The sequence below is a fragment of the Acromyrmex echinatior genome, chromosome 12 (genome assembly GCF_024713525.1).
Source record: "Acromyrmex echinatior isolate Ae372 chromosome 12, ASM2471352v2, whole genome shotgun sequence".
NCBI classification, from domain to species: Eukaryota; Metazoa; Arthropoda; class Insecta; order Hymenoptera; family Formicidae; genus Acromyrmex; species Acromyrmex echinatior.
Genome location: NC_141863.1, coordinates 12154211 through 12298389, shown reverse-complemented (window position 1 = coordinate 12298389; position 144179 = coordinate 12154211). Strand labels below are relative to the sequence as shown.

At 33.4% G+C, this 144179-nt stretch overlaps 2 protein-coding genes and 1 long non-coding RNA gene across 3 annotated transcripts; 1 reads left to right on the top strand and 2 right to left on the bottom strand.

Moving 5' to 3' along the window:
* Window positions 1-1469: 1469 nt before the first annotated feature.
* On the bottom strand, window positions 1470-1906 carry LOC147907923 (uncharacterized). Its single transcript, XR_015546995.1, has 2 exons — window positions 1713-1906; window positions 1470-1631 (listed from the first exon to the last, which is right to left on the bottom strand). It is a non-coding gene; the product is annotated as an uncharacterized LOC147907923 (long non-coding RNA).
* Window positions 1907-64471: 62565 nt separating this feature from the next.
* On the top strand, window positions 64472-133029 carry mas (trypsin-like serine protease domain-containing protein masquerade). Its single transcript, XM_011068023.2, has 11 exons — window positions 64472-66390; window positions 83699-84006; window positions 111487-111520; window positions 128115-128605; window positions 128893-129075; window positions 129242-129362; window positions 129429-129605; window positions 129964-130219; window positions 130302-130579; window positions 130691-130845; window positions 132227-133029. Exons 1-11 carry the CDS (start codon window positions 66288-66290, stop codon window positions 132392-132394), a joined length of 2274 nt encoding a protein of 757 aa, XP_011066325.1. The 5' UTR covers window positions 64472-66287; the 3' UTR covers window positions 132395-133029.
* On the bottom strand, window positions 87787-95175 carry LOC147907922 (uncharacterized). Its single transcript, XM_087411921.1, has one exon. It carries the CDS (start codon window positions 91118-91120, stop codon window positions 90476-90478), a length of 645 nt encoding a protein of 214 aa, XP_087268047.1. The 5' UTR covers window positions 91121-95175; the 3' UTR covers window positions 87787-90475.
* Window positions 133030-144179: the final 11150 nt, after the last annotated feature.

The following is a 144179-nucleotide window of genomic DNA, read 5'->3' as shown; positions in this document are numbered from 1 at the left end:
TATATGGACACGTGTTTCATATATATATATATATATATATATATATATATGCGAGAGCGCACCGCGCGGAAAGATTCGAGTGAGAAAACGGCACAAGGTTGATATGATGCACGACAGTGAAGAGAACTCCGTTTCATTTAATTTAACAAAAGAATTTCTTTAATGTATTCAGTTACAAAGTCAAAAGATATAATTAATTAAAGATCAGATTAACAGAATATTAAATGCGGTCACCTTTTCCAAATTGAGCTTGGAATCGCGGTGATGGAAAATCTCGGCGATTTTCCTCGAAGCTTCTCGAAAGTTTCGGTTTATAGCGATTTCACTAAACGGTTAGCACGGCGATTTTACGAAGCGAGATTATGACTCTAAGAACTCTAAGAACTTTTTGGAAGTAAGAAGGAGGACGGCGAAATCGAAGCATTTATTGCTTTCGGCCTGAGCTTTCCCTTTTGGGAAAAATCCAATAAAAATTTGCCACAATCGTAATTATTACGTGGCATTAGGTGTACAAAATTGATTGGCGCTTTGGATTCTTTTCTAGCGACGTTCAACGTAACAGTCATGCGCGACAGAAAATCCGTGCGTGGGATTGGTGACAGCGCGTGACGTATTCGTCGGAGCGCGGCGCTCGCGTGCGCCAATTGAATTGTTCTAGAACCTTCGATTGTCCGTTGCCGGTAACGACAACTTGTTTGCGTGTAACGAATTGTTTTTAAAAGGAACAAAGAACGACGAATTTGATGATTTTAACGAGGATTAAAATCATGTTTGAGATGAAATCACGAGCTCAATTTGTGCATGCGTTCAATGACAATTAATGTCGATCGACTGAAAGAATTCTTGCTTTCCTTTCGAATTACCGATCTCAAACAATATATATATATATATAAATGAATACGACATTGCACATAATGTAACTCTTTTTACTCTGTCTAATAAAAAGAGATAGATACTTATAGTACTTATACATTACTAATATGTCGACTATATATCTAATATAGAAAATTGTATGTACATTATACTATGATAATTCTAACATTGTTGTAAAATATAACAAAACATTATTAGTGAATATAAATTATAATTATATTTTATATGTATTATAATGTACATATACACAATAATGTACAAAATATAATTTTAATATTGCATATATCATTAATTCACTAACATGTTTATGTCTTCACTAATATGTCAATAATATTTTTTGTGTTATTGTGTATATACACATATATTATAATACACATAAAATGTAATTGTAATTCGTATTCATGAATGTCTTTTTATATACAACGTTAGAATTACATTTTATATATCATTATACACATTATAATATAAAATTTTAATATTGCAAAAATGGACATAGAGAATATCTGCATGAATATCTATATATATATTATGTTATTCATTTATGATAATATATTATCGTAACCTAAAATGGCATTGGATGTAAGAAAAAAGTGCTATTACGGTTTCGTATCGATATATCTATTAATTAAAAATCTGTATTTTATATATATTACAGACTTTTAGTACTGGTGATATATATTAGAACACGGCCTACATTGCATGTGTATATAATACAACTAAATATGTATATAATGCAACTAAATTTCTAAGGTCCGATTCTACAAATATAAGATTAACTTCAATTATGTTTATTTTTTTTTCAATTCTAAAATTGGAAAATTTTCTAAAATAAATCTTACATTGTGGGACCGATCCTAATACACGTCCCTGTTAAGATGGTAATGTAGGAAACGGAATAAAAATATCGATAATTAATCGATCGAATTTCCTGCATGATCATATTAACTTCAGAGGGCGTAAGCAGCTTATACATTGGAAATGAAAACCTGTAATATCGACCTTGATCAAGTTCGGCCTTCGCTCCAGCATCCCCTTAAGGGGATCCTAAAGTGAAGTCCAAACTCCTCCGAAGTCATCAGAGGTCGTTGTTTTCCAGCGCATCTAAAGGTCCTATAGGATTTCTAAGCTCATCGACATGTCTTTATATACTATCGTACCTAAGGTTACCAATCCTCAGCCGCACAAAAAGAATTGAAATACATAAAACGTCATTTCTAATTTTTATTGTTTATAACAAATAACTTCTGTTCAGTTTTTAAAAAAGTTACAAATAAATATGTTATATTTTACTTATATAGTATAATCAGAATTTTTGTTAATGTCAATAGAATTGAGTATATAAAATTGATTTATATTTCAATGTATTTTGCATCTAAGTTTTTTCAACAATATAATATTAGAAAAAATACAATGACTACAATGAAATATAATAAAAACTCCTTTATTTAAAAGCAATAATTAGAACTTTAGAACAATGCTAATGAGAGTCTAATGCTGATGTAAGAGCGAAGAGTTAGGAGATGTAAATAATACTCAAATGTTGGCAGTTGTCTTCATTTATTATATCGAACATTTCGGCTCACTTTGGAGTCATCATCAGTGAAAAAATAGAATATAATACCTCGTTGAAAGTAAGTCATTCATTGACAATTCATTCAATTTCAAACGACACGTCAAGATGAACTGACACGATATTAATCCGAGGAACGATTTGTGTTAATTTATATCTCATGAAAATTGTGAATCAATGTTTGTGAACTTCTTTGTTTTCCCGTTGAGCGTATTGATTACTGCATTTCTGCCAATCTGCGAGTGACTTACTTTCAACAATGTATTATATTCTATTTTTTCGCTGAAGATGACTCCAAAATGAGCCGAAATGTTCGATATAATAAATGAAGATAAACGCTAACACTTGAGTATTATCTACATCTCCTAACTCTTCGCTTTTACATCAGGATTAGTTCTCATTAGCCTTGTTTTAAAGTTCTAATTATTGTTTTTAAGATTGAGAGTCCTTATTTATATTTTTATATATTTATGTAATTTGGTTCTTTATTTAATAATAAAATCATAAAAATGTATGATTCTTCGTGTACAGGGAAATTCACTCTCCACGTATTATATTGTAATCAAATTTATTAAAATAACGTACGCCTTGCACAATAAGAGACGATGGTTGCGATGGCTTCGGTGGCGAAGTTATACATACACATATATATATATATCGAAGCCATCGCAACCATCGTCTCTTGTTTCGCACGAGAAAACCAACGAATGACCAATCCGCGACTCGTACAATTACGATGATTGGTGGGCGTTGGCCGATAATTTTTCATATATAAAGAGGGCCCTCAGCTTTTCCAACTAATCGCGCTGCGTAGCTTAAGGGGATGCTGGAACGAAGGCTGAAGTTAATCAAGGTTGATATTACAGATTTTTATTTCCAATGTATAAGATGCTTACGCCCTCTGACTTCATATGATCATGCAGGAAATTCGATCGATTAATTATCGATATTTTTATTCCGTTTCCTACATTACCATCTTAGCAGGGACGTGTATTAGGATCGATTCCACAAATGTAAAATTTATTTTGGAAAATTTTCCAATTTTAGAATTGAGAAAAAAATAAACCTTAATTGAAGTTAATCTTATATTTGTAGAATCGGACCTTAGAAAGGTTAGACTTTACAGTTGTATTATGTACACATGCAGTGTAGGCCGTGTTCCAATATATATCACCAGTATTAAAAATCTGTAATATACATAAAGTACAGAATTTTAACTTCATATATCGATACGAAGCCGTAGCATTTTTTCCTTACGTTCAATGCCATTTTAGGTAATAATAATATAGTATCAATAAATGAATACGTCATTACACATACATAATGTAATTCTTTTTCATGAATATCCGTGTATATATATATATATATATATATATATATATATATATATATATATATACATATATATATGAAACACGCGTCCATATATTGACAATAATATACCTGTTACATCTTGACTAAATCCTAAAATGATATTGATCATAGGAAAAAGTGATACTACGACTGTGTATATTAATCGATATTAACTGCGAATACTGAAAATACGTAATTATAGATTTTCAGTATTGACAGTGTACATTGACACATGTTTGTTACACGTAATAAAAAGAGATGAAGTAGCTACACACGTATGTGAATATGAATTATATAATAGAAATATATTTTATGTAATGTGTGTACAACATAATGCACATAAAATATAATTCTAATATTCATTAATGTGTCTATATTATATCTGCATGAAAAGCTAAATATGAGTAACTTCTATCTCTCTTTTATGGGCCTTCTACAATAAGCCATTAGTCCAAATCAGAAGTCAGAAGCTAAAAATTGATCAATCACAGCTAATTTTTAGCGTCTGACTTCTTATTTATGGCTGATTTATGACTTATAATTGTAAAAGGCTCATTAAACATAATAAAAAGAGATGGAATAACTATAGCACATATATATGTGCAATGTATTTACATACTGACAATATATGTTACATCCTAAGTTAAAATGACATTGGGAATAAAGGAAAAAGTGCTATTACATTACACGTGTATACATGTATTTCAAATACATGGTTACATTCGAAGATATGTCTAAGTCACAGTCAGAGTGTATTTAGTAAAAATATAGATGCGCAACTAAGTTCTCGCTGTTATTTTGATGAAAATGCAACTTTATTGTGAAAAAAATGGCTTGGCGGGTAACTCCTGAAGCAAGCTCTTCTTGCGTTTGGCATGGATCCTCATCGAGCAATGCCTCCAATTCAGCGTCTTCGAAGGTTTTTGGCCTTCCTTCACGCGGACGGTCGTCAACATCGAAATCACCGTTTGAAGCGATGGAACCAATCTCGGCACGTTGTTTCACTTAGAGCAGCATCTCCGTAAACTTTTTGGAGCTCTCTATGCGCTTCAGCCGCCGTTTTCTTCGAATGAAAGAAGAAAATCAATACTTCCCGCATATGACGATTATTTGGCACAAAATCAGACATTTTCACACAACCAAAAGAATATGACGTAAAAACAAAATCACTAATGTTTCAAAGCGGTTTGTTTACCATATGTCTAAGCTTGGTTCATGACGTTTAGGTTATGTCAGAATCGACCAGCACTTACTGCTGGAGCCATCTGTTGATAAACAGCGGAAACTTAGTTGCGCACCTAATATATATATATATATATATATATATATACACATACATACAAACAATTTTTATTTTTCATTCTAAGAAAAAAGATACATAATGGATATCATGATCACATTATCTTTTCCTTAGCGACCAATTAAGAAAAGGCGTTCACCGTATCTAAATCTACGTTATTGTAAAAACTCTCTATTATCTTTGAAGTTCTATTATTGATACATCATTTAAGTGCATTCTCCAGGTTTATTTCACTAAAAAAAAATACAAATAGATGACGAGATATATGACACGGTAAACTAAAATTCTATATTACATTCTATGGCGCAAAAATGTGATCAGTAGCCCTTTAAAACTGAATGTATCATAAAAATAATAAAGTAATATTTTAAAAATACATTACATTCAGTAAAATACATTAAGTTATTATAATGTTCAATCACAATTATTAAGAAAATATAATATTATGTAGAAAGAAAAATATTTTATTTTATTTTATTTTATTTTCATGACAATTTGCTGGAAGGTATGATCGCAGCATACTATTCCTTATATTATGACGTTCTTGAGATGCACGTCCGCGCGTGAGCGGTTCGGCCATCAAGCGTCAAGCGGTTGTGAAGGAAAAATAGGTAGCATTTCAGAAATCGGCCCGAAATGCGCAACTAATTTCGAGCACATTGAAGTACACGTATATAATTTCTGTAATTTTATAAAAAGTATATTTGGAGTAATAGGTTTATTAATAACGTTATTTATTAAAAAAAAAATTATAAAAGAAGGAAAAAGTAGGATCGAACATAAGATCTTCAATATTCTGATCTTGCACCCAACGCCCGAGACCACGTTGAGTTCTTGCGGATCACCTCGACGAACACGGTACATATAGCGCACGAAAAGTCTTAAACTATTGTATATCTCATCAATGTTTATGTTTTGAAATCATTTTTGCATTTGCATTTTTGCTACGTTAATGAGAAAGACATATGATTAATATAATTTAATAAAAAGAAAATGAAAGAATTTTAATTCACAAACACAGTTGCCAGCTCTCCGTTTTTTTTTGCCAGATTTCGGTTGCTTGGACTAATATTTAATACTCCAGCAGACGACAAAAAATGGAGATTTTCACATCTGCTGGAGTATTGAATATTAGTCCAAGAAACCGAAGTCTGTCAAAAAAAAAAACGGAGAACTGGCAACCGTGTTCGTGATTTAAAATTCTTTCAATTTCTGTTATTTCGATAGAGCGAGACAGAGAAAAAACAAAAATGGATAGAAGCTCCGATTGTAATCGGTGAGTCTCCGCGCGGACACGCCGAACTGGGCTCGCTAGCAAAACAATGAGTCTGTCTCTGTCCTTCTCTCTGTGGTCGCTTGTTTCTAGCGACCGAAAATATTTTCTCGGCGATCTTGGCCGCTTGGGGTGTATCATAAGGAGGAAAGAGACATTCTAGATAATACATAATTTTTATTAAATTATACTAATCCTTTGCCCTACGATTTAAGTTACGATGGCGCGTGCCATAAGTAACAGCCTGGAACATGTTGTTTATGTTTGGCGATAGACGTACCACGGCTCTCATCAATGATACTTATGTGTAGCCCGATTTTTTTACCACGAGTCTCACACGATATTATAAGTGAAAGAGTTAATCATATACCTTTCTCATTAATATATAATAGCAAAAATGATTTCAAAACGTGATACTTAACGAGATATAGTTTACGATTTTTCGTGTATTTTATGTACCACGTTCATAGAGGCGGTTTGCAAAAACTCAGCGTGGTCTCAGGCGTTAGGTGCGAGATCAGAATGTTGAGGATCCTATGTTCAATCCTGCTTTTTCCTTTTTTTCTTAATTTTTTTTTTAAACAAATAACGTTATTAATGAACATATTACTCCAAATATATTTTTATAAAATTATAGAAATTATATGTATACTTCAGTGTACACATCTCAGTTACACATTTCGAGCCAATTTCTGAAGTGCTACCTATTTTTCCTTTACAACCGCTCAACAGTCGACGGCTGAACCGCTGGATCGCGCGCGGACGTGCATCTCAGGAGCGTCACAGTATAAGAAACATGCTGCTATCATACCTTCATGAAAATTATCATGACAACATTTTAGCATGAAAATTATCATAAAAATATGTTCCTTCTTACATAATTGTTATTTTCTTAATAATAGTGATTGAACATCATATTAATAAGTATATACATTTTACTAAATATTATGTACTTTTAAAATATTTATTTTATTATTTTTATACATTACATTGATACATTCGGTTTTCTTTCAAAGAGCTACTGACCATGCTTATGTGCCACAAAATGTAATATCTTTTAATATAGAATACTGATAATATCAATTTAAGACTAATAAGAGTCGATACAGAATTAGATGCGTAATTTTAAACTGGAATGACTCAACTTCAATAATTCCGTGATGTCTTCTTTATTCAACATGTGAATGAAGAAGGCATGTTGAATAAAAAAGACATCACAGAAGACTAAGGAAAGTAAAGGATTGATAATTTGCTAGAAGGTACGGAGCATATTTCTTAGTGCAACGCTCCTGAGATACACATCCGCGCGCGATCCGGTGCAGCTCAGCCGTCGAGCATTGAGCGGCGGCGGCGGGGGGGAAAGAATGCGATGCTTCAAAAGTCGACCCAAAATTTAATATGTATTCCAATAACTATAGGAAGAATACCGAATCACTTTAATAGATAAATAAAAAATTATTTGTATATTGCATATAAAGGCACATATAAAGCCTTTTTGATTTGTTAATTATAAAATTATATTGACATCATCCTTATAATTATATTAATCATCCTTATAATTATATTAATCGCACTTTTGCGATTTGATTGATTATCAGAATTTTCATTCGGATGATAATTATAAAAAAAACATTTCACAGAAAGTACTGATCGACGTAACATTATTACAGAAACATGATATTTTTGGATTTTTTCTAAAGGTAAATTAAAACTTTTAGAAATACACATATAATTTCAATAATTAAATCAAAATATATTTAGCTTGTAATGTATGTTTGTTAACAATGTCACTTATTTAAAAAAAAAATTATGAAAAAAGAAAAAAGGAATTGATGAGATCTCTAACATTCAGATCTCGCATCTTACGCGTGAGACCACGCCGAGATCTTGCAAATCATTTCTATGAACGTGGTATATAACGCTCATAGAAAATCATAGAAATATCAATATCTCGTAAATTATCATGTTATGAAATTATTTTTGCTATTATACATAAATTGGAGGGATATAGGATCAGCATAATTTATTAAAACTTACATGTTATCTATAATGTTCCTTCTCCTCTTAATTATACACATTGAGCGGCCGAAATTTTCCAGAAAGCATTTTCGATCGCTAGAAACAAGCGACCATATATATATACTACTGTGGGCAAAAAATATCGATAATTTGTTTGTTTTTCAAAAATTCTTTATTTATTCATCCACATTCGTATCATCCCCCTCAAAGTAGTCCCCCCCGGTTGCAATGCAATTGTGCCAACGCTTTTTCCAATTTTCGAAACATGCCGCATAGTCGTCTGTAGGTATGGCCCGCAGCTCACTCGTCGTTTTTTCTTTTATCTCTTCAATCGTCTCGAAACGGTGTCCACGGAGTGGCCTTTTGAGTTTTGAGAACAGCCAGAAGTCAGATGGTGCTAAGTCAGGCGAATACGGTGATTGTGGAATGATATGAGTTGAGTTTTTGGCGAAATGGTCACGAACTACGAGTGATGTATGCGACGGCGCATTATCGTGGTGAAGGAGCCAAGAGTTGTCGGCCCACAATTCTGATCTTTTTCGGCGCACGGCATCACGCAAACGACGCATAACACCCAAATAGTATTGGCTGTTGACAGTTTGGCCGGTCGGAAGATATTCAAAGTGAACCACACCACGATAGTCGAAGAAAACTGTCAGCATCACCTTGAACGCTCTCTCGGCCCTCTTTAAACATTCTGTGCCATGCAAAAACTCTTGCTTGTGACAAAGCGCCATCACCGTACGCCTTCTGACACATTCTCAACGTTTCGGCTGCAGAAATTCCATTCCGGACACAAAATTTTATCGCACTTCGTTGTTCCATAATTTCAGACATTTCAAAAAACGACAAATCACTTTTTACGTGCTTACAAACAGACGCTTATCTCAAACGCTAATGACTATTTTGACGTGTACCTTGGCGCAGCTGTCACTGACAGAATTGCCAACTTCAAAATAAATTCGGTTGTCCCTATCGGAAACCCCGGGAAATTTAAATTTGAAATTATCGATACTTTTTGCCCACAGTAGTATATATATATATATATATGGTCGCTTGTTTCTAGCGCGCGCGAGTGTGTGTGTATAATAGCATACATAACACGCGTGTGCGTATGTATGCATGCATACATATACATATACATATACACACACACACACACACTATATATATATATATATGTTTGTGTATGTTATTTTATATATATGCATCAATAATTTACTAAATAAAATGTATGTAAAAGACAGAACAGTGTAATTAAAATAATTATCTTCATTTGTATTCATATGTAAATAATATGGTATGTTTCTTGTTTAAGAAGAAATTATTTCAACAAAATTGAAATAACTAATATCATATTTATTTTATTATTTTTCCTCTCAAAAGAAAAAACTTTGACCAGGGCACGTTTATTGATATGGACCTGAGTAGGTCGATAATTCAGATCATTTCTATGGTTCAGCGACGCACTTTTCATGACAGCGCCGCTGTCGGAATATCGCGGAACTAAAATACTGCTCAGTTTCATGGCTTCACGTCAATTTCACTCGTAATATACAAACGAAATTTTCGGATGCACCTTTCTCTTATACTAAAGCTCCTACCGCATTTCTAAAAGCATGGGATTGTTCGTTTAGGTTTTCCGCAATTCGCCAGCTACTTTTCATAAACGTGCAAGATCTGAAACTCTTATATGCAATACATATTGTGATGTGTTGACTACAGAAGCCGATAACAAAACTGTAAATCTTTAATTTTCTTTCGTTTTTCGTATTCAAATGTAGCTGTCGATTTGCATTGTTGTCGATACTTTAATTGTGGAGAAGGATTTTTCAGTCCATAAATACAGTTATGAGAAAGATGTTTTTAAAATTTAATGATAAAACAGGACACTCCAGCATCCCCTTAAGATTAGAAAGTCGACATAATCATTCGAATTAAAAAAAAATTTATTAAAATAACATAATAAGAGTATTAGGCCTCGTATGACTAAATTAAGGACTCGGCCTCTCATCTTATTGTGCAAGACGTACGTTATTTTAATAAATTTGATTACAATATAATATGTGGAGAGTGAATTTCCCTGTACACGAAGAATCATATAATACATTTTTATGATTTTATTATTAAATAAAGGACCAATTACATAAATATATAAAAATATAGGTGTACAAATAAGTTTCCACTGTTTTTAATAAAAAATTAAGCATTTATTGTGAAAGAACGATACATAATGTTTTATTGAAAGTAATGTCCATCGCTAGCCACTACTTTTTCCCATCTTTCTGGTAGCATACGGATACCGTTGGAAGAACGCTTCATCTTTTGAGGCTATCCAATTATCGATCTAATTTTTGATATCTTCATATGATGTGAAGTGCTGCTCAGACAGGCCATGCGCCATCGATCGAAATAGATCGTAATCGGAAGGGGCAATGTCTGGTGAATACGACGGGTGCGGTAGACCTTCCCAATTGAGTGTTTCCTGTAGGTTTTGATCGCCGCAACATGTAGTCGAGCATTATCATGCAGGAGAATAATTTTGTCATGCCTGGAGTAGTAGTGAGCGCGTTTTTCCTTGAGTGCTCGGCTCAATCTCATCAATTGTGTTCGGTAGAGAGCCCCAGTAACGGTTTCATTCGGTTTGAGCAACTCATAATACACGACACCAAGCTGATCCCACCAAATACACAACATGAGTTTTTTTTTCCATGAATATTCGGCTTGGCTGTCGATGTTGAAGCATGGCCAGGTGATCCCCATGATTTCTTCTTCTTTGGGTTATCGTAGTGGATCCATTTTTCATCACCAGTGACTATACGATGTAAAAAACCCTTTCGTTTATGCCTGACAAGCAGCATTTCACATATGGAAAATCGGCGTTCAACGTTTCTCGGCTTCAGTTCATATGGAATCCAATTCCCTTGCTTTTGGATTATTCTCAATGATTTCAAACGATGTGAAATTGCTTGTTGAGTCGCTCCTAATGTAAGTGCAAGTTCTTTTTGCGTTTGGCACGAATCTTCATTCAATAATGCTTCCAATTCCGCGTCTTCGTACACTTTCGGCCTTCCGCTACGTTCTTTGTCTTCGATGTCAAATTCACCGTTCTTAAATTTTTGAAACCATTCACGACAACTTCTCTCACTTAAGGCAGCCTTATCATATGCTTCTATAAGCAATCGATGAGCCTCAGCTGCAGATTTCTTCAAATTAAAGAAGTAAATCAAAAGTTCCCGCAAATGACGCTTATTCGGCTCAAAACTCGGCATTTCGCACAAAAAAAAATATATGATGCTGATACAAAATCGCTAGTATTTCAAGATTATGTTGTTGACAGATGTCCAACCTTACGATATAATGTTTTACATCCGACAATTTTAACCATAACTTGCTAGTGGCGCCATCTTTTGTTAAACGGCGGAAACTTATTTGTACACCTAATAAATAAGGATTCTCAATCTTAAAAACAATAATTAGAACTTTAAAACAAGGCTAATGAGAGCTAATCCTGATGTAAAAGCGAAGAGTTAGGAGATGTAGATAATACTCAAGTGTTAGCGTTTGTCTTCATTTATTATACCATTGTCTCTTACATATATATATATATATATATATATATATATATATACACATACACACACATATATATATATGTATATATATATATATATGTATTGTGTATGATCATGTAGTGGGCCCACTGATATGTACGCATTTTTGGCGCAACATACTTTCCCCATTGAGAGGATACCGATCAACCATATCTTACATTTGATAGTTTAACTATTTGACAAATTATGTGCTGACTTGTGCTGACTATGGGATTTTCATGTTGTAGTTCGATGGAAAGTGGACATATGCTCTTCACTGATCGCTTTCTCCGGTAGCCGTTCTGATCGTGACTGTCCGTACAATTCCGTCTGCACCGGGATGAGTTTCGGTGATCTTGTTTAGCGTCCACTGAAGACATGGGAGACCTTTCTCCTTGATCAACATTATCTCTCCGCTGTTGATTTTTTCTCCGTTTTTAGTCCATTTGTGATGAACCTAGAGCTCGTTGAGATATTCTAAGCTCCAGCGGGACCAAAAATCTTGTCGCATCTTTGTTATGTGCTGTCAAGCAGATAGGCGATTGGTAAGAACAAGCGAGAAATCAGGCTCAGGCTAATATTTAACAGTCTGCCGATCAAGCAATATGCAAGTGTTAATGCTAAGAAATTGTTAAGATTGGATGACAGAGAGAACATTGACCGAGAATTAAGAATTCCTTCAACTTCTATTACAAATGTGTTTAGCTCCTCAAAAGTAAACAATAAGTCTTCGACAACGCGTTTAAAATGATGTTTAAATAGTTTCACCATGGATTTTCATAGCTCACCGAAATGTGGAGCGATGGGCGGCATGAAATGTCACGCAATGCGATGCTTGACTGAGAACTGATTTATTTTGCCCTTATCTTCATCGAAGTTAAAAAGCATGTATACTTTCTTCAAATGATTGTTAGCACCAATGAAATTCGTTCCATTGTCGGAATATACATACCTCGTCTCGCTATGAAGTGTCTCGCAACACCGCCAGAAACTCGTCGATAGTGAGCTTATTATCTCTAAATGTATCGCCTTAGCGTCATACATACAAAGTCGTACACATAAATTTTGATTCTGTTTCGATTTCTGTGTTTTTTCTTTTTTATGTGAAATGGCCCGCAAAAGTCAACTCCTGTGTTGGAAAAAGAGCACGCATCCCGCACTCGCGCTCTTGGCAAATCACCTTGACCACATCTTGATCGAGCATTAAATTGAAAGCAACACATGCATGCCGGCACGATTTTACGCATATGATTCCGACCGTCGAGGGGAATTTTTGTCGTCAGAATTTTTGTCGGATGATATACAGAGTTATTTGAATGCCGGTGTGATGATATCTTTTATGCGTATGTCTGATGATCAGATCTGTGAAGAAATGTTGGCTCGGGAGCAAAATCGGATGATTTTGAACGAATGTCAATTTTGAATTTTTTTGAGACGCCCGCCGATTCGAATTAGTCCATTAGTGTCGATAAATGGATTTAATGCGGCGATTCTGGTTTTCTTTACCGATCGTTCAATTTGTGTGAGAAGCAAGATGCTTGAACAATTTTTACTACCTGTATTTCCGTCTCATTTATTTCTTTTGCGCACAATGCTCCTCGATAATTATTTCCCGGCCGAAAACGTAAGCATAGCGATTCTTAGCATCTTTGTATATAGCGAATATCTTCGAAGAATATAGCTATCGCTAGTGTCTGTTGTTAAGCAAGTACTTTTCTTTAATTCGGGTATTTCTCTCAATTCTATCGTCCCGTACAGCCATCCGTTCTCATCTCCCGCCAGCCGTAATGGTCCCATAAATCAAATCCGATTGTTCAAAAAGACGCTGAGCAATTGACCTTTTGAAAGAACATCAGCTGGGTTATCCTTCGAGTTGACATGTCTCCAGATCGCGGAATTAGTCAGCTCTTGAATTTAAACAATGAGATGAGACCTATACAGCTTCAAGAGATGAGACAGAATATTTATCCAGTGTAGCGCAACAGTTGAATCGCTCTATAATATTATTTTGCTGTATGATAATCTTATAGCGCTGCTTACTTCGTGATATAATTTGGTCAATAACATAGCACTACATAATTCGAACCGAGGAGTTGTTACTGGTTTTAACGATGCAACTCGAAACTTAGCGCATAAGAGAAGATAACGTATATGTGTCCTTTGTATGAATGTATAAACAGGCTCCTCGTTATTTGCATCACAGAAACCGTGAATTTGTACCGGAATACCAGGTATGTAAATATGAAACCGAAATTTATCAATAGATGGCCATAGCTGTCAATGTATTATAGTTGCCATCAGACCGCGTCATTGACGCCATTTCTTTGTTCTAACATCTGACAAAGATTTTCAACTCATAACAATACAAGTTTTATACAACAGTATAGTTTGTAATAGCGTTGAACATGTCGAATTTGCCTGGAAACTACGATTTGCGGACAGCATTGATTTTCTGTTACTATTTGAAGAAAACTGCTGCAGAATCGCATCGAATGCTTGTCGAAACTTACGGTGAGTATGCTCTTGGTAAATCACAGTGCTTTGAGTGGAAAAAAATAAATTTTAAAAAATTCAAAAGTGGTGATTTTAACGTGAGAAACGAAGAACGTGGAAAACCACCGAAAAAGTTTGAAGACAGCGAATTGCAAGCATTATTGGATGAGAATGACGCTCAAACTCAACAACAACTCGCGGATTCATCAATTGAATGTGACACGAGAAGCCGTCTCTATACGTTTGAAATCCATGGGAAAGATCCAGAAGATGGGAAAATGGGTTCCACATGAATTGAATGAAAGAGCAGGAAAACCGAAAAACCACTTGCGAAATGCTGCTCGCCAGATACAAAAGAAAATCATTTCTCCATCGAATTGTGACTGGCGATGAAAAGTGGATATATTTTGAGAATCTTAAGCGTCGTAAATCATGGGTGAATCCAGGCGAACCATCGACATCCACTGCAAGACCAAATCGTTTTGGAAAGAAGACAATGCTCTGTGTTTGGTGGGATTAGAAAGATGTGATTTATTATAAGCTGCTAAAACCTGGCGAAACCGTTAATACTGAATGCTATCAACAACAAATGATCAATTTGAATCAAGCTTTGCGTGAAAAATGACCGGAATATCAAAAAAGGCAACATAAAGTGATTTTGCTTCATGATAATGCACCATTACACAGTAAAACTAGTCAAGGAAACGATTGAGGCGTTTGGTTGGGAAATACTTTCGCATGCGGCTTACTCACCAGACTTGGCTCCGTCCGATTACTACTTATTTGCATTCGATGGGACACGCACTTGCTCAGCAGCGCTTCACTTCTTACGAAGATATACGAAAATGGCTAGATGACTGGTTTGGCTCAAAAGAGCAACAATTTTTTTGGCGTGGCATCCACAAATTGTCAGACAGGTAGGAAAAATGTATAGCGATGGGCAATAATTCGAATAAAATATTTTTTATCATTTTCATGCAATAAACGTGTATTTTTTATAAAAAAATTCCGGTTTCATAGTTACATATCTGGTAGTCTGCTATTAGTACAAAACGATCTATGGACACTTTGTTGATTAAATTTAATTGCGTGGTAAATTCCATCCACGCGTTGTGTATGTCTGATGGAATAGATTCATCCTTAATTTGCGTCCATAATTCTTGCATGAACCTTTTCACGATAATATGATCGGCCCTAAGATTCCTAATGGGTCGAAAATCTTAACGACTTCCGATATCACCATACATTTGGTGATCCTTTCTGATCGATTAATCGGACGAACTGAGTAATGCAACACGTCATCTCTTACGCGCCATGATGCCTAATGTTTTTAGTAGATTATTTTTGTCGAGCATCAGGTTCACATTTAACGCGTCGGGGTTTATATTAATCGGGGTCAATAATGCATCTGTCGTTTGATTCCCACTGCCGGATATTGAACCCTCCTCGATATAATAATTCGATTATTTCATCTCGTAGAGATTATTTCATTGCGAGCCTCGTCAATGTTGTTCGTTTTGGTAAGTAGATCGTCGACTTACAAGTGTGTTTTAATAACCTCCGCAGCTGTTACATGTGGCATTCGTCGACTGCAAGTTTTTGATTGTGTGTGTTGCCAAATAAGGCGATGAAGACACGCCAAATGTGAGTTTATTAAGTTCGAAGGTTTTGACTTCGTTATTTTGACACCACAGTACGCGTTGATATATTCTGTCGTCTTCGTACAGTTTTTTACGTAATGCTCTATTTAAATCGATCATTTGCTGTCGGTAGCAATTAGTGTTAACGGTTTCACCAGGTTTTAACAGCTCATAATAGATTATACCCTTCTGATCCCACCAAACACAGAGCATTGTCTTCTTTCCAAAACGATTTAGTCTTGCAGTGGATGTCGATGGTTCGCCTGGATTCACCCATGATTTACGACGCTTAGGATTCTCAAAATATATCCATTTTTCATCACCTGTGACGATTCGATGGAGAAATGACTTTCTTTTGTATCTGTCGAGCAGCATTTCACAAGTGGTTTTTCGATTTTCTTGCTGTCTTTCATTCAGTTCATGCCGAACCCATTTTCCCACTTTCTGAATCTTGCCCGTAGCTTTCAAACGAATGGAGATGGCTTTCTGCGTTACATTCAATTGATCCGCGAGTTTTTGTTGAGTTTGAATATCATCTTCATCCAATAAGGCTTGCAATTCATTGTCTGTGAATTTTTTCGGTGGTTTCCCACGCTCTTCGTTTCTCACGTCAAAATCACCACTTTTGAATTTTTTGAACCACTCGAAACACTGTGTTTTACCAAGAGCATGTTCACCGTAAGCTTCGACAAGCATTCGATGCGATTCTGCAGCAGTTTTCTTCAAATGATAACAGAAAACCAATGCTGTCCGCAAATCGTAGTTCATAGGCACAAAACTCGACATGTTTAAAGTTAGAAAAAAATATACCGGTGTATGGAACTTGGGTTGTTGTATGTTGGAAATCTTCGTCAGCTGTTAGAGAGAGATGATGGCGCTGCAGATGCGGTCTTGTGGTCCTTAAATTGATAGCTAGTGCCATATATAGAGAAATTCCGGTTTCATACTTCTACACCTGGTACTACCCGTCCATTCGATGGGAGCGACCATTATACGATTGAAAGATGGATTTTGAGGAGTTAGCCACCTCTGTTCCTCTGTTTCAGTGGAATAACATACAAAAATTGGTTTTTGACCGCAAGTCCCTAAAGGGTATCGCTAAAACGTTTGTGTAGGGATTGAGTACTGTGCAAATATGGAATAAATTGAAAGCAGCTCTGAAGGAAGAATTCAGCTTGCGAATGAACAGTGCAGACACGGAAAGTTGGCCAAAAAAAAGTTAAGAAAGGATGAGAGTATTCAAGAATACTACCTAACTATGAGGGAATTAGCGTCGCAAGGAGATATAGACGTCGAATCAACGATACAGTATCGTTGATTCAACGATACCTTATCGATGGTATCCCGGATGGCAGTAGCAAGGTGATGTTGTATGGAGTTCAAATTATAACGAGCTCAGATCCTGCCTCCGTGTATATGAGAAGATACAAGAACGAGGAACTACGGCTATGAAGAATAATCCGAAGAAAGAAATAGCAAACAAGGCAAACAAGGACGACACCAAATCGGTGAAGGAGGAAAAGAAGACAACAAAACCAGAGAAACGTTGCTACAACTGTGGCGAAAGCGGACATAGGTCGGACAAATGTAAATTTAGAGATAAAGGAAAAAAATGCTTTCATTGTAATAATTTTGGGCATGAAGCCAAAAATTGTCCCGATAAAAATAAGTTCAACACTACGCAGGTAATGTCAAATATTCTTATTAAAGCGGTTGATGTGAATCGGATATTCAAGCAGGTTATAATCGAAAATAAGAATCTGTGTGCATTATTAGACCGGTAGCTATCTCTCTTTAATACGAGAAGATGTTTTTAAAACTTTTAAAATGTTGAAGTTGCATGAATCAGAAGTCCTTTTAACAGACATTGTGCAGAGTCGAGTAAAGACGCTCGGTTATTTCCAATCAATGGTCACAATATATAAATAGATAATGTCGATTTTCCGTGTAGTTCCGTCCGAAGCCTTGAATGTTGATATGATTTTAGGCACTGATTTAATATAATAATTCAAGCCGAAATAAGGATCGATAAAGATGGTATCGCGATTTCTAAGCCTAATGTTTCCATTTTTCTCTCACAAATAGAATTACAGAAAAGAAAAAGACGAAGCAATTTGTACAGATACAATAATTGACAAAGAAACTAAAAATGTTGCGGAAGGTATGATGCGAGAATATAAGTCGAACAAATCTAAGACGACTGATATCGAATTGAGCATAACGCTGAAGGATGAGACGCCTATATTCCAAGCTCCACGACGATTACCCCTGAAAGAAAAAGAGATTGTCGAAAATCAGGTAAACGAGTGGGTAAGCGAAGGAATCATCGAGCCGTGTTCATCTGAATATGGGAGCCCTATAGTACTCGTAAAAAAGAAGTACGGTTCTTATCGGCTGCGTGTCGATTATAGAAAACTAAACCGAGTAATGATTAAGGATAAGTATTCACTTCCAGTAATCGAAGATCAAATTGATCAATTATCAGGGGCTCGCATATTCAGCACGATAGACCTTAAAAACGGATTTTTATACGTGAGCGTAGCGAAACAAAGTCAAAAATATACTGCGTTCATAACTTATCAGGATCAATATCAATTCTTAAAAGTACCTTTTGGGTTGTGTAATTCGCCATTCATTTTTCAACGATTTATAAACCAAATTTTCCGACCTTTAGTTAACGAGGAAATTTTGTTATTATATCTAGATGATTTAATAATAATTGCGCCTGATGTAAAGGAGGGCATCAGACGATTGCGCCAAGTTCTTCGAATCGCAAGCGACTACGATCTCGACATAAATAAATGCCAATTGTTGCAATCAAGGGTTGAGTACCTTGAGTACATAATAGAGAACGGTACAATTCATCCTTCTCCCGAGAAGATTCAGACAGTTTCGAATTTCCGAGAGCCGCGTACGTTAAAAGATGTTCAGAGCTTTCTCGGTCTATCGGGATATTTCAGAAAATTCATAAAATCCTATGGGATTAAGGCAAAGCCTCTGAGTGATTTCCTAAGGAAGGAAAATTCGTTCCGATTTAATGTAAAGGAAAAAGAATCATTTAAGCAGCTGAAATCAGATTAAGTCAGCCCGATGTTAAGGATATTTAATCCTAAATTCGAAACCGAGTTACACACTGATGCGTGTAATGGTTTAGAGGCAATCTTGTTGCAGACAAGAACCCGGAAGATAACAAATTACATCCGGTATATTATATGAACCGCAAGACGACAGAAACAGAATCCGGATATACTAGCTACGAACTCGAAATTTTAATCGTAATAAGAGCGAGAAAAATTCAGACACTATCTTGTGGACATGCGATTTAAGATCGTAACTGATTATATAGCTTTCAAACAAACTCTAAATAAAATTAAGTTATCCGCTAAGATTGCGAAATGGGCCTTGATAGTCGAGAAATTTGATGTAATCGTTGAACATAGAGCTAGTCCTAGGATGAAACACGTAGATGCACTTAGCCGTTACCGGTTATGGCGATTAGTAGCGAAGATATCATATTAAAGACCATAAAGGCGTAGAAAAGCGATCCGGAGCTGGGCTGGGCCTGATCTGGGCCATCTTAGAGGTTTTAAAAGAGAAACCATACGACGATTATATGATGCGTAACGATGTACTATATAAATTCAAAGACGGTCGTGAACTGCTCGTCATACCGCAGGACATGCAGAACGAAATCATTCTGATGGCTCATGGTCGAGGTCACTTTTCTATAAAGCGTACCGAAGAAGCTATTAAGCAAGAATACTATATTCCGATGTTATCCAAAAAAACTGAAAATGTATAATAATAGCGAATTGTGTCCTATGCATTTTGGGGAATAAGAAGGCAGGTAAACAAGAGGGTTTCCTCAACCTATTAACTAAAGATGATTTGCCTCTACACATATATCATCTGGACCACTTGGGACTATTGGACTCGACTAGTAAAAAGTATAATCACATATTAGCTGTAATAGATAGCTTTACTAAGTTTTGCTGGTTATATACTACCAAATCCACGATGTCTAGGGAGGTGATTGCAAAATTGCAGATGCAAAGTCAAACATTTGGAAATCCAGCTGGCATCATAACCGACAGAGGCACCGTGTTCTCTTCCCTAGAATTTCAAAATTATTGCGAAGAAGAAGGTATCAAACATTCCACAATTGATCTACCGCGAGCAAACGAACAAGTAGAAAAGCTTAATCGATTATTCCCATTTTAACTAAACTTGTGATGAATGATCCTACGAAATGGTATAAATATGTACCTATAATTCAATAGACTATAAATTCCACTTTTCATAGAAGTATAAGCATGACCCCGTTCGAACTGTTGACTGGAGTTAAAATGAAACAAAAAAACGACTTAAAGGTGCAATAGAAGAAGAATTCTGATTACAGTTCGAGCAGGATCGTGATCAATTACGAAAACAGACTAAAGAGCAAATCCGTAAAGTTCAGAACGAGAATAAAATATATAATTTGAGAAGACGCGAGCCAACTAAATATAAAATTAACGACTTAGTTGCGATTAAGAGAGTACAAGTAGGACCTGACAAAAAAACTTTGCGCCAAGTACCTTGGTCCCTATAAAGTTGTGCGAGTTAAATCGAACAATTCTTACGATGTTGAGCGCGAAGTGTCTGGCGAGGGTCCTAAGAAAACAAGTTTATGCGCTGAATACATGAAGCCATGGTCTTCTGTGCTGTAGTCATCTGGGACAGATGCCTTTTCAGGACGGCCGAGTTGTGGGGATCTTATATCTCTACAACTGCATGTGAATTTAAATTACGCGCGCTCTCTAGAGCTATTCTCTCTCCTTTCGAGCGGTGCGGACGCTAGAGTTAAGGCGGCGACTTCACGAGAGGAAGCATAGTCTGGATAAGGAGCTGAGAGGAAACGGACGGAGGCGAGGATATTCTTTTTTTTGAGTTAAGTGCAAAAGGACTCACATTCTAACTTACACCTCGATATCCACACCAGTTAGGGTCACCAGGGATCCTACATTATTAACATTATTATCATTGAACTTGTCAATTTAATTCGTAATATTACTATTCCAATTCTATTTTATTGCGTTTAAAGACTGAAAATTAAATCACAGTTACAGAACTTACAGTTTACAGAACAGAAGTGGGTATGTGTATGTATAAATCGTCATATTATTAAATACTAAGATTCAATTAAGACCGAATAAAACATTTATATTTTTATTGGGAATACAAATTAGTTCGGTCCGTTTTTTGTGTTCAAAAATGCATTTATTTCAAAACAAAATGAATGAACAAATTAATTAAGTATTGTCCATCGCTAGCTACTTTTCCATCTCTCAGGCAATTTTTGAATTCCATCTCGAAAGAATGATTCCTCTTTGGAGGCGATCCAATTTTGGAGAAGTGAACCGGTAACTTGCCAAATCGTGCTGCATCCTTCGGAACAACCAGTAATCAGAAGGAGCAATGTCCGGAAAATACGGCGGGTGCGGTAAAACATCCCATTTGAGTGTTTCCAAATATTTTTTTACGACTTTTGCAACATGAGGCCGAGCGTTGTCATGAAGAAAAATAACTTTATCATGTCTTTGCTCGTATTTCGGCCGTTTTTCTCGCAATGCATGGCTCAAACGAATCAATTGTAGCCGATATCGATCGCTCGTAATGAAATCGCCAGATTTCAGCAGTTCATAGTAAACAACCTTTTTGGTCCTACCAGATACAGAGCATAATCTTCGAATCATGAATGTTCGGCTTTGGTGTTGATGTTGAGGTCGATGGCAACGATTGACCGGGCTTAGCGTAGTATTTTTTCTTCTTGGGGTTGTCGTAGAATATCCACTTCTCATCTCCAGTCACAATCCGATGCAAAAAACTTTTTCTTTGTTGTCTTTGAATTAGCTGTTAGCAAGTGAAAAATCGCCTTTAAACGTCTCTCGATTTCAGTTCATAAGGCACCCAATTTCCTTGTTTTTGAATTATTACCATGGCTCTCAATCGTACAGAAACGGCTTGTTGAGTTACTGCCAATGATTCTGCAAGCTCCTCTTGCGTTTGACTCTGATCTTCTTCGAGTAATGCCTCTAATTCTTTGTCTTCGAATTTTTTTGGCTGTCCAGAGCGAGGCTTGCCTTCAACGCTGAAATCTCCATCCTTGAAACATCGAAATCATTCCCTACATGATTTACCAGTTGGAGTAGTGTCATCATAAACTTCGACAAGCATTCAGCTGCACTTTTCTTCCAATTAAAGCAGAAAATTAGAACCTCCCGCAAATGCTACTTGGTTAAACACAAAATTCGACATTTCAAACACAGTAAAAATCAAGGTATTTGTATAAAACTCAAAGCGATATAAACTGAATATTATTAGCAGATGTCTAACCTCTCTGAAAACACTAAAATCAGCTGTCACTATGAACCATTCACAACAGCTGGAGCCATCTTTTGGAAAACGGACCGAACTAATTTGTACTCCCAATATATTAACATTAATCGATAAAAAAATATGATGCATATATGTATGTATATTAAATATCAGATTCAAATTATATTATACATTAAATTATATAAATAGTATTACATGTTTGTATCAGTGCATTAATAATATCAGTAGATTAATAATAATTTTATTGCGTTATTCACATATCGATCATTATGTATGTATGCACGTACATATTTTGTTTATTCATATCAAAAAATAATTCTTTATTGTATTCTCATTTTATTTGATATTTTATTTTATTTCTTTTATTATTTTTGTTTATTTTACATATTTAAAGATTATAAAAAGAAAGATAAATAGTCGCCTAAATAAGCCTTTATTTTTTTTTGATATATTTTATTAGGATATTTAAATTTAGTTAAATATTGTCAAATAAATTACATGATATAATGCAGAATGATCAACCAGAAGGTATTTCAAACTTTATTTTATAATATATCAGAGATGTATGGCACTATGTGCAATAAAATCATTATTTAATTGCTTTTCCGGAACATGCAATTGTCCAAAATAATTTGATTTGAAGAAGTTCTAGTAGGTTCCAAAGATTACAGATAGAAATAAATGTAACATGAAACGTAGATTTAGTAAAGATATTGTTTAAACTATTATTTATCGAAATAAATAAACTTTAATTATATATTTCGCAAGTCAAAAAATAGTATATTAAGCAAAAATAACTATTTTTCAAATTCTATTTTGTACATGAATGTATAATTTGATATACTTAGCCGAAAAATATGGATCCATAGTAAGCACGAAATGCGGCTGCAATACATTTATTTTCGCGTATCTATATAGATTTGAAATAAATATTTATATATACGTATTTCTATTATTACAAAGCAAATTTCATAAGTTTAAATCATACGTAATTTAGAAAATATATTAAATCACTTTATTATAAGAACCACAATTTCGACTTTTGGAAGCCTCCATCCCACTGTGCGGCAGTTCCGTAACTTTCAATTCTCATAACTTGAAAAATACTGATTAAAAAGAGGCTTCATTCTAGTGTTTTAGAAAGCTCCCGATCTCAGCTATTAGATTCTAAAATCAAAAATAGAGTATTTTGTTTAAAAAAATTGATTTGACCTTGACTTGATCTTGGTGGCGCCATCCAAGGTCAAATTGATAAGGTCAGTCAATAGATCATTTTCAACCCTATAACTTTTGTATAAAACATTTTTCTCAACATTTAAAACATTTTTTAAAAATGATTACTTTTGAAGATATTTAAGGAGTCCGGGATTTTTTCCTGTATATTATAACATGCTGCCTTCAGTAGGTTACTAAAATTCTTAGAATATTCTTTCCTTCGGGAAGGCAGACTTGAGATCAGTTTATGAAACAAGGAGGAGGCCTTGAAGAATCGAGGAATCCTTTATGGAAGCTTCCTCCATTTTTAAAATAAGCAAGGACTATGAATATGGGTGAAAGGGAACATCACGTTTCTCTTGACAGGTATGAATATACAGATAATGTTATATATATGTTATAAGACAGTGAAGATACCGAACATATATAGCTGTGAATAGGGATGAGCGATGTTGAAAAAAATAATTGATTGTCCAAAAATCGATTAAGCGGGCGGTTTCATCTTTGCAGGTGTAAAAAATCGAAAATTTTTTTTTCCTTATTTTGATTCCTACATGTGTGTAAACTATCTCTGTAAAAGAATTTTTTTAAATTCGCGAAAATTTTTTGATATTAACGGAGTTATAAGCTCAAGTACGTAAAGGCGCACGGGACCTCTAAGCGCTCACCAGCGCAGCAGCTCTTGTAAATGCTATTCATAGCTAGAACAGCTCGGCGATTGGAGAGATTGATGGAAAATGAATTACATGAAGAGGAGAAAGAATTATTATATGGCCTTGGTATTGCAGAATAATCATAAGTGCACTGAAATTACCACTTGTTACGTGGAAAAAGTCAAACTAAAACTTTAAATGCTTTTTTCTCAAAACTACATTTTTCGACCTGAACTGATATCTAAAAAATGGATTAAGATATCGTTTTAATTCTTTTTTTCTCTTGGTCCTAATACTTTTGTGCATGGCACAAACTATAATCATAATTTTACAATAAACATTCGATTTGTTATCCACAAAAAAGTAACGAATTTTTAGGAAAAAAAAAATAATTTTTTGTTATGCCACCATTTTTACAAATTTCAATTGACGTTATTTTAATTCATGCCATAGTGACACTCATACGTATATAATTAATAAAAATGAAAAGAATTTTGATTTCAGATGATTTGCAGAATCAATATTATTTCCATTATGAAGATATGTTTTGCAGATGACCCCTAATTTGATTGCCATTTGGAGACATTAAAATGCATATTCATCTAATTAAAAAAAATTTTTTTTTACTGTTTAAACATAACATAATTTTATGTAAAACCCTATATTATTCTGTATATAAATTTTCTTTTTTTTAATTCATGAAACTGAGCTAATTTTATGGATGTCAGCAAAGGTAAAATCCTCCTTAATAAATTCATCGATATTCCGTAAACGATTATATTAAAAATATAAAAAACCGATGAAACGAGCTTTTTGAACATTTTCAAGGAAATAGTAGGTCTGTTTTGAACTGAACTTCTTGCACAATTCATCTTTTCGCTTTGTCTTTTCATGTTGGAAAGGAAAAAAGGTGAACTGTGAAAGAAGTTTAACTAAAATGAATAAACCTAATATGTAACACAAACGAGAATGGATTGAAATGGATTAAAATGGATTCAGATCCATTTTCAGAAATATCTTTTTCAATCTTAAATGCATTTTTATTCATTTATAGGAATTTCATGAAGCAAATGTCTTTTCAATCCCGAATGCATTTTTATTCATTTATAGGAATTGCATAGAACATATCTTTATGCCTTTCAATAAAAATAATATTAGCATTTTCTGTGCATTTTTTCGAATACTACTCAATTCAAAATTGTGAATAAGAAGTACAGTTTTTATAATTCAGTTGAATTTAAAAATAATATCAGCTATTTCTGTGTAACGTGAATACTGCTGAATTCAAAATTCTGAATATGAAATGCAGTTTTTTAATTCAATTGAATAAAAAAGTTTTTATTTAAAAATGGACCATAAATGTATTTAAATTATTCAAAAAAATTATAAGTAGGAAATTTTTCGTTTTAATTTAACTAAGTTAAAACTAAGTTTTAATCCAAAAAAAGTTGTAACGTAAAAATAATTGAGCTATGTCCTTTTGTTTCTCTTTGATTAGAAGTAAAATGAATGATGCGAACACTCGCAAACCAAGGGGAGATGCTATTCGCGCTAGTTAGCGCTATAAATTGTTCGCAGAGCTGCAGATAGCGCTCCGCAAATCTAACAAACACGATCATGACATCACTAATGGTAGCGTGTTACGTCATAACTGTGCGCTATCAACATTATTCCTTCCGAGGTAGTATTAGTAGCGTTAGCGTTTACAGATCCGTAAACGACCCTAACGTAGTGTTGATAGCGTTTAACATTCGTCAAAGTTAGATTAATGTTTGCGGGGATTCTGTTCTCAAGTGGCACCAAACTTTTTTCTTTAGAATTTCGTAGAATAAACGTACGTAATGTGTGAAATTTTATTATAATGAATGCAATCTCAATTTTAATCTCTGCTGATAGTCACTAGGCTGAAGTGAATATAATTCTTGCTTATGTATCATCTTTAACTTGTCAAAGTTTCTGCGAAGTTCAACTTGTGTATTCGATTTCATTATAAATGTAAAAGTCAGAGGTATCTTGTTACTGACAATTTTTAATTCCTGTACGGAAAAAGTTACTATTACGGAAAAAAGTTACTATTACGCGGTAGGGTATTCTGCTGCAGATGCTTAAGATCCTTATTAAATGTAGATATACTTCTTCTGAAATCGACAACGGATGCTCAAAGATTCTTCCTTTTATCTGATTAATTTATTTAGTGTAACTATTAATTTTTTGATCTAGTTTATATTGTTCACTCTGGCCTAACGGCAAGCTATCATAGAGATTACAATTGAGATTGCGTTCTGTTATCCACAACGAGAAAATTAAAAATTTACGTTACAAATATTTTATAAAATCTTAAAAATTTTATTTATAAAGAAAAGTTTGGTTGGTGATTGAAAACAGAATCCCTCTACATTAACTTAATCTCGAATATATCTCTCTGATTAAATGCTACCAATGCTACACTAGAATGGAGCTTGCTAACGCTATCGCGCTATTGACTCCAAGAACAACGTTAATAGCGTTTACGTAGCTTTAATACAAAATTTGATATCTCAAATACCAACGAGAAATGGCTCATTCAATCTGAGTAAAGTTGACATTCCAAGTAAAGCTAAAATAGTTTTACAATTGGGTCAACATTTTAATTTATCTAATAATTTAACGAATAAAGAACGAATTACAGGTGAGTTCATTAAACACGTTGAACATAACTTGTTTAAAGCTGACGAGGAAATTTGCAAATCGGTCAGAAATGAGACATCCCACATCCTCAAATCTATTAATAATTGTGATACTGAATCAGCTGAAAACAAAATTGTGAAAGAGAGTGTAAGAGAGGTTAAATGATCAGACGACATATAAGGTAATAGATAAAGATCCTACAAATAAAATAAATTTAGAAATTAGGAATTTATTAAAAAATTGGAAAAATAAGGGGTACATTGACCTAAGCATATACAAAAAATTATATGTTTCTGATAGCGAACTTCCGAGATCTTACGGACTGCCAAAAATTCATAAAGAAGGTCGTCCACTAAGATTAATTGTTAGTTGCATTAACAGTGCCTTTTATCCACTTGCGACCTTCTTAAAAGAAATTATCGATAAGAGTAATAATAATAATTTTAGTTATGTTAAAGATAGTTATGATTTGGTTGACAAACTTAATGGAAAGGTTATCGAAAAAAATTTTAATATCATATCATTTGACGTGGTCTCCATGTACACTAACATTCCTACGGACTTAGTATTAAAAAACATTGAATGTAGATGGAACTTGATTGAAAATAAGACTTCGATTCCTTTGCATGAGTTTGTTAAAGCAGTTATGATCATAATTAACTCCACGTTTTTCAGATTTGATAAAAAAATATTTAAGCAAATTTTTGGTATGCTATTTGGGCTCTCCTCTATCGCCTATACTAGCGAATATAGTCTTACAAGACTTAGAACAAGAAATTTTCACTACTAATAACATCATCTCTTTGTTTTATTTACGATATGTCGATGACATTGTGTTAGCTGTACATGAGGAAAAGATTGAGGAGGTTCTAGATTTATTTAATTCATACCACGACAGACTTAGATTTACGGTTGATTTTGGCGATGAAACGGTATCAATTTTTTGGACGTTAAAATAATGATTCAAGAAGGAAGCATTATCTTTGATATGTATAAAAAACCGACTAATTCGGGGAGATATTTAAATTATTTTTCGAATCATCCATTAGCACATAAAAAGGGAGTAATCATTGGGCAGCTTGACAGAATTTTAATGTTGTCCCATCCCAAATTTCATGAAAAGAACATTTCGGATTTAATTCACACTCTTCTCAATAATGGCTATCCTCTCAAATTCTTATTTTCGACGATTAACAATAGAATAAAAACTTTGGAAAATAGAACTAATTCAGAAAAAAATTGTGAAGTAAATAATAATGATTATGATGCCAACAAGAAAAAATTTTTTACGATACCATACTTAAGTAAGGTTTCTGAAAAATTCAAAAAACTTGCATATATTCATGGGTTTAATATAGCTTATAAACCGATGAATAAATTAAATACAATTATTAAAACAGGAAAAGATCCCTTGCTTAAGGATGATCATTGTGGGGTAGTTTATAAAATTAATTGTTTGAATTGCGAATCGTCATATGTTGGCCAAACTAAGAGAAAATTAAAAACTCATATTAAAGAACACAAGACTGATATTAAGAAATCTACTTCTGAGATATCAATTGTTTTACGTCACCGTGTGAATGAAATGTATGATTTTGATTGGAATAACATTAAAATTTTAGATACAGAACAATCATTGATGAAACGAAGAATTTCAGAAATGATACACATTAAAAACCAAATAAGTGGGATCAATAAACAAAATGATACTGAAGGTTTGCCTGATGTTTATCTTCCTCTTCTAAAGAAAGATCTCTCTCGCACTTAATAAATAATTCTAGAACTTTCTAAACTATTTGACTCATGGATATAAATAGCGGAAAAATATGTGATACGACCAATAACAACACATAGTGTCACGACAAATTTCTATTTGTGAAATGAGTATATACTTGTAATTCATCGATTATTTTGCTGTAAAACAGGTAACGTTTCCTTTGTTTTATACTCCGTTTTAAAAGATATTAATAATAAAATAAATTATTGTAAATTAGAATCTGGAAATTCTCGTTCTACACTTTTTACTATATGATTTCTGACGTTCTAACATTATTATATGAAGCAGCGTCGCTTTGATGCAAACACGATTTTTACAATTATAACACGAGGGTTGAATTTGATTCCAACTTGATGTAACTCTGCGTCTTAAGAATGTTATTAATTTTACTGAAGATGGCCAGATTGTGGCCGAAACGTTAATGTTTTTATTGTAATTCATAATGCAAGAATAATTAAATATCACTAACTACATCTTGTGCTGTGGTTCTTTATGCTCTTTCTTTTCATATTTTTGAAATTATAACCACATTCATTTTTTACATTTTTGAATAAAAATGTATTCAGGATTGAAAAAGCATAGACATTTATTTTATACAATTTCTATAAATGAATAAAAATGCATTCAGGATTGAAAAGAATTCATTTTAACATTCATAAATCCGTATTTTTGAAAATCCGAATCTATTTTAATCCATTTTAATCCATTTTCGTTTGCTGGGTTATCAACCGTATTTTTTTAAGAGTATACTCTTTTTGAAGTCGGAAAACAGCATCTTACTTTTCACTTATTGTACTTTTTTTTTGAGAAATGAGACAAAATTTAAAAAATTATTATTTGAATTTATTATTTTACAAAAAGTTTTGTTTGAATTGTACTGAAGCTATGTTTGTTTTGGGCAGTATGTAATATATAAATATTTATATATTATAGATATATATATTATATAGATATTTTATGTGTCTTATATAAAGGTTTTGTTAAAGATTTGGTTGTATGTATATTAGACTGCAAAAGAAAAAAAAATTTTTTTTTAATCGGCCATTTAGCTCAAAAGCTTCCAGTTCATGCCAAAAGAACACTTTTAAATTTGTATAAAAAAATAGACTGAAAGATAAAGCGTCAATTACATAGTCGCTTTTTCAATTTTATCAGTCGAGTTTTTGGAATTTTTGTTTTTTTTCTTAAAGAATTGATCAAACATCAAAAGTCGATATACATATAAGAATCTCATCAATAACAATATGATATAATAACAATATGAATCTCATCAGGTTTTTAAAGAACTGTATGGAATAAAATATTATTCCTCCGTACCTATACAGAATTCTACAATTTACACCTAAATTTGATTTACAAAATTCTTATATTTCTAAGTTTAATAATACTAGAAATAGTTATGTCAAAAAAATTTTAAGAATAAAATTAAATGATGCATATAGGTCGATTGATTTCTCACATGGCAGAATTTTCCATCTTGTGCGTAGTATCTCAAGAAAATTACCAGTAAATATTACAAATCGGTTCTTTGCTTCTCAAAATAAAAAACTTTACAACTTCTTGATTAATAAACAAAAAATTGATAAAAAATACTTTGGTTAACTCAGACAGAAAGAGAAAAACAAAGAAAAAACTGAATATTATTGACTAAGACCGGATCTCGTACATAATTTTCAATAACAATAGTAACCATTACGCTCTTGATAAATTGCCTCTCCTCTTTAACAACTAAGATACTGTGAAGATCACAATTTCTCCAGATTCCTTTCTGAACAAGGAATCCTCTTTATCTCTAAAAACTATTAGACCAAAACGATTCCTTAACTTTTCATCAATTTCTATTCCGAAAAACATTCAACATTTTTTTATGATGAAAATTTCTCGCTTCCAAATTATAAAGGCAGATATTTAATTATGGAATTTATCAAAAATATTGAAAACAATATCAAAAAATTTCAAGCTTCTGTACATAACAAATTAAGAATTCGTTTGTTACCAATTATTAATAGATTGTTAACTTTCAATAAAAAAGAGAATTGGATTTACAACAATTTAATAAAATTATCAGGCCTCGATAGTCTAATGGCTTAGGATGCTCGTAAGGAATACAAGAGATCCGGATTCAAGTCCCGACCGAGATAATATTTTTTGCAATTTATTAACATATTAACATCTTTATAATATAATGCTTGCTAGTAGCATCAAATTATTAAAATTGCTTGCTAATTTAATTCACGATTACTAGAATAGTTTAAATGCGTATACGAGGTTGTAAATAGTATTATAAAAGTCAAGTCGAAACAAAATGCCGAGAATTGGGACACTATGATCATCGACAAGAAGGCAAAGTTTGCGTTGACTCAGTCAATGGAACTTTCACAGATATGTCATACAGTAAATTGTAAGATCTGGAACGAAATCTGGTTGAAACTCGAAGCTCTGTACGAACAAAAGAAACGAGTGTACATCTATTACTGCAAGATTCTTCGAGTACAAGATGGATCCGAATAAGATGACAGTGTCAGCACATATCAGCAACGTCGAACAGATGGTTCGACAACTTAAAGATCTTGGACACAAGCAAGAGGAAACAACGATAATCACAAAGATTTTGCACTCACTACCGGTAAGCTATCGTTCGATAATATCAACTTGGGACTCGGTACCAACAGAACGAACAAAAATTAATTAATTTATTCCCTCGTCTTATCAAAGAAGAGCAACTCTCTAAAAGTTTTGGTGAGGTCAAGATTAACAGCGAAGAAGAATCTGTAGCTTTGTAGAAGCCAAGAAGATGAAGAATACCAAAAAGCCTAAGCAAGACAAGAAAGCATTCAAAAGAAAATGCTTCAATTGTAATGAAGAAGGGCATACGGCTCGAATGCAAGAAGTCCAAACGAGAACCGAAAGCCAATAATGCATCTCAAGGTAAGAGGACATCGCACAGTGATGCATTCACAGCATCGTTCTTTTCAGATTTGAATGAACGATCGAAGGAAGATCATTGGTTAGCAGATTCAGGAGCTAGCAACCACATGACGTTTCGACGAGACTGATTCAACACATTCGAAGCAATCAATGACAAATCAGTATCCGATTACTGTAGGAAACAACGATATTGTTTATGCACGTGGCGAAGGCAACATCAAAATCCTCTCAATGGTCAATGGTAAGGAACGTGAAGGTATTCTACATACAATGTACTCTGGATTCCAGATTTAAATCGAAATTTACTAAGCATTGGTGCCAGGCAAGGTAACCAGACAATCATTGACGAAAATCAGATCAAGATAGTCAATAAAGGAGGTAAAATGTTAATGATTAGTTATAACTGTGAACGAAACTTATACATGATGGATACCCGAGTTGTACTGCCAGAGCACGAAGCTCAATATGCCTGCAAGGATATGCAGCCATTATCCATATGGCACGAACGAATTCGCTCATGTGAATTACAAGAAACTGAATCAGATGTTAACAGCAAAGCAGAGGTATTCAAAAATCGATGGGAGAACTGATAATCGATTCTGCGAGGCTTGCATTTTTGGAAAGCAGACACGTAAAGAGTTTATCGAATCGGACATTTGAGCCAAAAAACCAGCCGAATTGATTCATTTCGATATTAGTGGTCCGATGTCAACTCTGTCGCTTGGTGGTAATACTATGCTGGCCGTCTTTGTGAACGATTTCTCAAGATTTTTAATTGTACGTCCCATGAAGAATCGTACTGAAATAATTGACGCTATTGAAAGCGTAATTGCAATTGCAAATTTGTATGGACATAAGATAAAACGTTTCCGATCTGATAATGCACGTGAGTTTATTAGCAAGAATATGAAACGTGTCATAAACAAAAATAGGATAGTTCACGAATTTTTTGACTCCCCGTGCACCACAACAGAATGGCCGAGCTGAGCGACAAATCAGGACGATCATCAAGACTGGACGCACCTTGCTGGCCGCAGCTGACTTACCACAGTCCCTCTGGACCGAGGCTTCAAGAACTGCTGCAATGATTCGTAATCGCGTGCCACTAGATCGATTTAATGAGATAATTCCCCATGGGAGACTTTACAAGTGATCAGCCAGACGGTTTTCTGCGTATCTAGTCGGTAGTAAAGCATATGTTCATAAATCAATTTATTGAAGACCAGTTCAGAAACAAGTTTAAAAAGAAGTCAAAGAAGTTGGTACTTATGGGATATGAACCAGGTTCCAAGGCTTATCGTCTTTGAGAACGCGGCACAAAGAACGTGTACATACAATGCAACGTTAAGATTGTTGAACTTGATCCTTCAGATATTGGCATCTATCCAACTCATTGACGAAAATGAAGAAACAAAACAGTTTAAAAAAGAAAGTGAAGAACAAATTGTAGATTCCAACCTTGAGTTAATCTCCGGTCTGAAGACCAAGCAGCTGCGCACAGAACTCGATCAAACTAGATGTCATCGAAATCTAAATCAATAACTGTATAGTTCTTCGTACGAAGTAAAAATCAAGCCGGAGATCCAGAACGTTCGTGTATGTTGGTCGAAATAAAAATGCCTAATAACTATAAGGAAGCTGTCGAATTATCTGACCATGAACAGTGGGAACAAGCAATGTGTAAGGAGCTTGATTCACTAAAGGAAAACGTGGCAGTTGGTAACGTTACCCGAAAAAAGCCGAGTTATTAAAAATAAATGGATTTATCGAGTTAAAGTCAAACTAAACGGCGATTGATTCAAGACTTGTTGTCAAGGGACGTAGTCAAAAACCTGGAACCGACTTCAATGAAACTTATTCACCTGTGACCCGTTTTGATTCAATCCGCTTGCTAATAACCCTTGCAACCGAGAAAGATTACGAGATGATTCAGTTTGATGTTCAGACAGCCTTTTTATACGGTGATTTGGAAGAAGATATTTATATGTCACAACCTGAGGGTTTCGATGATGGTAGCAGAAGAGTATGCAAGCTGTTGCGTAGCTTGTATGATTTAAAACAATCTCCTTTACAGTAGCGCAGGAAGATTGATACAGTTCTAGCGGAATCAAACATGCGGCTAATAGATATGATCCATGTGTCTATGTTAATAATAAAAAGAATCTATTGATAGCTTTATATGTGGATGACGATCTGATAGCTGGCGCATCAATGAACAAAATAAACAAGCTGCTATTATTGCTTAAAAATCGTTTCAAAATCACATATTGTGAGACAAAATTTTATTTAGGACTTCAAATCAATCGTGATCGTCTCAATAAATTTACGCATATACAGGGTGCGTCACCAAAATCCAGACAAATCGAACAATTTCTTTAAACAAAATGTTTTTAATGAAAAATTAAATATTACAAAAAATCCTTTTACATAGCACTTGAGGGATCCCTATAAAGCACAATTATTCGATATATCCCCCATTAGTTTGAATGACGACCTCTATTCTCGGTCTGAAGCGTTCGCACGCATGTTGTAATGTAGCGCTATCCATGCCGACGAATGCTGCCTCAATAGCGATCCTTAATGACGTCACATTGGAATGCCGAGACTTGTTTGTGACCCTTTCAATTACGCTCCATACGTAGTAGTCCAAGGGATTTAAATCTGGGCTGTTGGAAGGCTAGAATGGGAGCCGAGGCGAGCAACTCGGCAGCCTCAGAGAGCATCTGTCGTATCTTTAATGTGTACGATTTGTTTCGAAGGTCCTCTTCGATAATTCGACGCATTGTTGACTCGCTTATACCAATCGATGCTAATTTTCACAACGATTGTCCTGGGTCATCCAAAATCAGCGTTTAAGCCTTTTCAACGACTGCGGCGATCCTCGCGGTGCGTTCTTTCGAGTGACTCTTCCTCGCTGGCATACTGAAACCTTCGTTGGACTGTTCTAAAGCCGTATATTTTGCCACAACGTCATAAATAGTTGATCTCGGGTATTCAAAGAACTGAATTTCCGTTGTTGAGCGTCCAACGCAAAGGCCTTCGATGATCGCGGCTCTTCGATTATATTCCGTATTTGGTTTCAACATCGCGGCTATTTTGGGAATATGACTGTTTATTAGAAGCATCAAGCTTTCTCGGATGCCAACAACAATCTCTGGCGAAGGCAATATAGCGGAAAATTTGAATTGAAATTTGTCCGAATTTTGATGACCCTGTACATCAAATGACACACCATGAGAATACTTCAAAGGTTCAACATGGTAAATTGTAACTGTGTTAGTAACTCCAATGGAAACGCAAATCGCACTGAAACGAGAACATGAAGAGGAAGGTGATTTCATTGAGGACGAAAGCTTCCCGATCGACAATTAATTGGCTCACTGATATTCTTAGCAAATTGATCCAGGCCGGGTATTGCGTTTGCAGTGAGCAAACTTGGTCAATTTCTGGAATCACTTACAATTATTCATAAATCAGCAGCAAAACGCATATTTACGTATCTGAAAGGAACAACAATTCTTGGTTTAATCTATGGTACGAAAAACAATGAAAACAAGCAGCTAAAAGCTTTTTCAAACGCAGACTACGCGTCTTGCGTAGAAACACGAAAGTCAGTCTCCAGTGTTTTGTTGATGTTAAACGATGGACTGATTATTTAGTCATCTAGAAAGCAAGGAGTAATTGAATACATCAACTACAGATGCCGAGTACATAGTGGCTCATGATGCATCGAAGGAGGTCGTATGGACTCGTAGCTTATTGCAACAGATTGGATACGACCAACAACTCTCTATTGTGACAATACAGCTGCTGAAACTCTAATCACGAATCCGACTTTCCACAGAAGGACCAAACACGTGAACATCAAATACCACTGTACGAGACGTGATAAAGAAAGGTCATCTAGAAGTCACATATATGGCCACGAGCAAAGGGCGGATCTATTAACGAAGCCTCTTACCAAACAAAAGTTTCAAATAAATCTTAAGTTCCTAAACACGATATCACAGTAAACTAGTGGAGTGGGAGTGTTGGAGACGCTGTGCTTCGTTCACTATTGGATGACGCTGACGCTAGATTAATTTTTAGAAGTTTTCTCGTGGCATTTGTTATGTTGTTTTTTATGATACATTAAAGTTTGCTTGTTACCGCGCGGGAAATTAACCACTTCTGTAGTTATATTGTTCAACCTTATTAACTTGTGTATGAGACTACTTTTTACTTAATATTATTTTGTACCAGTGATTCGGATATATTAAAACTGTAGGAATTCAACTAAGAATACACGGCACTGTTTAATGATCTGAATCCACGTCCTGATCAACAGTATATATAGCAAATACATATATAGTGTATATTAATAATTCAAGATTGAATTATTTAAAGCAATAAAGATCCAGCTACAACCGTAATAGGCATTTAAAATTTTTAGTATAGATTGTGTTTCTCACATATGCGGTCTAAAATAAAGATTCTTAATAATGTTAATAAAACTATCTCGCCTTACAAAACAATTCATTAAGAGCAACCAAAATATAATTTTTATTAAGATTGATAAGGACAATTTAACTGTAGCACTAGATAAAAACTTACAGAGAAGAAATCAATGCAATGCTCCTTGATGAAGATATTTATCTTAAAATCTCTAAAGACCCTATTAATAAAATTAATAACAACTTGAAAAAATTACTCACAAGATGGAAAAAATCTAGATACATCTCTGAACAGTTATACAAACGATGTACTGTAGCGATGGCAATTTACCTAGAGTTTATGGCCTACCAAAAATACATAAACCGAATTGCCCATATAGACTTATAGTTTCTTCTATTAACAGACCTCTGTATAATTTAGCATTGTTTTTACATGGATGGATCAAAGGTATTCCGAAAGTTCCTAGCCATATTAATAATAGTTTTAACTTAGTAAAAAGATTGAAAAATATTAAAATTGACTCTAGTAACAGTTTAGTATCTCTTGATGATATCGCTATTCACTAACGTACCAATGGATTTAGCTATGATGCTTTTTCAAATAGATGGAATTTTATTTGTAAGAATTGAAATATCCCTAAAGAGGGATTTTTAATAGCAGTACAATTGGCCTTGGATTCCATTTTCTTTACCTTTAATGGTCAATTGTATAAGCAAACTTTGGGTACCACGATGGGTTTCCCATTATTACTGGTCATTGCGAACCTGGTCATGCAAAACTTGGAGAACAGTGTGTTGAGCTATATTAATTTTCCTGTGCCTTTTTATTACAGATATGTCAACGATATAGTCTTATATTTGCCTTCAAAGTGAATTGCATTCTCGATACGAGGGCAAATCAATAAGTTCTTAGAAAATCTATCAGAGGGCACTTACAGTGTTATGTCACATTATGTTTTGACAAGTAGCATTTTTCAGCCGATTACTCAAATTCATCGCGTGGTTTCATTTCTGTAGACGATTAAAGTGAACAACCTTCGTATTTTTTACAAAATGGAAAAAAACGAGTTTCGTACAGTGATGAAACATCTACATATGAAAGGTTTAAACCGAAAGAAATTAAAGCCGAGTTGGATAATGTTCATAGCACATCTGCACTAGCGTTTGCGACTGTATATGTATATATATATATAATAAGAGAAACTCAGGGATAGTATAATAATAATAATAATAATAATAATAATAATAAAAATAATTTTTTTTCTCTTTTCTAGAATCACTACACTAAGAAAAACTAACAAGAGATTTATATAGCTGATTCTTGCTGGAATAAGATTAATTAAGAACAACATCTTTCCTTTATTCTTAGGCAAATTGTCCTGCTTTCCTTCTCCCTCTTAAAAGAATTTCCCACGTATGCAAAGCCACCTAATCGTCAATTATAGCCTATAATTCGCCAGTGCTATCACCATCTCCGGATCACTAGATCGTATAAAGATCTTTGTACTCCAATTAAATGGAAAAATTTAATTGACAATTTCGGTATTTGACCGAAATCCCAGTGCATTATGTCATTGAAGGAACGCAGGGTCTGTCAAAATATCCTGATAAAAACCTGCGACCGTTGCCACGCAGAAATCCCAAATAAAGGATACTACATGGCCCTTGCCTCGTCCATAGAAAGTCTGTGGACGACTACAAAAACTGTTCGACTTGGTAAAACGACAATAAATGTCAAGCCGCGGAGGAAAGTGTCGAAGCCGCATCAAAAGATTCCGATAAGACACTTTAGACTGGAGATGGGAAGTACCTTCGACCATTGCACAGATCGATGCAATAAATCTTTTTTTTGGGAGGTTGGCGACTTTCAGGTATTCATTCTTCCAAATATTCCAACATACATTTGCCAATACTAAGGGAAAAGGAAAAAGAAAAAATAATATATATATTTAACATTAAAAAATACACATATATATTGCAACCGCACTCACGAGCGTGGCGCAACTTCGTCGCACATTCACAGCTAAGGTTCTCGTAGCCGATCGGATGACGGGTGGCGTTAAACGAAACGTGACAGAAATGCGTCTCCCCACGATCGCTCTTAAGGGTGGCACACAATCACAAAACAATAGTTGGGCGCTAAGCACGAGCGAGCGTACCACTCTTTCTAGAAATTATTGATTTTCTTTATGCCATCTTTAATGAGCTGCGAATGTTGACGGGCTCTCAATCGGTAGCTCAGCCTCGGAAATGGCAGAGGGGGTGGTTCGCGGTCGAGGATAGCAGATCGTTTGGAGGAGCGAATAGGGGCGAGAATAAAGTACACACGAATTAACAATAACAAAAGTAACAAATATATTAAGTGAGTCTTCGACTCACATTTACATCTGGCGATACAATCGAGACGATAAACTCTACTTGAGCGCAATAACTGATTTACATAGTCCCCGAGATTTTACGCTAGGCGTATCAACTTCGTTAAATTCCCGCGACACGAGCTCACGCCACACGGGAATACTCTCGCGAATTATACAAATTATAAATTATACTTCATCGCCTCGCAAATACTGAGGAATTCGGCAATGATTGTAGCGTGGACACGGCGTGACCTCGTGCGCACTCGCGGGGCCTCGCTCCGCTCAGCTGAGATGCAGAGAAGGCTCGAATACGTTCAAACTCGACACTACGCAATCTCGATACGACAGAATACGCACACTTATCAATTGGTATTATAAATTGAGTTTAATGGCTATGACACAGAGGATCGAATAAATATGCAAATCTTACGCTACAGACGACACGATACGCGACAATACTACGGCACGGAACTTCGACGCGACATATGATCCGCGATAAAAAGAAACCGACAACGAGTGACGAGGCTGTGGCCTTGGCGGACGCCTTAGAGTTATCCCGACAACAAGGGCCGTTCCGGGAGGCGACACGCGTACTCAAATCCCACGAAACTGGTGCACGGTAATGCCACGTGTACTCACTATTATACGCCCGATAGAAATCCGATAAGCTACGCCTTCCGGACGCGGAAACTGGCGACTTTACAGGGATGACGCTTGTCTCACCGTGGCTCCCTCACAGGTGCTCGTCCTAGTCGACCTTGGAAGATTCGCTGACGTCCTGTATCCTCTCGCGTGTTTTCGCCACAGCTCAAGTGCCGAGCGCTAATCCTCCCGGGCGCACGCAGGGCTCGTTATCCCCGCGAGGGGGCCTTATTGCGCTTGATTGCCGCGTGGCCCCGCGGCTCCACTAATCGCGGGAACCGCGTCATGCCCGTCGCATGTCCTGGCGCGCGAAATTCGAGAGATCGCGGGAGTCTTTTTCAGGCCGCCTCGTGGCCTCGAGGCGTCTATCCGGGGCTCTCGCCGTCCTTGGGGCGTAGAGTGGCCTTCCCCGTCATGCCGTATCGACTCTCGATCCGCTTTGCGCCTGGAAGAGGGTGCGAAAATGCTTTGCGATAATCAAAAGGGCGTAACAATGAAGGAAGGATATCACCTGTGTGCAACCCGGGGTCAGGTGTCGTGCGCCCCCGGTGGGTCTGTCAGCAGCGATCGTCTCTTGACTCCCAATCCTGGTCGTTCTTCCTCCTCTTCTTTCCGATGAGATAGCGTCACTCTGCCAAGGTCGCGGGAGTCGCTGGCCTCTGTAACCCTCGGTACGAGAACACACAGAAACGGGAAAACGAAAATGACAGCGCGGAACGCGTAAGGTACGCAAACGACGTCGCGGGAAAAGCGCAGGTGCGTCCGCCTCCAAAATGTGAGAGCACTCAGGACGCTATACTGCATTGTTCGGTCAGGCCATGCGACCCTTGTAACGACGGAAAACGTCAAGTCACAATGTACAGAGTTATACAAATTCTCCAGCAAAGATTGGCAAATCTTAGCGTTAACTAAAATTCGTAGGAGTATCTTTCAATGAGCACTTAAGTACTTTAGTTGCATTATTATAAGTATATATACATTATAGCATAACAAGGAGTACGAAAGAATTCCAAAAAGAATTCCTATCTTTCTTTCCTGCTTCTTGAGGACATGAGCTATAAACTTACGGACGGATATCAAAATATTGAGGCATACTAAGACATCGACATTTACCTGTAAAACGGAAGGACGAAAGAACTGAAGAGGCGAATTTTGGAAACGTCCTATTCTTACCCATCAAATTATCGAAAGAAAAGAACTGACACCTTTTTTTTTTGGTTTGCAAATGTTGCGTTCTCACACCCCAACATTTGTTTAAGGCTGGGAGTGTTACGTCCTACAGACGGCACGATTTTTTTCTTCACCGCGACTATGGTTAGCGTACTCTACGAGACCCGAGCGGCGCCTTCTGATAACGGACTGACAGAATTAAAAAAGGGACCGGAAAAACAAGCGCCGCGAAAACTCGTAAATCCTGGAAAGAAACCTGGAAAGAATAATAACCTTAATGTAGGCCCGAAAAGAGACAAGATTGCAAAGACATAAATGTACCGAAGTCACGTAATAGTAAAAATTTAGGCTTTATCATCCGAGACTGACTAACAATTTTATCTTAGAAAACAGGCGCCATGTCGCACTTAAAAAAACGCATAGAATAACTTCCAACAAGAGTGTTATCTGAAACCAGACTCGCAACTGACAATGGTAGCATGGTAACCATCTGCTTATCTAGCCATATTTTCCGCGAGAATAAGAATTCGTCTCGGAGCAATCTTAGCTCTTTAAAGAAAACTCCATAAATCACTTTCTCTTTTTCTCAAAACTACTCTATGTACTTTAGATCAACCACGATAAAACGTTATAAAAATCGTAAATCTCACGTGACATTACAACTAATTTAACATCCTAGACAAAGGGCTCAACACCCTTTTTTCGGGGTATAAATAGAGGTCCCGCGGAAGCACGTCAGTACCAAATTTTGAAGCACTCGGTTCACGTCAGTATGAAATCTTGGAGCACCCGGTTCACGTCAGTACCAAATTTTGAAGCACCCGGTTCACGTCAGTACGAAATCTTGAAGCACTTGGTTCACGTCAGTATGAAATCTTGGAGCACCCGGTTCACGTCAGTACCAAATTTTGAAGCACCCGGTTCACGTCAGTACCAAATTTTAAACCATTCAGTCCACGTCAGTAGAGTTCGCGCTTAGTTTCTCGCGCTTATTGTCTCGCACAGTCCGAAAATCATTATAATCCGCGCTAATCACGCCAGTTCGCGATTCCGTCCGAGTATCAACTTGTAATCAAATCGCAACTGAAGTTAGCCATATACCACGGCGACTGCTCTTCAGACGCTCTTCGCTGACAACGGATTTCCTTGGCCACTGTCCTAGAACCTACTCGATATCTTGGGGACAGCTAATAAGTAAGTCGTAATTATTTACAGTCCACCCCGCGTTTCCCCGCATGGAAAAACTCATTTATTGTACATTAATACACGCGTTTCCAAAGAACTCCAATTTTAACTCGTCGGTTGGTAGTGCGTATTATCAAGAAACGCGGACGACCCCCCTATAACCAGAGGAGTTGGCGGAACCGCTCCCCAGGGCCACCCACAATCGCGCCGGCACAATTGACTGTCGAACAATCCACAGAAATCTCCTACTCACCAACGCAACCGTTGGATCTCACCTCTTCTCCTGTTATCGACCTCGATATCCAAGAAATCCTTGGTTATTCCCCTCCTCCTTTCGAGGAACGATTCCCTCCTCCTCCTCCTCTCGAGGAACCCTTCCTTCCCCCTCCTCCTTACGAACAACGATTCCCACTCCCTCTTCCTCCTTCGGATCAACTCCCTCCCATTTCGACTAAATTCCGAGCCGATCAACAGAGATCGGATGTTCCGGTTCTATTCGTCCCCCTCCCACGAAGGGGACAGATTAGTGACCGTGTATATCCCCGGAAATCCCGCACTTTACATCGTGTTTTTTAAACACCTCATCCCGATGTGTTCCTGCAATACGTTCCTCGCCGCCCGTACCCGCTAACCCTTTCTCCTACACACACACACACACACACACACACACACGCACGCGCGCGCGCGCGCGCGCGCGCATTCATCCACATGATAGTATATATTTTTTCTATAGATAATATATATATTTTTTATGTAAAGAGAAGTTATAATGTGCAAAATCCTTTGTTTATTATTTTATTAATAAATGTAACTTATGGTATTCCTCTGTCTTTTATTAACATTTATTACCTCTCGCATTCACTTCCCTCGAATACCTGAGATCGCATGAGGTCCAGTCCCGGGTCAAAGGGATTAAGTTCCTTGACCGAAAAAATAGGACCGACGTTCGCACTGTCCAGCGGAACAGGTGTCATAGCGTCCCTTCGGACGTTGACCCACATTCCGGGACTTAAAAGGTGCGTACGACTCACAGATGTTCGCCTCCGCGCGGTATATACCTGTGAGATTGTGAGTCTGACCGTCCTTCCATACTCTCTCCATTCTCCCTCATTGTCTCCTTGACCAAATTTTTAAGGATTTGGACGTAACACACCTAATGACTTCTTTTTGTTCCCAAATATTAAAAAGAAGATGCGTGGTGAGCGATTTGAGATCGCCTGAAGCAGTTGTTGAAACATTTCGTACACTGAGGTTACAGCCTCTGAGTGGAAAAAAAGCTTCGAAAATTGGTTTGAGTGTATGCAAAATGTATCGATCTGAAAGACGAATACTTCGAAAAACAATAAAGCCATTTACCGAATTTTATGTTTTTTTTTATATTGTTTGCAGAAATTTTTCCAGCAGCCTACGTATACAAAATAAGATCATCATAATAAATTAACAACCAATCATTTTTTTATGGACCTCAAAGCTATAAAGAGGCTCATCATAATCTATGATATGAAACATATTAAAAAAAAATTACATTATTAAATTCTTTGCTATAGATTATAAATTCTATTTTTACTAAATAAAAGTAAGTTGTCTTCATTGTATGTTACAGCGACACACATGCTTTTTTTAAAAAGTATTTCTGACCCATAAAAATTATTTTTTCCTTTAGGCTTGGAGGCAAAATATTACTTTCTATCTCATTAATTTCTTCACTAACTTCGAGAGAAAATTTATCATCAAAAGACTGTTTTGATAAAAATCCAACACATATACTCAGCTGAATAACAAGGGTTAAGGGTAAATTTTTTCGTGAATTTGTAGCACGAACTATTTGTTTATAAGGCCTGTGTTTCGCATTGAAGACAACATACGAATCATAGCGAACCGACATTACGCATGACCTGAGGATAATGTACGAGGGCAAGTCAATAAGTTCTTAGAAAATCTGTCAGAAGATACTCGCAATGTCATGTCACATTACTTTTTGACAACTAGCATCTTTCAGCTGATTACTGTCAAATTTTCAGCGAAATTCATCACGTGGTTTCATTTCTATAGACGATTAAAACGAACAACCTTTGTATTTTTTGCAAAATGGAAAAAAAAACGAGTTTCGTGCAGTGATCAAACATCTACATAAGAAACATTTAATGCCGAAAGAAATCAAAGTTGAGTTGGATAATATTCATAGCACATCTGCACCAGCGTTTGCGACTGTATACAATTGGGTGAATGAATTTAAACGTGATCGTACATCCACATGTAATGCATCCTCGTTCGGGACGTCCAATTGAGACTGCTACGCAAAATTATCGATAAAGTTCGATATTGTTTTAACTGATCGACGAGTGAAAGTGCGCGAGCTTGTTGAGGCCACAAGCATATCACATGGCACAGTGATTTCAATTTTGTACAATTGAGTATGAAAAAGCTATCGGCAAGATGGGTGCCGCGTTTGCTTACTGTGGACCATAAGCGCGACCGTGTGATTTCAAAACAATGTTTGGAGATGTTCAATGTAATCTGAATTTCTGCGTCGATTCATTACTGTGGACGAAACCTGGATCCATTACTTCACACCCGAGACGAAGAAACAGTCAAAACAATGGACTTCACCGAGTGAACCAGCTCCGAAGAAAGCGAAGACCGTGAAGTCGGCCGGAAAGGTGATGGCCACAGTTTTTTGGGATACACGCGGCATAATTCATATCGATTACCTTCCGTTGAAGCAAACGATCACTGGCGATTACTATGCAGCCTTATTGGACTATTTCAACAACATTTTAAAGAAAAAAAACGTTCCCATTTAGCGAAGAAGAAAGTGCTCTTCCATCAATGCACGGGTTCACACGTGCCCGGCACTGATGACCAAATTCAACGAATTCCGCTACGAATTGCTTCCCCATCCAGCATATTCGCCAGATTTAGCCCCCTGCGACTATTTCCTGTTTCCAAACCTGAAGAAATGGTGGATGGAAATTTGGAAGAAAGAGATTCACCATCAGAGAACAGCTCATCGCTGAAATAGAAGCTTATTTTGACGAGTTGGACAAATCATATTATTCGACGATTGAAAATTGGAGAATCGTTGGATCAAGTGTATCGAGCTAAAAGGAGACTATGTTGAGAAATAAAAAAGAATCAATAAAAAAAAAGTGTTACTATGTTTTTCTAAAAATTTTTTTTATCAACAAAGGTATCGAACTCTCTTCCATCTTGCCAGATAAGATTCAAAGAATAGGAAAAATTTATAAATGGGTACATAATGTACCCATGTCCGCTGTCATTCTAGTGTTAAAAGATATCTTTAAATATCTTTAAAGCATGAATGATGTTTGGACTTTTTCCATTAACGCTATGTAAAATAAATAATGTAATTTACAAAATTAATAACAAAAGTGATCCTGACAACAATTAATCAGAGAAGTTGTGGTAAAAACACTTACTAAATTTTGATATTTTGTTTTTGCAGATAAAGTCTTTTGGGCATGTGATCTTTATTTTCTATAGCCTGATGTGATCTCTTAGAGATGTTAACTTAGAGATGTATTACTTCTATATCCAAGTCATTTTGAGCATTAAAAGTAGAATAGGATGATAATTTAACCAAGGTTATATGATCATTTTTCTATGATATATATATATATATATATATATATATTAGGTGTTGGAATTAATTCGTAGCGTTTTTAATGAAAGAATGTTATTTATTTCACATGAGCATTAAAAAATACATTAATGAAAGTACTTTCCATCACTTGTAAAACGCTACGAATTAATTCCAATACCTAATATATTAAATATATTGGGAATACAAATTAGTTCGGTCCGTTTTTTTGTGTTCAAAAATGCATTTATTTCAAAACAAAATGAATGAACAGATTAATTAAAGTATTGTCCATCGCTGGCTACTATTTTTTCCCCATCTCTCAGGCAATTTTCGAATTCCATCTCGAAAAAATGACTCGTCTTTGGAGGCGATCCAATTGTGGAGAAGTGAACTGGTGACTTGCCAAATCGTGCTGCATCCTTCGGAATAACCAGTAATCAGAAGGAGCAATGTCCGGAGAATACGGCGGGTGCGGTAAAACATCTCATTTGAGCGTTTCCAAATATTTTTTTACGACTTTTGCGACATGAAGCCGAGCGTTGTCATGAAGAAAAATAACTTTATAATGTCTTTGCTCGTATTTCGGCCGTTTTTCTCGCAATACACGGCTCAAACGAATCAATTGTAGCCGATACCGATCGCCCGTAATGAAATCGGAGGTCAATGACAACGATTGGGCTTAGCATAGTATTTTTTCTTCTTGGGGTCGTAGAATATCTACTTCTCATCTCTAGTCACAATCCGATGCAAAAAACCTTTTCTTTGTTGTCTTTGAATCAGCTGTTCGCAAGTGAAAAATCGCCTTTCAATGTCTCTCGATTTCAGTTCATAAGGCACCCAATTTCCTTGTTTTTGAATTATTTTCATGGTTCTCAATCGTGCAGAAACGGCTTGTTGAGTTACTGCCAATGATTCTGCAAGCTCCTCTTGCGTTTGACTCTGATCTTCTTCGAGTAATGCCTCTAATTCTTTGTCTTCGAATTTTTTTGGCTGTCCAGAGCGAGGCTTGTCTTCAACGCTGAAATCTCCATCCTTGAAACATCGAAATCATTCCCTACATGATTTACCAGTTGAAGTAATGTCACCATAAACTTCGACAAGCATTCGATGGGCTTCAGCTGCATTTTTCTTCCAATTAAAGCAGAAAATTAGAACCTCCCGCAAATGCTACTTGGTTAACACAAAATTCGACATTTCAAACACAGTAAAAATCAAGGTATTTGTATAAAACTCAAAGCGATATAAACTGAATATTATTAGCAGATGTCTAACCTCTCTGAAAACGCCAAAATCAGCTGTCACTATGAACCATTTACAACAGTCGGAGCCATCTTTTGGAAAACGGACCGAATTAATTTGTACTTCCAATATTAAATATTTTAAATGTGACACACATACAGAAAATAGTGCAGTATAAACGTAACTGTACATTTATTTAAAAAAAAAAACAATATATACTTATCCTATCATTTTAATTTGACATGCATATAAGAGTAAGTAAAAACAAGATAAATGTTCAAACAAATGAAAAATAAATAAGAAGAGTTATAGTTTATAGAGAACATATTTAAATGTAATTTACAGTTATAAGTTACGATAAAGATAGCACATACACAATCCTTTTATTCAGTATCTTTAATTCTCTGTCTGCAATCACTGAAAGCACATTATCGTGTACAGGCGCTTGATGAGTAAAACCATATTACTAAGATTTTTTAGACTAAAATCTGGGAGACTAGAATCTATCCTTTCTTTATTTCAAAGAAACTAAGAAGGATGTTATGCAAAGATAGCTGTTTTTGCTGTGCTCTGGGAAAATAAAAGAAGCATTATCTTTTATAGTTCTTAAATTCGATGGTATTAATTAAAACTGCGTAATATGATGAGAACACATACAAAAATTCCTTCTTTTAATTAACATCATCAGATTTGTCGAAAATATAATGTTCAAAAATATAATGTTTACTTTCCTTGAGCACGACAAAAATAAGCCTTTTCGTAACTTTCTTTCACTTGTGATTGCAAATTGTAAACGGAGGGTTAAAGAGAGTATGCGAAATAAAATTATTATTACAATCAATTAGTTTTTTTTTAAACATAATGAAAGCAAAAAACGAAACAAATCAAAAAGATATAGAAATGGTATAGAATATTACCGAAACATTATAAGAGCCTTGACATAACCTTCATAGCAGCAGTTTTTTATATTAGGTGTTGGAATTAATTCGTAGCGTTTTTTAATGAAAGAATGTTATTTATTTCACATGAGCATTAAAAAATACATTAATGAAAGTACTTCCCATCACTTGTAAAACGCTACGAATTAATTCCAACATCTAATATAACAGTTAAACGGATATTTGTTCTCTATAATACACATTATATTTTGTTTTTTTTAAATTGCTATAGGTGTGACTTAAACGGCATATGCCTGCATCATATTGATACCAAGCAATGCAATGCCTGATAAATAGTACTTACGATCAAATACTTCTCTAAATTGATCGTTTCTAAGAATTCTTGAACTTCACTTATTATGAAACAATTCAAACTATAAATGATGTAAAATAATGCAACATGATGTAACACAATATATACTATAATACGCGCTAAACGGCCAAAAGGCAGTGACACATATTGTTTTTCATGTTACTCGTAAGAGGGCATTCCGCTTTAAGTATTCCTCTTAAACAAGAGAAAAACTTAAAATAATCTTCAATGATGATGAATAGTCCAGTGCATTGGAAGAGGAATACTCTCTTTGTAAAAGTTTTTGCTTAGACTATGAGGTTACCGGAAATTTCATTTCACAATTAAATTTTTTTTCTTGATGTAAACATATTCCTCTTAATACAAGAGGAAAACTGTTAGAATAATCTCCAATACATTTTTGATGAATAGTGCATCGGAAGAGGAATACTCTTTCTGTAAAAGTTCCTGCTTAGAATATGAGGTTATCGGAAATTTCACTTCACAATTAGATTTTTTTTTTTTTGGATGTTTTCATAACGGTTGCGATTTGTATTTACAAATGACCCGATTCGAATGGATCGTGGCAGGCGAAGGCCTGACGCAGGGCCGTTCGAGACCACATACGTGTGCGTTAACGGAATTAGATCGGCAGATCTCAAAATTCTGGACATCGAAGAGGTAGTAAATACATCAAAGTCAAGAGAAGAATGCAAATGCGAATAGCACTTCATGAGAAATATCACGCCCCAGGTAGCAAAGTTCGTCACTTTGACGTCATATTTTAGACCTTTACTGACCATTACTCTTAATGAAGTCAAACTGACTTTCGAATGTTACAAACGATTGACGTTATTGGTGAGCCGTCATTTTGACTTTATATCTTGATCTTTTACTGACTATTATACTATTCAACCATCGACGTTTATGACGTCAATATGACGTCACGGAATGACATTACGAAAATGATGTCATTGTGCCGTCACGAAATGACATCATACTGACGTCACGAAATGATGTCCATAAGAACTCGGAATTATTATTGGATTACCAATAATTGCAATTCTTATGGACTGCCAAAAATTCATAAGGACAGTAATTGCAATTCTTATGGACTGCCAAAAATTCATAAGGAAAGTCATCCTCTAAGATTGATAGTTAGCTGCATTAACAGTGCTTTTTATCCACTAGCGACATTCTTAAAAGAAATTATAGACAATTGTAATAAAAATAATTTCAGTTACGTAAAAAATAGTTTTGATTTAGTAAAATAAACTTAATGGAAGGGTAATCGATAAAAATTTTAGTATTATATCATTTGACGTGGTCTCCATGACGTGGTCTACACGAACATTCCGACAGATTTAGTATTAAAAAGCATTGAACGTAGATGGAACTTGATTGAAAATAAGACTCCGATTCCTTTACGTGAGTTTATTAAGGCAGTTATGATTATAATTAACTCTACATTTTTTAAATTTTATAAAAAAATATTTAAACAGATTTTTGGCATGCCAATGGGCTCTCCTTTATCCCCTATATTAGCGAACATAGTTCTACAAAACTTAGAACAAGAAATTATTACTGCGAATAATATTATCTCGTCTTTTTATTTTCGTTATGTGGATGACATTGTGTTAGCTGTACATAAAGAAAAGGTTGAAGGAGTTTTGGAATTATTTAACTCATATCATGAAAGGCTCAGATTTATGGTTGACTTTGGCGATGAAAATGGCATTAATTTTTTAGACGTTAAATTAATGATACAAGAAGGAAGTATTATCTTTGATATGTATAAAAAATCTACCAATTCTGGGAGATATTTAAACTATTTTTCGAATCATCCGTTAGTACATAAAAGGGGAGTAATCATTGGGCAATTTGATAGAATTTTGCTTTTATCCCATCCTAAATTTCATGAAAAAAACATCTCTGATTTAATTCACACTTTTTTAAGTAATAGTTATCCTCTTAAATTCATATTTTCAACAATTAATAATAGAATAAAAACATTGGAAAATAGAACTAATCTAGATCAAAATTGCGAAGAAAATAATAATGAATATGACTCTAATGCGAATTCAAAGAAAAGATTTTTCACGATACCATACTTAAGCAAAGTTTCGGAAAAATTCAAAAAATTTTCATATATTCATGGTTTTAATATAGCTTATAAACCTATGAATAAATTGAATACATTTATAAAGATAGGAAAGGATTCTTTGCTTAAGGATGATCAGATTGTGGAGTTGTTTACAAAATTAATTGTTTAAACTGTCTTATGTTGGTCAAACTAAGAGGAAATTAAAAACTCGTATAAAGGAACATAAGGCTGATATAAGAAAATCCACTTCCGAGATATCAGTAGTTTCACGTTACCGGTTGAATGAAATGCATGAATTAGATTGGGATAACATAAGAATTTTAGATACAAAACAATCATTAATGAAAAGAAGAATTTCTGAAATGATACATATAAAAGGTCAAATAAGTGGTATCAATAAGCAAAGTGACACGGAAGATTTGCCTGATGTTTATCTTCCTCTTCTAAAGAAAGATCTCTCTCTAATCTTAATAAATAATTCTAGAACTTTCCAAACTGTTGACTCATATATATAAATAGTGGTAAAATATACGATATGACTAATAATAACACACAATGTCACGACAAATTTCTATCTGTGCAAAGGATGTACTACTGTGTTTCATCGTTATATTTTTTGCTGTATAACTGGTAACGATTCTATTCTTTTATATTCCGATTAGAAGATATTAATGATATACAAATTTATTTTAAATTAGAATCTGGAAATTCTCGTTCTATACTTTTCGTGATATGACTTTGGGCGTTTTAACATTAGTATACGAAGCATCTTCTCATAGAAATGAACACGTTTATATAATTACAACACACGACGATTGAATTTAATGCCAACTTGATGTAACTCTGCGTCTTAAGAATATTATGAATTTACTGAAGATGGCCAGATTGTGGCCGAAACATTTAATGTTTTAATTGATGTAATAATAATTAAATACCACAAACTACAACTTGTGCTACAACTTGTCCTTATGCTCTTCTTTTTATACTTGTTAAATTTATAACCACGTTTTTATGATTTAATTATATTTTTGTTTAATAACATTTTTTAGTTTATTTATCTTATTTGTTATTATTTTTATTTATTGTTAAAAATTAAAATTTTAAAAATAATTTAAAAATTTACATTTTTCTTTTATATTATAAATATTTCAAATATTCAAAATAATTTATGCAAAGTTTTATTGTGATTCACTGATTAGTTATAAAGATAGAGAATAAATAAATATTTTATTTATTTATTAGACAACCAGTTTATGCATCGCAACTCTATAAATAATCTTGAATACATAATGTGCTTATATTTAAAAATTGAGATTTTTATTATTTATTTTATAATAAATTTTTATATATTTTTATTAGAGTACAGATTTAAAAAATATTACTATTTATTATAATAACTTATGATTCAGATAGTAAACTGTCATCAAATTTGTTATATTATTAGGTGTTGGAATTAATTCGTAGCGTTTTACAAGTGATGGGAAGTACTTTCATTAATGTATTTTTTAATGCTCATGTGAAATAAATAACATTCTTTCATTAAAAAACGCTACGAATTAATTCCAACACCTAATATATACACACACACACACACACACACATACATACACACACACACATATATATATATATATATGTTATTTTATATATATGCATCAATAATTTATTAAATAAAATGTATGTAAAAGACAAAACAGTGTAATTAAAATAATTATCTTCATTTGTATTCATATGTAAATAATATGGTATGTTTCTTGTTTAGGAAGAAATTATTTCAACAAAATTGAAATAACTAATATCATACTTATTTTATTATTTTTCCTCTCAAAAGAAAAAACTTTGATCAGGGCACGTTTATTGATATGGGCCTGAGTAGGTCGATAATTTAGATCATTTCTATGGTTCAGAGACGCACTTTTCATGACAGCGCCGCTGTCGGAATATCGCGGAACTAAAATACTGCTTGGTTTCATGGCTTCACGTCAATTTCATTCGTAATATACAAACGAAATTTTCGGATACTCTTTTCTCTTATACTAAAACCCCTATCTCGTTTCTAAAAGCATAGAATTGTTCGTTTAAGTTTTCCGCAATTCGCCAGCTACTTTTTATGAACGTGCAAGATCTGAAACTCTTATATGCAGCACATATTGTGACGTGTTGACTATAGAAGCCGATAACAAAACTAAGTCTTCAATTTTCTTTCGTTTTTTCGTATTCAAATGTAGCTGGCGAATTGCGTTGTCGTCGATATTTTAATTGTGGAGAAGGATTTTTCAATCCATAAACACAATTAAGAGAAAAGAGTCTAATAATTAATGATAAAATAGGGCACTTCAGCATCCCTTTAAAAAAGAAGAATTAGTGATGGTTCTATTACAATTTGATAAAGATCTTAACGTATTAACAGTGCACTTAAAAAACAAATTCGCGTTATCAAATGACTACGTATAATTTATAAAAGATAAACTCGAAAATTTTCACAAACTCTTTTTGCGAAGGAGAGTAAATTTTATAAAGAAATTTTTTTTACTAAGCATAAAGAGTGGCTTTACGAAGAATTCATTCTCGAAATTGATATTGCTGTTTCTTTTAGCAGACCGACTTCATATTCTGTATGTAGATCTATAAAGAATTTTGAAGATTGTTCTATTAGTAGCAAGAGAATAGTACGCAAAGCTTTAGATCTGATTGAAGAACATGGCATAGAAAAAATAAATTATGCGTACATGAAGGCGACAAACGCAAAATCAGAAATATCTCTGAATTCCGAAGAAGCTTTGGCGCTCTTGGTTGATTTAGATCTTTCTAAAGAGCAATATTTGAAATTACGTCAGATTGCAATCGCACATAACAGTTCATTATTTCCTTCATATAGTGAGGTATATACACATAAGAAGAAATGTTACCCTGAAAATATATTAGAAGAAACTGGAGCTAGCATAGAATTACAATTCCTTGCAGATCATACTGTATCGAGAATTCTTTCTTTAAAAGAAAATATATTACTAACTTTGCCTGAAGATCAGTTGATGACTTGGAAATGAGGTTGTGATGGATCAAGCAGAATATAAATAAGCATTTAATGTCCCTAATATTTCTGATTCCGACCTATTTGTTATATCAGCAGTGCCTTTGAAAATTTCATCAAGAAATGATACAGTTGTATAGCAAAATCTACTACCTTCGTTAATAAAATACTGTAGACCAATTGTTTGAGATCGGTAATTCGGAAAAAAGTAAGAACTCCTTCGATCGACCGACAGTAATTGTTATTGAACGCACGCACAAGGCGAGCTCGTGATTTCATCTCGAGCCTGACATTAAGCCTCGTCAAAGTCAGGGATTCGTTCTTTAGTCTTTTCAAAACAATTCGGTACACGCAAACAGGCACCGGCAACGGACAATCGAAAGTTCTAGAACAATTCAATTCGCGCATGCGAGCGCCGCGCTCCGACGAATACGTCACGCGCTGTCATCAATCCCACGTACGGATTTTCTGTCGCGCATGACTATTACGTTGAACGTCGTTAGAAAAGAATCGAAAGCGCCAATCAATTTTGTACAACCAATGCTATGTAATAATTACGATTGTGGCAAAATTTCATTGGATTTCTCCCAAGAAGAAAGCCCAGACCGAAAGCAATAAATGCTTCGATCTCGCCGTTCCTCCAGGGCAGATTGCTTAGATCGTTTACACCGCTTAGACCGTTTACACCGCTTAGAGTCCTTAGACTTCTTAGAGTTCTTACTTCTAAAAGTTCTTAGAGTCATAGTCTCGCTACTATATCGCTTCGTAAAACCGCCGTGCTAACCGCTTAGTGAAAACCGCTATAAAACGAATCTTTTCGAGAAGTGCCGAGAAAATCGCCGAGATTTTCCATCACCGCGATTCCAACTACAATTTGGAAAAGGTGACCGCATTTGATATTCTGTTAATCTAATATTAAATTAATTATATTTTCTGACTTTGTAACTGAGCATATTAAAGAAAATTCTTGTGTTAAATTACAAAGAAACGGAGTTCTCTTTACTGTCGTGTATCATATCAACCGTGTGCCGTTCTCTCATTCGAATCTTTCCGCGCGGTGTATTCCCGCACATCAATCAAATTCGATTTTTTTAAAGAATCACGTGAAAAAATAATAAGTTAATGAGATAGAAAATATGAAATTAAAACTTTTACAACAAACTTTTACAACTATCAGAAACAATGTATAGGACTACTTTGGGTCAAAATTTTATAATCAAACATGTTTTTCTTTTTACAATGGTTGATGGCAAAGTAGTTCAGACAGTCACATCTATTTCATCTGCTACTATTTGTATCATAAGCGAAATCTACAGAAATGAACGACTTGATAAATGAAAAAAAAAATTTATTAATGATAAAAATTACGAATTTGGTTTGTCGACTTTGCATGCTTGGATAAGAACTATGGAATGCATACTTCATATTGCGTATAATTTATCTTTTCGGAAATGGATGAAAGAAGTCGAAGAACAGAAACAAAAAGCAGCAGAAAAACAGCGTATTCAAAATGAATTTCGGCAACTGGGTTTAATAATAGATTTTCCAAGACAAGGTTCTGGAACTTCCAATAATGGTAATACCGTAAGACGATTTTTTTCTAATCCAAAAATTATCTCTCAAATAACAAAAGTCGACAAACGATTAATTGAACGACTTTTGGTAATTCTGCAAGTCTTATCAAATGGAAAATGTATCGATACAAAAAAATTCGATGCATACGCATTAGACATATTCAAATTATATATAGATTTATATGGATGGTATTATATGCCAGCATCAAATTTTATATGCATAAAATTTTAATTCATAGATCAGCAATAATCAAATCATTTTCATTTCCAATTGGTCAACTGAAGAAGTTCAGGAAGCAAGACATAAAACTTACAAAAGCATATACCTACATCATTCAAGAAAAAGATCAAGAATTGCCACAAATGAAGATATCATACATATGCTCTGCGTTACTTTAGACCTAATAGTATTGGAAAAAAAAGAAAATTTTTTTTGCCAAAGAAGAAACTCGATTTTCATCCCGATGTGTTAGACCTTTTGTTGGATTAGAAGTACATATATATTAGTAAATTATTAATATTCGGATGTACGCGCGCGCGCGCACGCACATACATACTCTTTTATTATACGATTGCATTTTTGTAACAAATATTTATATAATTAATATTTATGTACATATGTGAGCGCGCGCGCATATGTGTATCTATTAGGTGTACAACTTTGCTTCCGCCGTTTTTTTCCGAAATTCGAGGCTTTATTGTATTATAAAAAACTGATTATACATTTATGATTCAAAGTATTGTCCATCGCTGGCCACTACTTTCTCCCATCTTTCGGGCAGCGTACGAATCCTGCATCGAAAAACCGGTCATCTTTTGAGGCGATCCACGAATCGATCCAATTTTTTACTTCTTCATAAGAACGGAAATGCTGGTCAGCCAGGCCGTGTGCCATTGATCGAAACAAGTGATAGTCAGAGGGAGCAACGTCTGGAGAATACAGGTGGGATAGGACTTCCCATTTCAACGTTTCCAAGTAGTCTTGACCTTTCGCAACATGGAGTCGAGCATTGTCATGCTGCAAAATCACTTTATCGTGTCTCTCGTTGTATTGCGGCCGTTTGTCTTTCAATGCTTGGCTCAAATGCATTAATTGCATTCGATACTGATCGCCTGTGATTATTTCAGTCGGTTTTCATAACAGCTCATAATACACTACGCCGAGCTAGTACGCTACGTCCTACTAAATACAGAGCATGACCTTGGAGCCGTGAATATTCGGTTTGGCCGTCGACGTGGAAGCATAGCCGGGAACTTCCCATGATTTTCTGCGCTTGGGTTATCGTAATGAACTCATTTTTCGTCCCCAGTCACAATGCAATGCAGAAATCCCTTCCGTCTTTGCCTTTCAAACAGCTGTTCACAAGCAAACAAACGCCGTTCAACATCTCTTGGCTTCAACTCGTACGGCACCCAATTTCCTTGCTTCTGAATCATTCCCATGACTTTAAGGCGTTTCGAAATGGCTTGTTGAGTCACTCCCAATGATCGTGCCAATTCTTCTTGATTTTGACACGAGTCTTGATCAAGTAATGCCTCTAATTTTGCATCTTCGAAAACCTTCTCTCTTCCATCGCTATACCGGTCTTCGACGTCAAAATCACCGTTCTCGAAGCGTTGAAACCACTCACGACACGTTCTTTCATTAATAGCGGCCTCACCCTAAGTATTTGAGAGCATTCGATGAACCTCAGCCGCAGATTTCTTCATATTGAAGGAGAAAATTAAAACCTCCCGCAAATGACGAGAATTTGGCTCGTAAACTGACATTTTCAATCGAGAATAACTTTATGATGCAGACACAAATCGACTAATGTTTCTATGGGGTTATGTTAATAGATGCCCAAGTTTATTGTATGACGTCTATGATCTATTTATTTCGACCACCACTTACCGCTAAAGCCATCTATAGGAAAACGGCGGAAGCAAAGTTGTACACCTAATACAATATGTATAAAAATTATACAATAACTATTTGAAAAGACATGAATGTTCATTGCACATCTTAACGATTCTATTTGCAGAGATATTAATTTTGGAAAAAAAGTAGCTATCTCATCCCACTGTGCGCTGTGGCATTAGCATTATCTAAGCTAAGGTGCTCGTATCCCTTTTGATGATGCGAGGATGGAGTGGTCATAGGAGGTCTTACGCAAGCGACAAGACTTTTTAATCAATTTTTTAGAAATAAAGACAATGATATATCTAAATCAACTGTCATTCGTATTTGTCATTCCTTTAACCCAGCTCGCCTTACCTATCAGTTTTTAGTTACTTTCTCAGCTAGACCCTATCGGGATTTGGAACTTGTCAAGTTCGTCTATCTCTGAATAGAAAACATATTTTTAACTTATTACATGCAAAATTGATATTTCTAGAGTAAGACAAGAACAAATAAACAAAGATGAAATAAAAAATATTTTATTCTTAAATTACAGCATAAAAAGTTAAGTCTGAATTGAAATGTGAAAAATCGCATTAGATACGTCATATCCCAGTATGGCGAGCTAGGATAAAAGAATATTACATATTACGCAAATACTCAAATTGGCATCCCTCTGCAATCTGATGTGTCTAGACGATTATAAAAACTTAAACTTAAGACTGCATTTCTACAGAATTCGCGAGACATGATTCTAAATTCATTTATTATTTGTTGACGTAAATCATTAAGATCTCGAGTTTAGTATTATAAATTTTTCCCTTCAAATATTCCCATAAAAAATAGTTAAGTGGATTTAAATCAGGCGTGCTGGCCATTCAATGTAACCCCTTCTTCCTATCCACCATTCGGAATAGGTTCGGAAAAACTTCATTCGAATATTGGCATACTCGTAAACCATAATTAGGTAGCGCCCCATCTTGTTGGAACCAAATGTCATTAAAGTTTTGACGAGCGATGTTTCGGATTACCGGAACTATTTCATTCTTGAAGCATGGCTAAGTAATTGTCAGCGTTTAAATTACCTTCATTAAAGAAAGGCCCAATAATGGCTTCATTTAAAATTCCAGCCCATACGTTGACTATTTGTTGATTCTGAATATGTGTCTCGTACATCCAATGAGGATTTTCATCGCTCCAATATCTGCAATTATGTCGATTTACATTCCTGGTTAGCTCAAAAGTAGCTTCATCTGAAAAAATAATGTTGACTACAAATAAAAGATTTCTATCGATATTTAACATTATACTTTCGCAAAATTCAATATGACGATCAAAATCATCTTTATATAATTCCTGCGCCAGATGGATCTTATATGGATGAAATTTCTCTTTTTTTAGAATTTTATGAACTGATATAGAATCGATGTCATGCTATTGTGCAACTTTGCGAATTGAATTACGCGGATCTTCGATAAAAGACTGTAGAACATTCAATTCTTTTATCAGGATTTGTCGCTATTGTTAGTCTACCTTGTCTATTATGAGTCTTTTACAAAACTCGTTTTTTCAAAACGTACAATACGAATAACAGTCGATTTAGATATACCATTGTCCTCATTCCTAAAAGTTTGATTGAAAAGTTCTGTCACATGTGCGTAAGATCTCTTATACGATCACTCCATCTTCGCATCATTAAAATATTTTTAAAAAATTTATAAACAAAGATAACTGATGATAAGCAATCTCAGAACGGAGTATCACGAAAAAGTATACCTTTTCAATTGCAGGTCACAGAAAAAGTAAACTTGACAGGAGAGATCTCTAGCTTATGTAGTCTCCAGCTTTGTTGAAAGAGTGGGAAGGAGGAAGAGAGGATGGAAAGGAGTAGGAGAGAAGAGGAGAAGGAAAGAATAGGAGGGAGGAGGAGATAGAGATACAGATATTCGCGGGCACATTCATGACTTATAAATCCAGTCAGGCAATCTCTACGTAATATCTTAGATAATGTTAATGTCGGCGGTTCCATAACTCTCAATTCTCACAACTTGAAAAGTACTTAAAAAGAGACTTTATTATAGTGTTTTGGAAAGCTCCCAACCTCAGCTATTAGATTCTAAAATCAAAAATAGGATGTTTCGTTTAAAAAAATCGATTTGACTTTTGGTGGCGCTATCCAAGGTCAATTTGATAAGGTTAGTCAATAGATCATTTTCAATTCTACAATTTTTGTATAAAACATTTTTCTCAAAAATGATTACTTTTCAAAATATTTAAGGGATCCGGAACTTTTTCTACACCCTGCATAATATATGCTAACCTAATACTATATATGCTATATATTAAATATATTATATTATAACCTTCCCAGCAAATGAGAATGGATTAAAATGGATTGAAATTTTTTTCTATCCGAATGCATATTTTAAATAGCAATTACTTTTTTTTAGATTCAATTGGATTCAATTAGATTCAACTGGATGCAATTGGATTGAAAAATTGCATTTCCTATTCAAAATTTTGAATTGAACAGTATTCACAATGTATGTGTTGTGCACAGAAAAAGCTAATATTATTTTTAGATTGAAAAGCATAGAGATATGCTCAAGCAATTCCTATAAATATGAATAAAAATGCATTCAGGATTGAAAAGCATTCATTTTAACATTCCTGAATCAATATTTCTGAAAATTTTAATCTATTTCAATTTATTTCAATTCATTCTCATTTGCTGAGTAATATTGTGAATTACGAATAATAAAGATTATAAAGGCATTGTTAATTAAATAAAATCGTGATTAAGCATTTTGCAACAATAATGAACAAAAATAAAACTAATAGCGAATTTGATTGGACGCTCATTGCACATTGATGCACATAAAAACCGCTGTACATATGGTACACAAAATAACGTAAATATATGTTTATAAATAAACATGGAAATCGATTAAATTGTGAAATACTTAATACATTTTATTGTACTGTTAGATAAAATATGTATTTTATAATTCGAAATATTTTATTTTTATACTCAAATTAAATTAGTGTACAACGTTTAATATGCATCAGTGTTTGCAATCAAATTTGCCATAATGCTTATTATATGAAGAAGGAGAAAATGCTTTTAGAGAAATTTATTTCCGAAAAAAATTATCAAAAATAATTATCGATGCGTCAGATTTAAATTAAAAGCTATCGAAAGTAAAAAGACTGATGTGACGAATTGAATTTGGAGATTTGCTTGGCTATGAAAACTGCACCTCCTCCTCAAGGAAACTCTCTTAAGAAAGGATAACTTCTCTTAAGAAAAGGAAGATAATAAAGACTTCTTATTTGGTCAAGGAAAGTTTATGATACGTGAAATGAGAAATAAAGAATCCTCATTCCTCAAGGAAGGACTATAAATACGGATATTTGTCTTTAGTAAAGATGATACTACACTGAGAGAAAAATGTTCTAAATTTTAATAAATAATGTTTAAATAATGTTTAAATAATACAAATATAACATTTATTTACGGAAAATAAATATTTGCTAAATAAAATATAATAATAGGTAAATCAAATTAATGGTTCTTGGACCAAATAAATATATGTTTACATTCAGTAAAAATTCAATTGGTACTGGTGATTGTTTTTGATAAAAAGATTAGTAGATTTTATTAAATATGATAATTTGTGATTGATTGAATTTTTTTTTTAAAGAAAGCCACATTTTCAATAATTGATATAGAACGATTCCTAGTTCTATAGCTGTAGTTCTTAATTAGATGTACCAGTAATTTGTTAATACTGTTTTTTTATAAATTCTAAGCAATCTTTTTTTTGTGTTATTCGAAGGGAGAGTAAAATTGCTTTCTAATTGTAAAAGGCATTGAATCTCTCTTGGAATCGTTATATTTGTAAGATTTTGAAATCAATTATTTTTTACATAAGTTAAAGATGAATGAATGTTATCTGTTGAAAAATTACCTAAATGAATAAAAATTTCTACAGATTGTTCATTGTTCTGTGGAGAAGTCAAAGGACCATAGGAGAAATTATTCAAATTTCTCTGAGATTCTGGAGAGTATATCTGCATATAAATTAAAATAATGAATAGATTTTATATTCTTATTTTCCACATTCTGCTTTTAAATTAATTACTTCATCTTTTTATCAATTCTCTAATATTCTTGTTGAGGCAACAAAAATAATCGTTTTATTTTTTGAGACGGGTTACAGATGTAAATGGGAATCCAAGAAATCTGTCTAACTAGCCTAAACGCGCGTTTGTGTTCTATAGAAGTGTAGTAATCTAAATGCATCGTTTAATTCGACGTTCAATATCTTTCTTCTAAACATATTTCTCGTTTTAGAGTATTTAATATTCGAACTACGAATTTTATATTACAATTATATCATGAGTCCACCAAAAATCCCGGGCCATCTGAATAATTTCTGAATGATTCGAGATATAGGATTGAAATTTATAGGGATACAATGGGGTCATAAAATCTATCATTGAATCTCAAAAACACCCACCTTAACATTCCCGGGGGAGGAGGGAGAAAGGGGCCTGAAAATCTTAAATGGCATGTGGCATCGAGTGAGGGCTCGTTTAAAAGAGCTTTTCGAGACGAAAACAACGCGAATTGATCGAGATCTCTACGATTTTTTTTCGCAGAATTATGATTATTTGAACATTGTTATTCAGAAGAAACAGTTTATTGTGTCAACATATCCAAATTCACAAGCGACTACATACATACAATGTATGTGTACACACGAATTTCCATGTTTCACGTGCGTCTCGGCTCGGTATCACGTAAACAATTTTGTCACGTATGATATGAAACAGTAATGTTTTCTCAGAGTTAATGTTCCCTCAGAGAGCGATACATTACCTTATCTACTTATCTTTGTTTGCTTTAGTAATCTTCATTCTAGTACATTTCTATTGTCAGAAGATGCTTTTAACCGAGACGGAAAGGGTGATTGTATTGATGATGAGAGGATATGGTGACAGAATAAGGTCCTATTGAGAAATAGCCGAATGCAATGCCACTTATCCTGATCATAATTTCAAAATCAACTGTTAAAAGAACTGTTGCTCGTTTCCAAAGAACAGGTTTAATTAAAGATGAGCCAAGATCCGGAAGACCCAAAAACGCTACTAACGATGATAAAGCTGCAGATGTTCTGAAAGTTGTAAACGATAATTCTTCTATATCGGTCTCGAGAATAGTTTAAGAAAGTGATATTAGCGCAACACCAATCTGTCAAATTTTGAGTAGGCATCATTATCATCCTTACAAAATGCATCTAGTCCAGCAGCTATCCGAAGACGACTATGACAAAAGAGTGGAATTTTACGACACAATGATGACAAAATTTGATGATAATAATCAATTTTTTAACTGGATCTGTTTCTCTGACGAAGCAACATTTTAATTAAGCGGTTCTGTAAATCGACAGAATATGAGGTATTGGGCAGATGAAAATCCATATTGGATGAGAGAAAGGCCACACGCAGCATTCTTAGAAGATTAACGCTTGGGCCGAAATAATGCTTAATCATATTATAGGATCATTTTTCATTGAAGATAACATAATTTCAGATAATTACTTGAGTTTGCTAAGAAATCAAATGATTATTCAAGATTTTGCTAAAGAAGCTTTCCAGAATATTTGATTCCAGCAGGATGGGGCTCAAGCTCATTTTTCACAGTGTTTTTACTGATCGATGGATTGGTAGAAGAGGCACAATAGAATGGCCACCGAGATCACCAGATCTGAGCCCATTAGACTTTTTTTACTGAAAGCATTTAAAAAGTAAAATCTATGAGACCCGCAAATTTAGAAGAGCTGTGACAAAGAATAGTGAACGTTTCGAATTCAATTACACCAGAATGCATACGTAACGTTATCGATACGTTTTACGTACGCATGGGACACTGTCAAGTTGTTGGAAAACATCAATTCGAACAGTTGATAAAATAATGTTTTTATTAATATGTTAATAAAATTAATAATTAATGTTTTTACATGCTTTCACATATACCATTGTTTCTCTCTCTCTCTCTCTTTCTTTCTATCTTACACACACATGCACGCACGCACGCACGCATAGAAGAGACTTTTTCTTCTGAATAACAATGTTCAAATGATCATAACTCCCCCGGGAATGTTAAGGTGGGTGTTTTTAAGGTTCAATAGATTTTATGATCTCATTGTATTCTTGTAAATTTCAATCTTATATCTTGAACCATTCAGAAATTATTCAGGTGGCCCGGGACTTTTGGCGGACCTTATATTTCGTTTAGATGTTTGGAACTATAATATGTTATTATGTAAACAAAATTTAAGAAATTTTATTAGTATCTCACAAAGGAGTTTTTTCGAACGTTAATAATATAAAGTTAAAAAATATATAAGTAATTTGACTTTGAGTTAATATATATAATAATTAATAGTAATCTTTCCACACCGTGAATGACCTCATATTTGATTTCATATTTTTTGCGTAAATATACACAATGGCTGCATTCAGCAGACTCAATAATTGAGTGAGCGCTCGTTTCTATTGATGTATTCTTCTAGATTTAAAATTCTGATTGGATGGTCCAAAAGAATAATTCACTCAACTGTTGAGTATGTTGAATTATACATATATACGTATATGCCAGACAAAAAAATAGATAAACTAATTTAGTACAATATGCTTTTTGTTAATATAGTTTTTCGCTGGTATAGCTAATTCATTACATCGAAAAAGTTTCTCTTATCAACTGAGTTACTTAAGGTTGTTTTAAGTGTTTAAATTATTATAATATACATTACTATAATATACATTAAACTGTAATAATATATATAATTACTATTGAATATAAAACATATTCTATTTTAATAAAACAAAGAAAAGAGCTAATAAAGAGTCAACACGGTTAACAATGTGTAAAAATTATTTATTGTGAAAGAACTAAGGATGGAGTCCCATGAGGTGTATCGCGTAACCACGTAACCAATTAATAATCAATAAAACGCGAAATTAAACGCTACAACAACGGATCGCTTCTAATTGGTTACGCGGTTATATGCGGTAAATACACCTTATAGGACTCTATCCTAATGTGCAGATGTTAAGACTGACTTTTTAGTCTTCCTCAACGTAATGTAAGCTAAATTAATAATAAGCTGTTCCTAACTCATAATGTAAATAACGCAAATATTGAAACACGTAATTCATAATAAGATATAATTGTTGCGCATTAGAAACGCACAGATTTTTGCAATACGATCATCGTGCTAATACGAAGAAGTAAGTTTACACGAAAAAATAACGGAAAATCCAGCAGCAAGGTTTGTTTTTTGTATGAACTCACTTCTTCGTGGTGATCATATTGCAAAAATCGGTACGTTTTTAAGGATATTTTGTATATTATATTTTCAAAATGATAACAAAATTATGAAAAAAATACAGATTATAATTAAAAATAATATGTCAAATTTAGTGACGGTTTACTATCTGGATCATAAGTTATTTTAATAAATAGTAGTATTTTTTAAATATGTGCTGATACTTGAATAAAAATGTATGAAAATATTATACAATAAGATAAATGACAAAAATTTCAATTTTTTAATATACTTACATAATGTATTCAAGCTTATTCATATATAGTTACATTGCAATATATGAACTAGTTGTCCAGTAAATGAACAAAATATTTATTTGTTCTATATCTTTGTAACTAAACAGTGAATCGCAATGCATAATTTACTTTGAATATTTAAAGAACTTACAAAAAATTTAAATTTTTGTTATCATTTTAAAATTTTAATTTTTAACAATAAATATAATAATAAATGCAATCTTATTCACATAACTTTCATATGTATTATATACAGTTAATTTGAAGTGTAAGTATTAAACACATTTCCAAATTAATTTTTTTGCAGGGACTGTACGTGTGATACATCCTTAATGCGTGACAATTATATTTTATTATGAATTACATGTTTTAGTATTTCGTTTATATTATGAGTTAGGAATAGATTCATTGTTAATTTAATTTATATTGCATTGAAGGACTGAAAATGTCAGTTAAAACGCATGCATATTAATTTTTTCACAATAAATAATTTTTACGCACCATTAATTGCGTTAGCTCTTTATTAGCTTCTTTCTTTGTTTTATTAGATTTATTCTTAGAGCCGTTGAAATATATTTATTTATATTCTATTTTGTATTTAATATTCAAGGAATGAAATTAAAATTCTACATATTTTTTTATTATTATAACATCAGTACATTTATCAAACTTTTTTTATTTTCTTTTTATTCTAAATATTATCTGAGATACTGTCTGAGAATAAGACTACCTAATCAATGTTATTTAAAAAAAGTCAAGCAAGAATTTATATATACATAAACTATGAAAGTATCGATAAAGGATTTATTCGAATAAGCTAAATATATTATAAGTGCTGTTTTTAATTCAATTATGTATCCTTTTCAAAATGGTCTGAAGAAACCGGTTGCTTCTTTCTTTTAATATTTTTCATTGTCTTTTTCCCAGTGGCACGAGATAGTTTTAGCTAATGGATACTTTAAGCATCAATTTGATAATCATTACGTCTAGATAGTTCTTATGAAATCTTATCAGAAATTTATGCTATAATTATAGAACGATGCCACCTTGTGCAATGTGCGATCAATTCTAGAGGAAAATATCGTACGGTATCTCGTACATTTACGGGTAAAGTACCGCTAGTCGTACACAGGCACGCATGCATACGCGTTTGTATGAATGTGCGTATACTCGTGCATGCGCGGGCGTGGATATTTATACCGATACAAGCGCACATGGTACACACGGATGTGTGGAAAGGAAAGAGGGAACAACGGAAGAGAATAGCTAGAAAGGAGAACAGGACAGAGAAGGAAAGAGGAAGAAGAGCATAAAACGAGAAAAATAGAAAAAAGAGTGAGATTCGGTCGCGCGGAGGAAAGCGGGAAGATCAGAGGGGACGTGGACTGGGACTATGCCATGTATTCATACACAGTGTATCCAAGAGAAATACTCAGATGATCAGTTCATAGTATTGAGGAAGAAACGAAGAATGCACAAGAGAGAGCAGGGACGGATTGTCCGATATTAATGTTAAATCTTCCTACATAGACTCGAATCGTGAATGCAATTATTTATTATAATGAAAAATTAAAGAGGACGTCTTATATCAAAAGTTTTATATTAAAAGTAGTTACAATCAGTATTGCATTTAAAATGGCATCTTCAAATTTTTCACAAGTATAGCCTTTGCTATAAATATAAATCTACAAATTGAAGTAAATGTTTTATATATAATAAAACATTAATTTAAAATAATTTATTGAAAAATAATATTTATATAACATTTAATATTTTTTAATATTTTATTAGTTTTCTTTTGGCTTTTATTATCGCTTTTTCCACAAAAATACAATACATTAAGAGTGAGATACATTTATACTTCTGACAAAAAGCTGCATTTAGAATTCCGCAAATAGCGTACTAATTAGTTGATTAACTGAGGTATTAATTGAATCTTTCTTTTCTATGCGTTGCTTATTCCGTAAGCAATAACCTAAATCGCTGATCTCATCCATCGCAATGCTTTGTAAGAGTGAAAAAAGCAACAGAAGTCACAGTTAGCACCGCTCCTGTCAACAACCCTATCCCCTCCAGATAACATTTACAAAGCCGGTCAATCATCGTTCTATCTCATTTCTTCCTTTCTTTTTCTTTCTCCTTGTTTCACTTACCTTCATGGGCCGTCATTGGTGCAGAAGTGGGGATCCGCACACTCTGACCCACAAGTAGGCCTTGATCTCTACCCAGTCAGTGTCCATCAAACGAGTCGAAGCAAACGATGTGGGTATGCATGGTGCAACATTGTAAACGTCGTTGAACTCTCTCGTCAGTGAAGAAAAATAGTTTGACACGCACGTGATCGGAACCGTGCAAACGGGACAGTGCACCAATCTTGGTGACTTTCTTCTCTCTTTCTCTTTCTTTTTTCTTTCTTCTTTCTTGTTTTCCCCTATCAAGAAACAAACGGAGACAGCACAGGGAGGTTGAAGATGATACTGAGAACTGCCCCCGATGGCATTGTCCTTCTGCTCGCGCTCATCGGGTTAGTTGGCGGGCAGGATGATGATTCTTTGGCCAGTACCTTTCTGTCAGGTAAAAATTCTTTGATTGGCTGATGTCCACTTTTATCAATGTAGATTAACTTTAATCGGTTTAATTCCTTTATTCTTTATTTTTTTTTTAATTTTTTGAAGAAGGAAATAAAAAGTAATTTAAATTAAGATTAAATCTAAGATTTATAATCATATTGTAAATCGAATAACTGAAAACTGAAGACACAAGCAATGTTCTTATAAAAGTTTACTGTTATGAAAGTTTAATTCTTATAAAAGTTTACTATCTTAAAAAAGACTGTTACGTTTAATAAAATTATGATACTATTAGCATTGCGTCCGATGAGAAAAGCTTTGTTGTGTTTATACGGATGTTTTAGCTTACACATCCGTAAATATCTCTTTATTATTATTACACTTATATGAAATTGTCACTTCTACCACTCATTTCTAAAAAGACTTGTCATAAATATATATGATTCTCATTAAATAATAATAAATTTTAATTATACACTTATCAGAGTCCGACCGAAACTTTTGCCGAAACTAAACTGAAACATTCGGCTACATGTTAATTTCAACCGAAACCGAAATTTAAAAAATAGGAATTCTATAAGGACCATATGTATAGATCTCATCATTTTTTCATAAATATCATCATTTAATTGAAACAATAATTAAATTTTAGCCAAAATTGAAAACCGAAATTTCGGTTATGTGTCAATTTTGATCAAAAAATATTAAAATACTTCTTCAATAAACATCATAATTTATTTATTGAAACAATAATTACACATATTAAAAGTAATATTTATAAAGAAGAGGTACATGGTTTCAGTCGAAACTGACACGCAATGAATTTCGTTTTCAGTTTCAATAGAAGTTTCGGTCGAACTCTACCACTTATATACATATATAATGTCCGCTAAAAGGGGCCAGCTGAATATCTCGGAAAACATGCATTTTTTTAGAAAAATGTTTTAAATAAAAATTATAGAGTTTAAAAAAAAATGTTATTCAGGACATGATTCCGAACAACGTTTAAGAGGTTTTAGTCGGTCGGACATCTTGGGTAATAATATTAGTAATGGCGGTAATTATAAAATATTAGTAATTATTACAATTTTCAAGTCTTATAATTTGAAAAATACTTAATGAAAATTTACTGAATGAACTTTATTGTAGCGTTTTGAAAAGTTTTTGACATCAGCTATTAGATTCTGTAATCAACAATAAGGTATCCAATTTAAAAAAATCAATGACCTTGACTTGACATTGGTGATTGTACCCAAGGTCAAACTGATGAGATCATTAAATAGATCTTTTTAAACTTTACAATTTTTGTGTAAAACATTTTTCTCAAAAATACATGCTTTTCGATATTGAGCTGGCCCGGAACTTTTAGCAGGCACTATATAATAATATACATTACCATCAATAATGCAACATATAATGTAAGATTCTTAGAATGATATTTGCACTATCGGTACTAACTATTATTTAACAAATACTTGTGCGCGCGCGCATATGTGTGTGTATGTGTGTGTGTGTGTGTGTGTGTGTGTGTGTGTGTGTGTGTGCGTGCGCGCACGCACGCGCAATAAATATAGTATGTGAATAATATCGCGTCGTTAAAATAAACTATTTGAAATGAAATGTGTATTTCAGTCACTTTCCAATTTTGTTAAATCGCATCGAATTGAGTTGGTTTTTTCTCTCCTAATTGTTAGTGGCGCGATTTTTGTGTATGCGATGCACGTAATATATAACCGACAAAAAGTTATCCGGTGGCAGCAGCGGCCTCGAGAAATAGAAATTCGCGTGCGCCAATGGTACGCATTTATAGGTAGAATCTGGAAGAATGGACTGTGTTCCACTTTTAGGAGTTGTGTAGCGGATGACGGTTGATTCACTGGAGGTAACAAGGCCGTTACTGACATAAACTTTAAAAACTAAGAAAGAAGCGACGCGATTATCTTCTAGGCTGGGGTTTTTACCTTTTACTCAATTTATTTATTATTCACAGAGTCAAATCTCCAGTCAACCTGATTTTTTGCTACCGTTATTAAAAACAAAATTAGTCATTGTCGTTTCCACTCAGGAGATGATATATTTTAATGTTTCTTATTTAATACTATATAAAAATTTTTTATAAATCCTATGTGTCTTGAGTTAAAAAAATTAAAAAGATCTTTCTAGCTTGGAGAACTTTTAAAAGTTATTGAGTTTTATTTAAATTATTTACTGCTCTCCAATAATACAGAGTTACAAAATATTGTAACTATGTATAAAGAAAGTCGAGCGACTAAGAGCACTTAACACGATAATTAGTACGAAATAATAAAGTTCTTTTTTTGATAGGATTCTTCTCGCTGTACCCTTTGATTATTCACCTATCATTTTTATTCTGAAATTAGTTATTGACATCACTGAAAATGACTGAAGTCGAAATGTAATCATGTAAGATCTCTAAAATACAGACCTTTATTATTACGCATTAATTACCGCATTATTAAATGCTCTCGATGTCGCCCGACATTCTACTTTCTTCATTGTTATTATTACGAGAGCCCGAATTTTTATTTTATTTTATTGTAACTATGCTTATAAAAAAATGTAAAATGTGAGATCAGATTTTCCAAATCATAAACACAAATTGATTTAGTTTGAATGCGAAAAATATCATCAAAAGATCAGTCAATTTTTTAAAATAATGGAGAGTTAATTCCTTAAAGCGTAGGGATTTCCTGAGCGAGCGAAAGGTTTACCAAAATTACAAAAATTGATCCTAATTAAGACTTGTGTGTATTCCTAAACTTGCATACATGTGCAAGTGTTTGCGATAAAAATGACATGATTTTGCGTCTCGATTTAACAATATTTACACCAATACAAATAATGTTTTATATTAAATATTCGCATTGGAATTAAATATTTTAACTTAAATAAGTATATATTTCAATTAGAAACATATTAGGTGTTGGAATTAATTCGTAGCGTTTTACAAGTGATGGGAAGTACTTTCATTAATGTATTTTTTAATGCTCATGTGAAATAAATAACATTCTTTCATTAAAAAACGCTACGAATTAATTCCAACACCTAATATTTTATAGAAATATATTTTATTTTATTTTATTATTATCTGAATAAAGAATATTATTATTATTATTATCCGAATATTATTATTATTTGAATAAAAAAATATCATTATTTTTTAAACAATTAAATATACAATATATATAGCATTTTAGAAAAAATATTTACTTAAAAATAAGAAATTGTTTATTATAATGAAAAAAATGTGTTTTTTTATACAAGCCTATAGAGATAGAGTATAGACTAAAGGAAAACATAATCTACACACACACACACACACACACACACACACACACACACACACACACGACATTTAGGCTGCGAAACTTAAATTGGATACTTGGGCTGCGTTCTAAAATTCACTGCCAACAAAATCTATAGTTTATGTTACATGCACTATAAAATTTCAGTACTGACAGTAAATTTTGAAACACAGCCTTAGTTACACAGCTTGGCGCAGTAAATGTTTCTGCATTCTGAGGATCGGTATTCATAGTTCAGTTTTTCAAGACTGTCTGACTTAAAATACTAATACCTTCTGATTAAGTGACTGATTGAATATCGAATTCGTAAATAACCGTGCGATAAACACATGTTATAACAGCCTATTAGGTTTATCACTCCGGTATCTTAGATTCGAATTCCATTGATGCGTTTTCGAAAATTATAAAACTGTAAAAGCGATTATAATTAATAAATTATGTGAAATACGTTGTTGTGACATATACGTAAAATACCGTTTAAAAAATACTAAATTTATTTAGTAAATTAAGGATGTACAATCGATCACTTGCGGGATAGATGGTGAGGAGGGTACGCTATTGTTCTACATTGGTAATACTAACCTAATGGATGAAATCTTTTAATAATAAGAAAGGCTAATTTATGATTTATTAAAATTAAAAGATAAAATTGATTGCTAATTTTTAATTATGAATCATAATAGTAATAATCTATTATTAGAAAATGCAAGTAATTATTTAATTTTTATATTTAATTTTTATATTTCATGATTGTCGGTAATTTGACAAATGTTACATGTTCTGAAAATGAGGTTGGCATTCCTACTCGAGTTGCGTATATATTAGTAATTGATTAATGCCACTAGTAATTGACTAGTGCCACTAGTAATTGACAATTAATTGAGATTAAAATATTTCATATACGTATTTTACAGCTAAAAATATAACAATAGGTTATAAGCAAGCACATATATTTAATCACACATGTGTCACAAGAGAAGCAAGCCGCAAATCTGGAAATGGATTATTAGTGAAATTATTTGATTATTCAGTCGTAGTTTTTCGTGAGAAGAGGTACTATTAGATTATTGGGAAAACTATTCAGATAAATATTGAAAAAATTAATTAATTCAGTGTTACTCTTAAAATATTAGTTTAGCATCATATTTCAGAATATACATGACAAAATTATGATAAAAAAAAGATTTTATATTATATCTAGTCAGTATATCATATCTAGTCAACAGATATTGTCAAAAAGATATTGTCACGTATATGTAAAATATACGTGAGTATTTAGTTTCATAAACGAATCTAAAAAATTTTAGTTTAATTTCTCCAACGAATAGTTTGACACACAAGGATGAATATTGCAAATACTTTAATTACTGATATGGCGTTATAATCTCTGATTATAGACTTAATGAATTATGCAATAATTAGGCGCAGTTTATTTAAATAGTTATTATTATGAATGTAGTTCTAACTATTGAAAGCCAGTAATCATTCATATACATAACTATTAAAATAGTGCGCTGTAATGATCATTACGGATAATCTGATTAGAAAATCAATAATCACTGAGTAGTTAAGAATTATTGAGAAATGATTATTGCAAATAATCCGACTAGTGGAATCAATAATCACTCCGATAAAAACTATTGGGAAGTAATTATTGTGAATAATCCGATTATTGGATAATAAATACTCACCCTAATAAAAAGCGAATAATCATTATTAAAATCCAATAGTGATTATTGGTTTTCCAAATAGTTCATTTCCGTAAAGGTAATATCGAAAGTCAACAGCGTTGCCAAGTTTTCCGCTATATTTCCGTTATATTTCTTTAGTTGCTCAAATAGGCATGCTTTCATCAGTTTTTTGTTTTTATACAAATAAATTACTCAATGAATAGAGTTAATTTTTACAACAGGATGTAAAAAAAGGTTTTATAATTACGGATATGATTTTTATGTGAATCGAAGCATTTTAAAAGTAAGTAATTATGTAATATATCAGTTGTTTAATGTATTTGTCATAAGACATCTTGCATAAAACTTTAATTATAGCTCTTTCTTTTTTAAAAATTACTTTCAATCGGTTTGAAATTTTAATATTAGGGTTTGGCACGATTTGCACTTCTCGACCGATTTTTGACTCGGCTCCGCCTTCCGCTTCTCCTCTCACCTCATCATTTTGCAGTCCAAATGTCACTTAGCAGGGTTATGGTCCAGAGGTTGAAGTTCAAATGGGGTCCTCTTTACTCAGAAGAATAATTCGATAATGATTCTGTTACTAAAAAAACCCCCTGTTTTTCATCCAATTTTAATATATAAATAATATATAAACATGTTTTCCATTTTTTATTTAACGAGTATGATTGTTCCTAAAACGATTTTTGTCTTCTTAACTTTTAATCTTCTTAACTCAAGATTTATTTAAGCAAAAGATACTTTATTGTAGAGTTTTGGAAAGCTCTTAACATCGGCTATTAGATTCTAGAATAAAAAGTAAGATGTTTTATTAAAAAAAATCGATGTGATCTTGATCTGATCTTGGCAAAGCCATCTAAAGTCAAACTGATATGATCAATAAATAGATCTGTTTAAACCCTACGACTTTGGTCTAAACATATTTTTGATATTCTAAACATATTTCGGATCTTATCCTGCGGAGATAAAAAGAGTGGACTGAGATACCCTGTATATGAGTGCATTCATTTACGCAACAGTTAGCACATCTATATTTATCCTTATTATTTACACAATGTTAAAGAATAAAATAATACAGTTACATTAATTGCTGCGTAAACGAATGTACCCAAAATGTACGTTCACATTTAAAAAACATAGAAATGTGTCTTTTTTCATTGAATATTGTATTTTATTGTACAAGGAATGGAAAATTAAAAATTTTAATTATTTATTTGCATTCGATTATTTACTTTTATCAATAAAATATAATTTTAAGCTAAGACTAAGGGGCTCCCTAAAAAGATGGGATCCGGGGCTACATCCTCCTCAGTCCCCCTTTCCCCCCCTTAAGCCAGGGGTGACGTTTAGGAGTGTATAACGCTCGTACACTGTTAGAAATATTCTTAAATTTTATTAATTTTTAAGTTACACAATTTGAATTTAATTTCATGATATTACATTAAATTTAATGTATTTACAACTAAAAAGTATATTTGTGTACATAAAATTTAATGTATTTTTCATAAAAATTTATGAAATTTAATGTTTTCATAAAATTTTATTAAAAGTACATTAAATTTCATGAATTTCAATAAATTTACTCAGTTATGCCCCACGGAGAGAAGCGCGTATTTCAAATGTAAAATTTTAATTGAAAATGCTATATTTATGTTGAAAATTAATTATATAAATTAAATTGGAAAACATTAATAACAATGGATGGTAGTAAATAATGGTAGTAAGCGATAGTCGAAGCTGAATCCCCATTTCGACAAATTTTATTAAAATGGCTTAATTTTACTAATTGGCTACCTATCCAAGATACACTGTAAGTGTGTCAGCTGATACTTGGCGTTATGTTACATTTGAATTTTCGTGGAGCATAACTGATTGACTCACTGCTCCCCACTACTTTGGACGACTGCGCATCCACGGAAACGCTTCACTTTATATCATTCCAATATGATTTTATGCATGAGCGCCCAAAGGATGGACTTCATATCTACGATCGTCATACTTTCAAGTATTGAGAGGCATTTCGACTGCGCGCAGAGCGATGAAGTGAAAAGAATGCGGAGCTAAGTCGAAAATCGGCTGAGAAGTGCAAATCGTGCCGAGCTTTAATACAATACTAGTTTCGTTTTAAATAATATTCTGTGTAATTTTTAAATAGATCGAAGCATTTTGATTTTTTGATTGTATCTCCTTAAATAAACATAACTCTATTTTTTCATTAAAAAAATGATTTTTTAAAATTAAACTAATTTATTTGATCAAATAGCTTTTTTGTACTAACATTTACAATTCTTCCAATAAAAATAGATATTTTAAAAATTGAATTAAAAATTTTTCTATTGCATAAATATGTTTGCTTTGTATTTTTACATCATCTTTTAATTTACAATAGTCACTGAGAGATCCAAATAAAATTGTCATTGCTTATATTAAAAAAAAATTATTTTTTTAATGAATTAAAATTTTTTTGAAATTATGATTAATATTTTTTTTATGCTTCTAAATTTTTCCGAAAATTGATCAAAACTGCTTATATTCTATTTGCACACATTTTTAATAAACTTTTTGTTAAAATTGCTAAAGAAATTATTTTTATTCTGAAATAATAATAAATTACAGCATGAATATATATAAATTATATATAAATTAAATATAAATTAATATATAAACTAATAAATTATATAAATTATATAAATATATTATATTGTATATTATGTTAATGTTACATAAATAATATAATAACGATATTAAATATAATACAATATAAATTTAACATATACTATTCAACAAAAAAATAGGGAATACTTTAGAACACCGTAATTTGATGAAAAATTATCGCAGACAAAAAATCAAAAAAGCATTTGAAAGCTTGAAATCTTTACTTTCGAAATCGGTAATTGATATTTCAATCTGATTCTTTGTTGCATTTTATTGCATTTTTGTGTAAATTTTATTTCACGCCATAGATCTTCGTACAAATTGTAAAAATTTTTCAGATTTGACGGTATTCATTTGTATCCGTACATCGCTATAAAGAATCAATCAGATTGAAATATCAATTACCGATTTTAAAAGTAAAGATTTCAAGCTTTTAAATGCTTTTTTGATTTTTTGTTTACAATAATTTTTTAACGAGTTATAGTGTTCTGAATATTATGCAATTTTGAGCGTATTCTAAAGTGTTCTTTATTTTTTGTTGAGTATATGAGAAACAATATATTTTATTTGAAACGTAATTTTGTCATAGCAGTCCATTTACAGCATATTTACTTTTTTTTTCTTTATAAATTTTTTACTTCAGATTTTTTAGATTATTGCAATCAACAATCAATATATATATATTATTTATCAGTCAGTCTATCATGAAATATAGGTTTTTTTTTTAGAAGGAAAGTGTAATTCTAATTTCTCTTTCAATGAAAATTACAATTAAATATCGACATTTTAAAATTAAAAAAATTGTAGTTTAATTGACTTTTCGGAGTTTGGAAATACTGTTTGGAAATATTTCATTATTTTTTATATCGTTTTTCATTAATCTTAGAGAATGTTTTTTTGGTAAAAGTATAGATTAGGGAACTAAGCTCCAATGGCCTTAATTTTGACATTTGTCATTAAGGTCATGATCTAGAGTGACTTCCAACAGATTTTAGTCGTCGCTCGTTATCTGTTAAAATATTACTAACAAAATAAATTTAAGAAATAATATCTCCTTTCTACTATGAAACAAAAATTCTCTGTTATAAAATAAATTTTCTGTTTTAAAAACGAAAATATTTTTTTTAAATATTATTTTTTTATATAATATTCGTTAACTAAAACAGTTGTTGGAGTTGGAGGTCACTCAAGATCATGACCTTGACAGCAAGATTTATGTCAAGATCAATGTCATTGGAGCTTGGTTCCCTAACCCATACCTTTATTTCTCATAAAATTATTAATTGCGTTCATGAAGAATTCAGTCGCAAGCGCAACTCTACATAATCGTTTATCACCAAGTCTGAAATGAAGTCGCGGCGTTAGACGAAAGACATACGATGTCGGAGACAGATGTACATGCGGTCTGAGTCAAACTGCTCATTAACTACCGTTATGTTTGTTTGGTCCGTTATGCCTACCAAAGTGAAATCAACCGAGGGGGTATTATCCAGATAGATTTCTTGGCGGGATCTGCAGGCCTATTTTGTAACGCAGTTAAGTTTTATTACCGTTGTAACGCCTCTGTAGTGGCATTCTACTAACTCGTTATGTACTCATAACGACAGTTGCGCTAATATTTTATATAGTAAAAAAGCTGCGTAAATGTTATTATATACACATAACGATTGTATAATAAGTTACAGAATACAAACTCTGCATAGCTTTTTTTATCATGGTAAAGAGTTATGCAATGGCGTTAACAATAATAAAATTTGCATTATGTACATTACTCAACAAAAAATAGGGAACACTGTTGAACACGCTCAAAATTGTGTAAAATATTCAGAACACCGTATCTGGATGAAAATCACAGACAAAAAATCAAAAAAGCATTTATTCACCGAGTTATTGAACGTTGAAACAAAAGTGATCATCTTTGCTTCAGTATTCAATAATTTGGTAAAAAAAATCGTACAGTACTCAATAAAAAAAGCAAATTGAAGATAAAGATTCATTCTTTTGAATGTTGTAAACCGCATTTTTGTGTGATGTTTACTTCATGCCATAGACCTTTGTAAAGTTTTTTAAAGATTTGTCGGGTATCCATTTGTGTCCGTATATCTTCATAAAAGATCAGTCAGATTGAAATTATTAGCTACAATAATACAATAAATGTAAAATTTCATTTTTTCTATAATTTAGCATGAAACTGTTTTTTTTTGTGTATGCATTGTAAAAATGCTACTTAAATTTAAAACTATAAGTTACTTTTAAGTAAAAGTATTTTCACATATATTTTACTATTAATACGTATTTTTATTTTAAAAAAACCTGAAAAAGAAAATTTCCAGTCATATTTAGGTAATTTTCCGATCATAAACATGTAATTTCCATGTAAAATTACATGCTTTTTTTTCAGTGCATAGATGTCGAAAGTTATAAGCGTAAATACAATTTAATGTATATATAATTATAAATTTAGACAGATTGAATAAAAATCAATACAACACAGATTTCCAAGGGACGTTCCCTGAGAACATCTTAACGTCCTGACAATGTTCCCAGAAAGATATCTGGACTGTAAAGTGTGCTGTCTTGGAATTGCCTCGGTGAAAATTTTTTTTATTTGATATCAACAACTGGCGTCAAGATAAATCCCATACCAAATTAAATAAAGAATATAATCCAAGCAATACCATTTTTATACAATTTTTATACAATGAAACCTAAATATATATATCTTTGCATTCCTATTGAAGGATCTTCCTATTTCAATCCAAATACATAGTTTTAATTCCTCTTAAAAGAAATTATTATATCATAATTCATTCAAAGATATTTTCTCTTCGAACCAAAATAATAATAAATTATTTTTCCTTCAAAACATTATTATATCACAAAATTGCGTTATCTCGTTAAATTTAAGTGTTACTAAAAAAATTAAAGAACTAATAATAAACAATAATGAACTCCTCGATATTTAAATGATACAAAATAACATAAAGGGCTATAAGAAATCGGCGCGGAAGGAATCAGTACGCAAAGATTTTCTCGTAATTAAAAAATTACAGTATTCTAATTTTATTAATATAAGTAAAACAATAAAACATATAACCATTTCGGCTTAAGTTTGAGCCATCCTCAGCGCATAAAATACAAATTAAAAATAAAGACGCATTAGCACGCATGTAAAGATTTAATTATTATTAACCAATTGTATTATCGTCACATTATCAAATCTTCTAAGATCTTCTTCCTGCAATGATGCCAGTATTAGGATGTTAAAACGAAATCTTTATTGCACTCAAATAAATTTCTAGATCATATGGACAGGATTGTTCAATTCCATACTATAACATATACGATGATGGAAAAAATCTAGCAATTTTTCCAATCAATCAGAGATGCATTAACATAAATAACTTAAATCTTACATTGCAGCAAAAGATCAAATTAATTATCGTTGTACATTTCGATGATCTTCAACATTGGGATGAGGAATTTCGAGTTAATATTTTATAATAGTCAAAATTGAAATGCCAGAAGATAACGCATTACCGATCACGTGGCCGCATTTTAATGAACTTTTAGTATATTATTCTCCATGCAAAATAAGCGACAAGTATTTTTCTATACGTGCCTATACGCACTTTTAAGAGCGAAACTCCCCTTGGAAAAAAAATTGATTTTTCTCTTTCAAAGTAAATATCACCGGAACTGTAAGAGATAGAAAAAAATTTTCAGAATAAAAATTGAATGGCTTCAAGAATACTTAGAACTATAATTAAAAAAAAAATTTTTTTATTATTTATTTATAATAAAAATTATTTTTTTATAAAGAAAAAAAAACGTATGAAAAGATGAGCATAAAAAAATCACAGCACAAGTTATAGTTTGTGATATTTAATTATCATTACATTAATAAAAACATTAGACGTTTCGACTCCATCCTCAGTAAATTCACAATATTCTTAAAACGTAGAGTTACATATAGCTGACATTAAATTCAACCGTCGTATGATTATATATAATATGTTCTTTCATAAGTGAAGCTGCCTCGTACAATAATATTGCACCGCCAATAAGAAAAAAAAAGTTTATTATAATTCTAAAGTATTCTTAATATCATTCAATTTTCATTCAGAATTTTTTTTTTATTTTTTATAGTTCTGGCGATATTCGCTTCGAAAGAAAAAAATCAATTTTTTTTCAAAGGGTGTTTTTCTTAAAAATGCATATGGACATATAAAAAAATGTGTCACTTATTTTTGTTTGGAGAATAATATACTAAAAGCTCATTAAAATTGGAGGGACAGTTGGATCCCTTTTCTGTTAGTAAATTAAATACTTGGCTTCTTTTGAGTTATGAGTATTGAGTTTATACTATTTATAGCGTGCAGGCATAACCTGAAATTTAAATTTTTGTATAGATGCTCGTCAAACATCCTGGGATCGCACAGGAAGTTTGACTTCCTCTCTTTAATACGTCATCTTTAATACGTTACTACCACCCATTCCACTCGGTTCCTCGAGTTTTTCCATCCTTTCAGGTGAATAGAGTAGGAATCTGAACGTTCCACTTAAGCGCCAATAAAGGCACTAAAAAGGAATCTGAACGCTTTCTAGCTGCATCCGGGTGGGGAATCTAAACGCAGCCCTGATGGGAATTAGATCATGCCTCAACAAGCAACTAAGTAACAAAATAATCATCTCATCCTTGATTGGGCTTGCGATTGAATGTTCAATATTATTATTATTATTGGCTAAACTAATATAATATATACTAATATAATATTATTAAAATCATTATTATTATTGCTATTTATATTATTAGGTGTTGGAATTAATTCGTAGCGTTTTACAAGTGATGGGAAGTACTTTCATTAATGTATTTTTTAATGCTCATGTGAAATAAGTAACATTCTTTCATTAAAAAACGCTACGAATTAATTCCAACACCTAATAGTATTATTATTACTATTTGTATTATTATTATTATTCAAATTTATTAAGAATTTATGGTAGATTTCGCCTAGGAGCCCGCTGACTTCTTTGACGTTTAGCTGCGCACCGAAAAAGATGGGAGTGTGGTGGCCGGTATGAGATTTAAGAAATAAACCAATAAGAAAAAGAAATTGTTTTTATATTAGGTTCTGCATTAAAATGGAAATAGAAGGAAAATGCGAGGATTTAGCAGGTAAATGGAAGAATGGGGAAGTTAAGGTAGCGGATATAGAATTTATCCAGTAATTCGATGAATATTGAAGAACGAGAACGATAGGTGATCTATCGAACTCGAGGGAACGGTGGAAATAAAGAGTTAAAAGGAATAATGCAGAGGCTGGAAAGGAATGATTAAAATATAATAATAACGATCGATGTATAACGCAGTGTAAGAAAAGAAAAAAAAGGAAAAAAAAACAAAGGGCAGAAATGAGTGACTCACTTTTTGAAGCCCCGCTCGGATAAATGAAGCGGCGTTTTTCGGGCTGACTCTGAGTTTGCCTCGAAGGGATGACTGTTTTAAAATGATGGCTTGAAGAAAAGTGTATGTTGGGCACAAATGTTGGATGAATTATTGCACTTAAGCTTACTGAACGACTGAACAATTGCTAATAAAACTTTCTATTTTTCATTACATATCTTATAGCTTACCATGAGAGCTTTTCAAAACATAATAAAAAATATTTTTTATTAAATACATTATAAGACTTGAAAATTACAGTACCGTCGGCATTAACATACTACATATATAAATAAAATACTACATATTTTATTAATTATTTATATTACATTATTATTAATACTACATATTTTATCAATTTTCTTATAATGAAGCTATACAATTATGTTGCTTAATTTCACAGAGATATCTATTTTTCGTTAATGTCTAATTTTTTCTACTTGTTGCTCATAATGCATGTTTAGCATCACATGGAAATATTTTCATTACGTAGCTTTTAGCTGCAGAATTAGTGCAAAATGGGGTTGCATATTCAACCATTTTGCAATTATTTTTAATAATCTTCTAATAAATCATACTAATCTTCAAGATTAGAAAAGCATATCACGACTTACTAGAAACTATCAAGTTTAGAAACTAGAGACTCTTAAGAGAAAGAAATCGTGAAAAGAACCTAACAAGAGTCTCTGTTCTTCGTGTCGCGACTCTCATTAGAGGGTCTCTAGTGTCGCCAAGAATAGGAATGGGTGGGAATGGGCTAAAATAAACTTTGGACGTTGTTTTGTGTAAAAATTATTATTGCTAGATTCGCGGTCTCTTCTTAGAATTATATCTACAGAAAAATATCATCGCCAGTTACGAACGTATGGTGTGAATGACGATAAATGAAATTCCTCTTCGAGTCTCAAAAGTTTATGATTTTTAAACTTTTACAGCAAACTTGATATCTAGTCTTTGTTTAGTCAGCCATCGATATTGCAGTTTAACCAATACAACTCCAAAGGTATGGAGTTTCTACTAGGAATTGATTTATTTATTCGTTTTATTAAAAGAAGAATCTACTACGATCCCTTGAATGGACCGTGGTCTCTACGTCTGAAATTTTATCGTCTCCAACAGTTCGTGATTGATATTTTGATATGAGGTGGAAGAAAAGGGATTAGATTATCTTTTGACTCTCTCCGTAAACTAGCGTATCGTAAGTACAGGGTTGGCCATATTCGACGGAAAGATGTTTTTTTTTTCAATCAATGGGAAATGTCGTTACTCGATCTAACATCTCTTTCCCATGATTGAAAAAAAAAACATCTTTCCGTCGAATATGGCCAACCCTGTATAGTGACTATTGAAATATTAAATGTTAAATAAACATGAAATGTTAAACAAGGACAGATCATCATCTGTCCTTCTTTAACATTTAATGTTTATTTAACATTTAATATTTATAATTTAACAAAATTAAAATATGTGAAAGATAAAGAGAGTGTCAGGAGAAAGGTGAGAACGAACCGAAGCATCGGAGGCATCCGAGCGACGTTTTCGAACACAGTCAAAATTATCACTCTAATGGTTTTGAGACAAAAGTCATCATGTAATCTTTTTTGTTGCTGAAACGGCCAGTTTGAAACGGCTGTGAAACGGCTCGTGAAAATGCACCTTAAGAACCAATCGCTTGGTGAATAAGTTGTATTCCGTAATTCATCGAAAAAAAAGTGTTGCAATCTTTCTGTAATCGGCTGTATAACTAATTTCGCGGCCGTGCTCTATTTTTAAGCCTATTCTATAATATATTTTTTATTTCCTGTTTCTTGTTGTTTGCTATTTTTTTACTTTTTTGCTTTTTATCTGGTTGTTTGTTTTCTGTTATCCGAGATAAAGTTAACGAACTTCGGAAGAAACAGGAAACAGTAACAAAAAATATAATTATTGTTAAAATGGTTACAAAGAGGGGGGGAAATAAGAAGTAAAAAGCAAGAAATAAGAAACAAAGAGCATATTGTAGAGCAGGCTTTAAAGTGAGCAATTGTGGCGGAATCCTTGCTACAGAGAGAGCTTACTCACGGATGCGTAAATACCCGGTAAGAAAAGGGTTAATAGTGTCATATATTTAAGAGAGACGTTCCTTTAATATAGTTAATTTATGGAAGCGAAAAATACATTAATAATATATAATTATTAATAATAGCGAGAAATATGTATTAATCCTTCTACGTATCCACAAGAATCATTCTTTAGTAGCCAAATAACAGATATTTTCCTTAAATAGTAAAATGGTTTTATACAATATTGCTTAATGAAATGTAATCTGATAAATGTAATCTGATAAATTCTTTGATTCGACGAAGAAGAATCCCGATAACAGTGAGTTAGCTCTCCGGTTAACTTGATTCTCATATTTATCAAGATCAAGTTTGTAATCATTCTTGACCACTTTTGTAAATATAGTCTTGCTAATGAAATTACGTATGCAGGAATGCGTTCGATGGAGCTCTGACTACGCCTGTAAACGATATACAGTTACAATTAACGGCAGCAACAGTGACAGTAATTTCATAAGAGACTTCCCTCTAATCTCGTTGCCACGAGCTATGAGGTAACATTGTCCTCGATTGACATCTGGCCCGCGACTCGCACACTCGAATCGAAAATTGTCTCTCTTCTAGATTAGAAAACCTAAGTCAGGTATAATGAACTCAGAACTTGAGACAGTTACAATTTCGATTGCCTTCACCACTTGTGCCTTCGTGACTTTTACAATGAATATCTCCATCTGATACTTTTGTTTATCTCTTCTTAATTCTTTTATAATTGCTAAGGTAATAACTATAATTGCTACGGTAATTGTGATAAATTTGTATGTTTTTTATATATAAAAAATGTATTAAGTGAGCACTAGTTAGCTCTTTTTGATTAAAAAATCTTATTAATTTAATAAACACGTGCTCTTGTTTTAATAAAGTTATTATATAAATTATAATATTTATAGTATCTATTGTTATTGAAACAAGATTATTTTGAACTGTTAGCTACTCTACATTATTTTTTTCTCCGTATATTAATGTTGATAAGAAATTTAGAATGAGTCATATTCATACAGCACAAAGCTCCAATTAAGTTTCCAGGGAGTTCATTTTGCTGAGCTTTCGGAGAGTTTATAAAATTCGACAAAATGAACTCTAAGGAAGTATTGCTGAGCTCCCAGGGAACTTATAAATTCGACTAAATAAATTCTCAAAGAGTTCATTTTGCTGAGCTCTCGGAGAGCTTAAAAAGAACTCCCTGCAAACCAAAATGAAGCTTCCAGGGAACTCTTAAAAGCGAAAATAGGAATTCCCGGAGAAATCTTTTTGAAGCTTAAATGGAAGTTACAAAACATTACTTTGAATATAAAGCGCCACTACGGTCTGAGTGTTGAGATGTTGAACTAATATATATATTCATATAAATGAATTAATGTCAGAAATAATAATTGCGTATCGATATGATTCTCGGACTTTCAACGCAATCAATCTGAATTATTAATAATCCCTCCAAATTTCCCAAATTAATTTTAAAAAACTGTAATAAACATGGCGTTTTGTATTCACTGTAATAAACATGGCGCTTTGTATTCAAAGTAATATTATTTAATCTAAACGGTCTTGTTTCCAATCTTAAAGCTTACAAAAATTTTATTTTTCTCGTGGAATTCCTTTGTGGTTATAATGCGAGTTTTTGCTTAAATTATACAAGATGAATTTGGAGAAACTTTATATAAAAGTGTACCACAAAATTTAAATTATATGTTCTGAAATATACCAGTAAAATCGTCCTGTAGAAATTTAATTTATTTCTTGTCTCCTTTAAAAAACTTTTTATACTTTAAATCTATATTATGTTTAATATATCGAATAGTTATTATTAATTTCAATTAATTAATTTCAATTAAGATTATATGACAATTTAATTTTATAGCGAATAAACCAGTTTTGAACTTTTATCTCAACCAAGTTCGAATAAATATAAATTTATATTATAAATAAAATAATATAAATTTGAAATATATCAATATATTCAAATTTGAATTGTTAAATTTGAATTAAAAAAAAAAATTTTTTTACGAATAAAAAATATGTTAATAAATTTAAATTATATGAATTTTATTTTATGTCTTTAATAGATCAAGAATGATAAGAGTGATTTATGTATATATAGGTTTTTTAAATTCTCTAACGAGTACGGCGAAGATCGCCGACTGTCCAGGAGTATGTGTGCACACGTTGGCGACGATAATGTGCGACGACGTCCTTGAAGATGTGCTGTGTCCCACGATAAGTATGCGATGCTGTCTACAGGATCCGATAAATGGTACCAGTTCGTCTGAAAATGCAATTGACGATGAGGAGCCGTCAACTTCGACCGTGTCTACGACGATCGTCAAGACCACGACGATTTCTACGACACCTGCAACAACTACGACACTCAGCACATCAACTTCCTTCACTTCGACAAAAACTATACCGGTACGTTTAGCAGATTTAGTATTAGACAAAAAAAATTAGATCATAAAAACTGTTTTATTAAAGTTCCCAGTAAACAGTAAGTTGTCTTAAAAAATGCCTTTAAGAAAACTTAAAATTTCCTCGGACGTCTGACATTTTTAACTAAAAGACGTCTTTAAAGCGTCTTTAAGACGTCTTATATCTTTTAGTAGCCTTATTACACGTCTGTCAGACGTATAATAAGACATGTAAGACATGTTTTGGACATTTTGATGACTGTCTTTCAGACAGTCCTTGTAATATCTATAAGACGTCTTTGAGACATTCTATAATGCCATTCTTCAGACGTCTTTCAGACTGCTTTTGGACATAATGATTTTTATAGATTATATTGGCCGAGTTTTGATATACACTGACAGCACTGAAAATCTATAATATGTACATAACGTAAACTATAGATTTTCGAAAATCTACAGTTCACGTTACGAATACTATAGATTTTCAGTGTTGACAATGTTTACCAGAACATGGCCATTGTTCATTCAATATTTATAAAATATTGCAATGTACACATATACGATTTAGATGGTTCGGCGTTCCGCCGGAATTGCCGGAGCAGAAAGTAATCGAAAGAATCCAATAAGTAACTAGCACGATACCAACAATACTGAAAGCACCGCGTATTTTACGTGTGATATGTTATAAATGCGTCATATCGCCAGTTCGACTTTACGAATTATTTTATAAAAATGTCTTATCTTTTGTTCTCAAATATGTCTTAAAACGATGATCTGAAAGATGATTTAAATGGATGTCTGAACGACATCTGTTGTTACATAAAAAAGGTTGTCTTTAAAACTTGACTGAAAGTCAGCTTAAAGTTGTCTTTTCAAAACAGTCTTACGGACATCTCTTTTAAGTTGTCTTTCGGAATGTCTGTAAGACATTTACGTGTTTACTGGATTATTACTAGAAAGCATATATAGAGGAAAGCCTCCTATTATGAGATAGACGCCTAACATGAGAGTGGCGTTTGTAAAACTAATAAACGCTATCTATTGGTTCCATCATGAATTTATTGCTCTTCGATTGAAAACTAGTAGAAAATTCATTATTAGATCATGCTTATATTCATTATAAAACAAGATTTTATAATAGAATTTGGATATCTTCAAGTTTTATTGAGATGAGCATTTAAACCTTGTTTATTATTTAATAAATAAATATTCGGCAATAAATTCTTCATGTAGTGATAAAGTAAGGTCGTACTAATAAAAAAATACGGGATATGTTGAATTGTTTAATAACATAAGTTAGATTTGATGATCGTAAAATGATAAAATGTGGAAATCGTAATATGAGATCCCCAGGGTATCTTAATATGAAATAACCCATGCTCCTATGTTATAGTGAAAATCATTGCTAAAGTATAAATGTTATTGTACAATAATAAAAAAGACAATCAAAATGAACATCGAGTGCCTATGTCTGCGATGCTTGATTCCAACTACCTGAACTGAGTTCTGGATACAATCTATCGCATCATTTTTCGCGCACGCTGTGTTTGTTTGTATTTTACAAACATTATAAAGTTTTTTAATTGAAATATTGATATGACTTTGCGTTTTACTATCGATTTCTCGGGACATCTCATATTAAGAGTACAATTTTTTGACTTTGCGATTTGCTCACTTTTTACATTTCTTTAATTTTCAAAAAAAATAGAATTTGAATTAAATTTTATATGACATCTTAAAGCTTATTAAATTCCCTTCAAAATGACCTATTATTTTTTAAAATTCTGCCTATAGATCTTTTATCATTTACCCAAAATGAACTCGGTATCTCATAATAGGGGCCTTTCCTCTCTCTCTCTCTCTCTCTCTCTCTCTCTCTCTCTCTCTCTCTTTCTCTTTATATATATATATATATATATATATATATATATATTATATATATATATAAAACTAAATCTCTTAAAAGTTGTTCAGCATCATGACCTGGATAACATTTGTCAAAATCAAGATCATTGGAAATTATACTTCTTATTTTCATTTTTTCGTAAAAAACAATTTTCAGTGCAAAAATGAAAATAAGAGGTACAACCTCCAATGGCCTTAATCTTGACAAATGTTATCCAAGTCATAATGTTGAACAACATTTAAGAGGTTTTAATCATCAGTCAGACATCTTGGATAGTTGACGGCCAATGTACTCGACGGTATGTATGTAGTCGATGGTACTGTAACTTTCAATTATAATTCGAAAAGTACTTAATGAAAAAATAGTTTATTATAATGTTCTGAAAAGCTTTTGAGGTAAAAGCTATAAAAATGTGTAATAAAATATGGGGAATTCTATTTAAAAAATTCAAAGTGACCTTGTCCTGACCTCGACAACGCCATTCAAGGTCAAACCTATGGTACTATCTTATATCCCCCTTGAAGTAGACAAACTTTGGTTTGAAACATTTCTGGATTTAATGCAATGTTTCTGATATTTGAGTGGATCCTTGAAATGAGACACACTGTATATGTGTGTATAATATTATATTCCGTATATGTATTATGTCCATAAGTTTGGTCAATCGCTTATATATAAATAAAGCGGACTAAACTGAGTCGAAAAATTCTCTACCATCTTACAATTTTCGCAATAGTTAACAAGATATTAATTACTAAAAATTACCAAATATTGGTCTTGAATAATTTTTTACTCAAATATTAACTTTACAGAAAAACTGCAAAAGACAAAAATCATTAATTTTTTTCTCTAAGAATTTTTTCAGAATTTTTTAATACATTTTTTTTAATGCATTTTTTAAATACATTTTTTTAAAATGCATTTTTTAAATACATTTTTTTTAATGCATTTTCTCATGTTGGTAAAAATTACAAAATGCAATACTAAAAAATTGATAAAAAATGCTGAAAAAATTCTTATAGTTCTATGAGAAGAAAATAAATGATTTTTGTCTCTTGCAGTTTTTCTGTAAAGTTGTAGTAGTAGTAGTAGTAGTAGTAGTTTTTATTGCATTTCACCCTTAAGTGCTTACAAAGACTTCCTTTTACTTATATTACAAAAATTAATATATTATATCTTACATCTACACCCATGACACATTGCGCAGGCTTAAAACTATTCACTCACTCCCTCTCTCTCTCTCTCTCTCTCTCTCTCTCCCTCTCTCTCTCTCTCCCTCTCTCTCTCTCTCTCTCTCTCTCTCTCTCTCTCTCTCCTCTGACTCGCTCTATCATCTTCATCCATCTAATTCCTCTCCCATCCTCATTTAAAACATCTATATTTATATTTCTTTCTCTTTTCTCCCTCACATACTCGCACTTATACTTTAAATGATCCACATTCTCTCTCTCTCTTGCACACAATCTGCACTTCCTCTCCTCCTCATTCAACCAAAACTTATACCCCCTCTCTTCATTCCCGCATCTCCACCTCGCTATTTTCACTAGTCTTTTTCCTTCATTCCTCTTACACGTTCTTATATACATTGGTATCCCATACACTCTCCTATAACTCGCGCAAGACCTAGACGCTCTCACTTTCTCTTCTCTTTCTTGTACGTCCACTTCTATATCTCTTTCCCTCAAGCGCTCCCACTTATTCTCTCCGCCTTCCTTCATAGCTACCTCACTCATGCCACCTCTCCATAAATAATTCCCCCTCTCCAAACTCTGTTTTGTCCAATCACTCCTATCATTCTCTCTTTCACTCTTTCTCTTCTCAATCATACTCATCCTCCCAATATCCCCTCCCTCTCCCTTCTCTAATTTTTCTTCAAACTTCTCTGCCCTCCATCCCGTTTCCACTCTCAGTTTATTTCTTTTCAACTCTTCCCGCACTATATACCCCGGTGTTGCCTTCTCTAAACTTAGGATCCACTTCAGGTATTTATCTTGTATCGCTTCCACCTCCCTCCACTCTCTGTATCCCCATATTTCCACCTCATAAAATAAAATTCCTTTCACTATACTGTCAAACAGTTTTAACCTCCATCTTATATCCCCCTTAAATTTTCTCTTCCCGTAACTCCATATCCATCCCATTGCCACTCTAGCTCTTCTTACCCTTTCTCTCACATGTTCTTTATCCCCACCATGTCTCGTTATCACATACCCTAAATATTTATATTCTTTCACTTCCTCTATCCTTTTCTCTCCCCACCACCAGAATCTCTCTTCCTCCCTTCCTCCCGTATTTTTGAACACCATCACCTTAGACTTATCGACACTCAATTCTAGCTTTTTCCCTTCTATGTACCTTTTTATTCTCCTTATCATGTCTCTTAATCCTTCCTCTTCTTCTGCTAGCAGCACAATGTCATCCGCATACTCTATCGACCACACCTTATCACTTCCCACCCTAATCCCTCCCTTCCCTTTCTTTAACTCCTCCTCAATATCCGCCATATATATGTTAAACAGGGTCGGACTCATTGGGCAACCCTGCCTTACCCCCTTCTCCACCCAAAATTCCTTTGATACATTCTCCCCTATTCTCACAACACACCTCGTCTCCTCATAAACCTCCATAACTCTATCTATTAAACCTTCACTCACCCCTCTTTTTCTCATCATTTCCCACAAAACGTTTCTATCCACCCTATCAAAGGCTGCCTTTAAGTCCATGAAGAATGCCCACACTTTCTTTTTATGATTTAACCTTCTTCCAACTACATACTTCAAAATCTTAACATTTTCCACTGTTCCTCTTCCTTTCCTAAAACCAGCCTGCGACCTACTCCACCCTTCCTTCACCTCCAGCTCCTTCACTAACCTTCTGTTTAAAATATTCGCATATATCTTATACTCCATACTCGTCATCGTTACCCCTCTGTAATTTCCGGGCTCTCTTCTCTCTCCACGCTTCCATATCGGTACCACCACTCCTACTCTCCAGCTCTCTGGGAACCCTTCCCCTTTCCATACCCCCTTTAATATCTTCTCCAAACTTTTCACAATTATTTCCCCTCCTTCCTTCCATGCCTCATTCTTTATTCCATCCAGTCCTGCTGCTTTCCCTCTTTTTAACCTTTTTATTTCATTTTTTACCTCTTCTATCCCTATCCCCTCATCTCCCACCCTGTCCGCTTCCCGTATTCTCTTTCCCTCCCCTTTTCTTTCCTCAACTCCTCCTAAGCTTTCAGTGAAGTACTTGACTCAGACCTCCATTCCAATTTCTTTACATACCCCCTCCCTTTTCTTTCTCCCTCTGTTTATAAATTTCCAAGCCTCTGCTTCTGTCTTTATATTTTGTACCTCCTTTTCCTCCCGCCTCTTCTGTTCCATCTCTTTCTCCTCACACATCTTTCTATACTCCTTTTTGCATCGTACGAATTCTTCATACTTTCCTTCTTCCTGTTCTCTTCTGTACCGTCTTCTCGCTCTATTCATCTCTCTCTTTTTTTCTCTGCACTCTACATCCCACCACGGGCACCATCCTATCCCTCTTCTCTTCCCCCTTTTTTTAAACTCCACCGCCTTATTAATTTCTCTTTCCAGCTCCTCCCATCCCTCTCTCACCCCTCCCCCCGTCCATTCTACCTTTTCTATTGCCTTCCTATACTTGCTCGTACCCTCCTCTGACCAGTCCTGAAATCTTAATCCTTCCCCTCCCTTCTCTTCTTCCCTTTCATAATATGTCCTTATCTCTATCAAAATTGGCTGATGGTCTGACTCCCCCCTACACCCTACCTCAAATCTCCTTACTCTCTCCCAAGCTTCCCAGTTCACTATACCAAAATCAATTACTGACCTCCCTCCTCCCTTCTCATAGGTCCACTCCCCCTTCTCATCACCTTCCTTTTCTCCATTTAGAACCACCTATCCTCTTTCTTCTATCACCTCCATCAAATCCCTTCCTTGCTTATTTACTACTTTATCTTTGGATTCTCTGCTAACCTCCTCCTTTGTTCCGTCTCCCTCTATACTTTGTCTATTCCACCCTTCTTCTTTCCCTATTCTAGCATTAAAATCCCCCGCTATCATTAAAATTCCCTCTTCCTCTTCTTTAATCACCTCCTTTAAATCCTCCAGACCTTCTTTTCGTCCCTCCCTATTATACACTATTACAAATCTCCACCTCTCCCTATCTATTACCACTTCCCTTTCTTGCAAACCTTCCCTCTCCTCATGCCCAATCTCTCTTTCCTCCAGCTCCTTTCTCACACCGGTCACAATTCCCCCTTTCGCTCTTCCCCTTCTTCCCTCTCTCCTGGCTGCCTGACACTTCCAACGCCATCCTTCCGGCATTCTATCTTTCATCTTCCCCCACTCGCTTTCGTCCACCCACGTTTCTATCAAACCAACCACATCGAAATCGCTCAAGAATTTCCAAAAATCCTCGTCCTTCTTTTTTAGCCCTGCAACATTCCATACCATCCCCCTAATTCTTTTCCCTCCCCCAATACCCCTCCCTCTCCTTGCCCTTTGAGTAGATTCCGCTTTTTTCTCATTCACCCTGTAAGCACTCTTTAAAAATTCACTTCACCCATACACCCTCGTTCACTCTTCCATTCAAACTCTTTTCCATTTACCCATTCCCTCCCAAAACCTACTTTCACACGCCTACCCTTGTCCCTCTCATTTTTTGCCCACATCCTAATCTCCCTCTGTCTATCTCTTTCACTCTTCGTCATGTCATCATCCACATACACTCTCGATCCTCTCAATTTACTTTTCTTCTCCATTATCCTTCGTTTATCATACATACTGTTCAATTTTACCACTATCATACCCTCCCTCTCTTTCCTTCTAATCATAAATACATCCTTCACATTCATTTCACTCTCATTCACTCCTATTTTCTCAAACACGCCTATCACCGCCTCTTTAACATTCCCTCTCTTCACTTCTACCCCTTTTATAACAATATTTAATTTTCTCTCTCTTCTTTCTTGTTCGCTATTCTTCTTCTCCATCTCTTGTACTTTTTCTTTTAGTTCTTTTAACTCATTCTCTAATTTCTCTCTTTCCTTTCTTTCTTCTGCTCTTATTTTTCCAATCTCTTCCTTCATTTCCTTCTTCAACTCTCTCCTTATTTCCTCCTCTGTTTGTTCTACTTTTTCCATAATTTCCTGTTTCGTTTCATCCAACAATCTTCTCATAATCTCTTCCATTTTCTCTATTCTGCCTTCTGTCTTTTCTTTTCGCTCTTCTTCAAAATCCACGTTCTCCTTCTCAATCTTTACCCTCTGCTTTTTCTTATCCTTTTCCTCCTGTTCCGAATCGGAGCCGCTTCCTCTATTGCGCTTCGACAAGTGCGAAATAATGCTGCCGCTCGCACTGCTGTCCCTTCTCTCTCTACCCAGGCTCTCCGCCTTAGTCGGTCTGCCTCTTCTTCCTTTCCCCGCTCCGTTCTCGTCTTCCTCCTTCTTTTCCCTTCACTACGCTTCCTTCTCCCCACCTGCCCCTCAGCCATTCCTGCACCTTGTCCCTACCCGCCTCTACCGGCCCGCGTGAAGTCTCGGCTTTCTCTCTCTCACTCTCCGCTCTCTCATTCATTCCCCTCCTCACCCCGCCTTCTTCTGTGCTTATGCGCGTACGCTCTCTCCTCGACACCGCTCTCCTTCCCGAGCTCGTCCCAGCGCGCGCGCGACCCGGTTCCTCGCCACGTGTCCCCCGTCGTACATACAGGGCCCCGAAGGTTGCCGCCAAAAGTCTCTATCTGAGGTCCGCCGCTATTCCGCCCTACTCATCCTTCCGTCTCTTTCTTCTATCAAGATGTTCTCGATCTATGTCGGCTGTTGACACTTCGGCGCTTTTAGGTTAGGATGCCCTCTTCGATACAAACTCTCTTTCGCTCGCCCTTCGATTAGAAAAAACGAGCTACTTTTTCGCTTAGCTCAAGGGTTTACGACCCCCGTCGCCTGTAACACAAACTCCCCGAAGGGAAACTCCCTACAGCACCTTTGAAATCTACTTTCCTAAGCTCTACACTGTACTGCATGTATCACCACTCACCTCCCACCGCGCTCCTTCTGTAAAGTTGTAGTATTTGAGCAAAAAATTATTCAAGATCAATATTTGGCAATTTTTAGTAATTAATATCTTGTTAACTATTGCGAAAATCACTAGAGGACTTTTCAACTTAATTTAGTCCGCTCTATTTACATAAAAGCGATTGGCCAAAACTTACGGAACATATATATATATATATATTAGGTCATCTAAAAAGTATCCGCGGTACTTTGTTACTAGATATATGACCATCAACACACATCTAGTGACAAAAAACCGCGGATACTTTTTAGATGACCCAATATATACAATATATATATGTCAGGAGATGCGGTAGCGGCTGTCGTCAAGTATATTTTTGTAGTACATAATATATATAATATCATGTCAATGAAAGAGACATTACAAAGTATCCTTTAAGGAACTCGCTTATACAATTAAAAATTATTGTTTTGTTTAAACGAATTGATGTTATAAAAAAAATGCATATATTGGGGAACAATACAGATTTTTACAATTAAAATGAGATAACAATCATGTCCGTCAGTATACTTGATGCGTAGATAGGAATATGTACACGTATTTTCAATCCAATTTGTGTCATTTATTCATTCAGATACGTCGTTGTCGTCGTAGTCTTCGCAAAATCTTGTCCCCTTTTATTATACTTTTTTTCAGCACTTTCTATATTTTTTTTTAATCTTTTCTACATCTCTTCAGCACTTTTTTACATTTATTTTCTGCACTTTTTCTACACTTTTTTTTTTACATCTTTTCTGCACTTTTTCGACACTTTTTCTACTTGTCCTACATCTTTTCTGAACTTCTACTGCACCTCTTTTACACTTTTCCGCACCTCTCTCGCACCTTTCCGATATCTTTTTCGGATCTTTCATGTACTTTTTCTGTACTTTTCCTACATCTGTACCACATCTCTCTCACAACTCCCTCACATTCATTTCTTCTGCACCTCTCCACATCTCTTTTTAACGTTTCCGATTTTTCAACTTTTTTGAAACACCTCTTCCATGCCACTTGTACATCTCTTTTGCATCTTTTCCGCGTTTGTTCTGTATTATAATTATTATTGTAATAACAAGAATTCAATAAAAAAAATCATGAAATCAACCGGAAAAACTATTAAAAATGTAAAAAAATGGCATCAAGTATATTTTGAAATACCTTTACATGAAAATATTTTGTAAATACATGAAAATAATAATGAAAATAATAATAATAACAAGAATAATAAAAAATAATGAAAATACAGTAATAAAATAATAATAATAAAATAATGAAAATAATTATAATGAAAATAATAACAATAAAAATAATAATAAAAATAATATTACAAAAAAGAGGTGAAATTAAAATTTAATATTTTTTTGTAAATATATAAAAAGAATGTTCAAAAACATAATAAAAAAAACAAAAAAAAATAAAAAGGAAGTGAAATAAAAATACATAAAATTAATGAAAATAATAATAATAAGAAAATAAAATTCATAAAAATATTGTATAATAATAAAATAATAATAATAAAATAATGAAAATAATAATAATAATACGAAAAATAATAATGATAATAATAAGGGAAATAATAAGGGAAATAATAAAAAATATCACAAAAAGGTGCGAAATTAAAATGTAATATTTTTCCGCAAATATATGAAAAGGACGTCCACAATGGAAAAACAAAAAAATAATGTCATAAAAAAGAAGTGAAATTAAAAAATATATTAGGTGTTGGAATTAATTCGTAGCGTTTTACAAGTGATGGGAAGTACTTTCATTAATGTATTTTTTAATGCTCATGTGAAATAAATAACATTCTTTCATTAAAAAACGCTACGAATTAATTCCAACACCTAATATAATATTTCAAATATATATATATTTATTAGATATTAAAATAAATCCTACAGAATACAATTTTCTGAGTGGCATTTTAAGGATATCCCATAATGTAGACATTCTTCAGAACTATATTGTGTAGGATAATTTCTCATAATAGATTTAATATAAAATACGAAAAACGTTTAAAGTGTATAAAGTATAACAACACATTAAAATAAGAAAATACGAAATGCAACAGATAGCGTAATAAGAGCCGCAAAAATTAAAAATTTTTACATTGATAACAAGTAAAAAATTGTAGGGACAAAGTATCGAAATTGAACAAAATCTTCAGCAGCGTATTTTATTATCAATCTCCATTTGTTTGTAATTTAATATTTGATGAAAAAAGATTAGACGGAAACGAAAATATACTGGTATTTATTAATTAAGCCAGAAATGATAATGACAGCGATTTATTCGTTATCGAGACTATTTGTTTATAACTTAATATTTAACAAATGGAGATCAGACGGAACGAAAAAAAAAATTATAAGTTTTTTAATTAAACTATAAAATGATAATGAAATAACGATTTATTTCAAACAATATTCATTTATTTATAATTTAATGTTTAACAAAAGGGAATTGCATGAAATTATATGCTGGTATTTGTTAACTAAGCTAGAAAATGATAATTAACCGGAAAAGATATTAAAAATATAAAAAAAGGCATCAAGTTTATTTTGCAATATTTTTACATAATCAAATCCTTTCGTAAATATATAAAAATGATAATGAAAATAATACTAGTAAAAATTTGTGAAATCTATCACAAAAGACATTAAAAATATAAAAAAAGGCGTCAATTTTGCAGAAAAAAGATTCCAAAGATAATCCCATAAAAAAGAAGTGAAATTAAAATAATATTTCAAATATCTCTATTTAAAAAGTTCCACAGAACACAGTTCTGCGAACGGCATCTTGAAGGTATTCTTATGATGTAGACGGACTTTGGATATCTTTTAAGATAGTGTTGTATAATTTCTTACAATTGTAATATACTACACAAAGTACAGACATTTATGTGTGAAGTGTATTAAGTATAACAACACATGAGAGAATGAAATGCAATTGATAGCGTAATTAGAGGCATGAAAACTGAAAAGGAATTTTTACATCGATAACAAAAAATTGTAGAAATAAAAAATCGAAAATGAACAAGATCTCTAGCAGTAGCATACTTGGCGCGCCCGTCTTGTTCGATTCAAGCAAATAATTCAATAAATATTTTATTATAATTATGAATTAGTTTTCGCAAATTAAAGAAAGTTTATATATATTCAAATTATTATTTTAAGATTGATATATTTCAACACACGTGCATATACAAATATTTTCTATGAGAAAAAGAAAAATTTTCAATATTTTTTAATACTAAATTTTTAACCCTTAAATTTTTTTATTGTAGTAATAGAATTTGAAATTTATTACAGTAGTATTAGCAGTTGTTCGACAATAATATTATCGTCTTTGATTATATTAGGTGTTGGAATTAATTCGTAGCGTTTTTAATGAAAGAATGTTATTTATTTCACATGAGCATTAAAAAATACATTAATGAAAGTACTTCCCATCACTTGTAAAACGCTATGAATTAATTCCAACACCTAATATTTGATTCTCATGAAAATAGAAATCCAAATATTATATTTCTTACTTAATAAAAATTTTTAGAAATAATGCGCGACGCATTTGCGGATTAGGGACTTTATTATCGAATAGATTTAAAAGCGAGTTTTACGTGAAATTAGGACTTATATATATCTATTCCTTGTAACATATTTCGAAATTACATTTTGTCTATGTACTATGTAATATCCTTTCCTAAGTAGAATGAATTATATTATACTATAACTAATTAATAATTAATTTTATTAAAATGTTTAAAATTTTAAATCGTGATTAATTTTAATTGTTATTGATATCTACGTACTATATATATAAATATATATATTAGGTGTACAAATAAGTTTCCGCCATTTGATAAAAGACGGCGCCACTAGCAAATTATTAAAATTGTCTGATGTAAAACATTATATCGTAAGGTTGGACATCTGTCAACAACATAATCTTGAAATACTAGCGATTTTGTATCAGCATCATATATTTTTTTTTGTGCGAAAATGCCGAGTTTTGAGCCGAATAAGCGTCATTTGCAGGAACTTTTGATTTACTTCTTTAATTTGAAGAAATCTGCAGCTGAGGCTCATCGATTGCTTGTAGAAGCATATGGTGAGGCTGCCTTAAGTGAGAGAAGTTGTCGAATGGTTTAAAAAATTTAAGAACGGTGAATTTGACGTCGAAGACAAAGAACGTAGCGGAAGGCTGAAAGTGTACGAAGATGCGGAATTGGAAGCATTATTGAATGAAGATTCATGCCAAACGCAAAAAGAACTTGCACTTACATTAGGAGCGACTCAACAAGCAATTTCACATCGTTTGAAATCATTGGGAATGATTTAAAAGCAAGGGAATTGGGTTCCATATGAACTGAAGCCGAGAAACGTTGAACGCCGATTTTCCATATGTGAAATGCTGCTTGTCAGGCATAAACGAAAGGGTTTTTTACATCGTATAGTCACTGGTGATGAAAAATGGATCCACTACGATAATCCAAAGAAGAGGAAATCATGGGGATCACCTGGCCATGCTTCAACATCGACAGCTAACCCGAATATTCATGGAAAAAAACTCATGTTGTGTATTTGGTGAGATCAGCTTGATGTCGTGTATTATGAGTTGCTCAAACCGAATAAAACCATTACTGGGGCTCTCTACCGAACACAATTGATGAGATTGAGCCGAGCAAGGAAAAACGCGCCCACTACTACTCCAGGCATGACAAATTATTCTCCTGCATGATAATGCTCGACCACATGTTGCGGCACCGGTCAAAACCTACATGAAAACACTCAATTGGGAAGTTCTACCCCACCCGCCGTACCAGACATTGCCCCTTCCGATTATCATCTATTTCGATCGATGGCGCATGGCCTGTCTGAGCAGTACTTCACATCATATAAAGATATCAAAAATTGGATCGATAATTGGATAGCCTCAAAAGATGAAGCGTTCTTCCAACGCGGTATCCGTATGCTACCAGAAAGATGGGAAAAAGTAATGGCTAGCGATGGACAATACTTTCAATAAAACATTATGTATCGTTTTTTCACAATAAATGCTTAATTTTAGATTAAAAACGGCGGAAACTTATTTTTACACCTAATATATATATATATATATATATATATATATATATATATACTACTGTGGGCAAAAAGTATCGATAATTTGTTTGTTTTTCAAAAATTCTTTATTTATTCATCCACATTCGTATCATCCCCCTCAAAGTAGTCCCCCCCGGTTGCAATGCAACTGTGCCAACGCTTTTTCCAATTTTCGAAACATGCCGCATAGTCGTCTGTAGGTATGGCCCGCAGCTCACTCGTCGTTTTTTCTTTTATCTCTTCAATCGTCTCGAAACGGTGTCCACGGAGTGGCCTTTTGAGTTTTGAGAACAGCCAGAAGTCAGATGGTGCTAAGTCAGGCGAATACGGTGGTTGTGGAATGATATGAGTTGAGTTTTTGGCGAAATGGTCACGAACTACGAGTGATGTGTGCGACGGCGCATTATCGTGGTGAAGGAGCCAAGAGTTGTCGGCCCACAATTCTGGTCTTTTTCGGCGCACGGCATCACGCAAACGACGCATAACACCCAAATAGTATTGGCTGTTAACGATTTTCGAGCACCAAATCTCGGATTTTTTGGACGTGAATCACATCAGTTGATGTGGATGGCCGTCCGGCACGTGGCTCGTCTTGAACGCTCTCTCGGCCCTCTTTAAACATTCTGTGCCATGCAAAAACTCTTGCTTGTGACAAAGCGCCATCACCGTACGCCTTCTGACACATTCTCAACGTTTCGGCTGCAGAAATTCCATTCCGGACACAAAATTTTATCGCACTTCGTTGTTCCATAATTTCAGACATTTCAAAAAACGACAAATCACTTTTTACGTGCTTACAAACAGACGCTTATCTCAAACACTAATGACTATTTTGACGTGTACCTTGGCGCAGCTGTCACTGACAGAATTGCCAACTTCAAAATAAATTCGGTTGTCCCTATCGGAAACCCCGGGAAATTTAAATTTGAAATTATCGATACTTTTTGCCCACAGTAGTATATATATGTATATATATATGTATATATAAGGGCAAGTCAATAAGTTCTTATAAAATCTGTCAGAAGGCACTCGCAGTGTCATGTTGTAGGGAACTACGTTCTCAATACCTCACTAGTGCAGCGAGTGTAGAAAGCCTAGGGATTTTGTAGGTTGCGAGTTGCCTACAAGCAGCAGAGAAAAATAAGAAGTTAGATTAAGGCGCTCGTCCCGTATAGTCATATTCATTCGTGTTCCAGCAATAAATTTCATCGTTACTAGTTACAAGCAAAGTGATCTTTATACCTTCCATCACGTCATACAAGCGTGAGCTTGTCTTGAGAATCAGACTCGTTAATTGAGTCACATAATCCCACATTGGTGAAACCGACGTGATCGAGAGGAAGAAGCGATTGACTGGCAACCATCGTTCGAGCAATTTCAAAGTGAACTTTCAAATCGAGTAGCAGTGCACGTCGCCGACGACGAAATTTTTCTGTCTCAGCGATGGGGCTTTGCGACCGGTTACGATATCGGTGATGGGCCTCCTGCTGCTCACGACGTCGGCGATGAGCCTCCTTGTCGCCGACGCCGTGAGCAGCAGGAGGCCCATCACCGATATCGTAACCGGTTGCAAAGCCCCATCGCTGAGACCGGGGCCGGCAGAAAAATTTCATCATCGGAAGCACCGCAGGGACAGACCCAACAACAAGCAGCGTGCCGTGGCAACCGGACGGGTCAGTCCAGGAGCCGGCGTTCAATACGCCATCGTCATCGTCGTCGCCGCTATTGTAGTCGGGCAAGTTGCGTGCGCAGTGCGTCGGTTTTTAGCGCGCGTAATCCAGCAGAATAGGAAAGTAGATCCTCCGCGTTTTCTTCGTGAGGTCAATGCATGAACGTTAATTAACGATTTCTTCATTTTTGACAGATTAATATTAAGCGATTGAAGTTTTACATAGCGCGCGCGTTAGCGGTTAGTATTTAAGGCCATTAGGAAATACTGATTGTTCGCGAGCTTCGATACGGTAGACATATAATCTTCTCCCACCTACAAGGAATTGCAGGAGCAGTTGGCGCAGCTGCAAGCGGCGCCTCAGCAGAGCAATGTCGCGCGCGTGGATTCATATAGGGTTCCGAAAATTCCACCGTTCTTAATCAAAGATCCAGCGATATATTCATTCAAGTCGAGGCCACGTTTAAGGCTGCTCGAATCAGGAGACTAAGGCGCATCACGTGATTATGTCTTTGGATGCCGAAGCGTCAGCAGAGAGTCAAATGCGACGACTAAATAATAAAAGGCCAAGTGCTTACGTCAGGGAAACCATCGCAGATCCTCAGTCGACTCCGCAATATGAATACTGACAAGCGATGCGATGACGCCGTAATGAAAACCATATTTTTGAACACCTAGCGCCGCAAATTAGAGGCATTCTCGCGACTTCCGAAAGCATGGATTTAGACAAGCTAGGCAAAATGGCGGATAAAATAACTGAGACCGCGAGTGGCTCTGCGCAGTGTGGTGTCACATCATTGTCAGAATCGAAGCCGTCCGACTTTGAAGCGAGGATGGACCGTCTGGCTGCCGATGTGGCCGCCCTCGCGGCTGAGGTCAGGCGGTCCAGATCTCAAACGGGGCTAACAAAAATCGTAAGCGTTCCAAAAGCAGAAGCTCTCGTGTCTGCTGGCCGCATCGTACTTTCGGGGCTCAGGCGCGAGTTTGTAAGGGAACCGACAAATCTCCGTGTGATTGGTCGAAGCCCAAGGCTTTAACTGACGGGAAGGCGGAGGAATAGAATCGTCTGCCACCGAGGAGATAGGTATGGCAGGCGTTGACTCTTCTGTCCGTCTCCACATCCGTGATCGAGTCACCGGAGAGCTATTCCTTGTTGATACGAGGGCGGAAATTTCGTTGCTTTCCAGTAGATACGCGAAGAACAAAACTCTGAGCAATTTCAAGCTTTACGCGGCAAACAATACGCGTATAGACACGTATGGGGAGTCGTTTCGAACGCTACATTTAGGGATACGCCCGCTCACATGGAATTTCTGCGTAGCATTAGTTCCGTATCGGATTATTGGGGCCGACCTGATTGCGCATTACAGTCTCCTTCCGGACCTTAAGGGTCGCAGATTCATCGATTCACAAAACAATGTGTATGTGTCGGGCATTGTCAAATGTCGGTACCACAGCATGCCATCAGCACGGTTAATCCCAGTACGAAATTCGCGAGCATCTTATCTGAATTTCCGGAGGTTACCGGTTTAGAAATAGGCAACTCCGAATTACAGTAGCGATGTTCGTCATCATATCATTACTACGGGCCCGCCGGTAGCCGAGCGCCCTAGGCGGTTAAGTCCGGTAAAATTAAAAGTAGCAAAGGATGAATTTCAACTAGCTAGTCGAAGCCGGTATATGCCGTCCGTCCAGTAGTCCATGGGCAAGTCCCATTCACATGGTACAGAAAAAAGACGAGTCATGGAGGATCTGTGGCAATTACCGTCATCTTAACGCAATCATTTATCCGTGCCGGATAAATTTCCCGTACCACATTTGCACGACTGCTCCTCCAACCTGCGTGGGAAAGTCATTTTCTTTAAGTTAGATCTGCATCAGGCATACAACCAAATTCCAGTGGCATCGGAAGATATTCCGAAAATGGCCGTCGTTACGCCCTTCGGGCTGTTCGAATATAAATTTATGACATACGATCTTAGAAATGCGAGTCAAACATTCTAGCGTCAAATCTTCCGCACATTAGGTGACTTGGAATTTGTGTTTGCATTCATCGACGACATTCTCGTAGCATTGACGTCTCTTGAAGAGCACGAAGCTCACTTACGCATAGTGTTATAGCAATTAAAAAAGTTGTATTTACGACTCAATGTAGAGAAATGCGAGTTCGGCAAGCAAGAATTAGAATTCCTCGGTTTTACGATTAATAGCGAAAGTTGTAAACCAACACTCGATAAGGTTCGCGAATTTCCAAGGCCTAACACTGTAGTTGAATTGCGTAGTTTTTTTGGGCTTGTCAACGTATCGTAAACTACTGCATAATGCAGCTACCGTTCAGGTACCACTAAATGAGTACCTTCGCGACTTACGCAAAAATGATAAACGGCTAATCATATGGACGCCGCGGCTGAGGAAGCATTTAATAAGTGCAAAGAGAGTCTGGCCAACGCAACTATACTCTCTCACCTCTCCGACGCAGCCGAGACGCGCCTCGTTTGTGATGCATCAGATTTCGCCATCGGGGTCGCCCTCGAATAACGTCTAGACGACTCGTGAAAACCGCTCGCGTTCTTTTCGCACAAATTAAGTTCGGCGCAACAGAACTACAGCGCGTGCAATCGGGAGTTTACGGCGATTGCCGAGGCAGTTAAATACTTTCGTTATTTCCTCGAAGGAATTTCAAGATTGCGACCGATTACAAGCCTCTCATCTATGCGTTCATGCAACGTTCCGAAAAGGCATCATCCCGGCAACAGAGACAACTGTCGTTCATCTCGCAATTCACCACGCGTATCGAATACCTATCGGGCAATGATAACATCATGGCGGATTTCCTTTCCCGCATCGAAGCCATCCGTTTCCCTGCCAAGATTGAACTAAATGAGCTTGCACAGCAACAAGAACAAGACGAGGAGCTACGGTCCATCCGCGAATCTCCTGAATTTCCGCTTACTATGAATTCAATGGGGGCCGACGCATACTACACTTTATTGTGAAATGACCGGCGAAACAATCCGCCTCTATATATCGGCATCTTTACGAGATCGCGTCTTTCACATGTTCCATGACGCGGCTCAACCGGGCCCTAAAGTCATTGATCGGTTGATCCGTCATATGTATGGCCTAACATGCATCGCGACATTGCGAAGTGGTGCAAAAATTGTCTAGATTGTCAACAGAAACTTATTTGCACACCTAATTTATATTGACAAGTCAGATTGCAAACGATTGTCTTTTAACAATTTTTATTTTAAATTACGATAAACAAGATGAGTGCGTCAAGTATGCTATTGCTGGAGATCTTATTCATTTTCGATTTTTTATTTCTACAATTTTCTACTTGTTATCGATATAAAAATCCCTTTTTCAGTTTTCACGTCTCTAATTACGCTATCAATTGCATTTCATTCTCTCATGTGTTGTTATACTTAATACACTTCACACATAAATGTCTGTACTTTGTGTAGTATATTACAATTGTAAGAAATTATTCCATACAAGACTGTCTTAAAGGATATCCAAAGTCCGTCTACATCATAAGGATACCTTCAAGATGCCGTTCGCAGAACTGTGTTCTGTGGGACTTTTTAAATAGAGATACTTGAAATATTATTTTGATTTCACTTCTTTTTTATGGCATTATTTTTTTTCTGCGCATACACACACACACACACACACACACACACACACGCACGCACGCACGCACGCACGCACGCACGCACGCACGCACGCACGCACAGTGTGTGTGTGTGTGTGTGTGTGTGTGTGTGTGTGTGTGTGCGTGCGCGCGCGCGTGTGTGTCCATATACAGGGTGTCCCATAACTCTTATTTCAGGGAGAAAGAGGATGAAACTATGAACTTAAAGTTTCTTTGCCAATTTTGGCTCAGACCATTATTTACGAGTTATTAACGATTAAAGTTGATCAATCAGATTGCGTGCTGTCAAAATATGCAGGAGCGTAGCATGCCATGGAACCTCTCAAGCTTACTATGCATTCTCCCGGTTGAAACTTTATGCTAATTTTTCATATTAATAAATAAATAAATAAACAAATAGATAAATAAATAAATAAATAAATAGAATAAAATAAAATAAAGTATCTATCTAAAATAAAATAACATCAGGCATTCATGTGGCGATTAACAGATTATTATTTCAGTCTATCATTGCATTGTAAATTCGATTGTGTTCGCCGCACAGTTTAAAAAAGATTTGAGAAGATGTATGTAATAACATTATTTGGCAGCAAGATTTAGTCACGACCGTTTATTGATCACTTCCCTTAATTATTTGATGTATTCAATACGGTCTCAATGAACTTAATATTAATTTAATTTATGTAATTAATTTTATTGTCATTTTTATCTTCTTCTTGTTACTTGAAAAAATTTCTTCTTGTAGAAAACGGATAGGGGAAAAAGTATAAAAGAAAATGTTTTAAAGATATCGGAAAATTTGCGGGTTATCGCCGCGTCTTTATCCATTGTTAATATCAACATGTCATCGCATTTTTGTAGTTTATATATTTTACTTATTATAATTTTTATTGTTCAAAATTAAAATTTTGAAAATGATAAAATTTACATTTTTCTTTTTTAAGTACTTCAAATATTCAACATAATTTATGCAAAGTTTTATTGCAAATCACTGATTAGTTATAAAGATATAGAACAAATAAATATTTCGTTTATTTACTGAACAATTAGTTCATGCATTGCAATTATGTAACTCTACATAAATAATCTTGAATGTTCATATTTCATAATGTACTTGTATTAAAAAATTAATACTTATTATTTATTTTATAACATATTTCCCTAAATTTTTATTGAAGTACAGATTTAAAAAATATTATTATTTATTAAATCTGTGCATAACTTATGTCCAAATAGTAAACCGTCATCAAATTGTCGAATTATTTTTAAACATGATTTAGAATAATCTGTAATTTTTCTATAATTTTGTTATTGTTTTGAAAATATGTATAAAATATCCTTAATTGCATAGATTTCGTTTGATTTTTGTAAAAGCTGTTAGATAATGAAATTTTCATTCTTTCAAAATTTCTTGTGCCATGAAAACCCATACATGATCGGCTATCAATAATACGTCTATGTTCCCAATCTTTAAATCCAATTATTATTATATCATTATTTATATATTATTTATATTTTATATATTATATTATATAATATATTTATATATTATATATTATTATTTTATCATTTATCATTTTCAAATTAGCTTCTAAAGACATCTCGTCTCTAATTTATCTTTTTCATCATGATTTATTTCATTTGTACAATGTGCTGTCAAAGCTGCTCAAAAATAAAGAATAAATTGATTAATTCCTGATTGTACAGAAATTGTTTATAATAAATTTTGCAGAGTTGTAGTACTTGGTAAAACAAATAATTTGTAACAAGATTCAAATTATTTATATAGCGATAATGCTAAAATTTTTTCAACGATTGTGAATCCTTTTCTCTATAATTCCTATAAATAATAATATAAATAATAATAAAATAAATATACAATAAAAAAAACTTCAATCAGCTAAAATTATCGGAGTTGTTAAAAGTTACTTTCTCGTCACTTTGACATTATATGCTTTTTATAGCAAACAATTTGATAATGACGTTGCAATGTCTTATGACGGCAACGCTAACGCTAAGGTTAGAAAAATCACTTTGAAAACTTGTTATTATTACGTGTTATTTGCTGAAAATAGTAATTAATAACGAGTAACGCATAACTTGTTATAAGTAACGCGTTACTACAAATTAGGAGTTATTATTATTAAATTATTTGTAGAGGTTACATTATGTTTGTTATTGGTTTGAGATTGCAAATGTAACTCACGAGTAATATTATTCTTTGAGCCGCTTAGAATTTGGTTGGGTCATGTAGAGTTTTTTGTTAAACATTAATTTGCAACGTAAAATCACGTAGAAAAGGTATTAATTACTGAGGGAATCATTCAAAGTTATGGTAATCCATTATTTTTCAATGAAAATCGTAAAGTCTGTAAATATCATATAAGTGATAAATTGAATGAACACCACCAATTCTGATGTTTGTTGTCCTTGCCATGATTTTAAGAGAAAAATTGTAAGCAGGAAAAAAATAAAAGAGATTTAATTAGGACTGATTTGATCAAATGAGATACGATGAGATCTGAAATTTAGGTAGAGTCATATTTGATTAGATATAATTTTTGTCTTGTCAGATCTGCATGGCCAGACTGATCATATCAGACATTCCAGCAAACGAGAATGGATTAAAATGGATTGAAATTTTTTTCTATCCGAATGCGTATTTTAAATAGCGAATACTTTTTATGGATTTAATTTGATTCAATTGAATTCAATTTAATTGGATTTGAAAAATTGCATTTCCTAATTCAATTTTGAATTGAACAGTATTCACAATGCACAGAAAAAGCTAATATTATTTTTAGATTGAAAGGCATAGAGATATGCTCCATATAATTCCTATAAATGAATAAAAATGCATTCAGGATTGAAAAGCATTCATTTTAACATTCGTGAATCAATATTTCTGAAAATCTGAATCCATTTCAAATCATTTCAATCTTTTTTCGTTTGCTGGGATGCTAAGCTATAATCCAATTTCACCAGATTTGACTATTGCTATTGATTGTTAATGCACAGTAGTTCCAATCAGATCTCTTCTGATCTAATCGGACATTAATTGATCACGTCAGATCACTCAGATCTTTTGAGGTATGAGCAGACATTATCCGTCAGATTTCGTTGAATCTGAACAGATCCAGGCAAACATGCTAAGCTATAATTCGATCTCACTAGATCTGACCGTTGTTGTTGGTCAATAATGAATAACAGATCCAATCGGATTTTTTCCGATCTAATCAGATATTATCCGATCACATCAGATCTTTTAAGACATAAGAGATTAAATTATATCTGGTAAAATATGTTCAAATATGACTTCTCATATTTGCATAGATCAGGGATCCCGTTTGACCACGTTCCGATTGATTGACGCGTCACGATTGACCACAATATCCTAAGAATAACATACCCGCTTGGGGCCTAATCGCCTAGAAATTGCAACGTAGATAGTGTCTGCTTGAAATATTTCTAACCCATGAAGACAGTGGGATGTAAAAAGTCTTTTTAAAGCGATCTGTTTAGGCTGCAACTTCTAGGCAACACTTTTTTCTGCCAGATTCTTTCATTTCATGTAAACGCCGAATAATTTTATTGATTTCTGATATGATTGTGCTAAACTTATAATTATCACCTAACCTAACCTAACGTAGTCATTTGCAAAGTGGTCATTTGCAACTCGTGGTCAATCGAAACTTGGTCAATCAAGACGTGGTTAATCGCGACTTGGTCAATCGCGACGTGGTAAATTGCAACTCGTGATCAATCGCGACGTGATAAATCGAGACATGATCAATAGACTCCCACTCATCTGATCATATATGATCATGGAGTATAATCTGATCTACGGTGTTTCATGTTTGCTCAGATCTGATTAGATATATTTATATACAGAATAGAATGTATAAAATGTATTTATTAATTAGATTATTAATTAGATTATTAATTAGATCTTTTTGAACCCTATAACTTTTATCTGTAACACTTTTTCCAAAAATGCTTAGTTTTCGAGATATTTCGTCGTCCCGCTACTTATTATCCTATCTAACCATATATAGGGTGGCATCAAATTATGGGATCATCCATCCTGAGTAGGTAGAGTGAACTAAACCGACTCGAAAAGTCTTCTACTATTTTGTAGTTTGTACAATAAGTTAACGATATATTAATGGATGCATCCAGAAGCGTTGACCGCTCACTGAACGCTCACTGAGCAAAAAAGGGATTTATCTATTATTAATATGTTTATTTATTATAATTCATAACGTAGAATAACTTTGACTACTATAGATAATCTTTAATATCAGTTTTTTTTACTTATTTATTACTGTTTATTATTTCTCTAATGCCGTGTTTAGACCGTAAGGTTATGTAGAGCTCAGTGAATGATGGAGCGTAATTTTAAGTCGCTAAAAAATTCTAATAACGTTTTTTTTTGCAGTTCTCACAGTGAATGAACACTTTATTCAATCTATTGCTTTTCTTATATTTTCTTGATATGTATATAGACACAATTAAGTATACGTTTTATACATGAGCAATTAAAAGAATGCAACACTTTTTTTTTAATGAGTTTCGGAATGCAATCTGCTTACCGAAGGATTGGTTATTACTAGACTGCAGATATTTATGCAAAATATTTAACTATATTTTGCATAAGGTGTGTAAAGATCAAAGTCATCGGAGGTGAATTGCCCATTTTTATTTTAATAACTTCTTAATAATCAACGAGCGATTATCAAAACCCTTCGATGGTCATTCAAAGTCATGACCTTAACAATATATGTCAAGGTCAACATTGTCGGATTTGAATTCCCTATTTTGTTTTTAATGACTTTGTAACGTGCGACTCATTTATTTTGCATATCGTGCATATATACTGCATAAATAATGCATATTTTTTGTGCATATATTTTGCATATCTCGATGTGCATCCATTAAACAACTTAAAATTGTTAGTTCAGTAAAGATCTTTTATTATTGTTAAATCCAAAAAAATGTTACTGCATAAAAATCCGCAATCTATTATAGTTATTACTTAATAATTCTTAAGTAAGAACCAATCGCTCGGTGAATAAGCTGCATTCTGAAACCCATTTAAAAATATGTGTTACAATCTTTTAGTTACTGTACATATCTTGGACATTATATATGACAATATGTAATTATATATGAGATATAATTATACAAGTGTTTTATAAGAAAAAAACACTCTGTATGTGGCACCATATATGATCATATAAAAAATATAAAAACACATATATAAAATGAAGCTCGAAAGAATCTATCAGTTAAAAATGTAAAAAAGCCTATCACACAGAGCCTAAATATAAACTAATTATAAAATAATTATGTAACTTCGATTTATATGTTATATTGATAAGGACCCAAATTGAAGAATTGAAACGTATATTTTATTCGTTCTGTACATTCACATGAAAATAAAGAATTTTTTGTGCATCTGAATAACTGATGTAGGCTCTGATAGGCTTTTTTACATTTTTAACTGATAGAAATATAAAAAGTTCTGAAACGGCAAAATATTTAGAAAGCTAAGTTTTATAAAAAATGTTTTAGATAAAAAAAGTTGTAGAATTTGAAGAGGCTTAGCTACTGGTTTCATCAGTTTGATCGTCACTAAAGTCATGACAAGGTCAACTCGAATTTTTTAAGTGAAATCTCTCACTTTTTCTTTCACTTTTTTATAGCCTCTTATAATTTTATTCACTTTAGGTGAGTTGTTTCGAAGTTATTGAGTATTTTATAGTGAGATATTGTCAACTATAGGCGAATTAAATACGAAAACTGTTCGTTTTTTGCTCTAAAACTTATATATTTTATTTAACAAGTCATAAGCTACAACATATGTGAGAAAACTACTTGGTTTCATCGGGAGTCAATTTCATAGAATTGGTGCGGAATCCTTTCTGGTTACAACTCCAACAGTTTGTTATTTACAAATAGATGTGGCCAATCACAACGTGGCCATTTGCAACGTGACCAATTGCAACTCGTGGTCAATTGGGACGGTGATCAAATGGACGCTACTCAAATATAAGGTTTGTTCGCGTCGCATGCTTCAGCATGCTTTATCGTACACCTGCTATAGCTTCTACTTACTTCAACGAGTACATTAGAGTGAGTAAATGTAATAGGAGCATATTAGAGCATGTTAGAGCAAAAATGCGACGCGAAAAAATCTATAGTGACGCTTACTGATGAAATGTCGTCATGTGAAAGTAATAATTTGATATCAATCAAAGATGTTTGAGATCGGTAATTCGAAAGAAAAGCAAGAATTCTTTCAGTCGTCCGACAGTAATTGTCATTGAACGCACGCATAAAGTGAGCTCGTGATTTCATCTCGAGCATGATCTTAATCCTCGTTAAAAATCAGCGATTTGGCGTTCTTTGTTCTTTCAAAACAATTCGGTACACGCAAACAGGCACCGGTAACGGACATTCGAAAGTTCTAGAACAATTCAATTCGCGCACGCGAGCGCCGCGCTCCGACGAATACGTCACGCGCTGTCACCAATCCCACGTATGGATTTTCTGTCGCGCATGACTGTTACGTTGAAGTCGTTAGAAAAGAATCCAAAGCGCCAATCAATTTTTTACACCTAATGCCACGTAATAATTACGATTGTGGTAAAATTTTATTGGATTTTTCCTAAGAAGAAAGCCCAGGCCGAAAGCAATAAATGCTTCGATCTCGCCGTCCTCCTTCTTAGAGTCAAAAAAGTTCTTAGAGTTCTTAGAGTCATAGTCTCGCTACTATATCGCTTCGTAAAACCGCCGTGCTAACCGCTTAGTGAAAACCGCTATAAAACGAATCTTTTCGAGAAGTGCCGAGAAAATCGCCGAGATTTTCCATCACCGCGATTCCAAATACAATTTGGAAAAGGTGACCACATTGAATATTCTGTTAATCTAATATTTAATTAATTATATTTTCTGAATTTGTAACTGAGCATATTAAAGAAAATTCTTTTGTTAAATTACAAAGAAACGGAGTTCTCTTTACTGTCGTGTATCATATCAACCTTCTACCGTTCTCTCACTCGAATCTTTCCGCGCGGTGCATTCCCGCACATTTTCTGGTCCTTCGAGCCGGATCTGAGTCGCAAGAAATATTGTTAGACAAACGCCGCATCACTTTAAAAATTTCACGTCAGCGCTCTCGCTCTGATTCGCTCTCGCACAAAAGATGATTATTGTTTTATGTTTGATCTTTCTTTCTGTTACTTTACTGTACGTATTCTAACAAAAGAAGTTACTTAAATGTCCAATTAGTTTTGAAAAAGTAACGATTAGAAGTTATGGTATATATATTATATATATATATATATATATATATATATATATATTAGGTGTTGGAATTAATTCGTAGCGTTTTTAATGAAAGAATGTTATTTATTTCACATGAGCATTAAAAAATACATTAATGAAAGTACTTCCCATCACTTGTAAAACGCTACGAATTAATTCCAACACCTAATATATATATATATATCTATATATCAATATATATATCAATATATATATATATATATCAATTTTTCTAACGAATATAAAATTTTCCAAGCAAATCATATTCATTTTAGTTAATAGGAGGTAGATATATATATATATATATATATATATATATATATATCTACCTCCTATTAACTAAAATGAATATGATTTGCTTGGAAAATTTTATATTCGTTAGAAAAATTGATTCAAAGTCCGCTATTCGAACTTCGAGAAAGATAGATAAAAAATATTCAACATCCATCATTGGAATCGAGACCTAAGTTTTCCTATTACTTACATGTAGAAAAATCCAAAAAGTAAAAAAAAGTTACGATAAAATGTCATTAAAATCCATTTTCGGAGCGGACTTTAAATCCATTTTTTTAAACAAATATCAAATTTTCTGAACGAATGGTACTCATTTTAGTTAATCCTTTATGGCGCATGCGGCCGCGTATGGTTCCGCAGTACGGAAGAATCCTCCGCGAATGTACACTTTGCATGAAGAGTAAAACGTGTGAATAAATCAATATATATAATATCCAAAGGTCATTGCATGGATGCCATATATGTATATTTGGCGCTCGGAATGAAACGATTAGGAGGTAGAATACTATAACTTCTAACCGTTACTTTTTCAAAACTAATTAGACATCTGGGTAACTTTCCTTGTAAGATTCGTATAAAAAAAATCTGAGAAATTTTCTAAAAAATCATAAAATTATATAGAATTCTAAACAATCCTGAGATTTACATAAAATTCTAAAAAATTATATGAAAAATTATATGAAAAATTTTGAAAAAAATTTTTATCAGGATTATAACATTTTTTTCAAAATTTTTCATATAATTTTTTAGAATTTTATAAATTTCAGCATTTATCAGAAGTGTATAATATTTCTTTGTATATACAACTTATTTATAGCTTACAATTTACATACAACTTACTTTTATATTAAAGATACAATACATTCAGTGCGCACTAGCATGTCCAATTTTTAAAATTCTTTTAAATTAATCCACAAGGATTTTATTTATCCACACAGTTTAAAATTCTTTAAAAATTTTTTTTCTTTTTACACACTTTCTGTCATTCTTCTATCAATTTTTAATATTTCTATCATTCTTTATAAAAGGTATCATTATATATAATTAAAATAATAGCCTGGTTAAATATACCAAAATGATATATCAAAATGAACTAATGTGGCCTGACATTTTATATAGGAGTTTACCATGCATGATTTCTATTAGGTGAACATTATTCATATTGATAATGCATGCATGTACATATACACATATAAAATTTTAAATTAAAATTTATAATTTTTATTTATCTACAAATATGTGGAAAATACGTTTCTTAAATTATTGTTTTAAAAACGTTTCTGTTGAAATGATTTTTATTGATGCTTAACTTATTATAAAACATTTGATAACTTAGGAAATGTATATGACACCTATATACACACCTGAGAAATCTTTAATGAATGACAATATATATATTTTGTATACTAGCATTATAAATTATATTTATACGTGCCTTTTATTTTTCAGGAAAGCTACAATGAGACAAGTGAAAAGTCATCAAGTACGTAAACATTTTGCGTAAAATATGTACCTTTGATATGATACATCTTTTAGTGTGGTATTATTTTAATTATTATTTACAAGAGGAGGGCGCGGACTTCGGGTCACCAATTTTGAAAAAACTTATATGTGTTAAATAGCACTACTAAAAGAGTACTTGACTTGAAAGGAAGGGATCAACATTTAGTCGTTTTCGAGAAAAACCAGTTTAAAGTTTATAGCGTTTCTTATATACCGATCGTTGACAAAATCGATTAACTTGGACACTAAGCTCTAGTCACTCGGGTTCGATTCCTGCCTATTATACTTTTTTTTAATCTAAGCAAATATTTATTTTATTATAATTATATAATAGTATAATAGTATAATAATATAATGGCTCAATAATTTAAAAAACAAGTTAAAAAAAAAGAGCTACAATAATTTAAAATTTTCGTCTTGTTAGTTAAAATGAACACTAACATACATAACATACATAACAGTAACATACTAACATACATAAATAACATACATAAAATACTTACATTAGAATTTGTCAGAACAGTAAAAACTTAGCACATTGTCAGTCGATAACAAATGAAAATATATTTCGCAATGTCAAGGCATCTAACCATTGGTATCAATAATTAAAAAGAACTTTTATCTTATAAAGATTATGCGTTTTGCGGGTTTCCTCCGTGTCCAGATCCATTCTTGGAATGCCTTCCAAAGAATACCTTTTTTATATAGAAAGCACCCGTGGAAGCCTCAAGAATATTATCAAATCTTCGTTAATTAAAATATACAAAAGAATATCAGTGTATGATATACATTGGTGTCCAGAACGAAATATAGCGCATTACAACTTTCATAATAGTAATTGAAAGTTCAGTCCAAAAAATTATTAAAATATGTATAAGAAACAATAGATATGTGATGAGAGAAAAATCGACGAAAGATTTTTTGTTTAATAACATCGAAGATAAGAGACATCGCTCTTTCTCTCATCTGAATCATATTAGGTGTTGGAATTAATTCGTAGCGTTTTACAAGTGATGGGAAGTACTTTCATTAATATATTTTTTAATGCTCATGTGAAATAAATAACATTCTTTCATTAAAAAACGCTACGAATTAATTCCAACACCTAATAACAAAGATTATTATCAACATTACAGCCGAAAAATGTCCAAATTCAGAAAAGATCCTATTATAAATAATTACTTAAAATTAATTTAATGAACAATTGTTTTTTATTTAAAATTTTTTACTTTCAATTTCTTTTTATAATTTCTATGTTAAAAGGTATTTTATTTTATATCGGATAGAACATGTAAAATAATAAGATTATTAATTGAATAAAAATTATGTTAATAAGTAAATTGTTAAATGAAGTTAGAAGTGCAAATTTTAAATAAAAAGCATAATAGTTAATTAAATTAATTTTATTTTACATAATAATATAATATATATTTAACATAATAATATTGTATAATTAATATCTGCTAGATTAAAAAAAAGAGTATAGGAATCGAACCCGCAGGTCGACAGATTATTCATAACTTAGTGCCTGAACTATGCGACCTTGTCGAAAATCAGTCTAACGCTGCCGATATATAGGAACGTTATAAATTTTAAATCGATTTTTCTCGAAAACAATTGAGTGTTGCGCCTTATCCCTTTGCTGAAGTACTTTTCTAGTAGAGTATGTTGACATACAGGGTGTTTCATAAATGTATGTCAATATTTTAAGAGATAAATCTATACACTAAAATAAGTAAAAAACGTTACACATGAACATATGTCCTACATACCTTAATTTTCAAGTTATGGACGATTAAAGAAAATGTTCGAAGTATTTACCTCATGCATTTTATATACTTACGTTTCTCCTATATACTTACTGCATTCCTTAGCATCCTTATTAAGTTCCCCACTAGTTCAAAAATACTAGGTTCAAATAGTCTCAAATCCATTTCGTATCTTTTCTCGCAAATCATCCACATTGTTTAGTGGCGTTAATACACAATAGATTTTAAATAGCCCCAATGAAAATCTAATGGCTTGAAATCAGGAGATCGTAGTGGCTATAGAGTGGGTCCGCCTATCTATCCATCGGTTTACGAAGACGTTGTTTAGGAATATTGATACTTCAAGATAAAAATGAGGCGGAGCATCATCGTGCACGAATCACAAGTTTTGCATGATAGTAAGAGGCATCATTTTGCCGCTTTTAGAACAATATTTAGAATAATAACTCGCGAGCATAAGATACTGACTGCCTGAAATTCTGTTCGATTTATATTGATGGGTATTGTTTGTAAATATTAGATAACGTCGAAACGTGCTGTACAGTAACAACGTGTTGACGCACAAGATGAATATTTCGAATATTTTCTTTATTCATCCATAATTTTAAAACTAAGATAAGTAGGATATATGTTTGTATAATATTTTTTACTTATTTTATGTATAGATATGCGTCCTAAAGTATTGACATTCATTTATGAAACTTTCTGTATGTAAAATTTCCTTTTCAAAATTGGTGATCCGAAGTCCGCGACCTCTCCTTGTTAGGTATATGTATTCATTTAAACAGTATTTGATAATTATTCATTATTGGGACCCCGTCCCGATGATCTCGACGTTAATATGTTGTCAAAATCATGACTCTGAGTGACTTCAACAACAACAGGTTTTAGCCATTGGATGCTATTTGTTAAAAAAAAAGTTATTAACAAAAGAAGTTTAAAAAAATAACGCCTCATTCGACTTTCCACGCAAAGCGACATATTTGGTACGGTGTGGATCTCGCTTCGCGTTGTAAAGTGTATGCGTGGATACAATAGGTTCCACCCTCCTGTGGGAGGTTTCACTCCAAAAAACTAACCTAACTCAATCTATTTTTTAAATTTGGGATGGTCCTCGCTTCACATAGAAAGTTGTAAATCCATATGGAACTTTGCTTCGTGGACAATTTTTCATGCGAAAATAAACAATGGATTGGGTTAGGTTAGTTTTTCTTAGAGTGAAGCCTCCTCCCTCCCCCAAGAAGGGAGGGACCCACTGCATCCTAACCATGGAGGATAGTGACTAAGAAGACCGAACTAGACTTTGAAAAGTGTGGTCAAAATCAGGTTTTTGAATTGGTATTGGTGCGCTCAGTAGGCGGCGTTCGAATCGCAAAATTCTTCTCATACGCTTATAAACACACAATCGAACACACACATAACCTAAAAATACAGACGTTCACATCATGCTCTGACAATAACAGGAAGACGTAAATTTGCGTAAATTGTCATTAAAACTGTATGCAAAATGGAGCATTCTTCAGGTAAAATTGGTATGATCTACCATACAAACTGGGAGAACGGTGTCGTGGAACGAAAGCGACATCTTGATTGAATTAATTCAGATGATCTAACCACGCTTTTTGATGGCTTTGTCTATATTCGGTCTCCTTAGTCTCTATCCTCCATGATTCTAACATACACTTTACAACACGAAGCAAGGTTCACACAATACCAAAAAAATAGATTGGGTTAGATCAGTTTTTTTCAGAGCGACGCCCCTCAGTAAGGAGAGCGAAACCCATTGCATTCACAACACAAAGTGAGATTTCACATGAGCTTATTTTCGTTATAGCAGAAATGGGATCTTACTTTTTTAAATTTCTTTGTTAATATTGGGTTAGAGGAAAAGTTCTGCGAATTTTTGAATAGATACTAGTGTCAGAAAATAGATATCATGTTATTCAAATGTCAGTTTGCCACACATTTTTTGACAAGTCACATTACTTGACATTTGGCAGAAATGTTTGTTTTGAGCGGATGTGTTTTGCATCCAAGTAAAATGAAGAGCAAAAATTGCATTTTTAGAATAAAAAAACTTGAAATAACAAGATTCTTAATGTTCAAAATACAATAACGAGATATAAAAGACTAATAAGAGTCAGAAAAACTTAAAAAATCTCCATTGTTTATTTAACATAATTAAAGATAGATATGATAAACAAGAACTGTAGAAAGTAAAAAAGTTAAAATGCTACAAAGTACAATTACATGTTTTGACCTTATATTTAGGCTATCTTCAGATGTACAAAAAATTTTCCAGCGCAGTAAAAAACATTATTCAAAAATTAAGAAAGCGATTATTTAATTAGATGAGTGTTAAAACAGAGAAACAGAAAATTGCTCGTCAAGCGATTGGTTGATTGATTGCGAAAATTTCTCGTTGTTCTAGAGAGATCATAAAAAAACATAAAAACGTTATAAGTTATCAAAACTAAAAAAAAAATTTTTTTTAAACAAGCATAATACGTCTCTCTGATAAAAACTCACCTCAGAATCCGACAATTGAGAAAATTCATATTAATATTTAAAAAAAATCATCAAATTTTGATGTCAAAAGAGGTAAAAAATTAATATCACAATTATAAGTGTGTAATGTCCAATGTATAAAATAAAGAATAAAGAAAAGCATCTAACGTTCTCGATGAATTCATTGTACTGCGATAAATCTTGGCAATGCAAAGTCAAACATGTTTATTATTGGAATGATTATGATTTATGAAGACCTGTGTCTGTCTGTAGATTAAGACTGTAACTCTATTTTTTAATGTTAAGCATTTCTGAGACAAGACGTTTATTATAAATCGATTTTTCATCCAAGATTTAAATGTTATTCCAATCAAAATCATGATCCAATTGCGATCGAAGTTTATTATTACTAATTTAAAACTGGTGTTCTATCGTATATGATTTCGATGTTCTGAAATCCGAGTTTTCAACTTCTTCCCCGTTTGTCCCATGTAAGATGCATCACAGTCAGTTTATTTTATAAACAACATTAGACTTCGAGAAAGAGTCCAAAGGATCTTTATGTACTTTGATAAATTTCTTTAATTCGTTTGTACTATAATAAGAGACCTTGATATCATTTCTATTGAACTGTTTAAATTTTTCTGTTAAAATCGATACATAAGACACGATGAACCAAAATAGATTAATTGATTCTTTATTGTTCTCTAAGTTATTAGTTCTAGACAACTTTTTTCGAGTGATATCATTGATTCTATTATTAATGGTATCAAAAATGAACTTAAGCGGAAAATCGTTTTCTATCAAAATGTTTATAATAAGAGTAATATTTTTTGCATGAAAAATAGAATCCGACAACAAAAGAACTCTGTCCAAAACTAAAAATTATGCCTTTCTTTTGAGACGTCGGATGGTTGGAAAAAAATTTTAAAATCTGCCTGAAAATGTGGGTTGATATCAATTGAAAATCAAATGATTGTCTTTAATGATAATAGAAACATGTATAAAATTTAACAAATTATCTCCGACTTTCATAGTAAATTGTAAACAAGGATGGAATGAATTGAACGCGCTGAGAAAAGAATCCATCTTAGACATTGAAACCGCCAAGCATAAGTCGTCGACATACCGACAATAAACTGATAATAAAAAAGTACATTATTCCCAACATCAAAGCGGACTTTTCCAGTCTTTGCATTATTAAGGCAACGATGGGAGACAGAGGAGAACCCAACCATGGCATACCAAAATTTTGTTTATAAATAATGTTGTCAAATACAAAAAAAATCGAATCTAGAACAAACCTAATTGCAGTTAGAAATTCTGTTTTGTGCACATTTTTTTGAAATGTAAGTCCAATTATCATTAATACAGTCTACTGCTAAGTCTATTGATATATTTGTAAAAAGTGACACTACTTCTAGAGAAATTAATTTGTAATTATTCTTGAAGTAAATTCCTTTACTAAAAGGAAACCAAAGTATGTAACGGACCAATAGATGAAACAATGATCCTAAAAGGACAATTTTGTTTGTGAATTTTAGGAAGTGCATACGCCCTGAGAAGAATCTGTTGTTGGGAAGAATTCGTTGCTGTATAAATATTTGTATTTTGAATCGTTGATATAATTACAAGTTTTTCATCTTGAGAACAAAGCCTTGAGAAATATTATAAGTTTTCTGGTAGGATCTTTTTTGATAACTGTATAAATCTCTCTATCATTTAACATAACATTACTAAGATAAAAATTTTTGTCTAAGACTATAGTTATATTGCTCTTGTCTGTACGGGTAAGAATGATATTGGGATAAGAAGATAAAAATTCTTTAGTATTCTTCTCCAATTTTAATAATCTTTTCTCAGTAGGAGATAAATTAATCGGAGTAGATACTATATTATTGAGGATAGGTATAGAATGGTTCATGATATCGATCCTTTTATCTATGGGTTACGTACACTATACTCGATGCTTTTAATGCAATCAAACACAATATTTCTTTTGTTGATTGTAAGCAAAGCAAAATTTTCACTCAACTGTAAAAAACACTGAACATCGACAGGGATATCCACAGAAGACAAATCAAACCATGAACCATTGTTTGCGGATTGTACATAACGAAAAAGATATATTTGAGAGAGGAAAAGAGTCAGTGTGTATGACTACTGGATAACAAAGAGTTTGGTTTATTGATACATGTGTATCAAATGTCGGTGCAATCAATACAGATTTGATACTCATATGTTCTTGTTTCTTTTGTTTATTAGAGAGCCAATTTATTTTGACATCTAGACATCTCTTTTCTTTAATATAAAAAAAGTAACAGGATTTTTCTTGAGTATTTAACAATTTATCACAAATCTCTGTTGATAAAAATCGCGATAAGCTGCCTACAAGATAAAAAAGATGCATTCTGTCAATATGATGTTTCCTGTGAACAGGATTCTTTATGAATGAATGATTCTTCATAACGAATAAATTTAGACAGGTAATGAAATAAATCAACATTGGAATTTTTCAATTTCTGTAAATATTGTTGATCTTATTCTTAATACAATATTTGATTAATCTTATGTGTAAATTGTTCTTAATGGATTTAATTTTATGCATAATTTCAGGTTATTGACTACATGCTAATCATAATGATAATATATAAATTTAAAGAACGAAAAAAGTGTTCCACAGCTAGCGTAAAATTAGAATAAAAAACTTGAAATAACAAGATTCTGAATGTTCAAAATATGACAACGAGATATAAAAGGCTAATAAGAGTCAGAAAAACTTGAAAAATCTCCATTGTTCGTTTAACATAAGTATAATTAGAAATAAATATAATAAACAAGAACTGTAGAAAGTAAAAAAGTTAAAATGCTACAAAGTACAATTACATGTTTTGACCTTATATTTAGGCTCTCTTCAGATGTACAAAAAATTTTCTGGCGCAGTAAAAAACATTATTCAAAAAGCTGGAAAGGATACGGGCAGTAGGAGTCAAGCGCAGAAGACGTCGCGCAAATAATATATCTATGAAGTGTGAAACTTCTTTATTCACTAAAACGCGCTTACATGTTTCGGTTCACTTTTGAGTCTTCCTCAGAGACAACATAAACTAATATAAATAGATTGTAAATAAAAATTATTCTCTCATGATGAGCTCCCCTACCTCGGGAATTTAAATGCCAGATTTAAACTCAAAAAAAATGAACGAAAAAGAAAAAAGAAAAATGAACGAAAATAAGGAAATGATAGAAATATCGGAATATGAAAAACTAATTTATCAAAAAATTTTAAAATATAATTAATTGAATCCTGAAAATAAGGATGCTTACCTTGATCACAAATCACAAATTATATCGCCAACATTACTATGAATTATTCAAAGACTGGTATTTCTTGATATTTTAACCAATCAGTATCAGACACAGTCACTTTTAATTTTAGCTAGTATTATTCAAGGTTACAAATGGAAAAATTTAACATTAAAACGCTAATCAATTCCATGAAAATGAAAGTTGGAAAGTAATAAAAAATCACGCCAGAAACTTATTACTGCGTACGAACGACACTGACTGACTAGACGTGACAACAATTCTAGCCTTTATAGCTTGTCTATGATCGGGAGGTAGGCCTTAGGAAGTCCTTCCATATCTGCAGTTGAGTCCGATGAATATCATCGGGAGACAGACACACGGACTCAACTTCTCCGAAATCAATCTTTTCCTATAGTGAGGCTCCTCATTCAGTATTGTCCCAATCGAAATCATAGTCCTCTTGTAACTGATGGTCCGTTATGGCATTACGAGTAGAAGTGTTCTATCGGATGTGATTCTTATTGTCACATGGCTGAGTGATTTTCAAATCTCAGCTGCCTACACGTCTGCCCCATATTATTCAAAAATTAAGAAAGCGACTGTTTCGTTACATAATTAGATGAGTGTTAAAACAAAGAAACGGAAAATTGCTCATCAAGCGACTGATTGCAAAAATTTCTCGTTGTTGTAAAGAGCTCATAAAGAAACATAAAAATGTTACAGATTATCAAAACTAAAATAAAATATTTTTAAAACAAGCATAATACGTCTCTCTGGTAAAAACCTCATAGTTTGAGAAAATCACAATTAAGAAAATCCATGTTAGTTCTAGATTTGCTTCGACTTTTTTATATTTAACAACATTATTTATAAACAAAATTTTGGTACGCCCATGGATTCTCCCACCGTTGCGGCCTTGGTAATGTAAAGATTGGAAAGGTTCACTTTGATGTTGTTTGGGGATAATGTACTTTTTTATTATCGGTATATCGACGACTTATGCTTGGCGGTTTCAATGTCTAAGATGGATTCTTTTCTCAGCGCGTTAATTCGTTCCATCCTCGTCTACAATTTACCATGGAAGTCAGGGATAATTTGTTAAATTTTATACATGTTTCTATTATCATTAAAGACAATCATTTGATTTTCAACTGGTATTAACTCACATTTTCAGATTTTTAAATTTTTTTTCCAACCATCCGACGTCTCAAAAGAAAGGCATAATTTTTAATTTTGGACAGAGTTCTTTTGTTGTCGGATCCTGTTTTTCATGCAAAAAATATTACTCTTATTATAAACATTTATTATAACATTTTGATAGAAAACGATTTTCCGCTTAAGTTCATTTTTGATACCATTAATAATAGAATCAAGGATATCTAAAAATTGTCTAGAACTAATAACTTAGAGAACAATAAAGAATCAATTAATCCATCTTGGTTCATCGTGCCTTATGTACCGATTTTAATAGAAAAATTTAAACAATTCAATAGAAACGATATCAAGGTCTCTTATTATAGTAACAAATTAAAGAAATTTATCAAAGTATAAAGATCCTTTAGACTTTTTCTCGAAGTCTAATGTTGTTTATAAGATAAACTGACTGTGATGCATCTTACGTGGGGCAAACGGGGAGGAAGTTGAAAACTCGGATTTTAGAACATCGAAATCATATACGATGGAACACCAGTTTTAAATTAGTAATAATAAACATCGATCGCAATTGGATCATGATTTTGATTGGAATAACATTTAAATCTTGGATGAAAAACCGATTTAATAAATACCTTGTCTCAGAAATGCTTAACATTAAAAAATAGAGTTACAGTCTTAACCTATAGACAGACACAGAAGGTTTTCATAAATCATACATTCCAATAATAAACAATGTTTGACTTTGCCAAGATTTATCGCAGTACAGTTAAATTCATCGAGAACGTTAGACGCTTTTCTTTATTCTTTATTTTATACATTGGACGTTACACACTTATAATTGTGATATTAATTTTTTATCTCTTTTGACATCAAAATTTGACGATTTTTTTTAAATATTAACATGAATTTTCTCAATTGTCGGATTCTGAGGTGAGTTTTTATCAAAGAGACGTATTATGCTTGTTTTAAAAAAATTTTTTTTTTAGTTTTGATAACCTATAACGTTTTTATGTTTTTTTATGATCTCTCTAGAACAACGAGAAATTTTCGCAATCGATCAACCAATCGCTTGACGAGCAATTTTCTGTTTCTTTGTTTTAACACTCATCTAATTAAATGGTCGCTTTCTTAATTTTTGAATAATGTTTTTTACTGCGCCGGGAAATTTTTTATACATCTGAAGAGAGCCTAAATATAAGGTCTCAAAACATGTAATTGTACTTTGTAGCATTTTAACTTTTTTACTTTCTATAGTTCTTGTTTATCATATCTATCTTTAATTATATTTATGTTAAACAAACAATGGAGATTTTTTGTGACTGTTATTAGCCTTTTATATCTTGTAATTGCATTTTTGCCATATTTTGCTGTTTTAATTCTGTAAAGACCATAAATCGGCGGACCATTAAGTGAAAGATGATTTACTCGCTTCTGTTTCGGAAAATTTAATCTTCAAAATGCACCATGTTCTGGACGGCCAAATGCTGCTGACGAGAATCAACTCCTGGCTGCAGTGAAGAGTGATCGACAGTTAATGACTCGAGAGATTGCGGAGCATCTTCGGCATTCATCATACAACCGTTGTAGATCGATTGAAAAAGCTTAGCATGGTAAAAAAAGCAGATGTATGGATGCCGCATGAACTGACTGAAAAGAATACCATGATTTGGATGTATGAGTTTCTCCTGAAACAAAATTCTCTAGATCCATTTCTGAAAAGGGTCATCATTGGAGACGAGAAATGGGTTGTTTACAACAATATCAAGCAGCAGAAGTCGTGGTGCAGTCCAGGCGGGGCTTCAAAAACAATAGCGAAACATGATTTGCATCTGCAGATGCTCAGCATTTGGTGGAACTACAAAGGAGTGCTGTTCTTCGAGCTTCCGCAAACGATAGATTTGAAGAAGCGCCCTCGACAAATTGCGCAAGGCATTGTAAGAAAAGCGGTCAGAATTGTCGAATAGAAAGTGTGTGGTCTCCCATCATGACAACGCCCGACCACAGACTTTAACATGAAAAAAAGATTATAGAGCTTTGGCTGGGAAATGATGCAGCACTCTTTATATTTGCCGAGTGTGTGAAATTAACATCTCTTTTTTCAAAAATTGCAATTTTGACAACTATTCCAGATGTTTTCAATTTGTTCTATATTCCAAAACGATATTATCTTATTCCGAACGTTCTCCGAAAAAACGATTTTTTTTTGCTAGTCCCCCTTTTTTTGAAAAATCAAACAATTTCTGTTCGCTATATATTCTTCTAATTGTTCCAAACATTGTTCCACAAGAATAATTCCGTATGTTAAACGGAAATCGCAGAAAACAAAAAAATAATTTCTCATTCGCCCCCTCCCCCTTTTACTAGATGGGGTGAAAAGTAACCTCCTTGACCGCCAGAATGCGCCACTACTGCAAAAAAGTTTATGTTGCCTTGTAGTCCATTCATATTTAGGCAGACATGCCAAGTGGCAGTGCGATACTGCCCTTAGTTTTGTTTTGAGAGCTGATTGTTGTTGACGTGTTTGCGAAAACGATTTTCGTTCTCTCATAAAACATTATTTTTTGAGAGGCAAAACGGCGAAGGAAACAAAAGAAAAGTTGGATAAATATTATGTGGCTAATACTCCGTCAGATTACACCGTCAAATATTGGTTTCGAGAGTTTCGTGGTGGCCGCAACTCCACTACTGATGAAGTCCGCAGCGGCAGGCCCTCCGATGCGGTTACCGAGGAAAATGTCAAAAAAATACATGAAATGGTGTTGGCTGACCGGAAAGTGAAGGTGCGCGAGCTAGCAGATGCTACAAAGATTAGTACTGAGCGAACACGCCATATTTTGGGCGAGATTCTGCATAAGAAAAAAATTTTTTTCATTCCCAAGGAGGTTACTTTTCACCCCACCTAGTATAATACTCAAACAATTTATTATTGCTATAGATTGTTCTACTTGTTCCAAATATTGTTCCAAAAGAACAATTTTATAAGTTAAACAAAAATCGCAGAAAACAAAACGTTTTACAACAAACGGACCAAAAGTAAACGTATCTTTTTCCTGTTCCAAAAATGCAAAAGTTTATATTTTTAGTTGTTGTAGCTCTACGAAATACAATTCTACAGCATAAATATTGTATCCTTATCGGTTCTTTAAAAATTCGAAAAAAAAATGTATTTTTTCTGCTATCATCAAGAGTAAACGTACGCTTTTTTTTAATATTCCTATTGAGAACTTTTAGTTCTAAATTATTCTAATCCTACGAAACACAGCAAACTGCAGTTTGAATCTCGTATCGCTATCGGTTCTATCAAAAATTAAAAAAAATGTTAAATTATTGCTAAGGTCTCGGTAGTCTAAAGGCTCAGGACGCTCGCACGGAATGCAAGAGATCCGGGTTCGACTCCCGGCCGAGGCAATATTTTTTCGCAATAAGTTTATTACAGTTTTTTAAGATTAATTTGGGGAATTTTTGGGGGGATTATTACATTTCAGATTAATTGCGTTAATGTCGACAACCATATCGACACGTAATTATTATTTCTGAAGTTAATTCATTCGTTTGAATAATATATATATTTAAAAAAATGTATTTTTTACATTTTTGAATTTTTAGAAAACCAATAATGATGTAAGATTTATAATGCAAAACTATGTTTCCTGAGGCTAGAACAACTCAGAACAAAAGTTCTCAATTGGAACACGAAAAAAAGCATACATTTACTTTTGATAGTACCTGTAAAAAATACATTTTTTTGTCGATTTTTGAAACAACCGTAGCGATATGGGTTTCATAATGTAGAACTGTATTTCGTAGGACTAGAACAACTAAAATATAAAATTCTGCATTGGAACAAGAAAGAGATGGTACGTTTATTTTTGGTCCGAGATACTTTTAGTCCATTTATTGAAAAATGTTTTTTTTTCGCGATTCCATTGTCTTACGAAATTGTCCTTGAAGAACAATGTTTGTAACAATCTATACAACTAGAACAATCTATATACAATGAATTATTTGAATATTATAAAAGGGAGGACGGAAAAAAAATTGTTTTTTTGTTTTCTGCGATTTCCGTTCAACATATAGAATTATCCTTCTGGAACAATGTTTGGAACAACTAGAATAATCTGTAGCGAGCAAGAATTGTTTGATTTTTCAAAAAAGGAACTAGCAAACAAACATTTTTTTCGTTTTATTGGAGAACCGTTCGGAATAAGATAATATTGCTTTGGAACATTGTAGAACAAATTGTAATCTTCGAATAAAAGGGAACTAACTTCACCCACTTATATTCGCCTTGCACTGTCTAATTATTATTTACTTCGCTCGCTATAAAACAGTCTTGACAGTCAACAGTTCAACTCAATGGAGACGGTTCGAAATCACTTCGTTGATTTTTTTCACCCACAAGTCTCAAGAGTTTTACAAGAGTGGTATCAAGGCCCTACCGAAGTATTGGCAACAAATTGTAGATAGTCAATATATTGTTGATTAAATAAATTGTTATAAATGCCGATTTTTTTCTAATTTTACTAAACATCCGCAGAACTTTTCCTCCAACTCAATAATTTATTAACGAATAACATCCGACGACTCAAACCTTTTGGAGGTCATTCAGAATCATACAATATATGTCAAGGTCATCGGGGCTGAGTTCCTTATAGTGAACAATTATCCAGCATTTCAGATCATTTTTTTATTTTCACTTTATTTCACTTATAAAAATTACAAAAGAAGATAAAAAGTGTCGATTTTGGCCCCCAAGGTACACTTGTAAACCTTGAAAAATTATCGTTTAGATCCTCAGAAAACAGTAAATAACAATTGTTTGTCCGGAAAGTGGTCGAACATTGCTAAAAATAGCTTAAATATAATAAAAAATGACGTTGATTAAAAACCTGCTATTATTGATAGCTTTACCTCGCTCCTTCTACATTTGATTATGATACACAAAATAAGATAATTGATCCAACAATTTACTAATAATAATTCCAATCGTTTTCATGCTTATTACTTTTTCTTTTTGCTCCAGTAATTAAAATGTTCTGTCGTAATATCTTTGTTGTAGAAATTGCGCGTTACTAAATCTATTATACATATACTGAGATCGTGTATACTAATACATATATATTTAAGTATGCACACATGCACAGCGGAGAATAATAACACAGGCCCACAAAAAAAGTACCTTGTGTTGGAATGGAGACTCAGCTATTTCTATGTATTTTGAGTCACTGAATACGAATCTGATATCAAAATAAGACCACTCAGAGAAAATTTTCAATCTAGAGCGAAAAAATGTGTCAAAAATGGAAAAAAGTGAATCATTTTTTTGCTCTAGATTGAAAATTTACTCTAAATGGTCCTATTTTGATATCAGATTCGTATTCTACTACTCAAAATACATAAGAATAGCTGGATCTTCACCTTAGCACAGAATACTTTTTTTGTGGACCTGTGTAATTTTTAATTAAACAAGACAACAATAAGAATCTTATTTAAGATTGTATATATGAGAACACAATCGATAAACTAGAAATTAAATGCCTATAACGGATGAAGCTGGATCTTTAATGTTTAAATAATTCAATGTGAATTATATATATATATTTGTATATACATACACTATATATGTACACGCACCGTACAGGAATGGTATCCTCTGGTATTCGGCGCGCGATGCTACACACTCGTACCGAAGCGTACATATACGTGTTACTGAAAACGCGGAGGAGGCGAAGAGCGCGAAGGAAGAAAATAGTAAGGAGCTCCGATATCCTTAGCACAAGATGCACGATTGAGAAAGAAAGCGTAATTGGATGTGATGCTGGCTCGCGGTGTCCTTTCGCTGTCTCACACATTTATTACTATAATAGTACGAGTGAGATGGTATTTCTCGCTCGCCAATATTTATAATAATACTTTTATTATGCACAAAATGTTGTAATTGTGCATAAAAATTTTTAATATTGTAAAAAATTTTTATGCATAATTACAATATTATGTGTAATTTTGAGACTCATTGTAATAGCTTTGCATGCATTTCTAAATTTGCAGTGTGCAAATGAAATTCATATTTTATCGCAAGATTGTAAAATTAAATTTACAGTTAAATATAAAAACATTTAATAAAATAAATAAAAAAAATATAATATAATGTAATGCCGCGCACCGAATGCCAGAGAGAACACCATTCTTACCGGTGCGTATACATGCTTATATATCATATTTGTTGTCATTTGAACTGCGCGTCGAATTAGTTTTCCAGACTAATAATAAACGCAATTAAATTACTGTAATAATATCATAAATTAAATTAAATTGACAAGCAATTTTTAATAATTCAATGCTCAATCAGGCATCATATTAGAAAGATGTTAAAAAAGATGTTGCTGAAAAACTCTAAATAAATTTATTGCGAAAAATATTATCACAGTCGGGAGTTGAACTCGGATCTCTTACATTCCGTCCTAAGCCTTTAGGCTGCCGAGGTAATTTTTAATTTCGTTAATTTTTAGGCGTTCTCCTTCCTGTAAAGGATGCGCGCTGTACAATATTTTCCATGACATGGTATAATATTATCCCTTCATAATAATATAAAAAAGATGTTTTTAACGTAATAAATTTTAAAAATATAACATTACAATCCGAAGCGCCACTACGGTCTAAGAATTAAGATGTTGAACTAATATATATATTATTCAAACGAATGAATTAATTTCAGAAATAATAATTATGTGTCGATATGGTTGTCGACATTAACGCAATTAATCTGAAATGTAATAATCCCCTCAAAATTCCCAAATTAATCTTAAAAAACTGTAATAAACTTATTGCGAAAAAATATTGCCTCGGCCGGGAGTCGAACCCGGATCTCTTGCATTCCGTGCGAGCGTCCTGAGCCTTTATTATTACATTTCAGATTAATTGCGTTAATGTCGACAACCATATCGACACGTAATTATTATTTCTGAAATTAATTCATTCGTTTGAATAATATATATATTAGTTCAACATCTTAATTCTTAGACCGTAGTGGCGCTTCGGATTGTAATGTTATTTAATATAAACGGTCTTGTTTCCTATCTTATTGTTTTAAAAATATACTTGATGGAAACCGCGTCTCCTGATAATGTCATTTTTTACTATATTTAACCTATCTTAACAATCTTCTCACTATTTCCCGGAAAAACAATTGTTATTTCCTGTTTTCTAAAGACCCAAACAATGATTTTCCAAGGTCTGTTCAGATTTACCTTAGGAATCAAAACCGATACTTTTTTTAACATCCTCCTTTATCAATTGAAATGTTCGAAAAACTCTATAAATTAATTTATTATATAATACAACATTTAAACTCAGTAATTATAGGAATTAAAGTCAATAATTAAAGAAAAACTTATGATATATAACTTTATATAATGACTGTCTAAATAAAAAGTATAAATAGTTGTTTATCCTATTATTTATATTTACAGAAAATATTCTGGTATCATTAAGATTAGCATTTTCAGAAAATCAGCAAAGAAGTACATTAGACCAAGAAACCACTGTAGTGATTTTGTTACCCATAGTAACAAGTATGGGAAGTGATGAGAACTATCGATTACAACATTCAACCTTGGCGCTTTCAATAAAAATTTGCAACATTTTGGAAAGCCCACTTCTTCTTCAAGCGACCGCGATCGAGTTTAAATATGTATATAGTTTTTATGTTTTACATGAAATAAAAGATTATCCACACTTCCCATACTTGTCGCTATGAGTAACAAAATCACTATAGTGGCCTCTTGGTCTACATTGTATACTATTAGCGAATTGAAACGATTATATGATTTTTAGTTAAAGCTTGTTTGGGCATTTGCATGGCCGAAAGAATCGCCGATTATTGTGATGCCGTGCTGGTAATAGACACTCTATGCAAGCCTGGCTACAAGTGCTGCGTATCCAGAGATGCCTTTGGAGAGTCTCCACCACCTGAGCTGTTGGTAATCGATCGCCTGAACTCTTCTCGTATCGACGAGAAGAACAGCGCAAGTGACAGCAAGACCTCATCCTTGTTGACGACAATGCGACCAAACACATCATTATCGACGAGCGTTTCTGCAACTGCGACGACAATGACGACGATGATAACAACGTTAACTGCTACTAGACAGCCATCGACAGCAGCGACAACAACAAGACCTAAGCCAGTACCATTCAAGCCATGTAAAGGAAGATGCATGAGTGGTTTATCCGCTCTTTTCTGCGAGAATGTTGACGCATATGCAGATTGTCCTCCCGATGATTCCGTATTGACGGTTTGCTGTATCAGTGAACCACAAAAAGCGGTAATGAGATTTAACATTTGATAGTACTTTAACGAAAGCTATATTGTCATTCATGAATGCGTTAATTTACTCTGAAAAGATTATCTCAAAGCTATTTAGGAGATCATTAAGCGGTATTATATTTGCTAAGATTACTTTCTAAATTTCGTAGAGTGAAATTTCATTCGAACTGAAAATTGAGCCAGTCTTGAAAAAAGAGTGAAAATATGGCCACTCTTAGTGAAATTTAGAGAGTAGCCTAAAGTTGTTCACAGCAGTATAAGTAAGTATATCATTTCTTTTGGAAGGAAACGGCAACAACAATTCAGCCCTCCACGAAAGCTCCTCAACTAAAGCTACCAACGTGCCCTGGTTTTTGCCTATTAACTCTTATGGCAGCCTTCTGTGAGCGACCGAATGTAATCATAACGAAAACGTCAACTTGTCAATCCAGTTACATCTGCTGCGATAATACAAAAAGCTCGTCACAGGTAATTAACTTACGATTCACAATCAGTTTTTTTATCCGAGTTGATCAATTTGTAAATATAGAAAAAAATTCTACGCGAAAATAATGTAATATGCAAACAACAAAATGCAGTTTATTCATTTATAATTTTTTTTTAGTAATCTTTGTAATTTTCTTGCGAGTTTCAGACTCCGAAACCAAGACCGAGACCTACTCCACGACCGCCGACAACGATATCATTACCACCGGACCCACGTCCGGATTGTCCCGGTTCCTGCATTGTATCTTACTTGTCATTTACCTGTTTCAGTAAGTACGCGCGAAGAATGCGCATCTCACGTGAATAGTGTCTCATGTTTATTCATACATGCGTAGGAAATGCTGAGCTGACGAATTTGTTCAAGTGCAAGAAACAGGGACACCAGTGTTGTGCACCGAAATCTCTGATAAGAGAATTCCACGATGAAAATTCTACGGAGCCGATTCTAACCAACAGGAACGATACATTTCATGTTACTTCGCGACCTTATACCACCCCACTCACCACGTTGTGTAAATATCTAAGAATTAAAAAATCTATCATTACTTTGTGAAATCATAAAACTACTGGAAATTGCGAAAATCGTCGGTTAAATTTAAGTTACAGAATGATTCATCAAATTCAAGTTAAAAATCGATTTAAATTCAAGATACAGGCTGATTCAAGCTGAATTAAAGTCGATTAATTCAAATGTAAGCTAAAAACAAATTGAAATTCAATCCAAAGCCTAAATCAAGTATAAATTAAAGACTAATTCAAATGCAAGTTAAAATTAGCTAATTGTAAGTTCAAGTTAAAAGCTAATTCAAATTTAAGTTAAAGTCGGTTAAATGTGTATCTGTGTATGTTAAAAGATCGTTAATTTTCTAGATGAAACGACGACGATTACCACTACTACTAGAAGTCCGGTATACAGTAAATATGTTTGTGGCGTAAAGGGGACCTCACGCGGTCCAATCCAGGCACGAAATTCCGAAAGAATCGCGCGCGTTGTAGGTGGTGAAGATGCAGATGCCAACGAATGGTGTTGGCAGGTCGCATTGATAAACTCTCTCAATCAATATCTGTGTGGAGGCGCGCTGATAGGAACGCAATGGGTTCTTACTGCGGCGCATTGTGTCACAAAGTAAGTAAATGTCATTTGTCTTCCGCATACGCGCGGAATAAATCTGAAAACTGAAAAAGTAGGAAAAAGCACTCGTTTCCAGCATCGTAAGGACCGGCGACGCAATCTATGTAAGGGTGGGTGATCATGATCTCACTCGTAAATACGGAAGCCCCGGTGCTCAAACCTTACGTGTCGCAACGACATATATCCACCACAATCACAATAGCCAGACGCTCGATAATGATATCGCTTTACTAAAGCTTCATGGTCAAGCAGAACTGAAAGACGGAGTTTGTCTAGTTTGTTTGCCCGCGCGGGGTGTTAGTCACACAGCTGGAAAAAGATGTACAGTTACTGGTTATGGATACATGGGAGAAGGTAAGTTCTTCATATATCATTTGATATTGCGTATTTTTTTCTTTAAAGAATAAACATCGTGGTGTGTAAATTATTATTGCTTACGCAACAACATGCGGCAATATTTTACAGCCGGTCCTATACCTCTTCGAGTACGTGAAGCGGAAATACCGATCGTCAGCGATGCCGAATGCATAAGGAAAGTGAACGCCGTGACCGAGAAGATCTTTATTTTACCAGCAAGTAGTTTCTGCGCCGGTGGCGAACAGGGAAATGACGCGTGTCAGGTATCACTTTTCTGTGATATTGAGGAAAATATGAATGAAATTAGCCCTCCTTTTTTTGAAAATTATTTATATATTTATTATTACATTTTGATAACTGTTCCAGATTGTTCTCAATTTGTTTTATTATTCCAAGACGATTATCTTATTGCGAACGTTCTCCAATAAAATGAAAAAATTAATTCTTCTTGATAGCCCCCCCCCCCTGTTTTGAAAGTTAAACAATTCATTACCGCTATTGATTGTTCTAGTTTTTCCAAACATTGTTCCAAAAGAACAATTCCGTATATTGAATAGAATCGCGGAACAAAAAAGAAACATTTTTCGACAAACGGACCCTCGAATCAAAAGTAAACATTTCCTTTTTGTTCAAATGCAGAATTTTATATGTTTAGTTGTTCTAACCTACGAAATAGTTCTACAGTATAAATCTTGAATCGCTATCGGTTTTTTCAAAAATCGAAAAAATGTATTTGCGAGTACCATCAAGAGTAAATACGCTTTCTTTCATGTTCCAATTGAGAATTTTTGTTCTGAGTAGTTCTAGCCCTACGTCGTGTTTCAATGGAGAACTTTTTGTTCTGAGTAGTTCTAGCCCTACGAAACATAATTTTGCATTACGAATCTCGCATCACTATTCGTTTTTTGAAAATTCAAAAATGCCAAAAATACATTTTTTTCGATTTTTGAAAGAACCGATAGCAATACGAGATTCATACCACAAAACTATGTTTTGTAGACTAAAATAACTCACCGCAAAAAGTTCTCAATTGGAACACGAAAAGAAGCGTACATTTACTCTTGATGATAGTTGCAAGAAATACAATTTTTTTTTTCGATTTTTGGAAAAACCGGTAGCGAGATTCATACTGCAGAATTATGTGTAGGACTAGAACAACTAAAAATATAAAATTCTTTATCGGAACAAGAAGGAGATAATACGTTTATTTTTGGCCCGAGGGTCCGTTTGTTGCAAAATGTTTTTTTTTTCATTTTCTGTAATTTCCGTTCGACTTACAAAATTGTCCTTTTGGAACAATATTTGGAATAACTAGAATAATCTGTAGCGAGCAGAAATTATTTGATTTTTAAAAAAAAGGGGCGTAGCAAAAAAAATCGTTTTTTGTTGGAGAATCGTTCGGAATAAGGTAATATCGCTTTGCAACATTGTAAAACAAATTGAGATCAATATCTGGGACAGTTATTAAAGTTGTAATTTTCGAAAAAAGGAAGGCTAACTTTATACATTTGGAAAATATCATTTCTATTTAATGCCATGTCAGGTTATAATTATAACACATAATCATAATACACTGTGTAAAATTTTTCGTTGCAAATGTTTCATCAAACGTGAAACTAATTAATTATGTTTTTCGATGTTCAGGGCGATGGTGGAGGTCCTCTGGTATGTCAAGATGATGGTTTTTATGAGCTGGCCGGACTGGTGTCTTGGGGATTCGGTTGCGGTCGTCAAAATGTACCGGGTGTGTACGTAAAAGTCTCTTCGTACATCGGCTGGATAAATCAGATCATATCGGTGAATAACCTCTAGCCCTTATCTCTTCAATATATGACGATCAAATACATCTTTTAAAAGCACATACTTTTATTTATTGATAGAACATTGTAATTTTACGCGCTTGATGATACATAGTGCATTATGTTACATATATAGATCTAAGAGGCAAAAAGAACATAGACACATAGAGATAAGCTCGGTATTAGCTATGAATTTAATTATATGTATTGGCATTATCAAGCATGGTGGAAGTAATATTGATAATAAGAATTTTACTATTTGAATTATATTAGTTGTTGGAATTAATTCGTAGCGTTTTTTAATGAAAGAATGTTATTTATTTCACATGAGCATTAAAAAATACATTAATGAAAGTACTTCCCATCACTTGTAAAACGCTACGAATTAATTCCAACACCTAATACATTTGAAAACTCAACAATAAGAAATAAAAATAAAAGCCGTAGCGGTCAAAGCTAGGTCTTTACCGCTTAAATAATTTAATCTGAATATATATACAGAGTGGCATGAATATATGGCCCCACTCGTCCCGAACAGATAGAGTGGATTAAATTGAGTAGAAAAGTCCTGTACCATTTTGTAATGCTCGCAATAATTAACGAGATATTAACGTTTAAAGATAGCCGAATACGCGCGTTCACTCGACTTACTATTGTCGAAGGTACGGCCCACCGAGCGCGCGGGCCGCGAAGAGCGGGGCTTCCCGTGCTTCGCGAGCATCTAAGCTCAAAGGGCATGGCGCGCCTGCTAGGCCATTCCCGCTCCTGCGCGCTCGGTGGGCCGTACCTTCGACAATAGTAAGTCGAGTGAACGCGCGTATTCGGCTATCTTTAAACGTTAATATCTCGTTAATTATTGCGAGCATTACAAAATGATAGAGGACTTTTTTACTCAATTTAGTCCACTCTACCTGCTCGGGACGAGTGGGACCGTATATTCATGACACCCTGTGTATATATTATATATATATATATATATATATATATATATATATAAAATATATATACACATATATAATATATATGTATACTTGCATATATACCATATTTGCAGTCATTCTATAACTACGTGCTGAATTGGTTTTTTGCTAACTTATAAATACAATTAACCTGCTGTAGTAGTATTATAAATTAAATTTACAAATAATTTTAATAATTTGATGTTCAATTGAGCATCTTATTAAAAAGATGATTAAACTATATATTTTATATTTTAAGACTACCTTGCCTCGGTAGTTTTATAAGCTTAGAATTCTTGTACGGAATGCAAGAGATCCAAGTTCGATTCCCGGCCGAGATAATATTTTTCTCAATAAATTTATTTATAGTTTTTATTAACATTTTTTTAATAGAATATCTGATTGAGCATTAAATTATTAAAATTGCTTATCAATTTAATTTGTAATATTACTACAGTAGTTTGATTGCGTTTTAAATCCGAAAAACCAATTCAGCGCGTTTGAATGACTAAATATGATATATATGCAAGTACATATATAGTATATTGAATTATTCAGATTGAATTATTCAGATTTAATTATATTAAAGACCTAGTTTCGACCGTTACGGCCATTACTTCTATTTCTTATTGTTGGGAATAATATTATAATACTTCCATCATATTACCAAGGAATGGAACAATTATAATGGAATCACACGATTCTCAATTTCTTGAATGATAAGTATAGATGCATGCGTGCATAAATGTGCATGTTCCTATAGTTGCTTTACAGTCTGATGCTTGACAAATAACTATGAAATTAGCAATTGTTTCTTTTGATTGGTATATGCAAGGAAATAAGTATTGAGTAATCCATAATAAATATAAAAAATCATGTATATGAGTATATAATACTCAATACATCAACGAATTCTAGCATACATCAGAGCAGACATATCTACATATGCATGCGTGTCATTCAAGAAATCGAGCATTGTGTAATTTCATCTTTATTCTGTTACTTTTTATAATAACAATTTGATAATGACGTAATTTTTATGACTATAATGATAACTAATTATATATATTATATATTATATATATATATATATATATATATATATATATATGTTATTAATATATATATTGGGAGTACAAATTAGTTCGGTTAATTTTCCAAAAGCTGGCTCCGGCTGTTGTGGTTCATAGTGACAACTGATTTTTTCAGAGAGGTTAGACATCTGCTAATAATATTCAGTTTATATCGCTTTGAGTTTCATACAAAAACCTTGACTTTTACTGTGTTTGAAATGTCGAATTTTGTATTAATCAAGCAGCATTTGCGGGAGGTTCTAATTTTTTGCTTTAATTGGAAGAAAAGTGTAGCTGAAGCCCATCGAATGCTTGTCGAAGTTTATGGTGACACTGCTCCAACTGATAAATCATGTAGGGAATGGTTTCGACATTTCAAGGATGGAGATTTCAGCGTTGAAGACAAGCCTCGCCCTGGACAGCCAAAAAACTTCGAAGACAAAGAATTAGAGGCATTACTCGAAGAAGATCAAAGTCAAACGCAAGAGGAGCTTGCAGAATCATTGAGAGTAACTCAACAAGCCGTTTCTGCACGATTGAGAGCCATGGGAATAATTGAAAAACAAGGAAATTGGGTGCCTTATGAACTGAAACCGAGAGACGTTGAAAGGCGATTTTTCACTTGCGAACAGCTGATTCAAAGACAACAAAGAAAAGGTTTTTTGCATCGGATTGTGACTGGAGATGAGAAGTGGATATTCTACGACAACCCCAAGAAGGAAAAATACTAAGCCCGGTCAATCGTTGCTTTCGACCTCAACATCAACACCAAAGCCGAACATTCATGGTTCGAAGATCATGCTCTGTATCTGAGCAGTTCTTCCGGCTCGAGGTTGCTCCTGACGACTGCTGCGAGTGTTGCGGTCCGCCGCTCTGGTACGTCCTTGATGGGCTCGAGGTTGACGCTTGGCCATAGCGACGACTTCCCGCTCAACCAGGCGGGGCCCGTCCACCATAAGGAATGGCTGAGGAGCTCACTTGGTGTCAGTCCCCGGGAGGCGCAGTCGGCAGGGTTGTCCTTGCCCGGGACGTGACGCCATTGAGCCTCTGGAAGCTGCTGCTGGATTCGTGTCACCCTGTTGGCCACGTACGTTGTGTATCTGGTGGGACCAAAAGGGTGTTGTTTACTATGAGCTGCTGAAACCTTCCTTGGAGGCGATTCCATTACGGGCGATCGGTATCGGCTACAATTGATTCGTTTTTGCATTGCGAGAAAAACGGCTGGAATACGAGCAAAGACATGATAAAGTTATTTTTCTTCATGACAACGCTCGGCCTCATGTCGCTAAAGTCGTAAAAAAATATTTGGAAACGCTCAAATGAGATATTTTACCGCACCCGCCGTATTCTCCGGACATTGCTTCTGATTACTGTTTGTTCCGAAGGATGCAGCACGATTTGGCAAGTCATCGGTTCACTTCTTTTGCAGAAATCGAAAATTGGCTCCAAAATTGGATCGCCTCCAAAGACGAGTCATTTTTTCGAGATGAAATTCGAAAATTGCCTGAGAGATGGGGAAAAATAGTAGCCAGCGATGGACAATACTTTAATTAATCTGTTCATTCATTTTGTTTTGAAATAAATGCATTTTTGAACACAAAAAAATGAACCGAACTAATTTGTACTCCTAATATATATATATATATTTTGTATATTTTATATATATATATATATATATATTATATATATATATATATATATATTATATATATATATATTATATATATATATATATATATATATAAGGTATAATAAAAAGAAATCCATTATTTTTCCAATAGATGGCTTTAGTAATCTGTATCTCGTCTACACGTGATACAGATTACTAAAGCCATCTATTGGAAAAATAATGGATTTCTTTTTACTACATCTAATATATATATGCTGAAATCGTGCAATGCTAAGCTTGGGAAAGTCAATTTGAAAGATAATGATTTGCATCATTATGCATTTTTATTGAAAAACATAATTTGTAACGAATAATGGGTAATTTAATTTGCTTCCTTACAAATAGAGGAAAGCCCCTATTATGAGATACTGAATTCATTTTGAGTAAATGCTAGAAATTTATAGGTAGAATTTAAAAAAATAATAGGTCATTTTTTGAAGGGAATTTAGTAAGCTTTAAGATAATGTATTTAAAATTTAATTCAAATTTCATTTTTTTTATAAATTAAAAAAATGTAAAAAGTGAGCAAATCGCAAAGTCAAAAAATTGTGCTCCTAATATGAAATATTCCGAGAAATCGATAATAAAATGCAAAGTACATCAGTATTGCAATTAAAAAAAACTTTATTTAATGTTTCTAAAATACAAATAAACACAACCAGTACAAAATGAGTATGCGGTGCGTTGTACCTAGCTGACTCGTCTTCAGGTAGTTGAAACCAAGCAGAAACAAGCACTCGATGTTTATTCGGATTGTCCTTTTTATTATTGTACAATAATACTTTAATTATACTTTAGCAACGATTTTCACTATGACATAGAAGCAAAGGTTATTTCATATTAGAAATACTCTGGATATCTCATATTATGATTTCCATGCCTTACGGTTTTACGATCATCTAACTTCTATAATTAAGCAATTCAACGTATCACGTATTTTTCTATTAGTACGATCTTACTCTATCACCACATGAAGGATTTATTGCCAAATATCTACTTATTAAATAATAAACAAGATTTAAAAGTTCATCTCAAAGAAACTTGAAGGCATCCAAATTCTAAAATCTTTTTTTGCAATAACTACAGGCATGATCTAATAATGAATTTTCCACACTAAACAGTTTTCAATCCAAGAACAATAAATTCATGGTGGACAACCAACATGGCGTTATTAGTTTAGCGGAAACGCCGCTATCTCATATTAGGCGCCTATCTCATAATAGGGGGCTTTTCTCTAATTAAAAAGTAATTCGTTACAAATGCCGAGTTTGTTTTTTCAATAACGTGTGTATTTCTGATTTGTTATAAGTACCTATCGAATGATTTTCCAATCCTGATGTGTGCGTCCGTGCATGCGTGCGTGCGTGCGTGCGTGCGTGTGTGTGTGTGTGTGTGTGTGTGTGTGTTAGGTCCTGATAGTTATAAAAAGGATAAATATGGTGATAAGAGGAGCCCACCCATGATCTTGACTTTAATATATGTTATCAAGGGCGTGACCCCGAGAGATTTTCAACAAGTTTTAGGCGTCGTTTATTATTCGTTAAAAAGTTATTAAGACAAAAATGTTTTAAAAAATAATAACTCTTTTCTATTATATAGAACAAAAATCATCTACTGTAACATAAATTTTCAGCTTTAAGAGAAAATTTTCTCATAAAGTCATCAGTATTATCGACTAAATTATATATTTTTTGTATAACAAATTTTTTTTCTTCTTTTACAGATTCGAAAGTTTTTTTTCAAGATTAAAGTGTGCATTAATGCGTATCTGTGAGATAGAACTTATGTCAAGAACGATCAAAAATTTCAAAATTAATATATTTTTACCATTTCTTAGTATAACATGGTATCTCAAGCTGTCAAATCGTGACAACATTTGCTTGATACGAAAGTTTTGCAACCATATTTACGAAATAGTAATCCATAGACATGTAGTTTGCATGAACAAATAACGTTGAGTTCTTAGATTTAGACGCTTTATTGCGAATTTGTTATACGAAAATTGACACGAACGTGCGACTGCATGTATCATAGATTGCATGAGATATTGATGTGGTAATATATAAAGATATATCAGTGTGCTGTAAAATAGCGGTGCTAAAAAACCTTTGGTAATCTCGTCGAAGTTCGGGCTTCACTTTAGAATCCTCTTAAAAGAGCAAAAATTTTCTTTGAAAACATTATCTCTTATAATTTTTATTTTTATATAGTAGCGCACAACTTTTCAAGATGACCCTGAACATTTCAATCGGAATTTGAGAATTTATAGGAAATTTAATTTTAAACAAACAATTTTCTATAAATATGTAGGTCGAAAAATGCTTCCTTAAAAAGTTATCGCCCAAAAACATCTGAAATCATGATTTTTTTATACATTTTTATGATTATTAGAGAATGTATGCGTTTTTCAATAAAAAGTACCGAAACGGAAATTACAGAGAAGTAAACAAAGAGCTTTTTTGACTTTGATTTTTTCCAAGAAATTAATTTTCTTTTTAACTTCTATACTTCTATACTGTTACTCATAAATATGAAGAATATCTTTAAAAAAAAGCATAAACATGAAGCATAAATATGAAAAATACCTTTAAAAAAGCTTCGTCGATAAAAAAAACACTTTTTTATATATTTGAAACTAATTTCGAAATCTAGAACGCGCTGCAATCATTTTGACCTCATTTGAAAGATAATTTAATTTTATACAACTTTTGTTTCGGTACTTTTTGTTAAAAAACGCATACATTCTCTGATATTTATAAAAATGTATACCGTGATATGTAATCGTGATTTCAGAGATTTTTAGGCGATAACTTTTTAAGCAAGCATTTTTCAACCCATATTTATAGAAAACTTTTGATTCAGAATTAAATTTTCTATAAATGTCGAAGTCCGATTGAAAGGAATCACCCTATATAAATGTACTGTTCCACATGGATTCGTGAATTCACACAAAAATACTTTATTCAACATGTTCGTTCAATGAAAAATTTTACTGAACTGAACACAGAGAATGTATCTACAGCTTAGGTATATCTCTATTATTGTATACTACATGGACTGAAAAGTCCCGGGATTTTTAATGAAAACAAGCGTTTTTTGTGCAAAGTTATATTTATTCCTCAACATAGTTGCCTTCGAGGGCGATATACTTGGTATAGCGATTTTCCAACATTTCGATGCCCTTTCTGTAATACGAAACGTCCAAGCCTTCGAAATACGCCTCGGTTTCCGCGATGACTTCCTCATTCGATGTGAATCTCTTTCCCTGGAGCCACCGCTTGAGGTTTGGGAACAGATAATAGTTGCTGGGGGCCAAGTCTGGAGAATACGGTGGGTGAGCAACCAATTCGAATCGTAATTGGTCCAATTTGACCATCGCTTTCAAGAACGTGTGTGACGGTGCGTTATCATGATGGTACAGAACTTTTTTCTTCGCCATATGGGGCCGTTTTTTTTCTTTATTTCGTCGTTCAGTTTATCCAATAACGCTGCATAATACTCTCCCGTAATTGTTCTTCCCTTCTGCAGGTAATCGATGAAGATTATGCCATGCGCATCCCAAAAAACGGAGACCATAACCTTCCCGGCCGAGCGTTGGTCTTTTGGCCGCTTTGGTCGGCTTTCGTGGCTTTTCAGCCACTCTGCAGACTGCCTATTGGACTCAGGCATATGGTAATGGACCCACGTTTCATCCATCATCACAAAATGTCGAAAAAAGTCCTCGATTACGCTGCAACAATGCCAAACCGATCGTTGAATCATCAACGCGCTGCTGTTTTTGATCGATGGTCAGCAAACGCGGCACCCATCATGCTGATAGCTTTTTCATCTCCAAAACATCGTGCAAAATGTATCCCGCCCGTTCTTTTGAGATGCCCACGGCCTCAATTAACTCGCGCAACTTCACTTTACGATCACTCAAAACGATTCGATGCACTTGCTTTGCGATTTCCGCATTCGTAGCCTCTTTTGGCCTTCCAGAGCGAGGTGCGTCTTCGGTGCTTGTACGACCCATTTTAAATTCACTAAACCACCGATAAACTGTTGTTCTCGAAGGAGCAGATGGGGGATAACATTTCTGCAACCATTTCAATGATTGTTCAGAAGTTTTTCCCATCAAAAACCAATGTTTGATCAAGATGCGATATTCCTGTTTTTCCATTTTTTTTACGAAGGTGAAAGTAATGCCACTTAAACGACTGTAGCTTGTAAACGAATGAACGAAATGTCATGAAACTTCATACATAAACTAGTGACAGATGAATCTCTTGAAATGAATCGTGTTCATTTTCTAGTGGCACCACCTATTGAAAAATCCCGGAACTTTTCAGTCCATGTATTAGGTGTTGGAATTAATTCGTAGCGTTTTTTAATGAAAGAATGTTATTTATTTCACATGAGCATTAAAAAATACATTAATGAAAGTACTTCCCATCACTTGTAAAACGCTACGAATTAATTCCAACACCTAATATATATATATAAATATAAGATAGAAAGTCGAACATTCTCATGCAAAAACCTTACTTCGTGTAAAAAGTCGTGCGCACTTAGGCAGGGAAAAGGTGGGGTGGATCTCGCTTTGTGTAGAAAATCGTCCGCTCTTAGGCAGGGGGAGATGAGATGGATTTCGCTTCAAATGAAAGATCGTTATAGAATCATAAATTTTCTGTTTTAAAAACAAAAATTGTGAAAATAATGTTTTCAAAGAAAATTTTATTTTCAAAGAAGAGTAGAACATTTATTTCAAAGCAAAGAATTGTTATTCTATAATAGTAGAAAAGAGATGTTATTTTTCAATCTTTTCTTCTTAATAACTTTTTAACGAATAACAAGGTAAAACTTGTTGGTGGTCATTCGGGATCACGATGACCTTGAAAACATATGTCAAGGTCATTGTGGCGGACTCCCTCATTTCCATTTACAAAAAAAAATTTGTCATTACCAAATCATTATTAACAGAGTAACAATAAGGAAAGTTATATGTATAAGTAACGTTATATGTATAAGTAACTTATCACTTCCATTCTATGGATGGGCATTACATACACATTCATTAATATACAGGGTGTCCAATAAGTTTTGACAAAGCGCTTGTATGTAGATACAGCAGTTAAACTGAGTCGAAAAGTCCTCTACTATTTTGCAATTTTCGCAATAGTTAACAAGATATTAATTATTAAATATTGGGGTTCAATAATTTTTTATTCAAATATTAACAACTTTACAGAAAAATAGCAAGAGACAAAAATTGTTTATTTTCTTCTCATGGAACTCCAAAAATTTTTTCAGAATTTTTTACCGACTTTTTAGTACTGCATCTTCTGATTTTTCCAATATGAAAAAATATGGTATTAAAAAATTCTGAAAAAATTCTCAGAACTTTAACATTTTCTGTAAAGTTGATAATATTTAAGTAAAAAATTATTGAAAACCAATATTCAGCAATTTTTAGTAAAGCAATAAATAAAGAATATTAAGAATCTTTATTTTAGATCGCATATGTGAGAACACGATACTAGAATTTAAAATGCCTATTACAGTCGAAGCTGGATTTTCATTGCTTTAAATAATTCAAACTTGAATTATAATATATTTTATATATGTACTTGCATATATATCATATTGTAGTCTTTTCAAACCGTTGAATTGTTTTTTCGGATTATAAACGCAATTAAAACTACTCCAGTAATCGCGAATTAAATTGACAAGCAATTTTTAATAATTTGATGCTACAATCAAACATCATATAAAGATGTTAATATGTTGAAAAACTGTTCGCAATAAAAATTTATTGCGAAAAATATTATCTCGGCCGGGACTTCAACTCGGATCTCTTGTATTTCGTACGAACGTTCTAAGACCTGAGGCCTTAGTATAATAATATTTTTCGCAATAATCGCTACATGTAAGGAAATGACGTCTTTCTTTTAGATGACGTAATATAAATATTAAGAATCTTTATTTTAGACTGCATATGGTATGTAAGAACACTATCAATATTAGAAATTTAAAATATCTATTGCGTCGAAGCTGGATCTTCATTGCTTTAAATAATTCAAATTTGAATTATTAATACAATATATACTATATATGTACTTGCATATATATCATATTGTAGCCATATTGTACTTTTCGAACTGCGCGCGCGCCGAATTGTTTTTCCAGACTATAAACACAATTATTCTAGTAATTACGAATTAAATTGACAAGTAATTTTTAATAATTCGATGCTACAATCAAGCATCATATTATAAAAATACAAATACATAAAGCAAATACAAAGTCAAAAGATTTAAATTTTTAATAATTAATATCTTGTTAACTATTGCGAAAATTGCAAAGTAGAGAACTTTTTGAGTTTAATCCGTTCCATCTATACTGAGCGCCTTATCAAAATTTATCGGATATATAGGACACTTGTACGTAATTTGTATATTTCAACGAAAGAGGGAAAAAAACTAGGCTATTTTCTTTTCTTATTTACTCAATAATAATAATATGTTTAAAAACTAGAGTACTCGTTTATTCGGATCTCGTTTTTTGGTATATCCATGGAATATTTTAATTAAGATTGACCACAAAATATTCTATCCAAATCGGATTTAGAATCTGGATAATATCACTATTCGATATTCGCGGATATCTGTTTAGTCAGATAATGATATTATTCAGATTCTATATCCGAATATTTGGGTAGAATATTTCGACAAAGGATATTTGGATAATGGTCAACTGTAATAGAAATACGTTCATATAAAATAAATTTTTTTTGTTTTATATTTATAAATTAATTAATTTATTTTTATTTATATTTTTAAGTTTTTCACAATTTCCTCATGGGAAATATGAGAAAGCCGTGATAATAAACGTTATTAAATAATTAATAATTTATTAATAAATTAATCAAATAATTTGATAAAAAGTAATTTATTAATAAATTATTCAAATAATTTGAGAAAAAGTAAGGATAAGAATGTAAATTTTTTCTTTTTTCTTCTTTTTCTATTATTTTTGATTCAATAAAACATATAATAGTATGCTGGATTTATCTTTTTTATGTCTATGCAAAAGAAAAAAATAATCATGTCACATACATGAAGTTGCTGCCAAAATCCTTTTTCATAAAATTTATGATGTATTTTAATTAACGGTGACATAGATGTATGATGAATTACGTTTCAACATGTGACAATTTTTTTCAAAATTATGAATTATTTTGTCATCGCATTTCATGACTTTTGAAAGCACACGAGATTAATTTGATATTCTGATTGATACATTTTTCTTTCTCTGCGCTTTAAAATGTACCATCAAGTGCGTATATATTGTTTCCAGATGACAAAGATATTTTTCTACTTGACACATATTTTTTAAATAGATGAAATGAGCCTATTATTGTTGAATTAATTAATAATAAGGGAAGATATATGTAGATGTATATGTATTTATTATTTATATTTTAATTAAAACGTGCAGATTACACACACACACACACACACACACACACACACACACAGAACAAATAAAAGCCAACTATATGAACATTGTCGGCAATTCATTTCTCCAATAGATAACGTTAATTTATCACTAGAGAAATCTTTTTAAAAAATATTTTATAAGTAGGACAATATTATAATAATAAGTTGCATAAATATTAGTATTTAATTTTCGTGAAACTGACTTTATATTTTTCTCGTTAGAATTTTCAAATTTTTAAATATTATTTTCATTAAGGGAAAGAGGGATCTCGAATGTATGATCATCCCATGCTTTGTACATTATTGCGTTACTCATAAGTGGTCCTCTATACAGTGTGTCCCGAATTTAAATGACCAAATTCCAGGAGCATATAGGAGATCGATAATAACCTAAGAAAAAAGCCTTTTAGAGAAGACATTCTCGTTTTTGTTTTGAAGAAAATCGCAAAAAAAAACAAAATATAGTTTTCATTTTTGTACTTATTTATTATTCATTCACACTTATTTATTCACATTGTCAATAAGTGTTTAATGTAGATATTGTTCAAAATGTTAGCCTCTTGCAGCAATATACGCATTGCATCTTGTACGAACGATCTTCTTCAAAACGAAGCAA

Bases quoted from the DNA above. Each gene is read 5' to 3' on its own strand.
- mas (XM_011068023.2), top strand. From the start codon at position 66,288: ATGATACTGAGAACTGCCCCCGATGGCATTGTCCTTCTGCTCGCGCTC. The intron at 130,580-130,690 runs GTAAGTTCTTCA...AATATTTTACAG, and splicing joins TTATGGATACATGGGAGAAG to CCGGTCCTATACCTCTTCGA. The intron at 130,846-132,226 runs GTATCACTTTTC...TTCGATGTTCAG, and splicing joins AGGGAAATGACGCGTGTCAG to GGCGATGGTGGAGGTCCTCT.
- LOC147907922 (XM_087411921.1), bottom strand. From the start codon at position 91,120: ATGGAAGAGATTATGAGAAGATTGTTGGATGAAACGAAACAGGAAATT.